Genomic DNA, 144,179 nt, shown 5'->3' with positions numbered 1-144,179 from the left:
TTAAGTGGAGAGAAGTTTTTTGCGCAAATAATTATTTACAAAGGATGCCATTATGGTGCGTTTATTTAAGAAAAACTGTAAAATGAACTTGTTCACACTGATTATAAGCTGACTATTTACAGTAAGAGGCCATGTCCAGATTGAAAGGCATGCTATCGACGACTTTCGGCTATGGAGTCTCTACCTTGCTTCATATAGGATCGTACATCTTCGGTTATGCCGAAGTTATTCATTTATGTGTTAAGATCAACACTTGCAGCATTGTAAACTTACTGAAAGATACACGGAAGCGTCAAATAAACATCTCCGAGGTAGTGATGAAGTGGGGGTTTTCCTATAGGACAATTTCACGAGTGTACAGTGAATATCAAGAATCCTGTAAAAAATGAAATCTCTGACTTCGCTACAGCCGGAAAAAGATCCTGCAAGAACGGGACCAACGGAGACTGAAGAGAATCGCTCCACGTGACAGAAGAGCAACCTTTCCGAAAATTTCTGCAGATTTCAGTGCTGGGCCATCAACAAGTGTCAGCGTGTGAACCATTCAACGAAACATCATCGATATGGGCTTTCGGAGCCGATGGCCCACTCGTGTACTCTCGATGACTGCATGACACAAAGCTTTACACCTCTCCTGGGCCCGTCAACGCTGACACTGGACTGTTGATGACTGGAAACATGTTGCCTGGTGGGACGAGTCTCGTTTCAAATTGTATCGAGGGGATGGACGTATACGGATATGGAAACAACTCACGAATCCATGGACCTGCGTGCACGGGACTGTTCAAGCTGGTGGCGGCTCTGTAATGGCGTGGTAACACGTACATAACTATCCTGTGTGATCACCTGTATCCATTCGTGTGCGCTGTGCATTCAGACGGACTTGGGCAACTCCAGCAGGACACTGCGACACCCCACACGTCCAGAATTGCTACAGAGTGGCTCCAGGAACACTCTTTGGAGTTTAAACACATCCGCCTGGCCACCAAACTCCCCAGACATGAACATTGTCGACAATGTCTGGGATGCCTTGGAACGTGCTGTTCAGAAGAGATCTCCACCCCTCGTACTCTCATGGATTAATGAACATCCCTGCAGGATTCATTGTGTTAATTCCCTCCAGCAATACATTAGTAGAGTCCACGTCAGATCGTGTTGCGGCGCTTCTGCATGCTGGCGGGGACCCTACACGATGTTAGGCAGGTGCACCAGTTTCTTTGGCTCGTCAGTGTAGACGACTCCTAGAATCCTCTTAAGGGGCTCCGGAACGCCCTATACTTGCAATGTTAAAATAACGCTTATAAATTACATCTTTCCTCACAAAGTATTTGAGGTAGGAAGTTGAACTTTTTACAGATTATTTATTGGAATATGGGCTACAGCTTAACAGAGGGATTTTACAAAATTTTTGTTCAGTTATTAAAGATGATTTTTTTCAATTGTAATGAAAATTCACAACATTTTTTGCAATTTTTTATTTATATATTCAAAAATATACATTTTTTGGAAAAAGGCTGTGTTAAATTATGCAGAAGGTACTGTGTAACATTTACTGAAAGTTTGAAACAAATATGTTTGGAAGATCCTTAGAAACATGTAATTAGTATGAGAAAATAAAAGTTTTGGGAATCGAGCGACAAAGATTGGATTAACTTTTTAGAGCATTCCAGGTCCATAGGATGGATTATCTTCATGCTCTGCAAACTCCTCCTCCAGCTTCCTCTTGTTCCTCCTCCTGTTTACTCTTGCTTGTATTTCTAGACTCTTCACAGCCCTGTCTGCAGCCCGAAGGCGTTCCTTGTCTAAAGCAAGCATCGCTCGTACCATGTTAGAACCTATCTTCATTCCCATATTTCTAAATACCTTGCACCTTACAATGTTGCCATCATTGAAAGTCGCAACAGCATCATACACACCAAAGTGAAGTGTTTCTATTCCAACAAATACAGTCTTGGGGATTCTCGACCATATAACACTATTTACACTTTCATTGGGGTTTTGAGTTTTTCCGTGAATACACTTTTTCAACAGTTCAGGTGCTTGTAAGTCTCTGAAAATAGGTTTTATCACCTCCATTATGTACCTGATGAACACGGACGTTAATAATAACACCATTTGACAGCAGTTTAACAGCGCCACAGTGGGTCACGCCCATGTAGAACACTTTTCAAAAAAAATTTAAAAATAGTTGTAGTCTTCGGAATTGAATAAATTATATATCTATTAAAAGGTAATAGTCTGCAGATTCAGAAAACGCAAAAAAGTAAAATTGAACTTTTCATGATTCTGAGCCTTTCTGGAGCCCCTTAATGTCTGAGTGGGAAAAGGCAACTTTTGTTAGTTAATATTTATTATTAATAATTACTTGATTCTAAAGTAAATGGATTTTCCCTACGTATCCCTTTGCCGATGTCAAGAGTGTTTTCTGCCTCGGTACCTCATCTCACTGGGTCTGAAAGCGCCAGGTGGGTAACCGCCTCTGCTAGCCAGCGTCGGAAGCTACCGCTCGCTCCTTAGTCCTTACGTACTGCAGCGCTGATACACTCACTTCACGTATGTAAGATAACAAAACTGGAAATAATGTAAAATGCGTTCTGGCTGCAAATAAGAGGTGCCTTACAAGGCACAGATGTGAAGAGATCACGATGTGCTTGGCAGTCCTACACGGTGATGGTTAAATCAAGGGATCTATTTGGCCACGGGAGTGCTCAACATCACGCAGAGCCTTCATACTGACACGTGCCACGAATCTGATAACGAGTACGCCTGGCACCACATTTCACATGCGCTGCAATATCAGACCACTGTCACGTTAAAAAGGTTCACAAATATTGATACTGGACGAACACACAATGACGTCCCTTTCAAACTCTGCAAAGTGCCGATAACGCTGTTTCGCTCCAGTACGTGACATCTACGTGTCCTTCACAAGTAATCAAAACATTTGATGCTGCTCACTCTACTTACAGCCCCTAGCAGCACCGGTAACAACACTGAACAAGTCTCTAGAGGAACAGAAGGTTCCAAATGATTGGAAAAGAGCACAGGTAGTCCCAGTCTTCAAGAAGGGTCGTCGAGCAGATGCGCAAAACTATAGACCTATATCTCTGACGTCGATCTGTTGTAGAATTTTAGAACATGTGTTTTGCTCGAGTATCATGTCGTTTTTGGAAACTCAGAATCTACTATGTAGGAATCAACATGGATTCCGGAAACAGCGATCGTGTGAGACCCAACTCGCTTTATTTGTTCATGAGACCCAGAAAATATTAGATACAGGCTCCCAGGTAGATGCTATTTTTCTTGACTTCCGGAAGGCGTTCGATACAGTTGCGCACTGTCGCCTGATAAACAAAGTAAGAGCCTACGGAATATCAGACCAGCTGTGTGGCTGGATTGAAGAGTTTTTAGCAAACAGAACACAGCATGTTGTTATCAACGGAGAGACGTCTACAGACATTAAAGTAACCTCTGGCGTGCCACAGGGGAGTGTTATGGGACCATTGCTTTTCACAATATATATAAATGACCTAGTAGATAGTGTCGGAAGTTCCATGCGGCTTTTCGCGGATGATGCTGTAGTATACAGAGAAGTTGCAGCATTAGAAAATTGTAGCGAAATGCAGGAAGATCTGCAGCGGATAGGCACTTGGTGCAGGGAGTGGCAACTGACCCTTAACATAGACAAATGTAATGTATTGAGAGTACATAGAAAGAAGGATCCTTTATTGTATGATTATATGATAGCGGAACAAACACTGGTAGTAATTACTTCTGTAAAATATCTGGGAGTATGCGTGCGGAACGATTTGAAGTGGAATGATCATATAAAATTAATTGTTGGTAAGGCGGGTACCAGGTTGAGATTCATTGGGAGAGTCCTTAGAAAATGTAGTCCATCAACAAAGGAGGTGGCTTACAAAACACTCGTTCGACCTATACTTGAGTATTGCTCATCAGTGTGGGATCCGTACCAGATCGGGTTGACGGAGGAGATAGAGAAGATCCAAAGAAGAGCGGCGCGTTTCGTCACAGGGTTATTTGGTAACCGTGATAGCGTTACGGAGATGTTTAACAAACTCAAGTGGCAGACTCTGCAAGAGAGGCGCTCTGCATCGCGGTGTAGCTTGCTCGCCAGGTTTCGAGAGGGTGCGTTTCTGGATGAGGTATCGAATATATTGCTTCCCCCTACTTATACCTCCCGAGGAGATGACGAATGTAAAATTAGAGAGATTAGAGCGCGCACAGAGGCTTTCAGACAGTGGTTCTTCCCGCGAACCATACGCGACTGGAACAGGAAAGGGAGGTAATGACAGTGGCACGTAAAGTGCCCTCCGCCACACACCATTGGGTGGCTTGCGGAGTATAAATGTAGATGTAGATGTAGATGTAATACAATGTGATGGTGATTCTACATGTTGCAGGGAATCACAGCGCGAAGCATTTCCATACCAACTGATTGTATGTACATGTACGATACTACACTGACATCAGACTAAGTCATCTGTGTGTTTTACTTTTTGTGTCTTGGACGGGCTTCAAATTACATACAGTTCTTATGAGCAGAGAATGAAAGAGGGGAAAAAATATAGAAAGGAGAAAACGTTCGGTCAAGACCGCGTTTTTAGACTAACGAGAGACGTCCGTTTCTCGAGTTTCAAACGTGTGACGGAAGTCTGATGTATGGCCTAAACACATGTAGCTAATCGCAGCACCAAATTTTCAGGTGTCTGTGGAGTTAGCTGAAATTAAGATGTAATAAATAAATTTAAGTTGTGAGTCATGTTCCATCATGTGGTCGTATTATCAAACATACCCTTAGTACGGAAGCAACTTTAATTCCACTCTGCAACGTGCTACGCCAATTCCACTATACAACTTGGTACTGCTATCCGCTGCCTTCGCGGTAGTAGTAGTAGTAGTAGTAGTAGAAGGGTTTTGTGGGCGCACGACAGCAAGGTCTTCAGCGCCCGTTCAGTATCATAGTGAGACGGGTGTCAAGAAAAAAACTCAGAACATTTACATCAAACGGAACATAAAATACGGGGAACAATCATGGAAAAATATGTGCTCACCCACACCGAAGCGTAGGATGAAGCAGGGCGTCAGCAGTAAAACATGGACAACACAGGAAGAAAAAGGTAGAGGGAGCTAAAACAATGGAGCAGATGGAAGTGGCTGGCTGACCGCAAGAAAAAAGGTAGGAGTCAGCCACTCTGCAATACACTAAAACCGCCAGCCTAAAAGTTTAGGCCAGAGTCCAGACACATCACAAAACTTAAAAACCCTAGACACACACTTCTCATCGTTAGCTAAAACACAGGGCAGATCCCCATCAACTTGTGCTTCTGCCCTTGCATCACGATATAGAACGCAGTCTGTTAAAATGTGCCGGACAGAGATGTGCACACCACAAGCATCACAAAACGGAGGATCCTCCCGCCGTAATAAATAGCTATGTGTCAGAGGACAGTGCCCGATCCGAAGACGTGTGAGCGCCACCTCTTCCCGCCTGAGCAGCCGGCAGGAGGAACGCCACGGCCGAGTGGTCGACTTTACCGACCGCAGTTTATTGGCCGTCACCGCCAGCCATTCGTCCTCCCACAACTCCATGCACTTCCTGTGGAGTGCAGCGATGACTGACTGCAAGGGGATAGGACACTGGACCACATACTGCTCTCTGCAGGCCTCCTTGGCAGCCCGATCAGCCTGTTCATTGCCCCATATTCCTACATGACCAGGCACCCAGCAGAAGGATACCTCTTTACCCCGCCGTTGGAGCAAGTACATTTGATCATGTATCAGCTGGACCATCTCTTCAGTCGGGTACAGGCTCTGCAGTGACTGTAAGGCACTAAGAGAATCGGAGCAGAGAAGAAATCGATCGCCCCGAACACGATGCATCTGCTCCAGTGCCGTCAGGATCGCGTGGAGCTCCGCTGCGAAAACGGTATATTCAGCAGGGAGGCGAATCCGGGTAACATGATCAGGGAACACCACAGAACAGCCAAGGAAAGTCTCCTGTTTGGAGCCATCAGTATAAACGACAGTGAAATCGTGATGCACATCTAAAATGATAAAAAACAGAGATTGGAACGTAAAATCTGGTGTGCCAGCTTTCTTAAAATTAGTCAAATCTAAAATAAGTTTGGGTCTCCGGAGGAGCCAAGGTGGAGATCTGCTCCAACCGCGACGTAAAACACGAAGACCAGCCATAGACATCGCACCGAGGCAATCCTGTGCGCGAATCCCATAGGGCTGCGTCGCACGTTGCCGGTTATGAAACAATCGTGCCAGAGGAGGCTGAGCAACGGTATGGTATGCAGGGGTGTATGGTGTGGACAAAGTTTTATACGCCTGGCGCACTGTAAGTAGCCGTCGCCGCATATGAAGTGGCGGTTCACCAGCCTCTGCACAGAGGCTGGGTATGGGGCTAGTTCGGAATGCCCCAGTGGCCAACCGAAGCCCTGCATGGTGCACAACGTCCAACATTTTTAAGTAAGAAGGCCTCGCAGACCCATACACCGTGCACCCATAATCGAGCCGAGACCGCACAAACGCCCTGTAAAACTGGAGCAGACAAGTCCTGTCAGCTCCCCACGAACTGTGGCTAAGACATTTTAAAATACTTAAAGCCTTAAGTGACCGCCGTTTCAGGTCTTTAAAATGAGGTAACCACGTGAGCTTCGAGTCAAAAATGAGCCCCAGAAATCTCACCGTGTCTTTAAAAGTAAGAATAGCGTCCCTCATCCTCAACTCAGGAAAGGTTAAAATCGAACGAGAACGGTGTCCCTCAGGGTAGCGTTTTAAGTGTGACTCTCTTTGCCATCGCTATTAATAGCATTACGTCCATAGTGAAAAGTCCTGTCCAGTGTTCTTTGCTTGTGGATGATTTCTCCTTGTTTTGCTCTTCTTCAAGTCTTGCAACGACAACTCGTCAGTTGCAACTTACGATTAGGCGTTTGGATGACTGGGCGCAGAAGAGTGGTTTTAAGTTTTCCACCGAGAAGTCTGTATGTGTTCTTTTTAATCGTTCTCGTTCGATTTTAACCTTTCCTGAGTTGAGGATGAGGGACGCTATTCTTACTTTTAAAGACACGGTGAGATTTCTGGGGCTCATTTTTGACTCGAAGCTCACGTGGTTCGCGGTAGTGAGACAACGTTTGTCCATAGTTCACATCCGTGCACTCTAAAACATACACTTTCTACCTGGACATTTAAAATGGAAGAACACTGGCATGAAAGGCGTGGACTTTCCTTATAAGCTTCAATATCTCACCAAGTCTTAATTCAGAACACATTGCGCTGATAAGGGAAAGAGTCCATTATTTCCCAGTGGCGGCAGCCAAGTTTCTCAGGAAACTCGATAACATTATCTGGTAAGCTGAAAGTGCTGTGAGGACCTGCGAAGAACTCGTAACGCTAATGCACTAACTTCCAGGAATCGGGTAAGGCGTCTAAGCTCTACGTCAACAAGAAACAAGGCTTGCATACGTATGAGGTCTTTCTTAGCCACTGCACGTCAGCTGTCCCACGTCAACAGTTGATACCGGTTTCCCTGAATGGAGGAAATGCCACGTTCGCTTTGAACGCAGTTATATCAGTTTCTCTGTAGAACCTGTTACTTTCGACAGAAAGAATTTCCCTTACATGTACGAGGTGACCCAGAAATAGTGCGACGAACTTCTACGAGAGTAGGGACACATCAGAGGGATTGGGAATTACGTAACAACCTATGGCCACAAGCGTCGTCACGCGCCGCTATGTGACACTGTTCACGAGAGCCCTGGAGGGGAACGTGAGGATTTCCTCAGTCGAGCGCTGGCCAGAATACGAGAAGCGTGGAATGGTCTACTAACAGTGAGCTCACAGACATGCACTTAATGTGTGGAGCAGCTGAGTGCAATGGATCAGCCGCTGTTCAGTTGATCGAGAACGGTTCCCAGACAGGCATCAACCGGACCAAAGTTTCTTTGCACGTCTGCATCGAAATTTGTCGAGTACGGGTCATTAAGAAGTGGCAGGGATGAAGAGGACGAGCCACGATCGGTCCGTTAGGGAAGAAAGTTTGGATTCCGTAGAGACTACTCTAGGTAACAGTATACGTGCCACTGGCTCGGGCGCAAAAACGTCTCGTAGCAGTCTCCAGCGTGTTTTCAACGCCGAGTCCTTAAAAAAAATACACTCCTGGAAATTGAAATAAGAACACCGTGAATTCATTGTCCCAGGAAGGGGAAAATTTATTGACACATTCCTGGGGTCAGATACATCACATGATCACACTGACAGAACCACAGGCACATAGACACAGGCAACAGAGCATGGACAATGTCGGCACTAGTACAGTGTATATCCACCTTTCGCAGCAATGCAGGCTGCTATTCTCCCATGGAGACGATCGTAGAGATGCTGGATGTAGTCCTGTGGAACGGCTTGCCATGCCATTTCCACCTGGCGCCTCAGTTGGACCAGCGTTCGTGCTGGACGTGCAGACCGCGTGAGACGACGCTTCATCCAGTCCCAAACATGCTCAATGGGGGACAGATCCGGAGATCTTGCTGGCCAGGGTAGTTGACTTACACCTTCTAGAGCACGTTGGGTGGCACGGGATACATGCGGACGTGCATTGTCCTGTTGGAACAGCAAGTTCTCTTGCCGGTCTAGGAATGTTAGAACGATGGGTTCGATGACGGTTTGGACGTACCGTGCACTATTCAGTGTCCCCTCAACGATCACCAGTGGTGTACGGCCAGTGTAGGAGATCGCTCCCCACTCCATGATGCCGGGTGTTGGCCCTGTGTGCCTCGGTCGTATGCAGTCCTGATTGTGGCGCCCACCTGCACGGCGCCAAACACGCATACGACCATCATTGGCACCAAGGCAGAAGCGACTCTCATCGCTGAAGACGACACGTCTCCATTCGTCCCTCCATTCACGCCTGTCGCGACACCACTGGAGGCGGGCTGCACGATTTTGGGGCGTGAGCGGAAGACGGCCTAACGGTGTGCGGGACCGTAGCCCAGCTTCATGGAGACGGTTGCGAATGGTCCTCGCCGATACCCCAGGAGCAACAGTGTCCCTAATTTGCTGGGAAGTGGCGGTGCGGTCCCCTACGGCACTGAGTAGGATCCTACGGTCTTTGCGTGCATCCGTGCGTCGCTGCGGTCCGGTCCCAGGTCGACGGGCACGTGCACCTTCCGCCGACCACTGGCGACAACATCGATGTACTGTGGAGACCTTACGCCCCACGTGTTGAGCAATTCGGCGGTACGTCCACCCGGCCTCCTGCATGCCCGCTATACGCCCTCGCTCAAAGTCCGTCAACTGCACATACGGTTCACGTCCACGCTGTCGCGGCATGCTACCAGTGTTAAAGACTGCGATGGAGCTCCATATGCCACGGCAAACTGGCTGACACTGACGGCGGCGGTGCACAAATGCTGCGCAGCTAGCGCCATTCGACGGCCAACACCGCGGTTCCTGGTGTGTCCGCTGTGCCGTGCGTGTGATCATTGCTTGTACAGCCCTCTCGCAGTGTCCGGAGCAAGTATGGTGGGTCTGACACACCGGTGTCAATGTGTTCTTTTTTCTATTTCCAGGAGTGTAGTTCAAATCGCTCTGAGCACTATGGGACTCAAACTTCTAAGGTCATCAGTCCCCTAGAACTTAGAACTACTTAAACCTAACTAACTTAAGGACATCACACACATCCATGCCCGAGGCAGGATTCGAACCTGCGACCATAGCGGTTGCGCGGCTCCAGACTGTAGCGCCTAGAACCGCTCGGCCACCGCGGCTGGTCCCGAGCTCTTACACGCTTTTCATCTCTAAGGGGTGTAGTTATTGCACCCGATCATCCGATGGCCATCCTACACGTCTGCGTTTCGTGCAATGGTTTCTGCAACCAAGTGGCGATGATGTGAACTTCCCAGCTTATGTGCTGTCCAGTGATACTGCCACGTTCGCTAGGGACGGTGTATTCAGTCACGACAATGAGCAGTTGTGGACACGTGGAAGCCCCCTCTGTGTAAGACACCATGAGGCTCAACATCGTTTCACGGTTAATGTCTTGGCGGTTTTGGTTTGGCGGTTGCTTAATCGGGCCGTACCTTTGTACCAGCCCCGCTGACCGCCGCGTATAATCGGACCTTTCTGGAACTGGTTCGTTGCGCCTTGCTTGAACAAGTTTCAGCAAATGCGAAGCTCAACAAGTGGTTCCAACATGATGAGGCGCGTGTTCATTTTGGACTGGTTGTTGGTATTTGGTATTCATTTGACCAGGTCATTCTACTATTGATGGGCTAGGCGTGATATGGAGAAGTTCCCGGGCCCCCACGGCCACCAAATACATCGAGCCTTGATTTCTTTCCGTGGGGAGCCGTGAAATCTCTGAAGTATCGCGATCCTATTTGGTCTCAGATTGATCTTGTTGCAAGAGCAGTCTGCATTTTTAGCCCTGTAAGCGTACCGCACCCTGCTGGTTTTATACAGTAGTGAAACGAACTTGTCGGTGACACTCTTTACTGTAATCGGCAACCCAAGAAACGTTCACGCTGTTTTACAGTTTGTGTTCTCTGTTAAAATACGTGCTTATTATGCGACTATAGAGAGTGTAATGTTTTTTTCCTTTTCATTTACTGGGTGGTCACGGGAAGAAAATATGACGCCTCTAAGGGGATGAGGTCTAGCGAACTATTCCACCCGTCAGCTTTGACCAAGGACGTCATACCACACTCAGAGCTGAAAAGCACACAAAATTTACAAAATTACGATCAAGACTAGTAAACTCTTCCATGGCAACAAAATATAATCACAGGCTATAATATCACGAAAACTTCTGTTTATAATAATGTAGAAACTAACGGTACAACTGCGGGAAAATGAGTTTTAGGTGGAGAGAAATTAACGTCTAGCATATCAGCCTCGCAATCACAGTAATAGTAAAATATAGCAAACGCAGCAAAGACGCGAACAAAATGTAGTGAAAAAATCATGAAAAGAAACAAAGCGCGGTATCGACATGAGTTCATCTATATAGCTCATATACCGAAACCAGTATAAAAATTCTAAAGAAAAACCCACAACACATCTAACTAAAAATCGCGACAACTGACGAAACGTGATAGCTACAACTTCAGTTGAGCAGTGTAGCTCACGTTCAATGATCAGCACAAATATTGTAAAATGTAGCAAACGCAGCAAAGACGCGAACAAAATGTAGTGAAAAAATCATGAAAAGAAACAAAGCGCGGTATCGACAACATGAGTTCATCTATATAGCTCATATACCGAAACCAGTATAAATATTCTAAAGAAAAACCCACAACACATCTAACTAAAAATCGCGACAACTGACGAAACGTGATAGCAACAACTTCAGTTGAGCAGTGTAGCTCACGTTCAATGATCAGCACAAGTATTGTACAAAGAAGAGAACTACAACCGACCGAAGAATCACCAAAAGTAACCAAACTCAGTGTCAACAACCTAAATTAACTTGTATAGCACAACTAGCAAGCCAAACGCGGTATCGCCAACCGTGGCGCAACTACACACACACATACCAGACGATAAATTCCAGAAGAAATACTAGTACTCACCTAACCAAAATTCACGAAACCTAACAAGAAGCAGTAACGACCTAATGAGTTCAGCCACATAACACAAAATAAATTACCCACATCAAAACAGAAAACAACAACATTCACATATCAAAGGTAAGTGTGCAGTTACGGCATGGCGTGGTTTCCCTTGCATGCTGATGTTAGTAACATTTCACACTACCGCTGGAGAAAAGTCAACACGACGAATTATGAGACAGATACAGAAAGCTGATGAGATTGTCACTCGCAGTTTCCTTTGCTTCGTATCTGATCAGCTGATGTTTTGGGTCACTCACGACAGTTTAAGCTGTGTTCCTAGGTTCCTGCCTAACCACGCCTTTGGGAATCGCGACATATTCAGAATAAAGAGCTAATACCTGTCTTACGCAAGGCTATAAATATGATCGGTAGACGTTTCAGTCGCAGCATTTTAAACTGGCTGGTTGGTTCCTACCAAATAACAATGTCTGAAATCGTGACGTATTCGGAAAAAATCAGCCACATAGTTGTGATAAGTGAGACTATAAATGAAGGGCTTATTTCAATAGCGGTAAAAGTCCATTACCTCCACTTATCTGCCCATAATGCTTCTGAAATTAATGGTCCAAACAGAAAGAAAGATTCATCTGTAGCAAGAAGCTATATGCTTGAATATTTCTGGTATCTCAACAGCAGATTTTTCAGCGCTCATTTAACTTTAGGACTCTGTACCTCTCAATGAAAAAAATGGACTTGTACCACTATTGAAATAAGCCCTTCAAAGATAAATCTGAACTTTGCTATTAGGTTACTGCCAAACCACGTAGCAAAACATGACATTTTCGGAGAAAAACAGTTAAGTATTTGTAATATTGATAATCCATAAATTTCTGAAATCAAACTATTGTCACTGGCTACCGTAAACATTTACGTCATTGGCTACGACAAACGGCAACGAACTTTGAGTAGCAGCACGCAACGAAAATTCGACGACACCGTAAGCCTGTAAGTCTACTTTAGCCTAAAAAAAACCACATTCATACAAAAATCAAATCTGCATCACACTAAACAAGATACAAAAACAAATATACCAAATAAATGAAGGAAAGATACATAAAGTATATAAAGTACCTTAGAATCATAGCTTACGCCAATTACTTCGTAAGACAACCACAGATTACATATAGTAATTTGCCGCTAACATCCATCGCATCGTAAACTAGGGACATGACGTAAACTAGGGACATAACGCCGTGGTTCAAAATCGAGCATTGGAATCGCACGCTAGACTTGTCCCCTACATAGACTGGCCGCGCTGTTGGGTATCTGGTCACAACTGCTACTCACCGAAGACGTAAGATTTTTACAATAATTAATGAATTTATGTAAATGTAATTGAGTAAGAGTTGAGACTATTTTATCAGATAAACTTGCTCATCTTAATGTACGAGATTATACCATCAATAAATGTTTACTGAAAATGGAAGGGCAGAGAAAAATATTTGCTCTAGATTTTAATATGATACTCAGTTTTATGGAGGAGATGAGAATTAATTTTATCGGAAGAACATACAGGGTTTCTATAAAGTCCCTTTACAACTTCAAAATTTAATTACAACGGCAGTTGTTGAAATATTTTAAGAAAATGGCTTTCATTGAAATCAGTGTTTATAAAAGTTTTTTTGACAGGGTTTAATATACCTCTATATGGGCGCCTTTAGTTGCACGCAGCACATCAAGACGGTACTCGATTTCTTGCGATGTTCGCTGTAGCATAGCGTCATCACTGGTGGCAGTGACATTACGAATCCTTTGCTTCAAGTTAGCAGCGTCCCGTATCTTTCACATACCTCCATAAAACAGTCCAGTGGAATGATATCTCACGAACGCGGTTGCCAAGGAATTGGCCCATCCCAATCCATCTGCCTGGAAATGTTTCATTGAAGAGCCGACAAACATGCAGTCCCCAATATGGTGGTGCACCATCTTGCTGGAAAGTGATAGTTGGTTGTAAGTCAATCAGTTGTGGTGCTACATATTCGGTCAGAAGGTCGAGGTAAATATCTGCAGTAACTGTTGACTCGTTGAAGAAAAATCGACCGATTATTCGGTTGCACATGATTCCACACCACACATTCACTTTTGGACTATCCCGGTGAAGCTCCCTAGTCACATTGGGGTGTTCAGATCCCCAAATTCTCACATTGTATGTGTTTAATGTCCCAGAAACATGAAAAGTTGCCCTCGTCACTGAAACGAAATCGCTTGAGGAATGCTTCATCCTCCGAAAGGCGTTCCTGCATGGTGAGTGTAAACTCTGTTCGTTTTGGCTTGTCATTTGGCTCAAGTGTCTGTAACAGTTGTTCTTTGTAAGCGTACAGCCGCAAGTTTTTTGGGAGGGGCTTATGCACAGTTGACCGTGGTAGTCGCATCTGTCTGGCAGCAGTGCGGATGGACTTTTTAGGTGAAAGAGTGAAGACGTTTAAAGCGCGATGAATATTTTCCTCGGATGTTCTTGGTCGCCCGCTCCTCCCTTTATCCAATATTTTCCCAAAATTTTTTGTGCCATCCACGGATTGAAGGAGGCGATGATGGACCTCTTCCATACTTCGTTCTGAAGTTTCGTTGAGTCTGAACATCCGATTTTTGTCTCAATAAACCAGGACACACATTGTGCCTTCTCGTGAGGAGTTGACATGTTACAGAGGTTCAGTTCCTTCCGTCAATAGATCTGAAACACAAAATTTCAGTATATATAAAAACATTAGTAAACAGTGATTACAATAAAAGAAATTTTGTTAAAATATTTCAACAACTGCCATTGTAATAAAATTTGAAGTTGTAAAGGCACTTTATGGACACCCCGTATATCAATTTTTGTCGAACGCTGAAACTTGGAGCGGAATTTATGGGATGTATGACAAAACGTTGGTAAATTATTTATGCATACGAAGACAGTTCTTAAGACAAAAAAAGTTCATTTAACATTTTCAACCGTATATACAAGCTCTGAACCGTATATACTAGCTCAGTGCCGTTCAGCAGTAATTTAATTAACGTTATTGACAACGGATGTAGAAGAAGTTTGTCACAGTCATCATTCTTGTTGTACGAACCCAATTATCACTTCCGTCTCACGCTGTAGGAAGCCCAAGCTTCAACCTAAAAGTGGAAATTACTATTGTTTGTCAATGAAGAATCTGATATAAAGCAGAGAACATAAACCTTTGATTGAGACTGTCTAAAGTTTTATGTGGGTTGTACGAAACACGGTTGATCTATAGCCCGAATCCACATTCGCTAACCAAGTAAACGTAACACCACAGCACGTTGTGGATCTAGAACTTCTGTCTATGTTTCCTTGAATGTCTTACCACCACAAAATCCGTTCATTTTCTTATATAAAGTAGTAGACATGCCATCTTTATTTTATGAAGTAGTTGACAGTCGTCACTAATTAGATAACGTACCGACGTTACCAGTACTGACACTTAATCTTATATAAAAAAAAAAACGGTGTTAAGGGAAGCTGGGCATAAGAGCATTTGAAGGCTACCTGTGCACATTTCTCAAGGCAACGTCTCAAAGTTTGTTGAGTGCCTATCTCTACTAGATAAAAAAAAACGTTAAAGGGAAATCCGTTTATGCTTATGTTTTCCAATAATTTTAAGCACTGAAAACGAGTTCTCCTGGCTAGTAGAATAATCTGAGACGCGGATTTCAATAATATAGATAAAGAAGTCGGGCACTTGCTACGTAATTTCTGGATTCTTTTTACATATCATTGGGTTATTTTAATTCTTACATGGGAGCGGCATGTTGAAAGTAACAACGTACTTAGTTACTTTACTTCTAGTGGTAAAGCTGCCCAGCAGAAAGAGGGTCTCGCCGTAGGCAGTAGTGCAGCTAGCTACCTAGCAGACATTTTTGTCACACAGTTTAATTTTTTTAAGTGAAACAATAGTTTCAAAAGTAGAGCCAAATATATATTACTGAAGATATCTGGATGATGTACCGCTAAAATATGTTGTCATAAAAGAAGAGATTGACAAAGTCAAGTCTTTCAACAAGTATATAAAATGCACAGTAGATGATGAGAACAATAAACCATAAATTTTGTCTTAGAAGTTCCAGCCTCAATATAAATATTAATACAGTAGACACGGAAAACATGCATACACAGACACAACAATAGACAACTTGTCATGCTGTCTCGTGGGACACAGAAAGCGCCTACGTAGTCTAGTAGAAAACAGCTTGGGGCAGAATTGGATACAATGAAGAAATTGCCATGAACAATGTATTCAAAGCCAAGGCAACACCTTGGCATAGTGTTAAGTAAGATAAAGTAATCGTTCTTTCTAGTGTCAATTTTATTTAAAAAAACATTAATTTCTTTAAAATGGCCAGAATAATAAATTCCACAAGAAATAAGTTAGGACGGTTATTAGACCACAGCATAAAAAAAGACTTCCAAAAATTCACATACAGTGGGGTGTAAAAATATCATGTCCTAATTGTCCTGCCTACTATGTCAGGGAGAGAGGAAGTAGTCTGAAAACTCATTGCCATTTAAACATGAATGCCTTCAGACTATTCCACTTCGAACAGTCAGCTAATGCACAGAATATACTCGAAACTAAACACATCATGAAACAGATAGGAAAAAATCTGGTAATATTACATAATAGAGTTAATGATAAGGCTATAGATTTCTTAGATTAAATGTAAATACAGCTCCATAAAATTACAAAGATTAAATCCCTGTTAAGTGAACACGTAGATTTCGTTAGCCATAGTTATTTAGTAATTATAAATTTAGAACCCTACACGTGTAACTATGGCTCTGGTATCTCACATTACACATTAAGCTTCATCTTCGGCCGCCTCATATTATATGATATCTGTGGAGTGTTTTGCAATGTACAAACACATCTGTGTCTTGAGTGATTTGACGAGCAATTACGGAATGGATAACCCAACGTTTGCTGACATGAGAGCGTTAAACATGATCTTGAATCTTTTGGTATGATTTTTATTGTCCTTCTTCTTATTTTCTCTTCTTTGACTAGCTAATTTCGAAGTTCAACATCTCACCTCCTCATAACAATACGTATAATTCGCATGACCTTTCTCATGAAAAGACCTAAATAATTTTTTTTTAAAGATTTGCATTTTATGATGGATCCACAGGGTCAAAAATATATCGTATGATTTGTGTCTGGAGATGTTATTACTTCATCGGAAGATGAAGATATAGGAAATTATACGTAGCTCGGTTGCCACGTCGTCGCGGTGTAGTCGCGCGGTCTGAGGCATCTTGTCACGGCTCACGCGGCTCCCCACCTTAGAGGTTCGAGTCCTCCCTCGGGAATGGGTGTGTGTACTGTACTTAGCGTAAGTTAGATTAAGTAATGTGTAAGCTTAGGGACCGATGACCTCAGCAGTTTGGTCCCATAGAAATTCACACACATTTCAACATTTTTTGCGACGTCCCACTATGATTTCCAATACTCCGCAGGAACGTAAACAATCCCTTGGATCTTTGGTAATCTAAAGACTCCGAAACCTCTCTGACTCTAATACTATATCCTGTGTTTCTTCCCAAACGACATCTCTTTGTTCCTCTATCATGTTAGCGGACAGTTCCTGCTAAAACGGTGACATCATGGAATATCTAGTTTATGCCGTCTTATCCAACAAATTTAAATCCCTCTTCATTCTTGGTACTATGCCACTGGTTAACTGGACCTTTCCTATCATCTTAACTACGTTATTGTCTCCGTACTCAAATCGGCATAGAATTTCAATGTTTACTCTGCACAGTGGAATATCTGTCTTTCAGTATAGTTTATGCTTTGCTCCCATCTAGCAACTCGACCATCATATACGCCTACATAGTAAGTAAACTTCTGGATTTGAAACACCGCTCACAAAAGTCCACAGATCGCACAACTGCTAACACTCATCACACTTTCATGTACCCTGACAAGGCTAACAGGACGTTGTTTATTTGTTGTTTTCGTCTTCAGAAAGGAGACTGGTCTGATGCAGCTCTTCAAGCTACGCTATCGTGTGGCAGCCTCTTCATCTCCATATAACAACTACTTCAACCTACGTCCTCCAGAATCTGCTTACTGTATTCATCTCTTGGTCCCCCTCTACGATTTTTACCCCCCCACGCTTCCCTTCAGTACTAAACTGGTGATCCCTTGATGCCTCAGAATATGTCCTACCAACCGATGCCTTCGTCTAGTCAGGTTGTGCCACTAATTTCTTTTCTGCACAGTTCTATTTAGTACCTCAACATTGGTTACATGATCTACCTATCTACTCTTCAGCAATCTTCTGTAGCACTACATTTCAAAAGCTTGTATTCTCTTCTTGTCTAAACTATTCATCGTCCAAGTTTCACTTCCATACATGGCTATACACTATACAAATACTTCCTGACAAATCTATAGTCGATGTTAATATATTTCTTTCCTTCAGAAACGCCTTTTTTGCCATTACCAGTCGACATTTTGTATCCTCTCTACTTAGACCATCATCAGTTGTTTTGCTGCCGAAATAGCAAAAATAATTTACGACTTTAAGTGACTCAGTTCCTAACCTAATTTCCTCAGCATCACCTGATGTAATGTGACTACATTCCATTATCCTCATTTTGCTTTTGTTGATGTTCATGTGTTATTAAACTCTTTTCAAGACATTGTCCACTCCGTTCAATTGCTCTTCCAAGTCCTATGCTGTCTCTGATAGAATTGCAGTGTCATAGGTGAACGTCAAAGCTTTTATTTATTTTCTTTGAATTTTAATTCCTACTTCAGATTTTTCTATGATTTCCTTTACTGCTCGTTCAACGAAAAGGCTGAATAATTTCGGTGGGAGGCTACAGCCCAGTCTCACTCCCTTCTCAACCACTCTTATAACTGCCGTGTGGTTTCTGAACAAATTGTAGACAGCCTTTGTCTCCATGGCTCCATACATTTTCCCCCCACACGTTTAGAATTTGAATGAGTGTGTTCCAGGCAACACTGTCAAAATCTTTCTGTAAATCTACAGAAGCTACGAATGTAGGTTTGCCTTTCCTTAAGCTATGTTCCATGAGAGAAGTCGCAGGGTCAGTATTGCCTCGAGTGTTCGTACACTTCTCCGGAATACAAGCTGAGGTCAGCTTCTACTAGTTTTCCATTCTTCTGTAAAGGATTTGTGTTCGTACTTTGAAACCGTGAGTTATTAAACTGATAGTTTCGTAATTTTCACATCTGTCAGCACTAGAGATGGGGGATGCGCTCTTGAACTAATTCATATAGTTGAATCTTTCAAAGGAGTGAACAGTCAGTGATTCAGAAAAAAAGAACGGTAGCTCCAAACGTTTCCCACGGCAGAGAGAGAGAGAGAGAGAGAGAGAGAGAGAGAGAGAGAGATGGAGCATATCAGCAGCGCCTCTGCTGGTCACAGCACAGTCCACGCCACACAACACAGCCAGCGCCGGCCTCTGCCCTGCTTCTACCTTGGCTGCCTGCATTGTGCAGCGCCCCATTGGATTTTGTGTTTCACATATGCCGTGCTGTCTCTGTGCGTCGTCTGCCGCGGGCAGTGTCTGGCGCAGCTTAACTTCGCATCGCACTCTGTCGGCGATCGTTTCAGTCGCACGTCCTGCCCTCTGGGCAGTTGATGCGAGCAACTGGACAGAGAGCCACCTAGCGGATAACATAGGAACTACTTGCAACAACCTGCTCGCAAGGGAACGGACGATTTGTCTCGGAGTGGGTGAGTTCACCGCTCCCCCCACCCTCGGAACTCGCCCGCTCAACGCTCACCCCACCGTTGTCGACTCTAGCCAGAGCGCTGAGCAAAGCAACTCAGGTGTCACTCTGGTCTCTGCGGTCTTAGCTCACGCAGTAAAACAGCTCGCGGCTCGACCTGCTCGATTTTGTGCTTCTGCATCGGAGTTCGTCTCTACTGGATATTGTTCTTCATAGTAATACCACTATGTATATTACATTATTATGTTATGTATACATCATTTGTTTTTATTTTATTTTTATTTGTTTATACTGATCAGATTAGGTTCCTGATGACTCCTCTTACTATAGGATTTTTATTATGGACACTCGAATTTACGCTTTAATTACGAGCGAACTGATAAACATATCGCAAAATGTGATACACCAATATTTTCCTTGTTTTATTCTGCATAAGGCTATCTGCAGCACTTTCATTTTACAGTCAAATTTATAATTTTTTTCTTATTCTGGTACGGATTTTAGGCATCTTCGGAAGTAAATGTGCACTTTAAAAATATATGGCTTGCGATGTATTTGTATGAGGTTAATGAAATTTTAATACATTATAGCCAAATATATTGTTAATGTAAATGTCAAGTTACAACATTTTCCGATCACCCAAAAAACCACGATAGTGCAAAATAAATCAATAATCAAAAACTTTGTCATATCGTGGAAATTTCAATAAACAATACAAAATTCTTACTCATTATCTGTGTTACTTCAAAATAGGATCAAATAAGATCAAAATACAGGTATAGTACTGGAATAAACCAAGTTTAAAGGGCAATGTGCCTTCCATTTATTTTCTATTGTAAATGAGTGGTGAGTCATGAAAAAGAGCTAATTCATTTCAGGGAGTGAACAGTTCTGATCCGATCTCTGAAAAGAACAGTTTTTCCCATCTCTAGTCAGCACCCGCTTTCTTTGCAATTGGAATTATTATAGTTTTCTTGAACTCTGAGGGTTCTTAGTCTCTCTTATACGTCTTGCACGCCAAATGGGAGAGTTCTGTCATAGCTGGCTCACTCAACGCTATCAGTAGTTCTAAGGGAACGTTATCTACTCGTGTGGCCTCGTTTTGACTTAGGTCTTCCAGAACTTTAATAGTAATAATTTGTAATAATGATATCTCTCTAAGCAGTTAATGCAGTAAAAGGTGTTAAATCACTAATCAATGTGTCTACTTATGCTTAAGTGGAATCACGAATTACCAATGTCACGATTCGTCTTGTGTAATGTAAGGCTACACTGGAAAATATCGGATTTATGACTCTCCTGTTAGCAATACTCAAAAGCATTCAGGCTTTAACTAATTACACGTGTACGAAGGTTGTATGGCATTCGACAGCGAGAAGAATTAGTGCCCATGTGACCCAAGAAGTGGCCACTGTTAACGTGCGTCTATTTACAAAGTTTTACACTACAAGTTTAAGTTTGGTTGTGGTATTTGAATTCCGACTGCGTATGGATGTTCTACTGAATAATTAATTAAATCCCTGATTGGTGATCATCGCGTCGTTCTGAGTTGTAGCAAACATACTTTAATTATTGTTTTCTGGCAGGCGTCGCAGATGTGTATCTGAGATGAATCTCGTACCTCACACTATTAACTGTTGGTTATCTTTGGAAGCTGTGCGATGTATCTCTGGACCACAGTGTAATACATACAGTCACGACGCTCTCTGGTGCAGAAATTGTTACCGTTCGACAACTGGCGCGACTCTACAAGCAGTGAGGAAGCAGACAGTCAAATTCCTCGTGAGGACAATCTTTGTTTTAGTTGTTCTCTACTTTATTAACGAAACAGTTGTTATATTTTTGCGTTCCATGCCTTATTCAATAACCAAGCTCGTTCCGTTCACTCCGGTAATTGCTGTTAGTAACACTAATTTCTAGTTTAATCATTTTCGTTCAAGCTTACATTCAGTACAGCTTGGGTCTGTCTCGGGTTCTTTCTCCAAGCAGAATTTGATGTAAGTTAACAGTGATACACAGTATTGATAGGTTTACGGACAGATTTGCCCAGTACGCACTTCGTGCATGGTTTCACTGCCTTAGCTGACATGTTCCCACAGCGACGGCAACGACATCAGAAATTTTCGTCCGATAGTTGTCGCGTTACTTTGACTGCTATGTCGTACACTTTAGTGATTAATTCTACAGGATTTTTCTGTGTGATAATATTTTTACAGAAAAAAAAGTAACTGAATTACAAACTGATTCAGTCATGATTAGATTATTACCCTACAACGAACCGTCAGAGACCGTGGATCCCGCATACCAAACTACTCACAAAATTATCCCTGTAGAGCCTCAGTGAAGTCTGAATCCGGCCTGTATATGCGCAGACTCGACCATTTGTGTAGAACGGTTGCTTGAAAATAAAATAAAGATGAAAATTAAATGGAATTTATATTCTCAAAGTGATAGGTTGAAAAATGGATTAAAACTTAATTTACGGGGTGCCTCAAACGTGTTAAAAAGGAATGGCGACGATTACGTCAGTCGGATACCGCTGGTAGTTTCAGCCCTCGGCAGCAGAAATTTGCTTCGAAGGCGGAAAAAAAGAAAAATCTACTGGTTAACTGGATTACTTTTCTCGTCTGTGTCAGTCGTTTTAAGACCACGTTGGACGTTTAGCCTCCTCCTGCTGCAGCCCGGATAAAAATTAAGATCTAGCGAGGCTCACAGAAAATCGTCGCTCTCCAGTCATATCTCTGAGGTACAGCGGCTGGGGCGAACGAAAACAGAGTGGGTGGAGTGCAGATAGTTGTTCGCTGTAAAGAGAGAGAGAGAAAAAGTTCATTCAACTCTGAGTCGTATGTGTGTCTGCGTCCGTAATAAAGGCAAAAAAAGTTAACGCGGTGGCTGTTGGGCACCCTGACTGCACTCCACGCAGAAATTAAAGGGAACAAACTTCACGTACTAGGACCGCATGAAACGCTAATTGTGTAGAATACACGGCAAACGAGCAAACTAATTTCAACAGCTACAGTCAACAATTTTACAGAGTCGTTGCTCCAAAACACACCTAAATGTACAGGGTGATTCAAAAAGAATACTACAACTTTGGGAATTTAAAACTCTGCAACGACAAAAGGCAGAGCTAAGCACTATCTGTCAGCGAATTAAGGGAGCTATAAAGTTTCATTTAGTTGTACATTTGTTCGCTTGAGGCGCTGTTGACTAGGCGTCAGCGTCAGTTGATGCTAAGATGGCGGCCGCTCAACAGAAAGCTTTTTGTGTTATTGAGTACGGCAGAAGTGAATCGACGACAGTTGTTCAGCGTGCATTTCGAACGAAGTATGGTGTTAAACCTCCTGATAGGTGGTGTATTAAACGTTGGGTTAAACAGTTTACAGAGAATGGGTGTTTGTGCAAAGGGAAAAGTTCTGGACGGCCGAGAACGAGTGATGAAAATGTAGCACGCATCCAGCAAGCATTTGTTCGCAGCTCAGGAAAATCGACTTGCAGAGCTAGCAGAGAGCTGCAAATTCCACAATCAACTGTATGGAGAGTCCTACGAAAAAGGTTAGTTATGAAACCTGAACGTCAACTACCCGAGGCGATGGATCGGCCGCCAGGCAGCCCGTGACAGAGCACTTCATCACTGGCCTCCAAGAAGCCCTAATTTTACCCCCTGCGATTTTTTCTTATGGGGGTATGTTAAGGATATGGTGTTTCGGCCACCTCTCCCAGCCACCATTCATGATTTGAAACGAGAAATAACAGCAGCTATCCAAACTGTTACGCCTGATATGCTACAGAGAGTGTGGAACGAGTTGGAGTATCGGGTTGATATTGCTCGAGTGTCTGGAGAGCGCGATATTGAACATCTCTGAACTTGTTTTTGAGTGAAAAAAACCTTTTTAAATACTCTTTGTAATGATGTATAACAGAAGGTTATATTATGTTTCTTTCATTAAATACACATTTTTAAAGTTGTGGTATTCTTTTTGAATCACCCTGTACATCCTAAGAAAATAATGTCGATGAGTCATGAATGAACTGTCCGAGTGGGACGCAAATCGGCTGATGTTATGTACATGTAGAACAATTAAAAAATTAAAATTTCATAAAAATTGGGCAATTTATTCGAAAGAAAGAACTTCAAAAACGAGCAAGTCAATAGCACGTTGGGCCACCTATGTTTCTTATGTAACCAGTTATTCGTCTTGTCATTGATTGATAGAATTGTTGGATGTCCTCCTGAGGGACATCATGTCAAATTCTGTCAGTTGCTGCTTTAGATTGACAAAATACGGAATTGGTTGCAGGACTCTGTCCATAATGCTCCCAACGTTCTCAATTGGGGAGGGATCCGGTGGCCTCGTCGGGCAATAGGGTTTTGCAAGCATGAAACGAGCAGTAGATTCTCCCGCCGTGTTCGGGTGGGCATTATCTTGCTAAAACGTAACCCGGGAATGGCTTTCCAAGAAGGCAACAAAATGGGGCGTACAGTATCGTCTACGTACTACCGTGTATGTACAGGTGCCATTGATGACAACCAAAGGGGTTGCTGCTATGAAAAGAAATGGCAACCCAGACCATCACTGGCTCTGAGTACCATGGGACTTAACATCTGAGGTCATCAGTCCCCTAGAACTTAGAACTACTAAGACCTAACTAACCTAAGGACATCACACACATGCATGCCCGAGGCAGGATTCGAACCTGCGACCGTAGCGAAGCGCGGTTCCAGACTGAAGCGCCTAGAACCGTTCGGCCACTCCGGCCGGCAGACTATCACTCCCGATTGTCGGACAGTAAAGCGGGCGACAATCAAGTTCGTGCCCCACCGCAGTTCGATGTGTCTCCAGGCATTTCTTGAGCCTGGAACCTCACTGACAGGAGTAGAACTGTCTTGATGATGAGTCCCACTTCGACCAGCGGCGACGTGTTTGGAGACACTCCGGACAGCAGTGGGGTACCAGCCTCACGTCGCTCAACATACACCCCGACAGCCAGGGCTGATGGTCTTGTCACTAAAGGATCCCTTTGGTCGTCATCAGTGGCACCTTTACAACACACCGGCACGTCCACGATATTATATAACCCGTTTTATTGACCTTCATGGCAAGCCACCCCGGGCTTACATTTCAGGAATATTATGCCCGTCCGCACGCGGCGAGAGTTTCTACTGCTGGTCTTTATGTTTGCCAAACCATACCTCGGCCGGCAAGGTCGCCGGATCTCTCCCTACCTGACAACGTTTGGAGCAGTATGGGTAGGGCCATCCAACCAGATCGGCATTCTGACCATCTAAGGCGCCAACTGGACAGAATTTGGGACGATTATGCCTCAGGAGGACATCCAACAATTCTATGAATCAATGCCAAGTGAATAACTGCTTGCACAAGTGTCGGACCTGGACCAACGCATTACTGACTTGCTTATTTTGATAAGTTCTTTCTCTTGAATAAATCATCCAGATTTTTCTGAAATCGTAAAAATCTGTGTATCTGTACATCTCTATCATGTCTACTAATTTCCGACGCATTCGGATAATTCCTTCATCGCCTGTCGTTTTTCTCTTTCTGTCTTAGAGTGTATCATGACAGATTTGGTCAAAGTTAAAGTTACTTTCATTACTTCTAACATAAGCACACTTGAGAGTGACACTTGAAAAATTAAAAGGATTAGGTCAGTAGTGTACATTACATTGATTTATTTTTTGCAAAAGCTATCGTGTGGCCCACTGCTCTTGACGTCATCTACCCTTTGTGCAAAAACTATGAAAAGTGTGGTGTCACGGCCAGATACCACACTTGCTAGGTGGTAGCCTTTAAATCGGCCGCGGTCCGTTAGTATACGTCGGCCCGCGTGTCGCCACTATCAGTGATTGCAGACCGAGCGCCGCCACACGGCAGGTCTAGAGAGACTTCCTAGCACTCGCCCCAGTTGTACAACCGACTTTGCTAGCGATGGTTCACTGACAAAATACGCTCTCACTTGACTAAACGATAGTTAGCATAGCCTTCAGCTACGTCATTTGCTACGACCTAGCAAGGCGCCATTACCAGTTACTATTGAGATTATGAATAATGTACCGTCAAGAGCGATGTTCACCATTTATGGATTAAAGTTAAGTATTCCACCAGCTACGTCCGTTTTTTGCTGAAGTCTAATTTCCTTGACCTGTTCCAGACCTCACGCCAGCCTGCGTGAGCTAAAACGCGTGCCTTTCGGCTTCCTCTAGTATCACGGTGTTGGCTCTCCTGCCAACCCACAACAAAAAGCAATCGACATATTTCCATCTCCTAGATCGCGATCAGAAAACGATAATATGCCCATCGAATAAAATTTCTCATGGTCATTATTAGGAGTTTCACTGCTTGTTACTCTTTCAGTAGATACTTATGACCGTAGTTTCACCGATACTGGCAATATTTCACACGGTTGTAGCTATGAGTGGAACTATAGTACCATGCACTTATCATTTGTTTTCGAGAGATCGAGGTTTGTTGTTCTGCGAGCTTTTATAAGAGCATGCCATAACCTTGAATTGGACCGTCTCTGGGGGTACATTACGTGAAACTGATTCTGGCAGAAGTTTCCTTCGTTAAAAGTTATCTGTTTGTGGGGAAATTATCTATTCTTAGTTATAGGTATGTTTAGGGATATTTTACTTTTTTTTATGTCATATGTTCTCAGAAACCTCCTTCATCGGTATTACAGCCCTCTATGGGTGTGGATATTGAAGACGAATAATGCGCAACGGATTCTTTTGGAGGGATTAATGAAGGAGTTTTCCGTCATAGAACGCAGCATACCTATTGGCAGTCTGTGCCATTAATATTTATAATTGTTAAAGGGGTATCGGGTTTGTTCAAGCATAGCATCCTGAAGTTATTCTGAATAAATTTGCTTTACTTCATTCATAATTTAATATAATATTAGGTGGAGGTGAAGCCTCTTATTACTTTACACAACTGCATGCAACACGCACGCCATTTCTGGGAAAGGTGGAATTCTTAACAGACGTGATTACATCTCATCAGCCACTAGTAATTTTCCCGCTACTTTTATATTAAGGGGCTCCGGAAAGGCTCAAAATCATGAAAAGTTCAATTTTTACTTTTTTGCGTTTTCTGAATCTGCAGACTATTACATTTTAATAGACATATAATTTATTCAATTCCGAAGACTACAACTATTTTTAATTTTTTTTTGAAATGTGTTCTACATGGGCGTGACCCACTGTGGCGCTGTTAAACTGCTGTCAAATGGTGTTATTATTAACGTCCGTGTTCATAACGTACATTTTAGTGATGTGAGATAAAGTATGTGTTGTCGCTAACCTATTTTCTGAGACTTAGCAGCACCTGAACTGTTGAAGAAGTGTATTCAAGGAAAAACTCAAAACCCCAATGAAAGTGTAAATAGTGTTATATGGCCGAGAATCCCCAAGACTGTATTTGTTGGAATAGAAACACTTCACTTTGGTGTGTATGATGCTGTTGCGACTTTCAATGATGGCAACATTGTAAGGTGCAAGGTATTTATAAATATGGGAATGAAGATAGGTTCTAACATGGTACGAGCGATGCTTGCTTTAGACAAGGAACGCCTTCGGGCTGCAGACAGAGCTGTAAAGAGTCTAGAAATACAAGCAAGAGTAAACAGGAGGAGGAACAAGAGGAAGCTGGAGGAGGAGTTTGCAGAGGATGAAGATAATCCATCCTATGGACCTGGAATGCACTAAAAAGTTAATCCAATATTTGTCGCTCGATTCCCGAAACTTTTATTTTCTCATACTAATTACATGTTTTCTAAGGATCTTCCAAACATATTTGTTTCAAACTTTCAGTAAATGTTACACAGTACCTTCTGCATAATTTAACACAGCCTTTTCCCAAAAAACTGTATATTTTTGAATATATAAAAAAAATTTCAAAAAATCTTGTGAATTTTCATTACAATTGAAAAAAAATCATCTTTAATAACTGAACTAAAATTTTGTAAAATCCCTGTGTTAAGTTGTAGCCCATATTCCAATAAATAATCTGTAAAAAGTTCAACTTCCTACCTCAAATACTTTGTGAGGAAAGATGTAATTTATAAGCGTTATTTTAACATTGCAAGTATAGGGCGTTCCGGAGCCCCTTAAAACACACAGGACAGGATAGACAAGAGCTCAAATATGCACCTGGTGCACAGATTCAATACTAGCATGCAATGGGGTGAGGACAGAGATCGGCTTGGCATTAGACGGTAAGGCTTTCTTTTCAATACTCCTATTCTGTACTCTATAGCAACTTCAGTTATAATTTAGCCAGTATCAAAGGATACTGCGTGTGCACGTGGTGGCTATGACCACGTGGGTTCAAAGAGGCTTTCCACATGCTTACAAGATTTTAATCAAACGGTTGAAACTGTGTAAATGCCTGTACCGTGAGGCGGTAGCAGTTTATTTAAATAATCTATTGCTTCTACTCGAGTTTCTCTATAGGCGAGCGTAGCTGCCTTGTTACTAGCTCGTCACACGTGGAGCACGTGGCCCCTATTTGTACACAGAAAACACACATTAAAAATCAATAAACCCTTCCAAAATTCCTAACACAAATAAACTGAAAGTCACACGGTTTGTTACCTAACTCTGTCCTATAGATGGACAATTTCACTATCCAAGCCTAACGTTGCCTACCCCGTGGCGTGAACACAAAGACATACATATACCACTCTCAATACACAACAGAAAATAATCAAAATAACCATGAGCGGAATCATTGGTTTCCCTATTCAACGGTGGGCTGAAAAAGAGTGGGTTAGTCACAAAATGGTTCAAATGGCTCTGAGCACTATGGGACTTAACTGCTGTGGTCATCAGTCCCCTAGAACTTAGAACTAAAACCTAACTAGCCTAAGGACATCACAGACATCCATGCCCGAGGCAGGATTCGAACCTGCGACCGTAGCGGTCACGCGGCTCCAGACTGTAGCGCCTAGAACCGCACGGGACACTCCGGCCGACGGTTAGTCACAATTATCTAGTATTCTAACACCTTCTTCCATTACCAATCGTGCCGGACATGCTGAAGGCACGTCCACTCGCTTACCCTTTCTTCGCAGAACAGCCACTTACCATGGCGGAGCTCCTGATAGCCTCTGGTTTTCGGTGGAGAGGGTAGCCTGACCAACCTCTCCCCGCTAAACCCTATTTTCTCACATTCTCTCTGACAAAGTTTTGCATGTGGTCGATCTCTGCCACTCAAGCCCAAGAAAACAAAGTTGACACTATTACAGTCTACCTGTTGTGGCGTATCAAGACACCCACGCCACTCGGAAGTAGCCGAAAGGCACGCGTTAAGCTCACGCAGATGGGCGTGAGGTCTGAAACAGGATACGTAATGAATGCTATAAAGAAAAGTACGTAGCTCCAGGAATACTTTAATCCATCATTTGTATACAGAATTCTTGATGATACAAGTGAGACTCTCTAGAAATGGTTAATGGCGCCTTGCTAGGTCGTAGCCATGGACTCAGCTGAAGGCTACTCCAACTATCTCTCGGCAAATGAGAGAAAGGCTTCGTCAGTGTAGTCGCTAGCAAAGTCGTCGTACAACTGGGGCGAGTGCTCGTACGTCTCTCAAGACCTGCCGTGTGGTGGCGCTCGGTCTGCGATCACTGACAGTGGCGACACGCGAGTCCGACATGTACTAATGGACCGCGGCCGATTTAAAGCTACCACCTAGCAAGTGTGGTGTCTGGCGGTGACACCACACTACCAAGAGTTGTCTGCTTCCAAGCTAATGGCTGACATTGCTTCAGGACGTGTGTGAACGTATTAACATTAAATAAATATTCTATAGCATAATAAATATTCTACAGCATAATAAATATTCTACAACATAATAAATCAACGTTCCACTCTACATCATGGGAGTTTCGTGGCGCCCACGGTGGCGCCGCGTTACGAGAGATAGAAAAACCGCAAGTGACCACACCCGTGAATATCTATCGATTATGCTGTCCTTTTACGGAGGTACGATCGCAAAACATCGTATTTAATCGTGGAACGGTACACACAGTACGGTTTCAACCTGAACTGTCGAACAGTGGCGTTAGTGCAACTGGCTAATACGGCAGACAACATGTATTCCCATTCTGCTTTTGAACTTTGTTTTACTTTTTCCCTAATTTACCACCAAAGCTTGATTCGCTACAATGAACAATGTCTCTTAGATAGGGAACAATAATATTGTTATGATAAAAATAGTAGTAGGCCTCAGAACGAATTAGCCTTCTGCAGCAGAATGTGTGCTGAAACTCTCTGGCAGAGTAAAACCGTGTGCTGAACTGGTACACGAGCCTGCGACCTTTGCCTTTCGCATAAAAGTGCTATCCAAACACGACACACGACACACGACACACGCTGGCAGCTTTACTTCCGCCAGTACCTCGTCGCCTGCCTACCAAACTACACAGAAGTTCTCTTACACATGGCGATCAGAAGCAGTTGTAAGTAGGCTGTTTATGTTTTCTTATTGGCAACGTTACGTAGCGCTCTGTATGAAAATCACTGGCTGTGCTGTGTGCAGTCTGTGGCTAGTTTGCATTGTTGTCTGCCATTGTAGTGTTGGGCAGTGGCAGCTGGATGTGAACAGCGCATAGCGTTGCGCAGTTAGAGGTGAGCCGCCAGCAGTGGTGGATGTGAGGAGAGAGATGGCGGAGTTTTGAAATTACATATATTATGACTTGTGATGATATTAAGGTGAATACATTGTTTGTTCTCCATTAAAATCTTTCATTTGCTAACTATCCCTATCAGTAGTTAGTGCCTTCCGTAGTTTGAATCTTTTATTTAGCTGGCAGTAGTGGCGCTCGCTGTATTGCAGTAGTTCGAGTAAGGAAGATATTTGGTGAGGTAAGTGATTTGTGAAACGTATAGGTTAATGTTAGTCAGGGCCATTCTTTTGTAGGGATTTTTGAAAGTCAGATTGCGTTGCGCTAAAAATATTGTGTGTCAGTTTAAGCACAGTCTTGTATAATTGTTGAAAGCGGACGTTTCACAGTCTGAAAAGCTAGTAAGGATGTATCGAGATAGACTGTGCTGTGGAATAATAGTTAAGAAAAAAAAGTTCGATACTTAGTGCCTTTTCAGAATTAATTAGCTTTCAAGTTAACCAATCAGGCTGTTTTGTTGGCAAATTCAAACGACCCGCCACATTCGGTGTCGCCAAACGTGTTCGTCATTTGGTTTCCTAAATCCGAACAAGAGAGCGTTATAAAAATTGGAAGTGGGACTGTAGTACAGATCGAAGCCGAGGCAAAGGCTGAACAGTCTCGCTGTGCTGTCATCTGCCGCACGCTATGACAACAGCTTGCACCAACTGTATTTGACTGGCCGCTTTAATTTCCACACACAGCGCCCTGATTGGCTAACTTCAGCGCTAATTATCTAGGAAATGGGGAAACGTATCAGTTTCTTGTTACGAATTATTTCTCTGCACAACCTACCCTGCAACATCCCTGCAAGCTATTCAAACTCACCTTGCACTTCTGGAAGAAAGGATAATGCTATCTGTGAAGTTTGAGAGGTTGGGAACGAGGTGCTAGCAGAAGTGAAGCTGTCAGGACTGGTCGTGAGTTGTACTTGGATAGCTCAGGTGGTAAAGTACTTACCTACGAAAGGGAAAGGTCCCTGGTTACAGTCCCGATACAGTACACCGTTTTAATCTCCCAGGATATTTCAAATCAGCCTACACTCTGCTGCACAGTGAAAAATTCTTTATGGAAGCAATCTGCCCTGCAGTGGCCAAGCCATGTTTCCGAAATGTTCTCTCCGCTAGGGGTACCTTTCCCTCAAGTCACAGAGGAGAGCCGGCCATAGTGGCCGAGCGGTTCTAGGCGCTACAGTCTGGAACCGCGCGACCCCTACGGTTGCACGTTCAAATCCTGCCTCGGGCATGGATGTGTGTGATGTCCTTAGGTTAGTCAGGTTTAAGTAGTTCTAAGTTCTAGGGGACTGATGACCTTAGAACTCTCATAGTGCTCAGAGCCATTTAAACCACACAGGAGAAGTTCTGTGTAGCTTGGAAGGTATGTAGAAATAGCTTGGAAGGTAGGTGGAAGTAAAGTTGTGACGACAGGTCGTGAGTCGTGCTTAAATTCAGGTTCCAATCTGGCACACAGTTTTAATCTTCTGGGAGGTTTCGTAGTTGCACATTCTCGATGACGTGTTATCACACCACTAGACAACTTCGTATTCGGATAGAGAAACCAACGTAAGGTGGACGTTTGCAGAACCACGAGGTGATTTTCATGTTGGAACACTTCCTGAGTAGCCTACATGCAGACGTTTACAGCCAGGTTCCCCGCTAAGCCATTCATAGAAGGGAAAAATACGCAGCATTGAAGAGTCAATACGTAGAAGAGGACTAACACCGTCAATATGTTTCATGTTTATATTTCAAGATGATAAAGGGGCGGGTGGTCACATTTTGTTTGAGTGGCTTGTATATATTCAGGGGCAAGCACACATTTTTGGACAAACTATCCCCCACTCCCTTCCCTTAACCTGTTGTTATGTTGATTGATTTATAAGCCTCTGGGGGTTGATTTAATCCATTCTTCTGAGAAATTCCTCATCCTTCCCCCTGCCCCTCCTCCCCCTCTCCCCCGTCCACCGCTCTGCGAAAAGGGGTGCCAATCCTGGGACATGTTTTTTGTCACCCCCTCCCTGATTCAGTTCAGAGCCACTTTTCCCTATCTGGGAAAGTACCCAACCTTCAGCCCACCGCATCCCTCTTCTACTCCCAACCCTTCAATCTCCTCCTCTCCCCTGCCCTGCCTCCCTTCCGCCATCTGTAAATTGGTGGAAAACACTAACTCTGTGCTGAGCTTTTGATGTGGAAGTACCTCACAACGCGAAATTCAAATCCATGTCAATTAAGTTGCAGAAGCTACACTATTTATGTATAAAATTCAGTTTTCATATTCTTTATTTAATCAGTTTGTAGTAGATAGGGCTCCTGCTCCTCTCTCCTCTCCCTACTTTGGACTTGCTGGGAAAAGACTCAATCTGTGCTGAACTGCTGGAGAGTAAGGATGTAAGGTACTGTCTTGCCTCCATTGTGTTCATTTATTTATACATGTGTCATTATCCTCTGTAAGAATTTCCTGAATTTTGGTGGTAAAACTGAACTGACAATTACCCTACAGCCTTGCTGCTTAAAATTCAAATAAACACAGCTGCTCCCCTCCCCTCCCCCACTTGTGAATTAATGGGAAAAGACTCAGTCTGTGCTGTGCAACATCAAGCATCATAGGTTTTATAGTGGTTCTGTCTTTTGCACAGTGACGGTATCACACTTGCCTATGTACACCAATCAATTGCAGTATTTCACCATGCATGTCCAGCTCTTTGAGTGAATAATTTACAGTTTTTGTGGGATTTATGGAAGTGAGGTTCATTAGACCAGTTGTTCTTCGAAGTTCCCTATCACCTATCTGTATTCTTTTTTCTTTTAAACTTATAGTTTTAAACTTACAGGCTGTCTGCCCAACATGTAGGGTTTTTCACCACTGACGCGAAATGTTTTGTCTAACCCAGCATCACTGTGATATTAATGAAATCAGCAACATCACCATCATGATGCAATTTCTCTGAGAGTTCATCGACAGATTCAGTAACACATTTAAAGGTTTCTCTCAGTCTCTGCTCTCAGTCCAAATGTCCTAACATTAATGATCATAACTTCTCTCAAACAGCCTTTCACGCTGTAATGACCTTAAGCTTAGCCACCATCTTGTTACATACTAAGTGGACTCCTTCGTAGGGTGCACCTTATACACATTCCATCCATTTATAATTAAGTCATTTACGTTCTTTCCAAGCTGCGTAAACCAAACATCTAATTTGTAGAACAGTCTCAGAAGGGTCTGGATATACATCTCTAGAGCCTTAACTTTATGTTCGATAGACTGAAATATTACATCTATGTGTAGAATAATTCTCTATGTATGCCCATCCTCTCAGGTGGAGTGCACTAAATGCATGCAAACTTGTCCGTGGTTCACTGCACACTAATATAGACACTTCTTTCACAGCTTCATATACATACAGAGATTTCTGGAAGTTGTGTTTATACCTGCCGTCATTCGGTTTTCTTGTTTTATCAATAACATGATATCCAAACTGTATGTGATTCCAGAAATGTCCACATATCTTCAAAAATTCGTTGCATGATATGTCAGTTCATACATTGTAAGTAGGCTGTTTATGTTTTCTTTATGTAAGTAGGCTGTTTATGTTTTCTTTATGTAAGTAGGCTGTTTATGTTTTCTTATTGGCAATGTTACGTAGCGCTCTATATGAAAATCACTGGCTGTGCTGTGTGCAGTATGTGGCTAGTTTGCATTGTTGTCTGCCATTGTAGTGTTGGGCAGCGGCAGCTGGATGTGTACAGCGCGTAGCGTTGCACAGTTGGAGGTGAGCCGCCAGCAGTGGTGGATGTGGGGAGAGAGATGGCGGAAGTTTTGAAATTGAACTGCTATATATATTATGATTATTAAGGTAAATACAGTGTTTGTTCTCTATTAAAATCTTTCATTTGCTAACTATCCCTATCAGTAGTTAGTGACTTCCGTAGTTTGAATCTTTTATTTAGCTGGCAGTAGTGGCGCTCGCTGTATTGCAGTAGTTCGAGTAAAGAAGATTTTTGTGAGGTAAGTTATTTGTGAAAGGTATAGTTTAATGTTACTCAGGGCCATTCTTTTGCAGGGATCTTTGATAGTCAGATTGCGTTGCGCTAAAAATATTGTGTGTCAGTTTAAGCAAAGTCGTGTATAATTTGTTCTAAGGGGACGTTTCAACATGAGCTTGTTAAAACTGATTTAATCAAATTCTCTTGTTTGAAGTCTACAATAAAGTTTGCATTATCCCTCACCAACTGTTTGGGACTTTTTGATATGTTTGACCCAAATAAAATATATCAGCACCCCTATGAGAACCAAAATAGAAATATTGTAGAATCTGGAACTGGTTTTCCACAGTGACATCGTCAAATATGAATACAAACATCGTGTTTGGCTTTACTTTCTCTGCTGTTATTTCACCGCTTTGACTAGGTCCCTTACCTGTGTTCGAGATGTTCATCTCTAGCTTTCAGAGCTACTTGGAGAAACGACCACCTTTCTACATTCCGAGTACAGCGGCACTTCCTGCTACAAAGGGTGATCCTCCTCGCCCTATTTCCAGGTTGCTAATGTTTCTGCCAGAAGTTCGCGCCACGGGGAATGGTACCTGTGTTTCTAAACAAAGCCCTATGTCCTGCAGCGATGCTCCAAGACAACAGTCATTGGCCGGCGCACCTTCACTGCCCTTACCTCTCCGTATGCTATTCAAAGTATGGTAGCTTTCAGTTAAGAGCAAAAGAATAGTAAGGCTGCATTGGTTATTTACTGACAGTCAGTTAAGTATTCAGATCAAATGCAATTCCTCTTGTAAATCTGCATACGTTACAAGACCATTTTCACAAAAACAGTCCAACAAAATGGTCTGCAGTCGGAAAAGACTTGTCTGACGTAGCTCTCGATACTACTTTATCCTAAATTTTAATTCTGTCCACATGCAAATAAGATTGTATTCACTACACTGGAAGTATGAATTAAAAAAACTCCTTCAGTCACAAATTCTCGTGTTTTATTAACTAAACTACCCATTTCTCACCCTGTGGAGCTATCAGGTATAAATTGTCCTTACATCTGGTGATGGACCCACAGGGTCAGCAATGCATCGTATATTTAATAAAATACGAACATTTGTGACTGAAGGCGTTTTTTACTTCATACTTCCACAAGCGTTTCTATTTCAGTACAACTGCTGCAACCTACATCAATGTCAACCTGCTTCCCGTATTCATTGCTCGGTCTCTCTCTACGCTTTGTATCCAACAAATTTCCTTCTGTTACCAAACTGACAAATCCTTTATGCTCTACGATGTGTCCTATCAAACGATCCCTTCTTTCAGTCCAGTTGCGACGTAAATCTCTTTTTTCTCCGATTCGATTTAGTACCTCTTCATTAATTACTCGATCTGTCGATCTGATATTCAGCTCGAGCCAATCGAAGCAGGAGAATGTATGATGTCCTGGAGGAGCACATTGGGGACTGCATTCTGGCTCTGGGTACCAAGAGGCCACTGGCATAGGCCTCGATTGGTCACCATATTCTCCGGATGGGACTCCTTTACGTGGGGCTGTATTAAATACAAGGTGTAGAGCAATAACCTCAGAACGGTCGCTGAGATGAAAACAGGCATTCAGGAGGTAATCGACAGCGTCGATGTTCCTACACTTCAGCGGGTCATCCAGAATTTCGCAACAACACGTCTGCGCCACATCATCGCCAATGATGGGAGACATATCGAACATTTCATAACTTAAATCCGAATAACTACAATGTGAATAAAGTGTGTGCATGCCGTATTTTGTAACTAGTTTACGGTTGTTTTTTTCTTTCATATAGATCAATAATTGTTACGCTACACTTCATTTCATAATAATACTATCCCCAAAAAGGTACTGTCCGAACTCGGCTCGCATTGCATTTGCAATTGTAGATGAGTAAAACGTACCTGTCAGATAAATGTTTGTGAAAAGGGTGCGAACTAGAGGCTTTCCAGACAGCAGTCAACAGGGAGATGTCAAGGTTTGCTCTGACGTCACTCGCGCATACAAACTGCTACTGAAATGGCTCTCTGTCAGGCTGTTTGTTGTGGAGACGAAGATTACGCAACGAGGAAAACGACACGTGTCGGAGAGCAACCAGTGATTCAAGAAAACTTTAAATTTCACCCATTGGAGCATCGTGTTGTTAATAGGACAACTGTTTATTTCCGATTCGGTTCAAATGGTTCAAATGGCTCTGAGCACTATGGGACTTAACATCTGTCGTCATCAGTCCCCTAGAACTTAGAACTACTTAAACCTAACTAACCTAAGGACAGCACACACATCCATGCCCGAGGCAGGGTTCGAACCTGCGACCGTAGCGGTCACGCGGTTCCAGACTGTAGCGCCTAGAACCGAACGGCCACACCGGCGGCTCCGATTCGGTAACACGAGAATGTAACACGCAGGATTCGCATTCCGAACATCCGGAATCAGGCTCTCCGTTATTCCCTAGTCAGCTAGTTTGGTTCCGTTAAAAGAGACGCGACTGATTTCCTTGCCGGCCGCTGTAGTCGAGCGGTTCTAGGCGCTTCGGTCTGAAACCGCGCTGTTGCTACGGTCGCAGGTTCGAATCCTGCCTCGGGCATGTACGTGTGTGATGTCCATAGGTCAGATTTTAAGTCCCATAGTGTTTAGAGCCATTTGAACCATTTTTTAGTATTATTTCCTTTTTCCTTGCGTCATCAGTACAAGCATCATTTCGTCAGACATTGTACAAATAACGCAAAATGATAATGAGATTTTATTTAACTTTCATTGTACTAGAAATTCTGCATGAACGTAATTTTTAAGTGTACGGTGCAATAGCAGGTACGTACTTAGCTCTGTCGAAGACAGTAACTTTGACATTTCGTGTTACAGTTTATCGTGGCTGTTACTGAAACAAGTTTAGTCATCAATTGGATTTATGTAAATTAATACGACACGTACGTGTTGTGTTTTTGACTTTGGGTAACATGTAACACTCCCTAGTAGCTGCAGAAAAAAGCAAAACATATTTTTGTTTATCAGTTTTGAGAAGCAAGGGGCGACCTGTGATAATACAGTGTGTATAAAAAAGAATAATACGAATTAAAAATTTTTTAACTATTATGTTATTTGAGATATGTGCGTGAACAATGTAGGCCTACTGTTGGAAAGAAAACCACTCTCGAGTTTTACATTGTTCCCGCTAGGTAGCAGCAGTGTGCGCCCACTTGAGTTCTGGTAAAAATGGCGTCAGGACAACAGAAAGTGTTTTATGTTGTACGTTTTGCACAGTGCGGGTCGGTAATTACTGTTCAGCGTGGCTTCCGTACTAGATATGGTGTGGATCCTCTTACAGCACAGAGCATTAGACGATGGCATGAACAATTCCGAGAAACAGGTTGTCTGTGTAAAGCCAAATAGCCGGGTCGTCCCTGAGTGTATGACGCAGACGTCGAAGGCATCCGCTGTAGTTTCACAAGGCGTCCGCAGAAATTCGTTCGCCATGCTGCTCAAGGCTCAACATGCTCCCAATGTCCGTCTGGTGTGTGTTGCGTCGACGTTTACACATGAAACCATACAAAATTCAGCTACTGCAAGCTCTTCCTGAAGGTTACAAATAATAACGTGTGCAGTTCTGTAATTTCATTGTTGGCGAGATGGAGGACAACAGTTTTCTTCCACATGTATTGTTTAGTGACATGAACCGTGAACAGTCATAAAGTGAGAACATGGGATATGGAACGACCACATGAAGTTGTACAACATCAGAGGGACCCTCCAAAATTTAGTGTGTTTTGTGCAGTTTCATAGGAAAAGGTGTATGGCCCATATTTCTTTTCCAAGAACACTTTTAGAGGAAGCACATATCTCGATATACTTGAGAACTTTCTTTTCCCAAGTTGGAGACTGATTCGAATGACTTCATTTACCAACAGGTTGCGCACCGCCACACTGGCATCTGGATGTGTGGGAATTTTTAAATCAAAGGATTACTGAACGATGGATCAGTCGTACTGGACCAAATGATTCAGCCCTACGTTACTGGCCTCCAACATGACCGGTCCTGACTGTATATGATTATTTCTTGTGGGGGTTTATAAAAGACTCTTTTTATGTGCCTCCGTTACCAACAACAATGAATGCACTGAGATATCGCATAACAGCAGCTGTGAAAGCCATAACTCAACACATGCTCGCTGCAGTGCGGGAACAATCTGAATACCGCACTGACATATGCTGTGCATCTCAAGGGGCATATTGAACACCTCATAAAAGGTATGAAAGAAACTTTTTGACTTTCCTGTCCACCAAAAAAGAAAACTCATTGTCCTTGTTTTTTAATTTCAGATATAGAGACGTGCCAAATCGTATGATTCTTTTTGATCCACACTGTACATTTGAGTAGATAAACTTATTTGCCAACATTGCTAATAATAATCTTTATTTTCGACAACCGGTTTAGGTAATCAGTGTTACCATGTTCAGGCCATTATTAACGAGCCTGGCAAAGAAATTTATGTTCTGTAATGTAGCAAAGATGAACAAAAGTATAAATCTAAAATTAAAAATATCGCAAGTGGCTACAGCCTCCTTTTCTGCTATGTTACATCATGTACAACAGCACTTGTACTTTGTGAACAGTTAAGTCAAAAACGATGTGTTCTAGAGCCTCTAAGTGCTAAGGACATATAAAAAAGTAATACCATCAATGCTGAAAAACCAAAACACTATTTTGGCAGACATGTTGGCTCTGAGCACTATGGGACTTAACTTCTGAGGTCATCAGTCCCCTAGAAATTAGAACTACTTAAACGTAACTAACCTAAGGACATCACACACATCCATGCCCGAGGCAGGATTCGAACCTGCGACCGTAGCGATCCCGCGGTTCCAGACTATAGCGCCTAGAACCGCTCGGCCACTCCGGCCGGCGGTAGACATATCTTAGCATTGTAGATAGCTTTGATTGCCAAGATGAACAGAAACATAAAATCTCTATTGGTAACAGATTATATATATATATATATATATACAATGAATACATTTAGGTAAGAAAGAATGGAGTATCAAGTGTAAACAACAAACAAATTCATTATATTGCCCATACACAACAGTTTTACGTTCTATCATTGTTATTTTACACTGGTAATGTATGTATGTGCTGTCTGTGTGTGTGTGTGTGTGTGTGTGTGTGTGTGTGTGTGTGTGGGTGTGTGTAACAATAGATACTACTCTATCGATTACAAATGCTAACCTAAAAAACGCAAGGAATCCCTTCTGCACATATTGCTAACTGATAGACCTACTACAACCCACACTGTCACAAAACTGTTTCAAATTCAACAACAACACAACAACAAGCACACAAGGTTTTTTGAAATGTTTATAAATAACTTAGAAGGAAAGATTCTCAATTCCAACCATTGTACAGCCAAAAATGTTATTTACTGCCATAGATATTCTATTCCTTTAACCAGATGCACCAAAGATGATGTCAGTGAATTAAACCAACCGTTGAACAGCTTCCATTAACGCATGAAGTTCACCACAGAACAGAAATTAGATGACTGCAAAACTTCCAAGACCTGACCATTTGAACAATTAATAATAAATACCAATTTGAAATTTATCAAGGGCGTTTCACGATACACATTTCCATGCATAACACTTCTAGTCATCCCTCAGCCCACAAAATGGCAGAGTTCCTGTATGAGGTTAACAGAGCTGTCCAGTTACCGCTCTCTCAAATTAAATTCAAGCAATAAATGGAAATAATAAAACAAACAGCCACTGCAAACGGCTATAGCAGCTCCACAACAGATAAACTGAAACATTCAATAGCGCCAGAACAATCACAGTGGAAAAAAAGGACATAGAGAATACGATCTTCCACATAATCTCCTTGGTGGGTAGTATTTCAAATCAAATTCGCCTTTTCTTTAAACACAGTACCATAAACGCAGCTTTTACCACCGACAGCAGAACTGCACCAAAATTACCTCTTAGTAGCAACACAAGAAGCCCTCTGCACCGTAATGGGTATCAAGAGTTGCATGTTTAGACTGGGATTGGTTCTACAGAGACTATTTGACATCATATTCAAGAAATAACTGACAACACTAAGAAACAATACCACACATCAGTAGCAGCCACAAACTCTACACCCCATTAATAACGCACATATCAGCACTCGATACTTAAAACCTAAAGGCAAAAAACTGAACATCCTTCAAACACTTCCAAAACGCAAACACCAAAGAAAACAACCTGAATCGATCCTAAACGAGAAAAATGAGAACATATACAACAGTTTCATTGTTTTTAATGGCAACCCACACTATTAAATAGGCATGCACACACACAAACTCTCCCCCCCCCCCCCCACACACACACAGAGTGAGAGAGATATATACATGTACGAGAGACATTCAATAAGCAACGCTACACATTTTTTCCCCCCTGTCAATTTCGGTTGAAAAAATGCGGAATTTGTTGTGGAACGTCGTGGAATATTCCGCTTGAGCCTCTATAATTTCACAAAGCTCCATTCGGTGGCGCCGCTGTAGATACCCTTCAAAATGACGTCTGTAACAGAGATACGAGGGCAGTTCAATAAGTAATGCAACACTTTTTTTTCTCGGCCAATTTTGGTTGAAAAAACCGGAAATTTCTTGTGGAATATTTTCAAACATTCCCGCTTCGTCTCGTATAGTTTCATTGACTTCCGACAGGTGGCAGCGCTGCACGGAGCTGTTAAAATGGCGTCTGTAACGGATGTGCGTTGCAAACAACGGGCAGTGATCGAGTTTCTTTTGGCGGAAAACCAGGGCATCTCAGATATTCATAGCCGCTTGCAGAATGTCTACGGTGATCTGGCAGTGAACAAAAGCACGGTGAGTCGTTGGGCAAAGCGTGTGTCATCATCGCCGCAAGGTCAAGCAAGACTGACTGATCTCCCGCGTGCGGGCCGGCCGTGCACAGCTGTGACTCCTGCAATGGCGGAGCGCGCGAACACACTCGTTCGAGATGATCGACGGATCACCATCAAACAACTCAGTGCTCAACTTGACAGCTCTGTTGGTAGTGCTGTCACAATTGTTGACCAGTTGGGATATTCAATGGTTTGTTCCCTCTGGGTCCCTCGTTGTCTTAACCGAACACCATAAAGAGCAAAGGAGAACCATCTGTGCGGAATTGCTTGCTCGTCATGTGGCTGAGGGTGACAATTTCTTGTCAAAGATTGTTACAGGCGATGAAACATGGGTTCATCACTTCGAACCTGAAACAAAACGGCAATCAATGGAGTGGCGCCACACCCACTCCCCTACCAAGAAAAAGTTTAAAGCCATACCCTCAGCCGGTAAAGTCACGGTTACAGTCTTCTGGGACGCTGAAGGGGTTATTCTGTTCGATGTCCTTCCCCATGGTCAAACGATCAACTCTGAAGTGTATTGTGCTACTCTTCAGAAATTGAAGAAACGACATCAGCGTGTTCGTAGGCACAAAAATCTGAACGAACTTCTCCTTCTTCATGACAACGCAAGACGTCACACAAGTCTTCGCACCCGAGAGGAGCTCACAAAACTTCAGTGGACTGTTCTTCCTCATGCACCCTACAGCCGCGATTTCGCACCGTCGGATTTCCATATGTTTGGCCCAATGAAGGACGCAATCCGTGGGACGCACTACGCGGATGATGAAGAAGTTATTGATGCAGTACGACGTTGGCTCCGACATCGACCAGTGGAATGGTACCGTGCAGGCATACAGGCCCTCATTTCAAGGTGGCGTAAGGCCGTAGCATTGAATGGAGATTACGTTGTAAAATAGTGTTGTGTAGCTAAAAGATTGGGGAATAACCTGGTGTATTTCAATGCTGAATAAAACAACCCCTGTTTCACAGAAAAAATGTGTTGCATTACTTATTGAACTGCCCTCGTACATGTACGAGAGACATTCAATAAGCAACGCAACACATTTTTACCCCTGTCAATTTCGGTTGAAAAAATGCGGAATTTATTGTGGAACGTCGTGGAATGTTCCGCTTCAGCCCCTATAATTTCACGAAGCTCCATTCTGTGGCGCCGCTGTTGGTACCCTTCAAAATGACGTCTGTAACAGAGATACATTCCAAGTAGAGAGCTGTCATTGATTTTTCTTTTGGCGGAAAAGCAGAGCACCGCAGGTGTACATAGGCGCGTGCAGAATGTCTACAGAGACCTGACAGTGAACAAAAGCACGGTGAGGCGCTAGACGAGGCGTCTGCCATCATCGAAACAAGGTCGTGCAGGCATGTCCAGCCTCTGGCGTGCGGGATGGGCGCACACAGCTGTGACTCCTGCAAGGTTGGAACGTGCGCACACTCTCATTTGAGGTGGTCGACGGATCACAACCAAAAGGCTTGCTGCACAGTTGGGTGTCTCTTTGGTACTGCAGACACACTCGTCCACAGTTTCAGTGCTCGAAGGTCTGTGCCTGCTGGGTTCCTACCTGCTTAAGGGGCTCCGGAAAGGCTCAAAATCATGAAAAGTTCAATTTTTACTTTTTCTCGTTTTCTGAATCTGCGGACTATTACCTTTTAATAGATATATAATTTATTCTAGACTCGCAATGGCAAGGAAAGCGTTTCTCAAGAAGAGGAATTTGTTAACATCGAGTATAGATTTAAGTGTCAGGAAGTCGTTTCAGAAAGTATTTATATGGAGTGTAGCCATGTATGGAAGTGAAACATGGACGATAACTAGTTTGGACAAGAAGAGAATAGAAGCTTTCGAAATGTGGTGCTACAGAAGAATGATGAAGATAAGGTGGGTAGATCACGTAACTAATGAGGAGGTATTGAATAGGATTGGGGAGAAGAGAAGTTTGTGGCACAACTTGACTAGAGCCGGCCGCCGTGGTCTAGCGGTTCTGGCGCTGCAGTCCGGAACCGCGGGACTGCTACGGTCGCAGGTTCGAATCCTGCCTCGGGCATGGGTGTGTGTGATGTCCTTAGGTTAGATAGGTTTAAGTAGTTCTAAGTTCTAGGGGACTTATGACCTAAGATGTTGAGTCCCATAGTGCGCAGAGCCATTTGAACCAACTTGACTAGAAGAAGGGATCGGTTGGTAGGACATGTTTTGAGGCATCAAGGGATCACAAATTTAGCATTGGAGGGCAGTGTGGAGGGTAAAAATCGTAGAGGGAGACCAAGAGATAAATACACTAAGCAGATTCAGAAAGATGTAGGTTGCAGTAGGTACTGGGAGATGAAGAAGCTTGCACAGGACAGAGTAGCATGGAGAGCTGCATCAAACCAGTCTCAGGACTGAAGACCACAACAACAATAACATATGCAATAGAATTACTAAAGACTTCACAACATGAGGAAACGTATTACACTATGACTATAATATCAGTGACACACAATTGGTCTGGGCCAACTCCTACAAATACTTTGTAGGGATATGAAATGGAGTGACGATGTAAGCCTAGTGGTGGTTAAAGCAGGTGGTAAGACAAACATGGTGTGAATATCTTAATTAGTTTGGATACTATAACACATTAATGTTGCATCTTACCTTTTTAAACACCCTGTATATTAAGGGGCTCCGGAAAGGCTCAAAATCATGAAAAGTTCAATTTTTACTTTTTTGCGTTTTCTGAATCTGCAGACTATTACCTTTTAATAGATACATAATTTATTCAGTTCCGAAGACTACAACTATTTTTAATTTTTTTTTGAAATGTGTTCTACATGTGCGTGACCCAATGTGGCGCTGTTAAACTGCTGTCAAATGGTGTTATTATTAACGTCCGTGTTCATCAGGTACATTTTAGTGATGTGAGATAAAGTATGTGTTGTGGCTAAACCTATTTTCAGAGATGATGATGATGATGATGTTTGGTTTGTGGGGCGCTCAACTGCGTGGTTATCAGCGCCCGTACATTTTCCCAACCTTTGCTCAGTCCAATTTCGCCACTTTCCTGGATGATGATGAAATGATGAGGACAACACAAACACCCAGTCATCTCGAGGCAGGTGTTATTTTCAGAGACTTAGCAGCACCTGAACTGTTGAAAAAGTGTATTCACGGAAAAACTCAAAACCTCAATGAAAGTGTAAATAGTGTTATATGATCCAGAATCCCCAAGACTGTATTTGTTGGAATAGAAACACTTCACTTTGGTGTGTATGATGCTGTTGCGACTTCCAATGATGGCAACATTGTAAGGTGCAAGGTATTTAGAAATATGGGAATGAAGATAGGTTCTAACATGGTACGAGCGATGCTTGCTTTAGACAAGGAACGCCTTCGGGCTGCAGACGGGGCTGTAAAGGGTCTAGAAATACAAGCAAGAGTAAACAGGAGGAGGAACAAGAGGAAGCTGGAGGAGGAGTTTGCAGAGGATGAAGATAATCCATCCTATAGACCTGGAATGCACTAAAAAGTTAATCCAATCTTTGTCGCTCGATTCCCAAAACTTTTATTTTCTCATACTAATTACATGTTTTCTAAGGATCTTCCAAACATATTTGTTTCAAACTTTCAGTAAATGTTACACAGTACCTTCTGCATAATTTAACACAGCCTTTTTCCAAAAAACTGTATATTTTTGAATATGTAAATAAAAAATTGCAAAAAAATCTTGTGAATTTTCATTACAATTGAAAAAAAAATCATCTTTAATAACTGAACTAAAATTTTGTAAAATCCCTGTGTTAAGTTGTAGCCCATATTCCAATAAATAATCTGTAAAAAGTTCAACTTCCTACCTCAAATACTTTGTGAGGAAAGATGTAATTTATAAGCGTTATTTTAACATTGCAAGTATAGGGCGTTCCGGAGCCCCTTAACAGAAGACCATAAAGAGCAACAAAGGACACCTGTGCGGAGGTGTCTGCGCGTTGCGAGGCTGATCGCGACAATTTTTGTCGAACATCGTAACAGACGATGAAACATGGGTTAATCACTTTGAACCGGATACAAAACAGGCACTCCAGGGAGTGGCGCCCCATCACCTCTACTCCGATCCGAAGAAAAAGTTCAAAGCCGCGAGCTAAGCCGGTACCGTCATGGCGACTGTCTTCTGGGACTCTGAATGTTTTATTGTGTTTCATGTGCTCCCTCATGGTGCAGCGATCATCTGTGAAGTGTATTCTGCCACACTCAGGAAACTGAAGAAACGACTTCAGTGTGTTCGTCGCTAGAAAAATGCAAATGAACTTCTCCTTCTCCACGACAACGCAAGGCCTCACACAAGTCTGTACACCTGAGAGGAACTCACAAAACTTCACTGGACTGTCATTCCCCATCCACCATACAGCCTGGATCTAGCATCTCCAAACTTACATCTCTTTCGCCAAATGTAGGATGTGCTCCACAGGGAGGAGTATGTAGTTGCTGGGGCGGTTATTCATGCAGCAAGACCTAGGCTCCCACGTTGACCAGTAGAGTGGTTCCATGTGGGCATACAGACCAGTAAGGTGGTCTGAGGCCGTTGCATTGAATGGAGGTTATGTTGAAAAACAGGGATTTGTATGAAAAAGAAGGGGGGAATAATACGATGTATTGGAATCCTGAATAAAAACCAACCTGTTTTCGGAAAACGGCGTGTTGCCTTACTCACTGAACACTCCTCGTATATTCGTACATGTATACATGCATACACACACACAGACATACACACGTACACTCTCTCTCTCTCTCTCTCTCTCTCTCTCTCTCACACACACACACACACACACATACACACACACATACACATACACACACACACACACACTTCTGAGCTCTTCTGTAGAGTAAATGTTAACTTGTCTGCTGCTGTTAAACAAAATATTGCCTTTTACTTCATGTACTAAATAATGTTCATCATAATATTCGTCTCTTTTTATTTGAATATTAAGTAGCCATTCTGTATATGCGGCTACTAGATGGCACTCTTTGTGTAATGTTCAACTGCCCGCAGTTGTTAACGTGGGCACCTCAGTCTGATGCTTCATGTAACTCGACATTTGCGAGCAGCCCGTAGTGCCTTGCTTTTCACGTATTCTAATTTAAAAATTTTGTGACTAAAGCTTTATCGCTTGATATTTATTTTTATGCGTGACATGTAAGTACTGCTTCTCTTGCTGTTAGTCAGTACTTACACTTTTATAAAAAAAATGTTTCCCGTAATCTCTGTTCTTATGTTATAGGCCAATTTGAATGTTTAATTTTTTGATGAAGGCACTCATGGAAGTGCCGAAACCAGGACAAAAGACTTAATTTTTGCTACCGAGGGCTGTAATTGCTTTAACTTTAATATACAGATTGCCTTCCCCCTCCATATTTACCAAAAATTTTTTACTCATGTGTTTACTTGTTTGCATGATAGTTTTTAAATCAACAGTTGGCTGGCCTGGCCAACAAAACACGATTGAACGCTCCGCGAGTTTAAGAGCATGCATTATTAGGAGTATACCAATCTTGGATATTGTTTAAAGCGAATTTCGTCTCTAACCACAACCATTTTTAGATGTAGCTAGTAATAGGTGTAATCTTGATAACCCACAGCTCAGCCATTATCAAATGCCACGTAAAGACGACAGAAAAAGAATCTGTGGCCACTGGAGTTATTTACATTTATTCTGGTGACCTGTCCACTTGCGGAGCCCCAAGTAGCTGCAGCTGGAAAAAAATTATAAACACAAACATTCCTCTCGATTCTGTCCACTAGTGAAAACCGTATCAAAATCCTTACATCAGTTTCTGAGATTAGTTTTCACACCATTATGATTATTTGTAAAGAAGCCCATTACGTCTAAGCAGAAATCTTAGAGGTGGGAATTTGCCTCTCTTTATGCCCATATTCCTTTCGTTTCTCTGTTCCGTCCAAATTGCTTCAGTCTTCCTTCATTTTCCCTCTTTGTCAGTGTACATGATGAAAGACCCCAGGATGCCGCTAACTTAATATTTATTTAAGAACAAAGCAAAAATGAAACACCGATCAAACAGATGCATTAGGAAAGACATTAATTACGAATGCGCGGTAAGGCGCAGACAAAAGAAAATATTTTATCATTCAATTTTTTACAGTTTTTTTTTTTTTTTGTTTTAAGAGAGACAGAGTCAGACTTTCGAGTATGTGGCAGGAAGACGCACTGTGATAGCTATGTATTCTATTGTATGAGTGAATAATATTAGGTTAAAGAACGTATCAAGCACTTTTATTTATTGGGATAAAAGGAAGAGAAAAACGAAGGAAGTGGATTATTTTTGTGATTAGGACAAGCATCGGTATCCCGGGAGTCCTCTGCTGCCTGCGAAGTCCTATATTCAAGAAGAAATTAAGATAAGCACAGACAAACTTTTCAACAACACAATTATATATATTTATTCATTTATAAATTTTTTTATTATATTACATCAGCTTGCCATTTGTTACTTTTGGACCCAAATATTTCACTGTTTTTTGACATTTTCTGGAGCAGTTCTTGGGAATTCCAGATCAGTTATTTCCTTGATCTGTTTTTCAAGTCCTGTCTCTTACTGTGTTTAAAATTGCTTCCAGTTATTGCTCCATGAGTTTATTTTTTTTTCTCGAAATCGTTTTAATTTTGATGCTTTGTTGACTTTGTTTAGAACTGTACCTTGCAGTTTGTAATGTGAGTTTCTCTTGGCACCATACATGCCCCCTTGGTGAAACTGAAGCATTTTCTTAATTTTTGCATGGTATTCTGATCCCACTTGTAATCCAGAGTTCCGCTACGATTAATCTGCTTCAACCCATTAATTTTTGATAATCAGTTTCTGTAGTAGCCTATGTCTGTGTCATAGAATAAATTATATTTTCATTTAAACGAGGGCTGTCGTGCAAATGTTTCCTGGCTGTACTTCGCAAATACTTACTGAGTTCGTAAATTTGTTTTTCGTTTATTCCTCTTGTAGGTAACAGATTCTTGCATCGCTACCTGGTAGAACAACTTCATTATTATAAATGAAAAGTACAATATTGTGTATGTTCTGCAGTAGCAACTTGTTCCGTTAATCAGATTTCGGTTTACAAGGCCATCATCAAACTTTAACTAACTATCGCTGTCTAAGACGGTACAATATTCCTGAACAACACTGGAAATTATGCTACACATCGAGAGTGAGGTACGAGTGCAGAGCAAAAGCTGCCTTTGATAGTGAACTGGTAATGCAATTAAAGGCATAGAACAATAAATAAATATAAAGGAAAGGAATCAGGAAGGTATTAATATTCATCTTATTATACGTTGAAGGTTATACAGTAATAGAGTAAAAGTATTGACCACTGCAACAACATTTATGTGGAGCACGTAGACAGTCACAATGAAATAAATAAGTACAGAAATTATGGAGGATTAGAATGGAACAAACAGTGCGACAAAAGATAGAAAGCAGTGAGAATTAAATCAAGTTTAGAAGAGTGGAAGGACTGAGATATGTTTGGGCGTTCAATATTAAATCCAGACGGTGGGCCAGATGTTTGTGGATTTCCATAGCTTCCAACAGAGTAAGTTTTAATCTTTGTCTGGTAAGTGAGAACATCGAACACGGGAAATTACAGAACCATACCCTTAACATCGGTTTGGTGCAGAGTGCTTGAGTATACTCGTGATATTAATGTTAGTGTTTTATTTTCGCTGTGCGAAACCCAGTTATGCTTGAAGCATAGATCACCATCGTAATTTATGTACAAAAATACCTTTTACTTTGCTAGGAAACGTTCTTCCTTTTCATTTATGAGCTAATATTTGCGTTTGGGAGAAGTCATAGGGTAGTAAAGACTTAGTAGTTTCAAGAGCTTGCGTCTCCATAGTTATTAGGGGCGGATGTCTTCGTCAGGCCCATTCACATTACTTGAAACTTTCTGATTCGCTCGCAGTCTCAGTTTTTGGCACTGCGATTCGGTTAGATTGATGTGTATGTTCTGGACTTGACCAGTTTATTTATTTCTCTCCCGCAGATGTTCCGACGGCCTCCCGCCAAGTTTTGTCTCCTCTGTCGAGCTGAAACAGAATGCTATGACGTCAGCGAGTTGGCTGCTGGTACACCTAACTTCATTCCACTAGTGAGCACCACCAAGATTGATGGAAAACTCAGCAGGAAGACTTAGGAGCAGTGAGGGTTCACTTACTATGGACATTAACTATTATAACACACTATCTACTATTGTAACATAGTCGGGACTGATCAAAGCTTCTCATTTGTTACACCCTTGATCCATGTGCCTGTCCAGACATCCAAGTTTAGTTTTCTGTGATTTCCCTAAAATTTCCGTCCCCGTTTTCACACAATATGAGCCTTCAGATTGTTCTCCATCTCTGGTAACATTGTAATTGATAGGATTTGTTATCCTAACCCCCCTCCGGTAGTTATACTTTGTGCTTTTCTTATTCACCCAATTTCAAACTGTTGCCGTATATGGGGACATGCTCTTCGTATAAACGTTTCGGAGAGCTTGAGAGGTGGCATGAGCCCCCTCTCATATTTCTATCTTACGATTTTCCTCTCTAATTGCATGCAGTGAAAAGTCACTATTCCTTCACATGCGGACTTCCCACGCAGCGTCTCTCGCCACCCGGGTGGTCCGGTGACAGGCGGGCACTGCTGATCTGGAAAGGGTTAAGCCGACGGGTATGAGGAAGTCGAGTGAATGCTTTGCAGACGCCGACATTGTCAAAAGACACGCCCGGAGGGGTCTGAAGTAGCGGCTGGGCTAGAGGTTCCGTTACTTCGCAGAAATTTAGCGAAAACACTTTCTGGCGGGCTACCAGCGAGGCGTGGGAATGACTTGTGTACCCAGGCAGTTGTGGCGGGAAAATTCCCGCACTTTCTGCAAAATAGTAACTGTGATTGGCTTGCTCAGGGCATAGCTCCGTGACGTAGCAAAATCAGCGCAGAAATTGGCGCCACGAATCTCCATTGGTGGAATGGTAGTGCTCCGGCAATAGAGTGGAATTTTCCGCCGGTTTTCGAGTTGCTGATTGGAACGTTTAACCACGGCCACTGTCGTGGGGGCGGGAATGTTGTGTGTTCGGCCTGTACGGGTGCTCGAGGTAGTTGGCTCTCGCCTTTCGGTCGAGGACGTCGAAGCAACCAGCCATCGCCTCCGGTACGCCAGATCGTGTTCTGGCAGTTAAGAAGACAGTTTGGTAATGTATGTCTGCAGCACCGGGAGATAGGGATTTTCCTAGGTGATAATCAGAGCTCAGCAGAGCGCGCCTGTTCGTCATTTTCTAACTTTGTTCTGTCTTGAGTCGCAGCAATTAATGTTGGGTTAGCTGTGTGTCTCTCTTAAGATTTGAGTGGCAAGGAATTGGCTCCACATACCACTTCGTCTTAAACCTCACAATCTAGTTTAGGGACAAGTTCACCTTCATAGCGTTTGTTTGAGTATCCAATTTGAGCCAATTTGATGTATTATAAATGTTTCATGTGTTTTTGTTTATTATTTTGTGTTTAGTCTTAATAAATCATATTGTTATTTTGGACAGAACTTTCATTCTGTTAATCGGTAGAGCAACCCATCATTTCTCACTACGTTAATGAAACATTCCTTTATTTAACTTATTTATCAAATTAAATTATTGCAGGTGCCAAACTCTTTTCTACTCTACTTGCAGGGTTGATTACAGTCAGTTTGCGTATCTTTTTAATCCATGTGCAACAGCAAAAGTCGGAGTTAGAATAGCTTAGAGCATCATTTACATATGGAGATTCTAGATAGTGTTAAATACACTGCTTGCCCCGGCACCTTGCAAGCTCATGGATCCCTTTTAGCCTATGACCAAGCCCATGTCAATAAAATAAACGCTAAAGCACAACACCTCCATCTGCGAATGCCACACCACACTGAGGCAGAGTGCATCCATCATGCAGCTTCCATGTCCTCTCACCGCCACCCCCGTGCCACATCGAGTAGGAGATTTTGTCACCACGTTTGTTCCTCCCACAGTGCTCCACATACAATAGGCGGCACCCAGTGTCCAGTCTCAACAGACATCGCCTGGGCTTTCAATCTCATTTGAGGCTCTCGAAACCAGGACGACCCCTCATATCGCTATGACCATGATCCTAACATTTCAGCATATAGTGGAACATATTTTTGTACATAAGAAGCGTGCCTGGTGGGTGATGATTATTTCTACAGTAAAAATCATTTCATCAATGCATACGCCCGACAGCACTTGTGATGGGATGGTTCCACATTCAGCAACTTCAGTGAGCGGAGCCCCTAGACCACTACACTGCATAATGTTGGCTAAATCGTGTTTTAAGGCACCACCTAATTTACTCAAGACTCTGTCTGAATCATTTTACTCAGTACAACAACCAAAGTCATATTTTAAGTCCAGGCACACAGTAATGCACCATCGGTAAGCCTAGTTATTAACCCTCTTGTTCACCTTCTACTGCAGTGCAGTAAAAACTCAGGACATTTTGCCACATCCATTGATAAATAAACTGGTGAAAATTTCGTAATGATACTGAGGTCTTCTTGTCGGGCACGTAGCCCTCCACAGATATAAACAACAGTATCGTTTGCCCCAGCCTGTTATAGCTATTTAGTACTTTAAATAATTAATTACGAGTGAATTAATTAGTTATGAGTAAGTACACATGTCCAAGTGCACAGTAAATGTGGATACATCATCCTCTTAAGCAACAAAATAAACTGTTTCCAATAGTATGGTTCTCAGTCTATTATGTGGGTACCTACTGTGATTTAGCGATCATTGACGATGTAACTGTGCATCGTATGTGTTTTATTCTTTATAACTCTGCTGTGACTGACATACCTACTATTACTGTGCACTTTAGAATGAGCAGACAATAATATATGGCTAGGATGGGTAGAGCTAAATAGTGTAACTCACTAGCTCAGAATTTCAGCCTGGTGGAATGGAGGTATATTTTCAGCTATAACTTTCATTTAAATATAAATGCGATCGCAGAAGTTGTTAGATGTCTGATGGATACTGAGAAAGAATGCTTTTCAATAAATGAAAATGTGATGCTGAAAACATAACGTTCACAGAACTTCCACGTCTTGAAAGCAAGGCTAAGTGCCAAACATCACGAGCAGCTCGTGTCACGGTTGGAAGACTGTTTTCGGAAGATGGAGAAACCATTTGCGGCTGCTGCCTTCAGGGAGGTCGTGCGAGCCATTCACCAGGACTCGCAGCTCCAGGTAACTTCTCTTGAGGACTGGTAGATGGATGGACGCCCCATTGCAAAGATAAAGCAGCGTGGTGGTTACAGTGAATTGTATTAGGGAGGAATCCACTAATGGAGTAATGGTGACATAATTACAACTCCATCTCTCTCCAGAAACCGCAGCATTCTCTCCAGGAATTACAGCAGATTGGCGCTTCTCTCGAAGAATAGCAGATGGCTCGAGCTTATTCTCCAGGGTTATAGTTAGAGGGACGCGTAGTAGAGACGTAAGACAGCGTCATGTCACCACGAACAGCAGAAAGGTAGAATCAACACTAACAAAGTTTTCAAAACGTTCAAATGTGTATGAAATCTTGTGGAACTTAACTGCTAAGGTCATCAGTCCCTAAGCTTACACATTACTTAATCTAAATTATCCTAAGAACAAACACAAACAGACCCATGCCCGAGGGAGGACTCGAACCTCCGCCGGGACCAGCCGCACAGTCCATGACTGCAGCGCCTTAGACCGCTCGGAACAAAGTTTTAACTCGGTCTGAGAACACGCAGACTGCGAAATCTCCCCCTGTCCCAGCTCACATGTAACGGAAATCACTCTCACGGTGGACAAGACCACGTGGCAGGAAACAGCACCGGATATTTAGGTTAACAAAATTAAAACCTGATATTAAATTTATGTTGACGGGAAAATTTTTCCCATGATGTATTACTTCAATGTTTATCAGACTTTGTGGCAATGTCATAACACGACTGATAGTAAATGTTTACACGTCGCTTCCATTCTGAATTGATTTCCAGAATCAACATTAGCACGGGGTGTGATCCCAGCGGACATGAAAAGCCTTATTCGTTGCGGCATGGATGCCAACAGCGTCGGAATTTCATCTTGAGCAATGTTCTTCCGTTGCCATTTTAGTTCATGAAGATTGCTGGCTGGAAGTTGGCTTCTTTATGTGTCATCGGCGCCGTGACTGCTTTGGCGCGGTCTGCATCCACTTCATCTGCTGTGCTAGTCTGACCTTCACGTCTTCCTTGCTTCGTCAGTCGTCCGTTATTTTGATTCCAAACTATATGAATTCCTTCACTTCATATGTAGCATAATACATTACAGAAAGTACATTACGTCTCGTGACGGTGGCAGACAACGATAAAGAATGCAAAAAACAACTTTAAGACAACGGATTGACGAAAATCAAGAATGTAACACAGGCAATCGAAATAATATTCTCTGATTACTTTCTGTTCGATAATCATACGTGTGATTGGGTACTGAATCAATATTTAAGCTTGCGTCATCCTGTCATGAACTGTTTGTCGCAATCTGGGCTTCTTATAGAGCAGAAAATTAGGAAAATGAAAAGTAATTCAGTTTTCAATGAGGACATAGGTTTTATAGAGGTGCAACATGGAAATCAATCAAATGCTTGCATAGTCTTAAGAGCAGGGATATGCGTGTCGTAATTAAAATGTAATAGTTTTCTCTTTGATGTTATAGCTCACTTGCCTTCGATGCCAAACGTTCCTTTCATCATTTGCGATATTACACGTGGCTCACTATTTATATTTAGTAACGATGCTAAGAGAGCATGCGTAAAAAGATAAGTTTATTAGCTGTAGTCGTTCATGAGTATTGTTGAGACCCACTTCTTTCTTCCTTTCTTTATTAATTTTTTGTCACGCGTGAAATAAATACGTATGTCTACGTCGTATTGCACAATAACGATAGAAAGTCTTTGCCGTTTCTAACACTCTGCTGGCCATTAAAACAGCAACAAAGGAAGGAAAATTAGTGAAGTAATTTTCTTTATTGTTGGTGTGCTTGGTACACCTACGTTTCGAGGGAATGCCTATGTCCTAGTCTGATATCTGTCTGAAATTATCTGGGATATGGGATGCCAGAGGTCACCAGTAGTGGTGGATGGCGAGTGTTGGTGTCCCTGTGTCTCAGCACTCCATGACCAGATGTTGTCAGTGCGTGAGAAATATGGAGAAGGCGCTTGTCAGCATGACAGTCGAACTGTCTTCTCTGTACTGAGGTAGGTCAAGACAGCACGGGAAATATGCTTTCTTCTCTTGCTGAACGTTGGAAACCTCGAGAATAGTAAGTAGCCACGACAGAAATCTAACTCCTGCTATCCAAAATAACGACTTCACGAACCAAACTTGATCATGTTTTATGGCACCCCCAAAGCGTCATGCTAGGTGCTGGGACCGTAATAATGATATCGAATGCAATCTGGCAACGTCGTTTCTCTTTAGAGCCTCCAACGATGGATATGTTTATCTTGATGTTTCACCCCAATGCGTGACTCGTCTGAAAAGACGCACCTATCTCTGCTACACGGACGAGCTAAACAGCAAACTAGGTTAGTGTGCTGGTTATATACCGTAGAATGAAGCACTATGTAATCTCTCCTTGCACAGTGCATGTAGGTGGCACTACGACTATCTTGTTAAGTGGCCTTGCTGAAGTGATAACCGTTTACATATCAAGCACGTGTTATACATCATGCCAATTCCATGTTTATTTATCGCTGCCTTCATAAAGCTGCAATTTTAACGCCCATCACTGTGGATGATGTGAAGTTTAGGCATTTTCTGAGGAAGAGAAGCTGCCTCCAACCCGTCGCATGTGGTGCTACAGGCAGTGTTGGGCAGAGAGGCTGGGAGGCAAAGTAATATTATGAAACGTCCCCTTTGAACAATTGTATATGACTGTGCTTAAACTAACACACCATATTTCTAGCGCAACGCAATCTGACTTTCAATAATCCCTACAAAACAATGGCCCTGACTAACATTAACCTATACCTTTCACAAATCACTTACCTCACAAAAATCTTCGTTACTCGAACTACTGCAATACAGCGAGCGCCACTACTGCCAGCTAAATAACAGATTCAAACTACGGAAGGCACTAACTACTGATAGGCATAGTTAGCAAATGAAAGATTTTAATAGAGAACAAACAATGTATTTACCTTAATATTCATAATTGACATCCAGTCTTACAAATTTCAAAACTCCGCCATGTCTCTCCCCACATCCACCACTGCTGGCGGCTCACCTCCAACTGCGCAACGCTGCGCGCTGTTCACATCCAGCTGCCGCTGCCCAACACTACAATGGCAGGCAACAATGCAAACTAGCCACAGACTGCACACAGCACAGCCAGTGATTTTCATACAGAGCGCTACGTAACGTTGCCAACAAGAAAACATAAACAGCCTACTTACATAGCCCCCATGCACCCCACAAAAAATTTTACAAATTGTTTTGGGCAGTGGCCAATAATGATTTGATAAAATTTTTCATAATTACAATAACAAAGATATCAAATGCACACACTTATTGATACAATGTTGGTCAAAAGCTAAAATTTTCTCACAGTCAATAAAGAAAGTCCTGATCATTCATCATAATAGGAATTACAGTTTTTTTTTTCAGAAAGTCTCATTAGTAAAAGAAATTGCACACAGAAGTAGTGGATTTCCATGCAGTCTTAAAGAAGTAGTGCTCACCTCCAACTGCGCAACACTACGCGCTGTTCACATCCAGCTGCCGCTGCCCAACACTACAATGGCAGACAACAATGCAAACTAGCCACAGACTGCACACAGCATAGCCAGTGATTTTCATACAGAGCGCTACGTAACGTTGCCAATAAGAAAACATAAACAGCCTACTTACAGTATTACCGCCCTTCGACTCGCCAGGGGGACAGCCTGTCCTTTCTTCAGATTTAATTGTTGTACTGTGATTTATCAACTACACAACTGCAAAAATACTAGTCTTCGATACGCAGGGAGCTATTTCTTCTGAAATGTTTTGAGCTTCTTAATAGTACCACTGGTCAATTCCATGGCGTTACTCACAATTAGTAACGGGAGCCATAGTGCCCATAGGGCAAATATGAGGATCATAATGAGCTCGTTACATCAGCTCTAGCCTGTTAGCACGTGATCTCTGTCTAGGACACGAAGACGAGCTGTTACCTCTTCAACAAGCTCTGTCATGATGCTGTTTGGAGCAGTGTAACAGTCTACGATGAAGGAGAACATTGTGCTTTTGTATCTGGGTAAGGTTCGGCGACGGATGTGTGGTACCGTTAACCTGTGTTACTAACATCGACGTTTACAGTATTTAAAAAGTTCCCGCTTGGAAAACAATAACGGTTCCAGAAAGTACGTGACAGTATGGGCGGTTCTAGGCGCTTCAGTCAGGAACCGCGCTACTGCTACGGTCGCAGGTTCGAATCCTGCCTCGGGCATGGATGTGTGTGATTTCCTTAGGTTAGTTAAGTTTAAGTAGTTGTAAGTTCTAGGGGACTGATGACCTCAGATGTTGAGTCCCATAGTGCTCAGAGCCATTTGAACCATTTTGACAGTATGGTTCAGGAATGTGTTGTCTATCCTGGTTTTCGAGAAGTCATAAAAAGCACTCCGTCTTCAGGCCACAAGTGGCCCATCGGGACCATCCGACCGCCGTGTCATCCTCAGTTGAGGATGCGGATAGGACGGGCGTGTGGTCAGCATACCGCTCTCCCGGTCGTTATGATGGTTTTCTTTGACTGGAGCCGCTACTATTCGGTCGAGTAGCCCCGGAAGTGGCATCACGAGGCTGAGTGCATCCCGAAAAATGGCAAAAGGACATGACGGCTGGATGGTCACCCATCCAAGTGCCGGCCACGCCCGACAGCGCTTATCTTCGGTGATCTCACGGGAACCGTTTCATCCACTGCAGCAAGGCCGTTGCCCGAGAAGTCATCGGTGGTGTTTAATTCGAAAGGTACGTAGTTGTGGAGTGCATGATGAGTGTAGCGCTGGACAGCGCATTTTTAATTGGCGGGACCACTGGATGTAGTAAGAAACGTGAGACGGTGATAGAACATAATGTCATATTTCATGGATATACTCAATTTTGGGAAGAGTCCCTTATTACAAAAATTCGGTATTGGCATCTTTAGAATCTGCTGCTGGTTCCTGGACATAAGGAACAAAACACTAAAAAACTATAGAATGAAAGAAAATACGTATGATCCTTAGCAATACTGGCCGTGAAAATTCAGTAAAGGTAAATGAAAACAAAAATACAAAGTTACCACAGAAATTGGATATATCATTATAAACTGCCAGAGTCGTTGCGGAAACATATTGAACTGGCTGTTTGACAAGACACACGCTGGGGACCCACAGTGTAGTTGGGATTCTAGCGATACGAAGAAGACGATAATTTTACACAAAATGGTTGTCCTCAAGATAAGATTTTAGGGAGAACATCACTCCAAAAATCAAGAACGTAATCCAGGTCCTCGGTGTAACTACCTGCAAACACAGATACCGACACACACTTACACACACACAAACACACACACATACACACACACACAAACACACACATGCGCGCACACACACACACACACACACACACACACACACACACACACACGCGCGCGCATGCACGCACACACACACTTCTGCACCAGTCATTATTATCGGTAGTCATTTCTGTAACACTTTCTCGCAGTACACATCAACATATTGTTACAAGATTTCTACCATGCGGTCACAGACTCATTGTCACTATCGGTAAGTGGTGATCGCCTCAACGTACATTCTAAAATTAGAAAATTAGGGAAGTTGTTCCTGGGACCAAGAGCAGTGGTGAACTGTCTGGTATGATAAAAGGAAAAACAAATAAGTTAAATATATTTCAATTCTATCAATTTTAATCTGATAATAATATATATATATATATATATATATATATATATATATATATATATATATATTGTGTTTCATACTAGAATGTCGTGTTCCCAGTTTAGCTCAGCTTTGCCACAGGAAACACGAAAGCGGTCGAAGACGTGCGTCTTCTGGTCGGCTCCTGATCGTTGTCAGTAGGAGGCTAGTTTTCGATTACGCAAAGACTTCTATTATTTGGGAAAGAACAAGCGGGATTTCTTTACGTAATCAGTATGAAATTTATAATCACCTAAGGGACCTTTAAGAATGAACAATAAAAAAACTGCATTTGCAAATGAAATAATTAATAAATGGGGCAGCTATGAGTTGTATAGAAGACAAGGAGCGGCCTTCTGTCTACGACCAGGATGCCGCAGTATTCTCTGCTCTAGTAAAGGCTGTTTGATATTTACAAAAATAATATGACATGGAGATAAAAAAATGAAGGAAAAGAATAGAATAAGAAATCTGGTAAACACTAAATATATTCAAACAATTCTCACAAGCAATTAGGGCTTATTTATAAACAGTAAAACTTACGTAAGTAATTTTCTAACTGTATGGTGCGGTCAGATTTCAGCCTGTCCTGTGCTGCACACTGGACTCGCATTCGGGAGGACGACGGTTCAATCCCGTCTCCGGCCATCCTGATTTAGGTTTTCCGTGATTTCCCTAAATCGCTTCAGGCAAATGCCGGGATGGTTCCTTTGAAAGGGCACGGCCGATTTCCTTCCCCATCCTTCCCTCACCCGAGCTTGCGCTCCGTCTCTAATGACCTCGTTGTCGACGGGACGTTAAACACTAATCTCCTCCTCCTCCTCCTCCTCCTCCTCCTCCTCTGTCCTGTGCTAGCTCCTTGGTTCACGTTTTTGTCAAAATTACAGTCATTACTTTTCTCCTTCCTTCAAGACAATTCTTGCACCGTTTGACACCTTCATAACAAGAACTCGCCGGTTTACAGTATCGAACATAAATTACTCGAATTTTATTAATTAATAATGTTGTCTGCACGGTGGCAAGACCGCTTACTTTTATGGCTGAAAGTCGACCTTCTTTACGCTTTTACATTACAAGCATAAGTACTACAAAATCTGAAAATCTACAAAAGTTTTTACTGTTATCTTTTATTTAGATCGAAGCGGAACGTTCAGTTCAGCTTCTGTCAAAATGTTTCTTGGACTGCGCAATCGATGTATTAGCGTCCGCGCTAGATGCGCATCTTTACGGTTACGTAAATTACACAAAATAAATGTCTTTCAAAGGTCTCATCTCATAAGCTGATCATTTAATATACAGATAGGTGAATGCCTTTCCAAGGGTACTCATAGCTTTCATACGACGGAAATCCCAGTAATATTACAACTGTACATAACAATGAGGCACTACACACTATGCCACTGTCTGTTGCCTTTAGAGAAAAGCGTTTTGAGTACGTATGACACGAATATTACTTTAATTATGTAAACCTTTTATACAGAGATACAATAAGGTCGTTGCGTGAGGACTCACGCTGATAAGGATATGACATCACAGCGTACAGAACGACCAATACTGTTGCGCCATCACCAAACGGAACGAACCACGAAAAAAAGCTCAATGACGTCATGACTTTCCTAATTAGCAGACGATTTTCGTGTTTGCTACCGAGGCAAGGGTCAACCAAATTCTGAGTATATATACACACATCAAAAAAAGTTCTGCCTCACGCCGATTCCCAGAACTCCTGAAGATAGACGTTGACTCTGTATATTGTATCACAGACACAGTCCATTTGAATGTCCAGAGATGTCACTAAAGCCACCCCAAGATGTAAACAACCATGCAGGAGCTGCGCCTGTTTGACGGAGGAGGTCCGACAGCCGATCAGTTCCAGGCATTCCAGCAGGAACGAGGTACACGTCTCATGTTGTCTGTAGTTCAATCATGCCTAGACTGTCAGTACCGCGGTTCGATCGCGTCCGCATTGTTACTTTGTGCCAGTTAGGGCTCTCAACAAGGGAAGTGTCCAGGCGTCTCGGGAGTGAACCAAAGCGGTGTTGTTCAGACATGGAGGAGATACAGAGAGATGACATGCCTCGCTCAGAACGCCCAAGGGCTACTACTGCAGTGGATGACCGCTACCTACGGACTATGGCTCGAAGGAACACTGACAGCAACGCCACCATGTTGAATAATGCTTTTCGTGCAGCCACAGGACGTCGTGTTAGGACTCAAACAGTGCGGAATAGGCTGTATGATACGAAGCTTCACCCCTGACGTCCATGACGAGGTGCATCTTTGCAACCACGACACCATGCAGCGCGGTACAGATGGGCTCAACAACATGCCAAATGGACCGCTCAGGATTGGCATCACGTTCTCTTCTCCGATGAGCGTCGTATATGCCTCTAACCACACAATCGTCGGAGGCGATCGTTGGAGGCAATCCGGTCAGGCTGAACGCCTTAGACACACTGTCCAGCGAGTGCAGCAAGGTGGAGGTTTCCTGCAGTTTTGGGGTGGCATTATGTGGGGCCGACGTACGCTGCCGGTGGTCATGGCAGGCGCCGTGACGGCTGTACGATGCGTGAATGCCATCCTCCGACCGATAGTGCAACCATGTCGGCAGTATATTTCCAAGGCATTCGTCTTCATGGACGACAATTTGCGCCCCCACATCCTGCGCATCTTGTGAATGACTTCCTTCAGGATAACGACATCGCTCGAGTAGAGTGACCAGCATGTTCTCGAGACACGTATCCTCTCGAAAGGGCTGTTTATGGACGACGTGACCCCCCAACCACTTTGAGGGATTTACGTCGAATCGCCGTTGAGGACTGGGACAATCTGGACCAACAGTGCCTTGATGAATTTGTGTATAGTATGCCACGACGAATACAGGCGTGCATCAATGCAAGAAGACGTGCTACTGGGTATTAGAGGTACTGGTGTGTACAGCAATCTGGACCACCACCACTGAAAGTCTCGCTACGTGGTGGTACAACATGCAATGTATGGTTTTCATGAGCAATAAGAAGGGCAGAAATGGTGTTTATGATGATCTCTATTCCAATTTTCTGTACAGGTTCAGGAACTCTCGGAACCGAGGTGATGCAAAATTTTTTTGATGTGTGAATATACTTGTATATATGATTAAATATGTAAAAAATATATCAGAGGTTTATAGTAGGCTCATCAATGAACTACAAAACGATGCACGACACTGCAACCAAACATAACCCCATATATAAGAACTTGCACGGGCACCGTTGGACACTATAGACCGGCAGCACACCCGTGGATATTTTGACCATGTCTCCTTGTTTACTCGGCAGGTGTGCTAGCCACTACACCTCCACAGCATTATAGCTATCAAAACTGCACAGACTACCCTAGTCCAATTGCCTCCATAACACAAATTTCAATTCACATCCACAGCTGACGTTTCCCTATTTAGATCATCACTATTGCTGGACATGTGAATTGGAGTTTGTGTTAAAGGGGTCATTAGACTATGGTAGTCCATACATATACGTCAGCTGTAATGCTGTAACGGTGTACTAGTTTAATGGCTACCACATTTCTTAGAAAGCATGGAAACCTAGGTGTGAGTCCTGAGCCTGGCGCGAATTTCAATGGATTCTTTTAGCTTTTATCACTATCGTAGATAAAAATGATACTCAAATTCTCAAGGGAAATTTAATTATGTAGGGTCTATAGAATCTATTCTCATCACTGAAGACGACAGAGAGCTCTTCCTCCCTATAGTGAAGCTTTTCACGAGACTAGTGTTGCCCTGGTGTCTTTGGGTACCTGGCAACAAACTCGTGCGGTCTTAGTCCTTGGCGACGCAACCTTTAAAAAAATATGCCTGGATTTCGTCTGTGCATGACTTTCGGTCGACCGCCACTGCCCATACAATGCGTCGATGTAGATGTGTGTCTGTACTACATGGACGTCCAGAACTTGGTCTATGGATACGAGAATATTCCGCAGACCAGCGCTGTAAACACCAACACACCGTGTAACGCATACGTGCATTCCCTTAGAGCTTTTAAACCAAGTATGACGCACAATTATGCGATCGGGAATGCTCAGTAGCGGCCAGTCTGCATGTGCATTTGGCAACTAAGCGTCAGCAAGGAGCATTAGTGATGAATTCATAGGAGGCAATCTTGTGCATCCTTAGTAGGGACAAGATGCGACTATTCGGGAGTAGGATCTTACAGTCTGAGACAGTGTTACGAGACAAACTTCCCTCACAATGTCCGCAAACGTGACGTCAGATCCGCCTAGCAACAGCGATCTGAGCACCCATTGGCTGAAAATTTATATATGTATGTATATTTATACAGGGCTATTACAAATGGTTGAAGCGATTTCATAAATTCACTGTAGCTCCATTCATTGACATATGGTCACGACATACTACAGATACGTAGAAAAACTCACAAAGTTTTGTTCGGCTAAAGCCGCACTTCAAGTTTCTGCCGCCAGAGCGCTCGAGAGCGCAGTGAGACAAAATGGCGACAGGAGCCGCGAAAGCGTATGTCGTGCTTGAAATGCACTCACATCAGTCAGTCATAACAGTGCAACGACACTTCAGGACGAAGTTCAACAAAGATCCACCAACTGCTAACTCCATTCGGCGATGGTATGCGCAGTTTAAAGCTTCTGGATGCCTCTGTAAGGGGAACGGGTCGGCCTGCAATGAGCGAAGAAACGGTTGAACGCGTGCGGGCAAGTTTCACGCGTAGCCCGCGGAACTCGACGAATAAAGCAAGCAGGGAGCTAAACGTACCACAGCCGACGGTTTGGAAAATCTTACGGAAAAAGCTAAAGCAGAAGCCTTACCGTTTACAATTGCTACAAGCCCTCACACCCGATGACAAAGTCAAACGCTTTGAATTTTCGGCGCGGTTGCAACATCTCATGGAAGAGGATGCGTTCAGTGCGAAACTTGTTTTCAGTGATGAAGCAACATTTTTTTCTTAATGGTGAAGTGAACAGACAGAATATGCGAATCTGGGCGGTAGAGAATCCTCGCGCATTCGTGCAGCAAATTCGCAATTCACCAAAAGCTAATGTGTTTTGTGCAATCTCACGGTTTAAAGTTTACGGCCCCTATTTCTTCTGCGAAAAAAAAACGTTACAGGACACGTGTATCTGGACATGCTGGAAAATTGGCTCATGCCACAACTGGAGACCGACAGCGCCGACTTCATCTTTCAACAGGATGGTGCTCCACCGCACTTCCATCATGATGTTCGACATTTCTTAAACAGGAGAGTGGAAAACCGATGGATCGGTCGTGGTGGAGATCATGATCAGCAATTCACGTCATCGGGGAGAGGCTACAACCCTGTCTCACTCCCTTCCCAACCACTGCTTCCCTTTCATGTCCCTCGACTCTTATAACTGCCATCTGGTTTCTGTACAAATTGTAAATAGCCTTTCTCTCCCTGTATTTTACCCCAGCCACCTTCAGAATTTGAAAGAGAGTATTCCAGTCAACATTGTCAAAAGCTTTCTCTAAGTCTACAAATGCTAGAGACGTAGGTTTGCTTTTCCTTAATCTTTCTTCTAAGATAAGTTGTAGGGTCAGTATTGCCTCACGTGTTCCAACATTTCTACGGAATCCAAACTGATCTTCCCCCTGGTCGGCTTCTACCAGTGTTTCCTTTTGTCTGTACAGAATTCGCTTTAATATTTTGCAGCTGTGACTTATTAAAATGATAGTTCGGTAAATTACACATCTGTCAACACCTTCTTTCTTTTGGATTGGAATTATTATATTCTTCTTGATGTCTGAGGGAATTTCGCCTGTCACATACGTCTTGCTCACCAGATGGTAGAGGTTTGTCAGGACTGGCTCCCCCAAGGCTGTCAGTAGTTCTAATCGAATTTTGTCTACTCCCGGGGCCTTGTTTCGACTTATGTCTTTCAGTGCTCTGTCAAACTCTTCACGCAGTATCTTATCTCCCATTTCATCTTCGTCTACCTCCTCTTCCATTTCCATAATATTGTCCTCAAGAACTTCGGCCCTGTATAGACCCTCGATATACTCCTTCCATCTTTCTGCTTTCCCTTCTTTGCTTAGAACTGGGTTTCCATCAAAGCTCTTGATATTCATGCAAGTGATTCTCTTTTCTCCAAAGGTCTGTTTAATTTTCCTGTAGGCAGTATCTATCTTACCCTTCGTGAGATAAGCCTCTACATCCTTACATTTGTCCTCTAGCCATCCCTGCTTAGACGTTTTGCACTGCCTGTTGATCTCATTTTTGAGACGTTTGTATTCCTTTTTGCATGCTTCATTCACTGCATTTTTGTATTCTCTCCTTTCATCAATTAAATTCAGTATCTCTTCTGTTACCCAAGGTTTTCTACTAGTCCTCGTCTTTTTAACTACTTGATCTTCTGCTGTCTTCACTATTTCGTTCCTCAATGCTACCCATTCTTCTTCTACTGTATTTCGTTCCCCCATTCCTGTCAGTTATTCCCTTATGCTCTCCCTGAAACTCTGTACAACCTCTGGTTCTTTCAGTTTATCCAGGTCCGTTCTCCTTAAATTCCCGCCTTTTTGCAGTTTCTTCAGTATTAATCTACAGTCCATAACCAATAGATTGTGGTCAGAGTCCACATCTGCCCCTGGAAATGTCTTACATTTTAAAATCTGGTTCCTAAATCTCTGTTTTAGCATTATATAATCTATCTGAAATCTTCTAGTATCTCCAGGCTTCTTCCATGTATACAACCTTCTTTTATGATCCTTGAACCAAGCGTTAGCTATGATTAAGTTATGATCTGTGCAAAATTCTACCAGGCGGCTTCCTCTTTCATTTCTTAGCCCCAGTACATATTCACCTACTATGCCTCCTTCTCTTCCTTTTCCTACTGTCGAATTCCAGTCACCCATGACTATTACATTTTCGTCTCCCTTCACTACCTGAATAATTTCTTTTATGTCATCATACATTTCATCAGTTTCTTCATCATCTGCAGAGCTAGTTGGCATATAAACTGTTACTACTGTAGTAGCCTTAGGCTTCGTGTCTATCTTGGTCACAATAATGCGTTCACTATGCTGCTTGTAGTAGCTTACCCGCACTCCTATTTTTTATTCATTAGTAAACTTAGTCCTGCATTACACCTATTTGATTTTGTATTTATAACCAGTATTCACCTGAACTGAACTTCACTAATTCCCACTATATCTAACATTAACCTATCCATTTCCCTTTTTAAAATTTCTAACCTACCTGCCCGATTAAGGGATCTGACATTCCACTCTCCGATCCGTAGAACGCCAGTTTTCTTTCTACTGATAATGACGTCCTCTTGAGTAGTCCCCGCCCGGAGATCCTAATGGGGGACTATTTTACCTTCGGAATATTTTACGCAAGTGGACGCCATCATCATTTAATCATACAGTAAAGCTGCATGCCCTCGGGAAAAATTAGAGCTGTAGTTTCCCCTTGCTTTCAGCTGTTTGCAGTACCACAACAGCAAGGCCGTTTTGGTTAGTGTTATAGGGCCAGATCAGTCAATCATCCAGACTGTTGCCCCTGCAACTACTGAAAATGCTGCTGCCCCTCTTCAGGAACCACACGTTTGTCTGGCCTCTCAACAGATACCCCTCCATTGTGGTTGCACCTACAGTACGGCTATATGTATCGCTGAGGCACGCAAGCCTCCCCACCAGCGGCAAAGTCCATGGTTCATGGGGGTCTATTGCATAGACTGACGAAAAAAAGGAGCACCCTGAAGAACTGTCTCCTGTGGCACCGGGGTATAACATGTACATCCTGAAAAGTTTTAGTGTTAGTGATACTTCAGTCACCATCATCAGCTGTCAGCTGGCACTCCAGAGACCTATGTTTTCACTATGTAGACAGTGAGTGTGCTGAGTTTAGAGGAGAGCAGTGTGTGGAACATTCGTCCTAGGGTACAAACAAGCCACGCTGAGAAGTACGTACTCCTGCCGATTAACTTCACCCACTTGAATGAGGTCCCATTATGGGCAAGCGGGAAGTTGGATGGACGGACTGGTGCACATGTCGGTCACAGTGAATCGGCGGTTAAAATGCCCTCAGTTGCATTATAGCGAGAAGGAAGCAACTCTGCCTCACTTCTCTGGTTTCCGTATCACTAACCTGGTGTCTTGGCTGCTTCGGTAGTCCCTCGTCGCACAGTAGCAGCGCTCAGGCGCCAGCTTCAATGTAGGTTTGTGATCCTGCTGGAGTGGAGTGTTTCGGGATGCCAGTTGTTAAATGTCAACAACGTTTTGCTCTATACTCTTTTTAACAAAGCTTCTTTTAAGTTTGGAAGGTAGGAGACGGGATACTGGCAGAAGTAAAGCTGTGAGGACCGGGTGTGAGTCGTGCTTCGGTAGCTCAGTTGGTAGCGTACTTGCTCGCGAAAGGCAAAGGTCCCGAGTTCGAGTCTCGGTCGGGCACACAGTTTTAATCTGCCAGGAAGTTTCATATCAGCGCACACTCCGCTGCAGAGTGAAAATCTCATTCTGAAAATACTTTGACACACACATAACAGAATTTATAATATGGCGGCTCTGGGCCACGCCATTACATTCAACCCTTTACAACACGTTAACACAGTCTCTGTTTCCATGCTCTTGATAGACACTGTCCACAACACGTGGCGTTCTGCTAAGTAATACATTCACGTTGTATATTGTTTAGTAGCTGGAATGTTTACTCCCGACCATTCTTTCAGAGCCGCCCCCGGTTACTCGACAGTGCGTTTTGAGTGCCGCCTCACTACTAACCCGCCCTGTCTTCCCGAAGGACAAGAGAAACCACCCCACCTTTCTCCCCCAGCCAATAAGGACGCATCGTTCGTTTCCTACATATATACAGGGTTATTACAAATGATTGAAGCGCTTCCACAGCTCTACAGTAACTTTATTATTTGAGATATTTTCACAATGCTTTGCACACACATACAAAAACTCGAAAAGTTTTTTTAGGCATTCACAAATGTTCGATATGTGCCCCTTTAGTGATTCGGCAGACATCAAGACAATAATCAAGTTCCTCCCACACTCGGCGCAGCATGTCCCCATCAATGAGTTCAAAAGCATCGTTGATGCGAGCTCGCAGTTCTGGCACGTTTCTTGGTAGAGGAGGTTTAAACACTGAATCTTTCACATGACCCCACAGAAAGAAATCGCATGGGGTTAAGTCGGGAGAGCAGTTTTTGCAGGATCTAGGCTGCAGTAGGTACTGGGAGATGAAGAAGCTTGCACAGTATAGAGTAGCATGGAGAGCTGCATCAAACCAGTCTCAGGACTGAAGACCACAACAAAAACAAGATATGCAATAGAATTACTAAAGACTTCACAACATGAGGAAACGTATTATACTATGACTATAATATCAGTGAGACACAACTGGTCTGGGCCAACTCCTACAAATACTCCGGAGTAACACTTTGTAGGGATATGAAATGGAGTGACGATGTAAGCCTAGTGGTGGGTAAAGCAGGTGGTATACTTAGATTTATTGGTAGTATACTGGAGATACGCAATCAGTCTACAAATGGCTCATGCGTCCCATTCTAGAATAATGCTCAAGTGTGTGAGACCCGTTCCAAATAGGATTCACAGGCGAAATTGAATAGGCACCACACCGTGCCTATCTAACCAATGTTAATTTAGGCCAGTATTGGACCCATTTCTGAAAAAAACAATTTGACGCAGGTCCTTAATATTTTTACTGTATGTTACACGATGCTATTAGAGCCATCTGAACTAAATTCTACTTTATCCATTATATAGTCTTTAGGAAATACTTTATTAAATTTATTAACAAAAATATTAAGTTTTTTCTGCAGAAAATATTATTTGTGAACTTCCTAATGGGGAAATATTAATGATTGTAGTACCATACGTGGCTTTTTATGTTATGCAGAGTCTCTGAAAATTTCATTCATTTATCTATGATATTTTCTGATATAATGTGGCATATGTACTGAAAACTTTAGTTTGCGCAAAATTGACTTTAAAGAAAAAACTTTGGAAATTTGTTACTTACAGTTAATTAAAATTCTCCAGCTGCATATTATGCCCCTTCTTTGGCCTCTAGCAGGTCTTCCAGCTTCTTTTTCACCTTCCTGAATGTTTGTCTTGCTTTCTTCGCCATATTAGATGTAGACCTGTCTGCATCGACTATCTTTATTTTATCGCAATGTTGCAGCCCAGTGACCATATTTTCATCAGGATTAATTCCCAGCTTTTTCAGTACCCAAAACTTTCCAATATCACCACAACTGAATGTAATAACAGCATCATGAACTCCTAGTTTCATTGTATGAATGCCTACAAATACCGTTTTAGGGAGACGGTTCAAAATTATGCTGTTGAAACATTCATTTGGGTTCTGTGTCTGCCCATGCAGACGTTTCCTTAGAAGGTCAGAATGGGCAAAGTCTCTGAAAATAGGTTTTATTGCTGTAATAACAGCAGCAGGAAGAGAATGCTGGTGAGAATAAGATTCTCCAGTTGGCTGAGACCTATTGTATTTGCACCACGAATTTACTCCTGATGGACACAATTCATGATATGGCTTATCATCAGTAGAGGACGTCAGGTATAGGCGTAACTTGCAGGAGCTTCTTTATAAATAGTTGTGAAAGAGGCGAGTACATTTGTAAACAAGCCCTGCAAACGTAAGTGTAACAACTACTCGCAATCACACTTGAACAAAACTAACCGCGTGTTTAAAAGCGTGTTGTTTACAAACAGCAGAAACAAAAGAATGCCGACCGTGGCATTCCAAGGATAGCGAACACACTCGGGAGTAAAAAAATCCCTAACGTGCCATGTAGGGAATATATGGAGAAAACTGGGTGACAGAAAAGTGGGTGTGGCGCATAAACACGCGTGGTAGGAAAATGCTCTTTAAATGCCCAAAAAAATTTTTTCCTCAGCAAAATCCTTTTGAGAGTACTTAAATAAAACCTTAATCTATCGAAATATGATGAAAACCAAAAATCGATTTTTTGGACATGAACCACGGTGTGGTCCCCTTAAACGGAGAAAGGCAGCACAAACGATCGTACGTTAGTTTGACCAGTTGGAAAGTGAACTATCAGTCTCTTAAAGACAGACATAAAGTATCCCGAGAAAGTCTACTTACAAAGTTGCAAGAATCTATTTTAAATGATTATAAAAGTACACTACAACCCCTAACATATCACTCGCACAGTGATCATGAGGACAAGATTAAATTAATTACAAAAAAATGGTTCAAATGGCTGTAAGAACTATGGGAATTAACATCTGAGGTCATCAGTCCCCTAGACTTGTAACTACTTAAACCTAACTCACCTAAGGACATCACACACATCCATGCCCGAGGCAGGATCCGAATCTGCGACCGTAGCAGCAGCGCGGTTCTGGACTGAAGCGCCTAGAACCGTTCGGCCACAATGGCTGGCTGTCTATTGATACAACGCGGGGAAACTTTGCAGCCATTTCCATGACCTTGTCTTCGGGATCCATCTGTCAGATACATTTGAGAGGTGGCATGAGTCCCCTCTCATATTTCTATCTTACGATTTTCCTCTCTAACTGCATGCAGTGAAAAGTCGCTATTCCTTCACACGCGGACTTCCCACACAGCGTCTCTCGTCACCCAGGTGGTCCGGTGACAGGCGGGCTCTGCTGATGTGGAAGGCGTTAAGCCGACGGGTGTGAGGATATCGAGTGAATGCTTTGCAGACGCCGACATTGTCAAAAGACATGCCTGGAGGGGTCTGAAGTAGCGCCTGGGCTAGAGGTTCCGTTACTTCGCAGAAACTTAGCGAAAACACTTTCTGGCGGGCTACCAGTGAGGCGTGGGAATGACTTGTGTACCCAGGCAGTTGTGGCGGGAAAATTCCCGCGCTTTCTGCAAAATAGTAACTGAGATTGGCTTGCTCAGGGCATAGCTCCGTGACGTAGCAAAATCAGCGCAGAAATTGGCGCCAAGAATCTCCATTGGTGGAATGGTAGTGCTCTGGCAATAGAGTGGAATTTTCCGCCGGTTTTCGAGTTGCTGATTGGAACGTTTAACCACGGTCACTGTCGTGGGGGCGGGAATGTTGTGTGTTCGGCCTGTATGGGTGCTCTAGGTAGTCGGCTCTCGCCTTTCGGTCGAGGACGTCGAAGCAACCAGCCATCGCCTCCGGTACGCCAGATCGTGTTCTGGCAGTTAAGAAGACAGTTTGGTAAGGTATGTCCGCAGCACCGGCAGATAGGGATTTTCCTAGGTGATAATCAGAGCTCAGCAGAGCGCGCCTGTTCGTCTTTTTCTAACTTTGTTCAGTCTTGAGTAGCAGCAATTAATGTTGGGTTAGCTGTGTGTCTCTCTTAAGATTTGAGTGGCAAGGAATTGGCTCCACATACCACTTCGTCTTAAACCTCTCAATCTAGTTTAGGGACAACTTCACCTTCATAGCGTTTGTTTGAGTATCCAATTTGAGCCAATTTGATGTATTATAAATGTTTCATGTGTTTTTGTTTATTACTTTGTGTTTAGTCTTAATAAATCATATTGTTATTTTGGACAGAACTTTCATTCTGTTAATCGGTAGAGCAACCCTATCATTCCTCACTATGTTAATGAAACCTTCGTTTATTTAACTTATTTATCAAATTAAATTATTGCAGGTGCCAAACTCTCTTCTACTCCACTGGCAGGGTTGATTAGAGTCAGTTCGCGTATATTTTTTAATCCTTGTGCAACAGCAAAAGTCGGAGTTAGAATATGGGGGATGGGGGTGAATCATTTACGTATGTAGATTCTAGAAGAATTTAGTGTTAAATACACTGCTAGCCCCGGCACCTCGCACATTTAACTTTGCTGTGATCAGCTGTACGTGATTCTGCAACACTTATGGTACTTCTACAGCAGTCACTGCCGTGCATTCTGAGGGGTTTTATGGTTAGTTATTCGTCACCCTCAACAGGGATCAAATGGCGCTCTGGAGGTGTGTCTCTCTGCCCTCTGTTTTGGCACGGCAGGCGGTAAATGTGCTGAGTTTAGAGTTGACCAGTGTGCGCAGTATTTATTCTAGGGTACCGCCATATCCCGTCGACGAGTATGTACCCCAATTAAACAGCTTCAGCTGCACTGTTGCATTGTGGGCCTGCAGGAGTCTCGATTGATTCGCCGACGCATTGCTGCACATGTTGGGCACAATGCATCGGTGGTGTGTCTTTGTTTTCAACAGTGGTCTGAGGAAAATGAGCACGTCAACACCGCACATTCTTCGAGCGGCAATATCCGACCGCAGATAATCCAAGCGCAAAATTCGGTAACATTTTTATTTTATTTATTTATTTTATTTATTTATGTATTGTTCCGTGGGACCAAATTAAGGAGAAGTCTCCACGGTCATGGAACGAGTCAATCCATGAAATTATAACACGATATTAGAAACAGATAAAATGAAATATAAAAAAAACATATTCAGGTGACAAGTCGTAAGTTTAAATTAAGACAATCAACAATGCAACACTGGAATTTGCTTAATTTTTTAGCTCTTCCAGGAGCTCCTCGACAGAATAGAAGGAGTGAGCCATGAGGAAACTCTTCAGTTTAGACTTACAAGAGTTTGGGCTACTGCTAAGATTTTTGAATTCTTGTGGTAGCTTATTGAAAATGGATGCAGCAGAATACTGCACTCCTTCCTGCACAAGAGTCAAGGAAGTGCATTCTACATGCAGATTTGATTTCTGCCTAGTATTAACTGAGTGAAAGCTGCTAACTCTTGGGAATAGGGTAATATTGCTAACAACAAACGACATTAAAGAAAATATATACTGTGAGGGCAATGACAGAATTCCCAGATTTTTCAATAGAGGTCGACAAGAGGTTCTCGAACTTACACCACATATAGCTTGAACAGCCCGTTTTTGAGCCAAAAATACCCTTTTTGAATCATAAGAATTACCCCAAAAAATAATACCATACGACATAAGCGTATGAAAATATGCGAAGTAGACTACTTTTCGTGTTGAAGTGTCACTTATTTCAGATACTGTTCTAATGGTAAATAAAGCAGCATTTAGCTTCTGAACAAGATCCTGGACATGGGCTTTCCACAACAGCTTACTATCTATCCGAACGCCTAGGAACTTGAACTGTTCCGTCTCGCTTACAATATACCCATTCTGTCTGATCAAAATATCGGTTCTTGTTGAATTGTGAGTTAGAAATTACCACTCTCAATATTGCGGAGAATTACCCTCTGCTTTCTGTTCTTAAAGTAAGAGGCGAACCAATTGTAAGCTACTCCCCTTACTCCATAATGGTCCAACTTCTGCAGTAATATTTTGTGGTCAACACAGTCAAAAGCCTTCGTTAAATCAAAGAAAACACCTAGCGTTCGCAACCTTTTATTTAATCCGTCCAAAACCTCACAGAGAAAAGAGAATATAGCATTTTCAATTGTTAAACCCTTTCTAAAACCAAACTGAACATTTGACAGCAAATTATGTGAATTTAAATGCTCCAGTAACCTTGTATATACAACTTTCTCGATAACTTTAGCAAACACCGATGGCATAGAAATACACTCCTGGAAATGGAAAAAAGAACACATTGACACCGGTGTGTCAGACCCACCATACTTGCTCCGGACACTGCGAGAGGGCTGTACAAGCAATGATCACACGCACGGCACAGCGGACACACCAGGAACCGCGGTGTTGGCCGTCGAATGGCGCTAGCTGCGCAGCATTTGTGCACCGCCGCCGTCAGTGTCAGCCAGTTTGCCGTGGCATACGGAGCTCCATCGCAATCTTTAACACTGGTAGCATGCCGCGACAGCGTGGACGTGAACCATATGTGCAGTTGACGGACTTTGAGCGAGGGCGTATAGTGGGCATGCGGGAGGCCGGGTGGACGTACCGCCGAATTGCTCAACACGTGGGGCGTGAGGTCTTCAGCGATGAGAGTCGCTTCTGCCTTGGTGCCAATGATGGTCGTATGCGTGTTTGGCGCCGTGCAGGTGAGCGCCACAATCAGGACTGCATACGACCGAGGCACACAGGGCCAACACCCGGCATCATGGTGTGGGGAGCGATCTCCTACACTGGCCGTACGCCACTGGTGATCGTCGAGGGGACACTGAATAGTGCACGGTACATCCAAACCGTCATCGAACCCATCGTTCTACCATTCCTAGACCGGCAAGGGAACTTGCTGTTCCAACAGGACAATGCACGTCCGCATGTATCCCGTGCCACCCAACGTGCTCTAGAAGGTGTAAGTCAACTACCCTGGCCAGCAAGATCTCCGGATCTGTCCCCCATTGAGCATGTTTGGGACTGGATGAAGCGTCGTCTCACGCGGTCTGCACGTCCAGCACGAACGCTGGTCCAACTGAGGCGCCAGGTGGAAATGGCACGGCAAGCCGTTCCACAGGACTACATCCAGCATCTCTACGATCGTCTCCATGGGAGAATAGCAGCCTGCATTGCTGCGAAAGGTGGATATACACTGTACTAGTGCCGACATTGTGCATGCTCTGTTGCCTGTGTCTATGTGCCTGTGGTTCTGTCAGTGTGATCATGTGATGTATCTGACCCCAGGAATGTGTCAATAAAGTTTCCCCTTCCTGGGACAATGAATTCACGGTGTTCTTATTTCAATTTCCAGGAGTGTAGGTCTAAAATTGTCAACATTATCAATGTCTCCCTTTTTATAAAGTGGCTTCACTACCGAGTACTTTAATCGGTCAGGAAACCGACCACTCCTAAAGGAAAAGTTACAGATATGGCTGAGAACTGGGCTAACATACATAGAACAATACTTTAGTATTCTGCCTGATACCCCATCATATCCATGAGAGTTCTTGGTCTTTAGTGATTTAATTATTAACTCAATCTCCCTCTTGTCAGTATCACGGAGGAGCATTTCAGGTAATAGTCTCGGAATACTTTTTTCTTTGCTCCTGCAGTGTCACCCAGCACCAGTGGGAACCGACTGCTTGCAGCAGCATTGATATCACGCGCTCCTCTGCCCTGAGAGTCACCGAAACCGCTGCACCACCGAGCACAGCTGCTCTGGCGCCGTGAAACAGTTGACGGGAGTGTGGTATGCTTCTCTGTCATCTTCATTGATTAGAGCAGTTTCTGTCTGTATACGAGTGGTGGACATAGAACATCTATGGCGCACACGTGGTGGGCAGCCTGCTGCAAAGTGCATCCACTCACAACACAACAGGTCTCACCTAAGGCGTGGTGATGTGGGGAGTATAGCGTCCCCAGTGCCATATTACGAAACGACTTAAAAACAATATCTATAAATAAGAGACATTCATAAATTGAATAATATATTTTTTTTCATGTAGCCGTAAAACAATAATTTCTCTGTCGAGAAATTCAAAGAAATGCAATGCAAAGAAATATAACAAAGTGATCTAGAGAAACGACAAGATACGCTCCTTTGTTAATTTTTTAGTCGTCTTCACTTCCTCTTTTGTCTTGAGTGTGTATAGACGGACATGTTTCGAGTGCTGACAAATGTAAGCATATTTGTATGAGTTAAGCAGATAATATATTAATTGAATGTTATTGTGCACTTTTAATTTGTAAGAGGTGATCCCGATTTCATGTCCGCCTTCCTTGAATTAACCTGCATTCAAGTAATTTACAGTTCAACAATCGCAGCGGCCGATGCAGCCAACGACGCCATTACGTGGCGATATTAACTTATAAAAATTTAGCGAAAGCGAAAATCTCGCCCGCTATTAACATAATATTAATTTTTCTCCACAGCCGCCCGACGTTGCAGAAAATACTTAGCTTTAAGATTCTTATTTTCAGTGCCATAGCCGAGACCCAGAGCCAGGACTCCGACTACAATACAATGGTTGACGGAGGTAAGAAAAAATACTCTCGCGCGTGTGTGGGCCGCAATTGTAATTAATAACTAAAGATCTTTCGCTTTAAAGTGAGCCGACTAGCCGAGGAAATTAATATGAAAAGTTTATTACATTGTTCAGCTTGTATGCTCATGTTTTAAGATGCAGCAAGTCTAACATTCATTAACGTAACAAATAATTTGAGATTAATATTGTTAAAAAAGGAGAACGTCAGGAAAGCATTTAACCGTAAAATCAAAATAAAATGAAATATCATTTTTATTAAGGCCCACCACGTAAGTCGGCAACAATAAAAAAAATAATAATAATAATAACAATAATAATATATTAAATTACGACGGCCGACGGACGCGAGAGGAGCCAGCAGTTACAAGTCTCAGACACATTTGGTTTTCAGTAAGGGAGAGTAGTCAGTGCCCGCTACATGGTACACATAGTTAATCCCGCGCTACTACCGTTTCGTCGTCAGGTTGTGATGTGAGGCCATGTGCTCTTCATGGTAAACACAATTTTCGTGGCCAGCAAGGCCCCTGCACACGTATATGAGACACAATGACGTGGGAACTTATTCGTTCTCGAGGGCGGGCAAAAAGTATTGCCGAATTTCACTAAAGGTGTAAACTGCTTGGGACGAACTAGCACAGGATGCTATTCGGCACCTTTACTGTTGTTTGCGGATGAGGAAGATGCTTACGTTCTTCTAAGAGAATGGATACAGGGGATTTTTGTGGAAAGAGGATTCTGACATAGCAGACAAGAATGCATGCTGGAGCGACACAGTTGTACAACGGACCAGTACCTTACGGACTGTGAACTCACTGCCCAGTCAGGAGACGATGCATTAGCTGGAGGAGAAGCCAACTAACTACCCGACCGTTGTGTTCGTCCTTCCGAGTATTCTGTTTACGTGAAGGGAAGCTCACTCGCTTTTTCGGACGAGGCAGCCCTCTTTCACATGGCTCTTCATTCCGGCGGGAGGACAGATCCATTCATAGACACCGTGTCGTTCGTCTTCTGATACTTCAAATTCAGCACAATGTATTTTAAAATTCGACAAAAGGACAGTGATTTAGGTAGCTATGGAGGTCCCCTCTATTTTAGATGTGTCAGGTGTGGAGTTCTAGTTTGTTGCAGAGTCATTCATCGTATTGTAGTCAAGTGTTGAGGCTGCTATAAACTGCCGATGTACTGTTTTACTTCTTTATATACATATGCACGGTGATCCATTGACAGTGACCGGCCAAATATCTCACGAAATAAGCATCAAACGAAAAAACTACAAAGAACGAAACTCGTCTAGCTTGAAGGGGGAAACCAGACGGCGCTATGGTTGTCTCGCTAGATGGCGCTGCCATAGGTCAAACCGATATCAACTGCGTTTTTTTTTAAAAATAGGAACCCCCATTTTTATTATATATTCGTGTAGTAAGTAAAGAAATATGAATGTTTTAGTTGGACCACTTCTTTCGCTTTGTGATAGATGGCACTGTAATAGCCGCAAACGTATAAATACATGGTATCAGGCAACATTCCGCCAGTTCGGACGGTATTTTCTTCGTGATACATTACACGTGTTAAAATGGACCATTTACCAATCGTGTTGATGCATGGCTACAGTGATCAAAATTCCCAACGGGCGTGTGCTATGTATGCTGCTCGGTATCCTGGACGACATCATCCAAGTGTCCGGACCGTTCGCTGGATTGTTACGTTATTTAAGGAAACACAAAGTGTTCAGCCACGTGTGAAACGTCAACCACGACCTGCAACAAATGATGATGCCCAAGTAGGTGTTTTAGCTGCTGTCGCGGCTAATCCGCACATCAGTAGCAGACAAATTGCGCGAGAATCGAGAATCTCATAAACGTCGGTGTTGAGAATGCTACATCAATATCGACTGCACCCGTACCGTATTTCTATGCACCAGGAATTGATGGCGATGACTTTGAACGTCGTGTACAGTTCTGCCACTGGGCACAAGAGAAATTACGGGATGATTTTTTGCACGCGTTCTATTCAGCGACGAAGCGTCATTCACCAACAGCGTTAACGTCAACCGGCATAATATACACTGTTGGGCAACGGAAAATCCACAATGGCTGCGACAAGTGGAACATCAATGACCTTGGCGGGTTAATGTATGGTGCGGCATTATGGGAGGAAGGATACTTGGCCCCCATTTTATCGATGGCAATCTAAATGGTGCAATGTATGCTGATTTCCTACGTAATGTACTACCGATGTTACTACAACATGCTTCACTGCATCACAGAATGGCGATGTACGTCCAACATGACGGATGTCCGTCACATAGCTCGCGTGCGGTTGAAGTGGTATTGAATAATCGCATGTTCACCGTATCTGACGTCCCCGGATTTCTTTCTGTGGGGAAAGTTGAAGAATATTTGCCATCGTGATCCACCGACAACGCCTGACAACATGCGTCAGCGCATTGTCAATAAATGTGCGAACATTACGGAAGGCGATCTACTCCCTGTTGAGAGGAATGTAGTTACACGTACTGGCAAATGCATTGAGGTTGATGGACATCATTTTGAACATTTATTGCATTAATGTGGTATTTACAGGTAATCACGCTGTAACAGTATGCGTACTCAGAAATTATAAGTTCACAAAGGTACGTGTATCAGTTTGGAATAACCGAAATAAGATGTTCAAACGTACCTCCGTTCTGTATTTTAATTTAAAAAAACCTACCTGTTACCAACTATTCGTCTAAAATTGTGAGCCATATGTTTGTGACTATTACAGCGCCATCTATCACGAAGCGAAAAAAGTGGTCCAACTAAAACATTCATATTTCTTTATGTACTACACGAATATGTAATAAAAAATGGGGGTTCCTAATTAAGAAAACGCAGTTGATATCCGTTTGACCTATGGCAGCGCCATCTAGCGGGCCAACCATAGCGCCATCGGGTTTCTCCCTTCCAGCTAGACGAGTTTCGTGGTTTGTAGCTTTTTCGTATGACGCTTATTTCGTGAGATATTTGGCCCGGCCACGATCAATGGACCATCCTGTATAATGTTGAAAATGTTGAAAAAAAGTATCGAATACTTTGAGATGTGGTAGTACTCAACAAAACGAGAAAGATAAGTCCTATAAACATGAGTCCGGAAACATATACATTCCGCGATAAACACGTGGTTATACGAAGGGCTGCGTGCTGTGGTTGCAGATATTAGGACAGTAGTTGTATTGGAGCTCCGTGAAACGTAGCGGCTGGGTATTATGATATCTTCTTCACAGCATTCTACCTATGATTAAGTCGTCTGCAGTCAGTTGTGTGATTCGAGTCGCGTTGTAGGCTACGATAATTTCCGTCGTGTTTGCACACCTTATTATGCAGTACTGTCAACCCTGGGTATGCATCATGGTGTCTTACCTTCTTCCAGACGAGGATTCACTTATGAGTTTACTGTTATTGCGCTGCTTTACGTATTAACGGTGTAGTAGATGTACATTTTCTCTCTTCCAAAACTTGTTAGCAGTGAAAGCCCGCTACTCGACGAGTGAAATGGAGGATATGATATTCTGCTGTGGTTTAGCAAATGGACGTAGCCTGTGAGTTCGTGCCCTCTACGCGGAAAAATATCCACAGCGCAGAGTGCCCTCTGATAAGCTGTTCGGAGACTTTCCCAGCGTCTGAGGGACACAGGGACCCTCGCACCTCGGAAGACTGACAGTGGAAGACCCCGCACAGTCCGAACGCCTGACATGGAGGGGCGTGTGCTGCGTCCGGTGGAGGAAACCCCTGGGACCAGTGTGCGACGATTAGCAGCAGCATAAGGAGTCTCAATCTCTCATCTGGAGTGGTAATTCATGAACAATTCCTGTACTCATATCGCCTACAGCCTGTTCAGACCCTAAGGCCACAGGATGATCATGGTAGAAGGCGATTCTGTTAATGGATGTGGCAGAAGTCAGCCGCAGAGCCACTGCTCACATCCAAGATTTTACACTACTGGCCATTAAAATTGCTACACCACGAAAATGATGTGCTACAGACGCGAAATTTAACCGACAGGAAGAAGATGCTGTGATGTGCAAATGATTAGTTTTTCAGAGCATTCACACAAGGTTGTCGCCGGTGGCGACACCTACAACGTACTGACATGCGGAAAGTTTCCAACCGATTTCTCATACACAAACAGCAGCTGACCGGCGTTGCCTGGTGAAACGTTGTTGTGATGCCTCGTGTAAGGAGGAGAAATGCGTTCCATCACGTTTCCGACTTTGATAAAGGTCGGACTGTAGCCTATCGCGATTGCGGTTTATCGTATCGCGACGTTTCTGCTCGCATTGGTCGAGATCCGATGACTGTTAGCAGAATATGGAATCAGTGGGTTCAGGAGGGTAATACGGAACGCCGTGCTGGATCCCAACGGCCTCGTATCACTAGCAGTCGAGATGACAGGCATCCGCATGGCTGTAACGGATCGTGCAGCCACGTCTCGATCCCTGAGTCAACAGATGGGGTCGTTTGCAAGGCAACAACCATCTGCACGAACAGTTCGACGACGTTTGCAGCAGCATGGACTATCAGCTCGGAGACCATGGCTGCGGTTACCCTTGACGCTGCATCAGAGACACGAGCGCCTGTGATGGTGTACTCAACGACGAACCTGGGTGCTAGAATCGCTAAACGTAATTTTTTCGGATGAATCCACGTTCTGTTTACAGCATCATGATGGTCTCATCCGTGTTTGGCGACATCGCGGTGAACGCACATTAGAAGCGTGTATTCGTCATCGCCATACTGGCGTATCACGCAGCGTGATGGTATCGGGTGCCATTGGTTACACGTATCGGTCACCTCTTAATCGCATTGACGGCACTTTGAACAGTGGACGTTACATTTCAGATGTGTTACGACCTGTGGCTCTACCCTTCATTGGATCCCAGCGAAACCCTACATTTCAGCAGGATAATGCACGACCGCTTGTTGCAGGTCCTGTACGGGCCTTTCTGGATACAGAAAATGTTCGACTGCTGTCTTGGCCAGCACATTCTCCACATCTCTCACCAATTGCAAACGTCTGGTCAATGGTGGCCTAGCAACTGGATCGTCACAATACGCCAGTCACTACTCTTGATGAACTGTGGTATCGGGTTGAAGCTGCATGGGCAGCTGTACCTGTACACGCCATCCAAGCTCTGTCTGACACAATGCCCAGGCGTATCAAGGCCGTTATTACGGCCAGAGGTGGTAGTTCTGTGTACTTATTTCTCAGGATCTATGTACCCAAACTGCGTGAAAATATAATCACATGTCAGTTCTAGTATAATATATTTGTCCAATGAATACCCGTTTATCATCCGCATTTCATCTTGGTGTAGCAATTTTAATGGCCAGTAGTGTATTTACTGATGAGGCAGGGTCCACAAGAGTTGGTGTTGTGAATATCTGTAACCAATATGTATGGGCAGATGTAAAGCCCCAAGCAATTCAGGAAAGAGGACATCGACACCGATTCTCAATTGACGAATGGGCAGTCTCACTTGATGATAGATTAACAGATCCATGCATGCTACCGCAAAGGCCAACCGTGACGAAATTTCTGGAGTGCCACATTAATGTATTGCCTGCTTGCTGGAGGCTATGCCACTGCAGAAACGAATACAAATGTGTTCACGCACCATGGCGCACCAGCACACTTTTGTCGCAATATTAGTGAGCATCTAACGCGGTAATTTGAGCACCGCTGGATTAGTCTGGGGGGGGCAACACACCTTGGACTGCTCATTCCCCAGACCTCAGTCCGATAGACTTTTAGTTATGGGGACGCTTGAAGGAACTGGTTGGTCTATGCCACTCCAATCGACGATATACGGACACTGCAAGGTCGTGTCCTCAGTGCGTGCCAGAAGGTGCAAGACCTCAAGGAGTACGCCATTCCTTATGCCGGAAACAGAAGAGCTGTAGACCCAGACTGTTAAGTGGAATTAAATTCTGCTCTCGGTCGCAGGAACAACTTCTCTAAGTTTGGAGAATACGTTTTGGTCTTCACCATTTACTGATTGTGTGAGTGTGTGTTTATACCGCATCGTATTTCAAAATATGTAACATTAGGTTGAATTTTACTGCGAGGAAGTGTTACAGCAGTGTGTCTGTATTATATATATATATATATATATATATATATATATATATATATATATATACCTAAAAACAAAGATGATGTGACTTACCAAATGAAAGCGCTGGCACGTCGACAGACACACAAACGAACACAAACATACACACAAAATTCAAGCTTTCGCAACAAACTTTTGCCTCATCAGGAAAGAGGGAAGGAGAGGGAAAGGCGAAAGGATGTGGATTTTAAGGGAGAGGGTAAGGAGTCATTCCAGTCCCGGGAGCGGAAAGACTTACCTTAGGGGGAAAAAAGGACGGGTATACACTCGCGCACACACACACATATCCATCCGCATATTTAAATATGTCTGCTTGTGTCTGTATATGTGTGGATGGATATGTGTGTGTGTGCGAGTGTATACCCGTCCTTTTTTCCCCCTAAGGTAAGTCTTTCCGCTCCCGGGACTGGAATGACTCCTTACCCTCTCCCTTAAAACCCACATCCTTTCGTCTTTCCCTCTCCTTCCCTCTTTCCTGATGAGGCAACAGTTTGTTGCGAAAGCTTGAATTTTGTGTGTATGTTTGTGTTCGTTTGTGTGTCTGTCGACCTGCCAGCACTTTCATTTGGTAAGTCACATCATCTTTGTTTTTAGGTATATATATATATATATATATATATATATATATATATATATATATATATATATATATATATATATATATACAGGACTTTCAGGAAACATTCCTCAAACACAAATAAAGAAAAGATGTTATGGGGACATGTGTCCGGAAATGCTTAATTTCCATGTTAGAGCTCATTTTAGTTTCGTCATTCCAACGTGATCAAATTGTAAATTTTCACAATAAACATGTGTGGGCTGACGAGAATCCGCACGCATTTGTGCAGTCACATCATCAACACAGATTTTCTGTGAACGTTTGGGCAGGCATTGTCGGTGATGTCTTGATTGGGCCCCATGTTCTTCCACCTAAGCTCAATGGAGCACGTTATCATGATTTCATACGGGATACTCTACCTGTGCTGCTAGAACATGTGCCTTTACAAGTACGACACAACATGTGGTTTATGCACGATGGAGCTCCTGCACATTTCAGTCGAAGTGTTCGTACGCTTCTCAACAACAGATTCGGTGACCGATGGATTGGTAGAGGTGGACCAATTACATGGCCTCCACGCTCTCCTGACCTCAACCCTATTGACTTTCATTTATGGGGGTATTTGAAAGCTCTTTTCTGCGCAACCCCGGTACCAAATGTAGAGACTCTTCGTGCTCGTATTGTGGACGGCTGTGATACAATACGCCATTCTCCAGGGCTGCATCAGCGCATCAGGGATTCCATGCGACGGAGGGTGGATGCATGTATCCTCGCTAACGGAGGACTTTTTGAACATTTCCTGTAACAAAGTGTTTGAAGTCACGCTGGTACGTTCTGTAGCCATGTGTTTCCATTCCATGATTAATGTGATTTGAAGAGAGGTTATAAAATGAGCTCTAACATGGAAAGTAAGCGTTTCCGGACACATGCCCACATAACATATTTTCTTTCTTTGTGTGTGAGGAATGTTTCCTGAAAGTTTGGCCATACCTTTTTGTAACACCCTGTATATGGTTTAAATGGCTCTGAGCACTGCACTCAACTGCTGAGGTCATTAGTCCCTTAGAACTTAGAACTAGTTAAACCTAACTAACCTAAGGACATCACAAACATCCATGCCCGAGGCAGGATTCGAACCTGCGACCGTAGCGGTCTTGCAGTTCCAGACTGCAACGCCTTTGACCGCACGGCCACTTCGGCCGGCACACCCTATATATATATATATATATATATATATATATATATATATATATATATATATATATATATATATATACACTCCGGGAAATTGAAATAAGAACACCGTGAATTCATTGTCCCAGGAAGGGGAAACTTTATTGACACATTCCTGGGGTCAGATACATCACATGATCACACTGACAGAACCACAGGCACATAGAGACACAGGCAACAGAGCATGCACAATGTCGGCACTAGTAGAGTGTATATCCACCTTTCGCAGCAATGCAGGCTGCTATTCTCCCATGGAGACGATCGTAGAGATGCTGGATGTAGTCCTGTGGAACGGCTTGCCATGCCATTTCCACCTGGCGCCTCAGTTGGACCAGCGTTCGTGCTGGACGTGCAGACCGCGTGAGACGACGCTTCATCCAGTCCCAAACATGCTCAATGGGGGACAGATCCGGAGATCTTGCTGGCCAGTGTAGTTGACTTAGACCTTCTAGAGCACGTTGAGTGGCACGGGATACATGCGGACGTGCATTGTCCTGTTGGAACAGCAAGTTCCCTTGCCGGTCTAGGAATGGTAGAACGATGGGTTCGATGACGGTTTGGATGTACCGTGCACTATTCAGTGTCCCCTCGACGATCACCAGTGGTGTACGACCAGTGTAGAAGATCGCTCCCCACACCATGATGCCGGGTGTTGGCCCTGTGTGCCTCGGTCGTATGCAGTCCTGATTGTGGCGCTCACCTGCACGGCGCCAAACACGCATACGACCATCATTGGCACCAAGGCAGAAGCGACTCTCATCGCTGAAGACGACACGTCTCCATTCGTCCCTCCATTCACGCCTGTCGCGACACCACTGGAGGCGGGCTGCACGATGTTGGGGCGTGAGCGGAAGACGGTCTAACGGTGTGCGGGACCGTATCCCAGCTTCATGGAGACGGTTGCGAATGGTCCTCGCCGATACCGCAGGAGCAACAGTGTCCCTAATTTGCTGGGAAGTGGCGGTGCGGTCCCCTACGGCACTGCGTAGGATCCTACGGTCTTGGCGTGCATCCGTGCGTCGCTGCGGTCCGGTCCCAGGCCGACGGGCACGTGCACCTTCCGCCGACCACTGGCGACAACATCGATGTACTGTGGAGACCTCACGCCCCACGTGTTGAGCAATTCGGCGGTACGTCCACCCGGCCTCCCGCATGCCCACTATACGCCCTCCCTCAAAGTCCGTCAACTGCACATACGGTTCACGTCCACGCTGTCGCGGCATGCTACCAGTGTTAAAGACTGCGATGGAGCTCCGTATGCCACGGCAAACTGGCTGACACTGACGGCGGCGGTGCACAAATGCTGCGCAGCTAGCGCCATTCGACGGCCAACACCGCGGTTCCTGGTGTGTCCGCTGTGCCGTGCGTGTGATCATTGCTTGTACAACCCTCTCGCAGTGTCCGGAGCAAGTATGGTGGGTCTGACACACCGGTGTCAATGTGTTGTTTTTTCCATTTCCGGGAGTATATATATATAGTGTGTATGTGTGCGTGTTTGTTTATAATCACACAGCGGTACTGGATTGTGTTCTTGAGCCGGCCGCGGGGGCCGAGCGGTTCTAGGCGCTTCAGTCCGGAACCGCGCGACTGCTACGGTAGCAGGTTCGAATCCTGCCTCGGGCATGGATGTGTGCGATGTCCTTAGGTTAGTAAGGTTTAAGTAGTTCTAAGTTCTAGGGGACTGATGACCTTAGATGTTAAGTCCCATAGTGCTCACAGCCATTTGAACCATTTGTGTTGTTGATTTTTGGATTAATGTACACTCTGAAATCAAATCAAGAGGGATTAAGCAGCTTCGAGTGCACACATCTGCACTGTTGCTGTATTATTCTGTTTAGCATGACCCTAAGCTTCGTATCCGTGCAACCCCATATATACTGTAAACGTACACATTGTGATACGTCGTACAGTAAGATCCATACGCTTTTTTAAAGACTTTGGCAATTTATGAGGTATCCGACTTCTGTACTGACTTTGTACAGTTGTTTTCATTTACTTTTATTGAATTTACACGTTCAATATTGCCAAGAATAATGTACATACACCTCCATTCTTCTGTTAAGTTATGATACGTTCTTATGTCCAGCAACCGAACGCAAACTTTACGGATATCAATAGTGAATTTTCAGGATAGAGAATTCATCCTGTCATTATTTCCTTCAAATATGGTACTATTTTGTAAGGCTGCCTTTTATCAGTCAGTAACAATATACGTTCCTTTCTTCTATTAGCAATTATGTATCCATCGATATATTTGTCAGACACTTCTCAGCTGCACACTTTCCGAATGAGGTACTAAGTAAAATTCCCTTGAAATCAGGATGGACAGCAGTTCTCCGACTTCTGCTTTGATATATTTTCGGAAAGGGTTATTGTTTTCCAAGTGGAAAGTTTTTAAGCACAGTAAACGCTGGCATTAGTAACACAAGTTAACGGTGCAACTCGTCCATCGTCGAAACTTACCCAGAAACAAAAACTGTGCTACTTCTCCATACGTTGCACCACTGCTCCTAGCAACATAGCACACTGCTCCTTGAAGGGGCAACAGTTTTTCTTCGTGTCCCAAACAGAGCTTACGTGGTAACCAAACAGAGCTGGTGCTCCGAGCTCTTTAAGATCCTCAGATTTGCTTTAAGGGTTTGTGACGGTACATCACATAAATGGACAGTTGGAGAAAGGGAAAGGAAGTGTTTGTTGTGCGACTTGTGAATTATAAATTATTTCAAGACTGTATATGTGTATGCGATGTATAAGAAAGATTACAAATGTTAAATAATACCACCAAAAGTAACAAACAGCGATGTGATATAAAAGTAAAAGAATATTCTTTTTATCTGTGTAATGAAAATGAACGTGACCAAAGACTATTGCTTTACTGAAAGCCCTCATTTTTGTTTCGTCTAGAGGTAGGGCGCGATAGTAGCGCTGGATAATATTTAATGTAAGTTTGGTTGTAATTTAGTAAAATATACTTATAATTGTTATTAGAAAGTGTGTATTATTGACTTAATTGTCACCTATCATGATCGCAACCATTAATTATAATTAACAAAGTTTTTACAGAACTTCGTACTGCGGGGAGCTCATCTCCCTTAGCAGGATATAGTCGGCCATTACGCTGAAGATTCATGATATTAAATGTAAATGTGAGAGGTTTCTCTACCTTGATCTTACAATAGTCTCAAAGTTAACAGAGTAAAAATAGTTTTCGTTTATTAATATTTAGAATACTGAATGGGTTCAGTATGTTTCGAGTTTGGCCGCCTAACGGCAGATGAGATTCCCTCCAGTTTTGCCTTGCAAATAATGAACAACAAAGATGGAAAATATTTTTATCCAGTAGGCCCCACAATATCTCAGTTAATCTCTGTGTAGTTTGGTACATAAATCACCAGTAGCCCCTGAGACCCATATTAATAATTCCAGTTTGCGTAAGAATACGCATATTTTCTTTTCTAAATAGCAGCGCTCACGGGAGCTATTTATTAGAAGGCGGCGAGTCGCGCGTTGTGTTTAAAAAAAAATATTATATCGTACGTACTTCGGGGCAGCTGATGTCCGTACGAGTCTTATCGCGGTGTTTATTATTATTATTTTATTATTTATTTTATGGCCTTCATTGGACCACTGTAGTCAAAAATACAAAGTTCTAAACAAGTTGTTACAAATGGATACAATTTGGTTCGACAATAACTTAATATATTTAGGTAATATAATTATTAGAGGCTATTCTTATATGAAAGGTGTTTTGCTCTTCTGTCTGCCCAATATTTCTTCATTCTTTCAGATATTTTCTTTCTTTCTTCATCTGAGACAACTCTTCCTGTACTCCTTTTATTGATTTTCATTTGTAGTCTGGTTTGCGGGTCTTGCAGTATTCTGGTTTTCTGTGTCTTGTTTTTTAGGTCATCTACAGTAATTTGAAGTTCTTTTATATCGTCCTTAATTTCTGTGATCCATTTAATGTCGCTCTTGCTATTCCACAATTTTTGTATTATTTTTTTACTAATTCTGTTTTCTGGAGTTCTCATCAGATGTCCAAAGAATGAGATGCGTTTCTTCCTGATTGTGCTCATGACTGGTTCTATTTTCTTATATACTGTTTCATTTGATGCTATTCTCCAATGTCCATCTATTTTATACTGTTTATTTATACATGTCCTAATTATTCTTCTTTCTATTTTTAGTATTTTGTCAATTTCTGCTGTATTAGTTGTTTTGAAGATAGTTTCAGCTGCATACGTTATTTCTGGTTGTGTAACTGTTTTACAGTGTTTTAATTTTGCATCTATAGATAGGCTTTTTTTGTTGTATGTAGTTTTGGTAATGTAATTTGCATAGTTCAGTTTTTTATTCTATTTTGCCATGATGGCTTCTCATTTAGATTGTATGTTATTATTTCGCCTAAATACTTAAATTTATCAACAATTTTGATTTCCTGTTCTCCTATTGTAATTTTGTTTGCAAGTGGTGGATCAGTTAGCATAATCTCCGTTTTTTCAAATGATATTCTAAGGCCTACTTTCTCTGCTATTTCTTGTAGTGATTTCACTTGTTGCCTGGCTTCTTGAACGGTGTTGGCTAGGAGAGCAAGATCATCAGCGAATCCCAAGCATCTTTTGCACTTCCAATTCTTATCCTCTTTGGATTGTCCTTGTACCATTCTCACATTATGTATTCCAGTGCACAGTTGAAAAGTAATGGTGACAGGCAATCACCTTGTCTTAAGGCTGTTTTTATGAGGAATGGTTCCGAAATTTCTCCTCTAAACTTCACTTTTCATTTGGTGTTGGTTAGAGTGAGTTGTATTATTTTTATTAATTTTGGATGGAGTCCTAGATTTCTTAAAATTTTTAATACTGAAGGTCTGTGGAGACAGTCATATGCCTTCTTAAAATCTACAAATGTTATTGCCAGAGGTTTGTTCCGTTTCTTGTAGGATGCCATAATCAATTTTAAACTAATTATCTGCTCTGCACAGCTTCTCCATGGTCTGAAACCTCCCTGATATTCCCCTAACTCCTGTTCTAATTGCTCCTTGATTATTTCATATAGGATCTTGGATAGAATTTTATATGTGCAATCTAGGAGAGAGATTCCTGTGTAGTTATCTGGGTTGCTCTTATCTCCCTTTTTGTGTAGTGGGTGGATGATAGCTGTGGTCCAATGTTCGGGAAATTGTTCTGTTACCCAAATTTTTGTTAGACCCATGTGTAAGGAGGTTTTGACTGTGTCACTTGCATATTTCCATATTTCAACAAAAACCTCATCTTCTCCACATGCCTTATAATTTTTTTGTTCTTTAAGAATTTCTTCTACTTCTTGGATAGTTGGAGGGTCTAGTTTGTTAGGTTTGTTTGGTTTGTAAGGGTTCTTTGGGTTCCTCGCAATTCAGAAGTTTATCGCGGTGTAAGTTAATTAAAAGTCTCATGCTAGCCCACAAAATTTAAAGTCACGCCAACCAAAATCATAAAATATAATTATAAAAATGAAAATATATAATTATCCCGTGATAAGTGGCCACACACACAGCCATACAGATACTCTATACCGTGATAGGTTCTTTGGCTACCGTTACTGACTGCGACTGGGGCCATTGAGGGCAAACGGTAATGGGATCAACATGTTCAAAACATATCAGAATAAATTATTTAATTACGTGGATATCGGCGATTACTATCTCTGTAGCTTTATGGTAAATAAATGAGAGTAGAACAGTAGAATTTGAAGGAAGGAACAACTTTATTTTTTGAACAGGCGGTACCCCTGGCGGCGGTGGGACCGCACTACAGCTTTGTCTCCCAGCCTCTCAGCCCAGCATCGCCTGCAGCCTCGAATGCGGCGGGGTGTGGGCAGCGTCTCTTCCTCACTGGACGCCACGGGCGAGGAGTGCACCACGGCGACTGTCTGTGTAAGCGTAGCGTCACCGACCTGCACAAACAAAAAATAAAAACTTCTTCAGTGCAACATGCTTAAAGTTGACATGAAAAATTCAGCACTCTGAACATCGCAATGAATAAACGTCAAACTTGTATGATGTGTAATACATGGTTGCATATGTAAGCGATTATCATTTCAGCACGACGCCAGAAATGAGATAGTAATAGTGCCATCTACATCCTGTATGTAACAGAAGATTATGCAGCGCTTGACCGTTCTGTACAACCGACCGTCAGTACAGTGACCTACAGGGTGTTTCAAAAATGACCGGTATATTTGAAACGGCAATAAAAACTAAACGAGCAGCGATAGAAATACACCGTTTGTTGCAATATGCTTGGGACAACAGTACATTTTCAGGCGGACAAACGTTCGAAATTACAGTAGTTACAATTTTCAACAACAGATGGCGCTGCAAGTGATGTGAAAGATATAGAAGACAACGCAGTCTGTGGGTGCGCCATTCTGTACGTCGTCTTTCTGCTGTAAGCGTGTGCTGTTCACAACGTGCAAGTGTGCTGTAGACAACATGGTTTATTCCTTAGAACAGGGGATTTTTCTGGTGTAGGAATTCCACCGCTTAGAACACAGTGTTGTTGCAACAAGACAAAGTTTTCAACGGAGGTTTAATGTAACCAAAGGACCGAAAAGCGATACAATAAAGGATCTGTTTGAAAAATTTCAACAGACTGGGAACGTGACGGATGAATGTGCTGGAAAGGTAGGGCGACCACGTACGGCAACCACAGAGGGCAACGCGCAGCTAGTGCAGCAGGTGATCCGACAGCGGCCTCGGGTTTCCGTTCGCCGTGTTGCAGCTGCGGTCCAAATGACGCCAACGTCCACGTATCGTCTCATGCGCCAGAGTTTACACCTCTATCCATACAAAATTCAAATGCGGCAACCCCTCAGCGCCGCTACCATTGCTGCACGAGAGACATTCGCTAACGATATAGTGCACAGGATTGATGACGGCGATATGCATGTGGGGACCATTTGGTTTACTGACGAAGCTTATTTTTACCTGGACGGCTTCGTCAATAAACAGAACTGGCGCATATGGGGAACCTAAAAGCCCCATGTTGCAGTCCCATCGTCCCTGCATCCTCAAAAAGTACTGGTCTGGACCGCCATTTCTTCCAAAGGAATCATTGCCCCATTTTTCAGATCCGAAACGATTACTGCATCACGCTATCTGGACATTCTTCGTGAATTTGTGGCGGTACAAACTGCCTTAGACGACACTGCGAACACCTCGTGGTTTATGCAAGATGGTGCCCGGCCACATCGCACGGCCGACGTCTTTAATTTCCTGAATGAATATTTCGATGATCGTGTGATTGCTTTGGGCTATCCGAAACATACAGGAGGCGGCGTGGATTGGCCTCCCTATTCGCCAGACATGAACCCTGTGACTTCTTTCTGTGGGGACACTTGAAAGACCAGGTGTACCGCCAGAGGCCAGAAACAATTGAACAGCTGAAGCAGTACATCTCATCTGCATGTGAAGCCATTCCGCCAGACACGTTGTCAAAGGTTTCGGGTAATTTCATTCAGAGACTACGCCATATTATTACTACGCATGGTGGATATGTGGAAAATATCGTACTATAGAGTTTCCCAGACCGCAGCGCCATCTGTTGTTGAAAATTGTAACTACTGTAATTTCGAAAGTTTGTCTGCCTGAAAATGTACTGTTGTCCCAAGCATATTGCAACAAACGGTGTATTTCTATCGCTGCTCGTTTAGTTTTTATTGCCGTTTCAAATATACCAGTCATTTTTGAAACACCGTGTATTTTGCTGTTTGGTTTGCCCAGCTGGCAAAGAAAGGTGCGGCGACAGTGAGATGCGTCAGTGACAACCCAGACCACTGGAGCAGCAGCAGGTCATTGTTTCAGCTGACCTTCCACTTCTGCGTAACGCATCACCGTGGACTGGAATATATCCAACAAATAAATGAGCACATTGTCTGTATTTTGAGATGAAGACGACGGCGCAGGAGAGGAAGTCGTGGCAGGCCACAGGAAAGCAGCCAGAGAGCTGATGACACGAAAACAAACCAATCTGTAGCCAGCTTTCTTCATGAACGGAGACACCATGTGTTCCACAGAAGGCACCCCTGTCGGGTAGACCGTGCGCCGGGTGCAGGTCTTTCGATATGACGCCACTTCGGCGACTTGCGCGGCGGTGGGAATGGGACGATGATGATGACAACACAAGACCCAGTGCCTGGGCGGAGAAAATCTCCGACGCAGCCGGGAATCGAACCCGGGCCCTTAGGATTGACATTCTGTCGCGCTGACTTTTTTTTTATCGTTGGGTTTGGTCGTTGCGGACGTCACATGACCTCCGTTAAAGGTCGTTTGTCGTTTGTTAATCCTTCTACTCAGCTTTTTTTTTTATTACAGAGGCCAACCAGCTCTCTGACCAAACACGCTGAGCTACTGTGCCAGCTGTTTTTTATCTTTTTTATTTTGTATTTATATTTTTTATACTTTTTATGTTTTGGCTTTTTACGGATCCCCCAAGCTGGGGATGAGTCTTAACAGATCGCAGCGTGGCAACTGCTCTACCGAGTGCCCGAGTACAACACCCCGCCCGTTACCTAAGTTGTCTACAGACGATTCCGAGTCCCAACCACTCAACTACCGGGGGCGGACATTCCCCAAGGTGAAATTCAGAGTTTTTTCCGCTTCCACGACACAGCAGATACGGCTGTTATTTTCCTTTGGGTTCATACCTCATTCTGATGATGATGGAAATCTGTTCAGAATTATCGGAAAGTTTAGTCAAATGGCTCTGAGCACTATGGGACTCAACTGCTGTGGTCATAAGTCCCCTAGAACTTAGAACTACTTAAACCTAACTAACCTAAGGACATCACACACATCCATGCCCGAGGCTGGATTCGAACCTGCGACCGTAGCGGTTCCAGACTGTAGCGCCTTTAACCACTCGGCCACTCCGGCCGGCGGAAAGTTTAGTCATTTACTACTACTTCACACAGAATTTGATAAATGTCGAAGTAATACTGCAAGGTGCAACCCTCTCCGTGTCCGGCAGTGTATGATTACCTTAACACTTCGCGACAAATTTTCGTATCGACCAAATGTTTCCTGTCAGTGTAATTGACCTGTACTTCTGAGTATCGCTAACTTAAGCAGACAGCGCCGTTTTCCTGTCAAGTGGCCTTGTACACTGTGCGAGCGAGGAGCAAGTTCCGCAGTGTGTATATTCTAAGATAGAGCTATAACTTCCTCAATAATAGTAAATCTAGTTGTTTCTATCTCTCTGCAATTCGTGGTAACCACGACACTGCCTTACCTTTTCATCAAAGCGCCCCTCCAACTGCGATTCCTGGAGAGAAGCTCCATTCTGCTGTGATTCTGGTACATAATCTCCCATCTGATGCGGTTCCCTTAGAGAATCTGCCTTCTGTTGCGGTGGCTGGAGAGAATGTCTCTCCTGCTGCCTTTCCTGGAGAGAGACGGAGTTGGAATTAGGTCACCGCTAACCCTCCACCTGGAGGGTTCTGCCCTTATACCGTTCTCTGTAACCACGACGCTGCCTCACCTCTCCAGTGACGCGGCCCTCCATCTGTGAGTCTTCAGATGCAAGTTATGGACTTTTAAACAGTGGATACATTTTTTTGGGCCCCTTTGTATTCAGGAACATCGATGTAGTCCACAGAGAAATAGAAGTGAAAAACTTCTACAAACAAAAAGGATGATGTAAGCTAAACCGATAACAGCAAAGGTAACACACTGTCTGAGGATAGATATGATATCGAGTGCAGAGTCAAAAATCATATTAATTCGTTTCCAGAGGATGGAAGCCATTACCCAATTTCTAAATCAGCAGAGGGACAGTGGGAGCACGAGCACGCTTGCAAACTAATTGACGGAGTTGTCTCATTTTTGGTGAAAGTGTAGCTTAAAGTTCAACTTAAAGATATCACTGTACGTGTTCGAAATGCTCACCATTAACATCCACACACAAACGATGCCGCCGAACTACAGCACGAACTACTGACTGCAACGTGTTCAGTTGGATATTTGGGCATGAATGTACGATGGATTCTCGAAGTTCATCCAATGTGCGTGGCTTTTGCCGATAAACGACGTCCTTTAGTGTTCTCCACAGGTAAAACTCCAGAGGAGTTAGGTCTGGGGAACGTGGTGGATACTCCACAGCACCTCTACGGCCCATCCATCTTCCTGGTAGATTTTCGTCGAGATACGCCCTAATACGATTTTGGTAGTGGGCTGGGGCACCATCTTGTTGAAAGTAAACTCTTCCGTCTCCATACAAGTCTCAGATGGCAGGTAAAATGAATGTCTGAAGCTTCTGAAGGTACACCTTACCGGTAACTGCTGTCAAAGACGAATGGCACAATCAAGCCCCGGTAAGACAGCCCAAGCCACACATTTACTCCTGGCAAATTCACGGCTTTGTCAACATGGACCTTCGGATTTTCGGGGACCCAGTAGATGCAATTGTGGCGATTTACTGTACCATTGACTTTGAACTGTGCCTCATCAGATCACACAATAATCTCTGCAAAGTCTTCATCGTTGCGCACCATGTTACTAAACCACTCGCAGTACTCCATTCTACGATCTGGGTCGTCCTCGTTCATTGCGTGTAGCAATCGTGGGATGTAGCACTTCCACTCTGCTGTCTTCAAAATTCGCCGAACACTTGAGCGACTCACTCCAGTTTCACGGGCACACTGTCTCACAGACTTCTGTGGCGAGCGAGTGAATTGTTGTAACACACGACGGGAGTTAACTGGAGCTTTTACTGTTACAGGTCGTCCAGATCGTTGTTTGTGTACATCTTTAACACAGCATTCGGCTTCAAATTTGTCTCGAATGCGACGAATCGTTGAACGTGTCGTGGCTCTGTTTGATACTGATTTCGCCATTGCCGTTGCGCCTTATTAATGTTTTCGTACTTAAAATAACACTTCGAAACTGACTTCCTTTCATCGAATGTAAGCCTTGCGCCAGCCATGTTTACTCGAGAAACTACTGTCATCTGACAAAACAAAACAATGCAATACAAAGCTAGTGTGGCGCTTGCCGGAACTACAAACTATTACACTACCAAAGATGAGACAACTCCGTCAATTAGTTTGCCAGTTATGGACTTTTAAACAGTGGATTCATTTTTTTGGACCCCTCTGTATATGCAAACCCAAGCCAAACCACCGCTCCCCTTTGGGACACTGTAGATTGCAGTAGCCTGTCACCTACTTGCACATTCCCTCTCGTTGTAACGTTTTCGATGATGCTGAACCGCTCCAAGGGAGACATGTTACGTCAGAAAGTTCTACTGGTTTATCCAGTCTGGTTTACAGAACTCAGTTTACACATGCATTCTTGAACCTTTGCCAATTTCAGAGCACTGTAATTTGCATTTATAAATTTTCTGCAAGAACGAACTATAAGGATGTGAGTTACCAAATTAATAAGCAATACCTATCCCAGATAATGATTTCACTTTTACATCTCAACTTAACACAATAAATTTTAACATGCAATTCATGTACCTCAAGGCTGGAGGTTTTTCTCTTTAGATTTTGTTTTAGCAGGTATGATCAAAACGATAAAATATATGCTTTTTACTTTAAAGAAAGGTGAATTACATAGTTTTGCCTTATAAAGCATCAACCGACTGAAGTCAGAAAAGGCAACATTAACAACGCTTATTAACATCTCACCAGTGATAATGTCAATGTGGCACTTAACGCTTTTCAAGACGCCGTGACTGGTGAAGCTGACACGAATGCCATCTATCGCCATAACTTTTCAACTCGAATATCACATACAGGAACATACGCTTTTAAGAGGAAAATGGTTTTTGCTTAAGGCATCAAAGAGCTAAATTATGAACATTTTGGCACTTAACACATTTGAGATTCAGCTCTACAATTCAATGTGGCCCCACAAGAGGAATTCATATCACTAGCATATGGCACACAACAGTTATGAAAACAACCAAGTAATTGTACCAGAAAATATTTCCTTATTTATAACAAAAAAAACTGAATCGAATCAGTCGTGGCTACTTCTTGCCCGGCTTCTGCTAGCTGCTTCCCAGTCAATAAAACTATGAATGTACTATTCAGATACCACACTTTCTTCTTTACTTTTTTCCGAGCTCCTTTCATATTTAATTTTCACCAATATAAAGTATCAAAGTCGAATTAAGTCGGGTGATGGTGAGGGTATTAGATTAGGAAATGAGACACTTAAAGTAGTAAAGGAGTTTTGCTATTTGGGGAGCAAAATAACTGATGATGGACGAAGTAGAGAGGATATAAAATGTAGACTGGCAATGGCAAGGAAAGCGTTTCTGAAGAAGAGAAATTTGTTAACACCGAGTATAGATTTAAGTGTCAGGAAGTCATTTCTGAAAGTATTTGTATGGAGTGTAGCCATGTATGGAAGTGAAACATGGACGGTAAATAGTTTGGACAAGAAGAGAATAGAAGCTTTCGAAATGTGGTGCTACAGAAGAATGCTGAAGATTAGATGGGTAGATCACATAACTAACGAGGAAGTATTGAATAGGATTGGGGAGAAGAGAAGTTTTTGGCACAACTTGACCAGAAGAAGGGATCGGTTGGTAGGACATGTTCTGAGGCATCAAGGGATCACCAATTTAGCATTGGAGGGCAGCGTGGAGGGTAAAAATCATAGTGGGAGACCAAGAGATGAATACACTAAGCAGATTCAGAAGGATGTAGGTTGCAGTAGGTACTGGGAGATGAAGAAGCTTGCACAGGATAGAGTAGCATGGAGAGCTGCATCAAACCAGTCTGAGGACTGAAGACCACAACAACAACAACAAAGTATCAAACCTTTTCACACAAACTGTTTAGCTAGAAATATGCACTACAGCAAACTAACAGTGAACTGATGCATCTTAACTTCAACAGGGAAATGCAGTTATTGTTGACCGATTACATTATTTACATTTTCAAACCCTACACTCGTACTGCTCCAGTAACTCAAGAGAGCTGACCCTGACACATCTTACCATTACTATTTCTCTACAATGCTTCGGCACCCTAGAATCTCAAGCATATCAATCATTGTTAATGATTGATTTCTTGGGGTGAAAACTGAAGGGGCTACTGTTGATTATTTTGACTATATTATATAGAAATAGATGACATTTTATTTCCAGCTGGAAATGTTATGTGTCGTTACACTATAGTATAAGAATCTGTTTAGCTTCTCGCAATCGAGTGTTGGGTGGATTATCGTCACCCAGGTTCATATTATAAGGAGAGATATTTAAACAACGTCCATGTGAGGAATAAACTTAGAGTAATTTGACTCAGGACTTGGAACTGATAAGGGAAAAGACTCGGGGGTGAGGAATTCACTGGAAGGATGTCCAAAACTCAATTAATATTTCAAGAAATAAATAGTTAATCAACAGGTGTACCGACATTCGACAAAATGACAATTACTTTGAAGGAACAGACAAAAATGTGATAAAAAGCAGCAGATTTGCCCATTCATTTGCTTCTTCGTAGTAGAACAGGAGATTTTTAAAAAGCAGGAAATCTGCAAAACACTAGATCTGACAAAATTCTCCGAACGTCGTCAGCCGAACGACTACTAACTGACCTACTGTTCCCCTCTTTCCCAAGGCAACAATGTCAAGTTAAGGTTAATTTTAACAGTTTGCGCTCTGTTACGATCACTAGTGTCAATTTTGTCCCGTATAGTAAATGTGTCACCGTTTCTATGAGAGATAAATGCGAGGTTGATAGAAGGTTTCTGGAAGGTGAATCTGCAATCATTTTACAATCTTGGTAAGTCGACAATCACGGATATAAAACGACAAAACATGAGCATCACAAAGTTTGCTTCTTAAGATCCATTCTATTGATGGGGTAAGTCGTAAAACTATGAAGCTCGCCATCAACGCGGATCAAGATGATGCTGTTTACAAGCTGTTTATTAAAAAAAAATCATGAGGAGATCTTAACTCTGTTCTCATTCTGTGTGAAAAGGTAACTTAGCTTCATGAAAATTTTGGAGGACCGTCGAATTTTCAAGCAAGCATGGGCTGATTACAGGGTTATTACAAATGATTGAAGCGATTTCACAGCTCTACAATAACTTTAGTATTTGAGATATTTTCGCAATGCTTTGCACACACATACAAAAACTCAAAAAGTTTTTTTAGGCATTCACAAATGTTCGATATGTGCCCCTTTAGTGATTCGGCAGACATCAAGCCGATAATCAAGTTCCTCCCACACTCGGCGCAGCATGTCCCCATCAATGAGTTCGAAAGCATCGTTGATGCGAGCTCGCAGTTCTGGCACGTTTCTTGGTAGAGGAGGTTTGAACACTGAATCTTTCACATAACCCCACAGAAACAAATCGCATGGGGTTAAGTCGGGAGAGCGTGGAGGCCATGACATGAATCGCTGATCATGATCTCCACCACGACCGATCCATCGGTTTTCCAATCTCCTGTTTAAGAAATGCCGAACATCATGATGGAAGTGCGATGGAGCACCATCCTGTTGAAAGATGAAGTCGGCGCTGTCGGTCTCCAAAAGTGGCATGAGCCAATTTTCCGCGGGCTACGCGTGAAACTTGCCCGAACGTGTTCAACCGTTTCTTCGCTCACTGCAGGCCGACCCGTTGATTTCCCCTTACACAGGCATCCAGAAGCTTTAAACTGCGCATACCATCGCCGAATGGAGTTAGCAGTTGGTGGATCTTTGTTGAACTTCGTCCTGAAGTGTCGTTGCACTGTTATGACTGACTGATATGAGTGCATTTCAAGCACGACATACGCTTTCTCGGCTCCTGTCGCCATTTCGTCTCACTGCGCTCTCGAGCGCTCTGACGGCAGAAACCTGAAGTGCGGCTTCAGCCGAACAAAACGTATCTGTAGTGTGTCGTGACCATATGTCAATGAATGGAGCTACGGTGAATTTATGAAATCGCTTCAATCATTTGTAATAGCCCTGTATAATGCTTTAAGTGAAGGCACAACAGCTTCAGATACAAGGGAAAAACCTCCAGCTCATTCTTCAGCAGCTTATTCATTAACAGTCAAACTAAGGGACGAACTGAGGGAAGAAGATAATGTTCTCGAAAACGCTGACGATTCTAACAAAACTGCGCTCAGTTGGAATGATTTACGAAGAAAACTCTTATTCGCGTCGTAAATTAGCAGTATCTGAATCTAAAATACCAGTATGTAAGGATCGTACTACTGCTTTAGCTTGTGCTAATGCTATTGGTAGGCACCAGTTGCCCGTATTTATCATTGTTGAAAATAAGAAACTGCCTTGTTTCAAAGACGTTAACATGTCTCTCGCGAAAGTGCGCCTGGGTGGACAGTACGATTTTCACGGTACGGTAATGGAAGTTTTTGAACCCTCTGCAGAAGCTAATCAGAATGAAAGAATGGAGAAAACATTACTGCTTCTTGAAAACACACTAATTAACCATCATGTGATAACAAACGAAAAGAACGAGTTCGAAGACGTGATGTTTCTTCTACATAACGTAACTTTCTTATTATAAGCCGTGGATCAACGTTATTGAGACTTCCAAACGGTGCTGTAGAAAAGAATTTTTACGAAAGTTGCTGTTAGAAAGAGAAGAAGTGGGAGAAAAAAGTCTGTTAGGAAAACACAAAAATATTGGTTTGAAAGAAGCGTCCTGCATGACCAGAGGAGAATAGGTTAGTGTAAAGAAACAGAATTCGAAAAAGTCAGGAATATCGTTTTGGAAAGATATGGCTGAGATCTTCAATATGCTATAAGAACTCAGTTGCCTTGAATGTGATGAAGAAGACATAGACATAGGGCCATAGACACGGGTTCACAGGTAGATGCCGTGTTTCTTGACTTCCGCAAGGCGTTCGATACAGTTCCCCACAGTCGTTTAATGAACAAAGTAAGAGCATATGGACTATCAGACCAATTGTGTGATTGGATTGAGGAGTTCCTAGATAACAGGACGCAGCATGTCATTCTCAATGGAGGGAAGTCTTCCGAAGTAAGAGTGATTTCAGGTGTGCCGCAGGGAAGTGTCATAGGACCGTTGCTATTCACAATATACATAAATGACCTGGTAGATGACATCGGAAGTTCACTGAGGCTTTTTGCAGATGATGCTGTGGTGTATCGAGAGGTTGTAACAATGGAAAATTGTACTGAAATGCAGGAGGATCTGCAGCGAATTGACGCATGGTGCAGGGAATGGCAATTGAATCTCAATGTAGACAAGTGTAGCGTGCTGAGTGTGGTGTCACCGCCAGACACCAAACTTGCTAGGTGGTAGCCTTTTAAATCGGCCGCGGTCCGCTAGTATACGACGGACCCGCGCGTCGCCACTGTCCGTGATTGCAGACCGAGCGCCGCCACACGGCAGGTCTAGAGAGACGTACTAGCACTCGCCCCAATTGTACAGCCGACATTGCAAGGAACGGTTCACTGACAATTACGCTCTCATTTGCCGAGACGATGGTTAGCATAGCCTTCAGCTACATTTGCTACGACCTAGCAAGGCGCCGTATTGAATTGAGATTGAGATTCTATTAATGTATCATCAAGAGCGATGTTCTACAAAAGTGGATTAAAGTTAAGTATTCCAGAAGCTACGTACTTTTCTTTATAGCATTCATTACGTATCCTGTTTCAGACCTCACGCCAGCCTGCGTGAGTTTAAGCGCGTGCCTTTCGGCTTCCTCTAATTGTGTCTAGGCTGTCTTGTCTAGACACAACACTGAGAATACACAGAAAGATAGATCCTTTATCATTTAGCTACAATATAGCAGGTCAGCAACTGGAAGCAGTTAATACCATAAATTATCTGGGAGTACGCATTAAGAGTGATTGAAAATGGAATGATCATATAATGTTGATCGTCGGTAAAGCAGATGCCAGACTGTGATTCATTGGAAGAATTCTAAGGAAATGCAGTCCGAAAACAAAGGAAGTAGGTTACAGTACACTTGTTTGCCCACTGCTAGAATATTGCTCACTAGTGTGGGATCCATACCAGATAAGGTTGATAGAAGAGATAGAGAAGATCCAACAGAGAGCAGCGTGCTTTTTTACAGGATCATTTAGTAATTGTTAAAGTGTTACGGAGATGATAGATAAACTCCAGTGGAAGACTCTGCAGGAGAGACGCTCAGTAGCTCGGTACGGGCTTTTGTCAAAGTTTCGAGAACATACCTTCACCGAAGAGTCAAACAGTATATTGCTCCCTCCTACGTATATCTCGCGAAGAGACCATGAGGATAAAATCAGAGAGATTAGAGCCCACACAGAGGCATACCGACAATCCTTCTTTCCACGAACAATACGAGACTGGAATAGAAGGGAGAACCGATAGAGGTACTCAAGGTACCCTCCGCCACACACCGTCAGGTGGCTTGCAGAGTATAGATGTAGATGTAGATGTAGAAGACGTTGAAGAATGGGTGAGTGTCAAAGATGCTCACCCAGTGTACCAAATCGTTCAGGACAGCGAAATCGTAAACCTCATCACTCATGAAGCTGACGTCGCTTGCATCTCAGCAACTAGTGGTCTAGGAAATGAAGATTCAGATGTAAAGGAAGATAAAAGTGACCAGTGTCAGATATCTGTCCTGAAAAATGTGCACGGCTTAGATGTTCAAAAGGAGTTAGGATTTGTTAGATAGACCAAAATTAAGGATCTCTGAGCGTTAATTTTATACGTTTGTAAAGTACATGCAAAATCCGTATCTATTGCACACTTTTCTGTTTATTAGGCTGCACTCCTACTATATCTTTCTCTGTAATGATAAAAGAGATCCATGTTACTATAAATATATGTAGTTTTTATTGGTGGATTTGTTCAAAATAATATACAGTTCGATTATCCGAATAAACCAGTTTTCCAAACACCCATTCCCCCAATTAATTCGGATAGTAAGCGCTCTACTGTATTCATTTAGCACGGGCCAGAGTACAACAGCCATAACAAGTCGCAGCTAGAACTGACGTCACTTAATGACCTTTGCATGTACCACTGTTACTCAGTTAGAGCATAAGAACACCAAGATACCAACATTAACTCAAAAGCACTCTGATCATGCTCCGTGCACTTTGCTGGAAGCGTCCAGGCCTTCCTGCAATGCCGTATGCGCAGTCGGAAAATACAGCACCCACTCCAACAGGTTGTTGCCATAACGCCTGCGCTGCTCGTGCTGACGCCGTCCGTCCAATGTTTTGGACATGGCTTCCTGCTATCCTCGGCGTCTCTCCAGCAGCTCCTCGACGCCGACTCGGCTACGGATACGGTGAGCATCTTGCCTTGATCGTGCCACCACCCCACTCCACCGCCTCGGCTCGTCCTTCCATTAGGTGTGTCCATTCTACTCAAGTCCAACTGACTGCCCACAGCTCCAGGTCTAGTGGGCTACCTTTGCACACTCTGGATTCTGGGATCCCGGGTTCGATTCCTGGCCTGATCAGGGATTTTCTCCGCCTGGAGACTGGGCGTTTGTGTTCTTCTCCTCATTTTATCATCATTTGGGAACGTGGAGAGACTGGACAATGAAAAGATTGTGACTTTGTATGGACGCTGATGAACACTCAGTTGAGTGTCTCACCAACTAAATAACGTCATCATCATCATAATCATCTAGTCCAGCAGATTGCCCGCAGCTGTCTACTCCTTCCTCCAGCAGGTCCTCGACACCGCCCATACCTATCACACATCTAGCATCGGCCGAACCCTGGCATCACCAGTACCACTTAGCTGGAAACAAGACCACTGAGATGGGAGAACAGAACTGTGGTTCATATGGTTCAAATGGCTCTGAGCACTATGGGACTTAACTGCTGTGGTCATCAGTCCCCTTGAACTTAGAACTACTTAAACCTAACTAACTTAAGGACATCACACACATCCATGCCCGAGGTAGGATTCGAACCTGCAGCCGTAGCGGTCGCGCGGTTCCAGACTGAAACGCCTAGAACCGCTCGGCCACAAGGGCCGGCAGATCAGAACTGTGCTATCTCCCCCCCCCCCCCCCCCCCGCCTCCCCCCCCCAGCTCTTGTGCCCAGAATGGAGATACCAGCATACTGTAATACCATAAAATAACGACAGATAAGAACAAGAACAACGACGCTCATGTACAGAAACAGTTATTGCTCATGAGTTGGTTTAGGGAAGACAAGTACACCCGGCGTTTCTTAGCAGTAGACAGAATGAAATCAACTCAGAAATTTGTGTAACAGCTCACACACTAATTGAAAGTCCCCAGAAGCGTGGCAGGAGCTTACCCCCTCTGCGTTGCGTCCGGACTACCCTGTGTAACACAGTTCCTAAAACAAACCCGATCGTCTACCTAATGCGATTTCAGATATCTCCTTCGTCACGGGCAGTCTCTCCTGACATGTCCCTTCAGCTCACATAAACAACGCCCATAAGACTTAATAGTTGTAGCTTGTGACCCTTTGTGACCAATTGTATTCGCTGCAGGTTCACTTCCCCCACCTGGACCGAAATTCCTCAGTGAGGTATCACAAATCTTCCGTGCTGCTAAGGGTGCTAGGTGGTCGAGTGAACATCGATCGAGTTCTGTCATTGGGTTTGATGCCTTGCATAATTTGGGCAAACATCTCAGCCTCCGTGACGATGACAGAAAATGCGCGCGCACCTGCACGAACACTGTTAACACATTCACCAAACTGTCCTTTTACTGCTTTCTCGCATCGGTAACGTGGCTGTTAAATTCCTCGCAGCATCCACAGGTATCACTCTCTCACATAAGTGCTGCTGAACTCCCACCAACATCTACTCTTATGCTACGACTTTAGCTATCCTGCATGACATGCATCTTTAGAGGGCGGATACATAACTGCAAAACTTTTTCTATGACACCACTTTAAAACATGCGATTGTTCAGTCAACCACACCATTTTAAAACGACATTTCTCCCTATCAGATACAGCACCAACAGAGAAATCCTTATCATGAAACAATGCCTCTATGGAGTGAGGAATCATAACAAGCTTTGTCTACAACTGTATAGTTGCCACTGCTGAAAACTCGCTTGTGGTATCTTGCGTACATGTGGTGCCATGTGACTTGTGACAAACAGTAGCTCTGCTTCATCAACCATCCATAGCTCCAAGAAAGGAATTGCCTTCCAAAAATTAGTGGAATTCTGGAAACTCTTAATTCAAGTTATGCTCTAATATCAATAATCTGGGTATGTCCCGATTTCTGAGGGGGACTGAAGCTGTGAGGAAATGAAACTACTAAATGTTCCGAATTTCTTTGCGTCTTTGTTCATATTTCTCCAAAACTACGTGTTGAATCGAAACAGCCAACGTTACCAAAAACATAGTGCATTAAATTCTCCTTCGATTTTTTCTCAAAATCTTGCATTTTGTTTAAATGTTCCTATAGAAAAGTTACGTCAAGACATAGTAATTTTCCTCACTTTCGACCGTATAAAACGAGGATCATCTCAGAATTGGCCACTTTGACGCAAAATCTTACAGAAGAAAATTATGGAGCATCCAATGACATTTTCAAAAAGGCAAACAAACTGAAAAATAGCGTAGCTGGTGAGAAAATATCGCCATTACTGAATTACTATAGCGTGCTGATAAGCAATGCGCCCGATTTTGTTATGTGAAATCCCTCACAAATTTTAAATAAAACAAACGTTATTAATAACCTACATTCTTACTCTCGTTGTACATATTTATTTCTCAACAGATTCACCCTGGGGACGAACATATTTCTCCGGATGAGAGACCAGTTTGTTGATACCGTCACTGTAGAATGTTTGACGTTGTTGACGGAGTCACAACTTCACCTCCTCTTCCACTGCTTCATCACTGTCAATGTGAGGTCCTCGAAGGTGTTCTCTATATTTTAGAAACAGATGAAAATCGAAGGGGGTCAAGCCTGAAATATACAGACGATGCTCGGTAACAGTGAACCCGAAGTGTCGGATTGTGGCGGCTGTCGCAGCGCTCGTGTGTGATTTGGCATTGTCGTGCTAAAGCAGAGTGAGTGGAGATGATATGCGAGACAGATACCTCAAACGATCTTGAGGAGAGAATGAAAATTCGGAGGCATTACTTTTCAGCCGCCCTCGGGTATTTAAATCAGGTAGTTAAACAACATCATACGTTTTTTAGTTTCAGCTAAATGGGTGACCCAACGTTCACTGTTGTATGTTTGCTTATCAGAACGCTCACTCTGCATTTTGTTGTTCCACCGTTGTGGTAAAAAGGTAAAAATACGCTTTTACCAAGGCTCTTATACACTCCTGGAAATTGAAATAAGAACACCGTGAATTCATTGTCCCAGGAAGGGGAAACTTCATTCACACATTCCTGGGGTCAGATACATCACATGATCACACTGACAGAACCACAGGCTCATAGACACAGGCAACAGAGCATGCACAATGTCGGCACTAGTACAGTGTATATCCACCTTTCGCAGCAATGCAGGCTGCTATTCTCCCGTGGAGACGATCGTAGAGATGCTGGATGTAGTCCTGTGGAACGGCTTGCCATGCCATTTCCACCTGGCGCCTCAGTTGGACCAGCGTTCGTGCTGGACGTGCAGATCGCGTGAGATGACGCTTCATCCAGTCCCAAACATGCTCAATGGGGGACAGATCCGGAGATCTTGCTGGCCAGGGTAGTTGACTTACACCTTCTAGAGCACGTTGGGTGGCACGGGATACATGCGGACGTGCATTGTCCTGTTGGAACAGCAAGTTCCCTTGCCGGTCTATGAATGGTAGAACGATGGGTTCGATGACGGTTTGGATGTACCGTGCACTATTCAGTGTCCCCTCGACGATCACCAGTGGTGTACGGCCAGTGTAGGAGATCGCTCCCCACACCATGATGCCGGGTGTTGGCCCTGTGTGCCTCGGTCGTATGCAGTCCTGATTGTGGCGCTCACCTGCACGGCGCCAAACACGCATACGACCATCATTGGCACCAAGGCAGAAGCGACTCTCATCGCTGAAGACGACACGTCTCCATTCGTCCCTCCATTCACGCCTGTCGCGACAGCACTGGAGGCGGGCTGCACGATGTTGGGGCGTGAGCGGAAGACGGCCTAACGTTGTGCGGGACCGTAGCCCAGCTTCATGGAGACGGTTGCGAATGGTCCTCGCCGATACCCCAGGAGCAACAGTGTCCCTGATTTGCTGGGAAGTGGCGGTGCGGTCCCCTACGGCACTGCGTAGGATCCTACGGTCTTGGCGTGCATCCGTGCGTCGCTGCGGTCCGGTCCCAGGTCGACGGGCACGTGCACCTTCCGCCGACCACTGGCGACAACATCGATGTACTGTGGAGACCTCACGCCCCACGTGTTGAGCAATTCGGCGGAACGTCCACCCGGCCTCCCGCATGCCCACTATACGCTCTCGCTCAAAGTCCGTCAACTGCACATGCGTTTCACGTCCACGCTGTCGCGGCATGCTACCAGTGTTAAAGACTGCGATGGAGCTCCGTATGCCACGGCAAACTGGCTGACACTGACGGCGGCGGTGCACAAATGCTGCGCAGCTAGCGCCATTCGACGGCCAACACCGCGGTTCCTGGTGTGTCCGCTGTGCCGTGCGCAGCCCTCTCGCAGTGTCCGGAGCAAGTATGGTGGGTCTGACACACCGGTGTCAATGTGTTCTTTTTTCCATTTCCAGGAGTGTAGTTGATGTTCCCAGCAGGCATCAGCCGCCAGCTGACCACTGTTTATTTACATTCGCCAGAGGAAGTCAGTCCACTGATTGTTTCATTTTTTTTTTTATAGTGATGGTGTTGTAGACAGTGCATGTCATGACAGCGAAGGAGAAAGGAATACGAGAGTACAAGCTTGGAAAACAAAACCGCTAGATCCGCTGCTCCGTCTCTAATGACCTCGTTGTCGACGGGACGTGAAACCATAATCTCCTCCTCCTCCGCTGCAGTGGGGTTGAAAGGCTTCGAAATTCGCCCTCTTGCCACTTCCCACGACCAAAGAAGAGGCACCTGCGGACCTGTTGTAAATCATTTATATGTGGCGTTGGGTGTCATGGAGGTTGTTCCTGTAGGAAAAACGGCATTAAGAGTACTGTTGTTTGCAAACTACGCCTAGACAAATCCTAGAACATCGTTCCAATTAACTTCTCTATTAGTGACATTGAAGACTATGACATAGAAAAAAAACATTATTAGAGAAAGAAGAAGAAATTGAATAATGAGAGTAAATGTAACATTGTAAAATTACCGTAAGCAGATTTTTACATTACTGAGCATTCCACTCTTAATCTAAGTCAAGGTTTGCTATTTAATTTTACTAATTTAACGCAATTTTATAAAATCAGTTTATTGTTAATTGATTTAAGCTTCTTTATTCCCAATAAAACAGTAATGAAACTAATGTATTTCTTTTGGCAAATACCCTCATAAACAAATTTTTGTCCTTGATATAATTTTATTCTACTAATCTCATAGTTTCCATAGCCGTTATATCTACAACGTGTAGGTTCGCGATTATGCACAACTCAAAAAGATGAAAAAAGTGAATACTGGAAAAGTTCATTGAATACCATGTACGCTGTTCATGTTTGTCGCTAATCGTGAACACACAGTACTTATAGCTGAGTAACTGCGATATTCACGAGTTGGGTTTTTCTCACTTTCTTTCGCTTTTGAAAAACAAAATTTAATCTCTGACACTTTCTCCCAATAAATACTGCAAGAAATTTGGCTGTTCTCAGATAGCTCACATTTTGTAGTGACAAAATAAGCGACTTTCAAAAAGTATGAAAAATTGCCATTTTCTGAGATATTTCTATCGGAAAATTCAATTAAATAACAAAGTTTGGGTAATAGTGTAACGTACCTCCACTTCTTCTACTGACTACCAATGACGGAACTTGCAATAAGTAGAAGTGATAATTTGCGTAATGGATATTTTAAACGCTACTGAAGTCACCCTGACACTTGTACGTCGAGCAGTAGGAGTACATTATTCTCATTAAATATGTAAATTGTCATGTGATAACCTAACCATTTCCTGACCTTATCCTGTGGACACAATAGAATGTCACGATAAGCCGACAAACTCCAGTCCCCTCTTCAACGAGTAAGTTATGAAATATACACAAGAGGCAAGATTAATTGGTACAGGAAAATACTATTTACTAAAGGATAAATGCCATGAATTTAACACATTTATTCATCATACAAGAAAAATTTAAAGAAACCAAATAATGATTACAAATCTCAAGTTCTCCCTGGATTAATACTGGCCCTTAAACTGTCTGGCTCTGCCCTATAATGTACTCACGGTCTGTGATTAGGCGCAGAGTACCTGACATCCCCTGTTGTACTAAACAGCAAGAAGGAACTACTGTCTCAATGAGCAGTGTGGAACCTCAGTGCAGAACGGAGTAGAACACGTGATTCACCGATGTAAATTCGCTTTCCTACACGCCAGTGCATAAGCAAGATCACTGTAATGATCAGAAGCTATAACCGTAGAACTGTTATCCTCAGCGAGATAATAGCAAAATTGTACTTCATCAAAGTTACAGTCGAAGACGTCCGTCGACGGCCGTGGACCTCCAAGACGACTCTCCCGCTCCACGACTCCACAACGACTGCCCTTTCCTTCTCCTCTCTTTGCGCTGCTCAAAGTATTTTCTCTCCCTTAAAGTTGGGTGGCGAATCATCTTTCCGGAAGGTACTCGTTTCTAAATGCCGAGCAATCGCAGTTTAGAATCTAGATCGAAGTTTCTGGATGTTCTTTCTATGTTCGCAGGAAAGTACGCGAATACCTGCTGACATGTGTTTTTGGCTGACCAGGCCGTTTTGTCACGCCTGCCTCGCTGACACGCGTTCTCGTTTCTCAGGTGGTCCATCTCACTGGTGGGTCCTGGGATTAGCGCCGGAGGCGGCTGTGGCGTCTTACTGACCGATGGAATGTGTGAGCTTCATGTGTCCTTCCGTTCAACCACGAGTTTAACAGCTCTGCTTGTTCCCCAGTCACCCAACATGCGGACATCGTACAATAAATTAGGTGTACTAGACGATGTCAGTCACATAGGTGTTTTTAATGAACGAGCACAAACCTGTCTTTTCTATCATTGAAGGGGCTTACTTATGTCGTACTGGGTGTAAACGCGGTTTGTAAGTTGTAAGATAACGCCACCTTACTATACCTTCCCGTTCCCAGCAATTTTGTATAGTATAAGATGACTCTTATGGTGTCGTCTCATGCAGTACAAAATTTTTATATTATGCCATTATCAATTTATCAGATCTATCGAGAGCAGAAGGACAGATAAACACCAACATGCCTTTAACCATTCTCCAAACGTTCACTACTGGGATGCTACCAAATTACATTTATTTTTATTGACGTGGTATTTATTTACTTCTTTGTTCGTCGGTGCCTTATAGTCTGAATTAATTCTGGTTTGTAGCATGACTACTACAATGCTGAGCTGAAAAATAATGTATGTCAGCCAAATTAAAAATGTAAAGACACAATATAATTTATCTAGTTAATTATGACAAATGGTAGCCCTTCTATTTAGTTTTAAATTCATTTCATGCAATGTCTCATCCTTCCCCGACTGAATCTGTAGTAATACAACATGTTAAATAACATATTTGATACATATGGTCGTCCAACATTAAAATTTCTTATATTAGAAGAGGGCAGTCTCGCCTTTATCATTCCAACAAACAGAACTTCGTTATCTTATCATTTCAACAAATTAATATTCGTTACATATAACAATGTTATGGTATAATTGTATGTAGAAGTGTTTCTGTCCCTGGTGAATGAGACAGTTAGCTGTACATAATTTATAAACGGTCTGCGTAAGTCCAGTGCTTTCTTTTAGTATGCAATAGAGGGTAACGCACTGATATTCTTTGTGTTCGCTTACAAGAAACATGTAGAAACAAGATTAGTATGATACATTTTAAATTGATACAATTTACAAAAAATGTTTCAGGAAAGCATCGAATAAGAGTCTATCAGATGTGGCACTACTGTTTGTATGATCCTAACACTTTTCACTGATTGACACTTCACTGACACTACTGATGATAGTTTATTTACGGTACAGGAGGACACTGTCATCTGTGCGTGGTGGTATGTAGGTGTGAACTGACGCCCGTCTCTGCCGTTAATTAACTCTAATGCGTTTGCAATAAGATCCATGGGCGCTCAGATTTCTCATCGATTGGCACTGATCGCCGAGGTACAGTGACGTCAGCGTATGGCATCTCTGTTCACAAGGTGCGCAGCGAGGTACAGTGTTGCGTTGATGGGCAGTCTCATCTGCACGCACCTTATCCCACGCACTTAAACCGCGTGAGTCTGAGGCAGACACCTACATGCGCATGCGGGGAACAAGGTTCCCCAGAACACACTGTCTTTTTCTGCGGGCAATACGCGAACAATAGTCGTACACTACACTTAGATTACACAGATACAGACATAGGTATATACACAGCAATAAGAGACGAAGAACAATGGGCACAATGAAACGCACTGACAAACATTATTTCAAAAACAACACATGAAGAGTATATGCGGACACGACATCACAGACATGCCTATGTGCAGCGTAACAGAAATCTCCAGAGGATGGACAGCGATACCCACAGTGACAGCGAAAATAGTGACAATGAGGAGGAACAGGAGGAGGAAGCTGAGATGTGACAGTAAATAAGCAAATTGCTGGCAATCTAGCCAAGAAAACACCAAATGCTGTACATGGATGCGCACCTAATGTAGTTAATACATAGGATTAGTAACAAATAGGATAAGAAACATTACTTCTCTACTAATAACCATTTGTGTGTGTCTGTGTGACTGGCGGTCAACGGCTCGAAAAAACCATTCCGAGGTATTCACCGTCAGTCACACTCGATGATGGTACTAACAAATCTCTCATCTATCCTATCTTCTTTTTATATTCTTCTTAACAACAACAAAATTTTATTTATATTTCAACCTCAAATTACTGTTATTTTGAATCATTCTTTGCAAATGTTGTAGATAAAACAAAAGGAAAGAAAACTGTAAAAAAATGAAAAACGAAAATTGTAAGATGTACGACCTGTTTTAAACATCAGATAATAGGTCTATAATTTGGCAATAAATAAATAGTCTCATCTGGTGTTCTTCGCCGAGACATAATTGTTTGATAGGAAGGTACACAGGTTTTGTGTGGTGCAGGCAGTGGATATTAGGAAACCTATACGCACGCCTTCTGCGTTGTCTAAGAGTATGTGTAGCTGTTCCTATTTCACTCTTCGTGTATTTCGGCTTCAACCATTAATTTTAGTGTTCCTAATCTTATTGCTTTGTGATCTTCTGTCTCTTGTAAACTATTGTAATTAGGTAGGGAACATAGGTCTTTGTAAGTTAATTTGACTTTTAGGACTGGTTCAGGGTTTGCATCGAAACGCGAGCTTTTGTAGTTGCCTTGGTTCCCGCTGGATGGTGTCAGGAAGACACGAAACTATTGGGTTCGTGACGTAAAAGTCACTCTTTAAACTTTGATGGAGCTACATGGTAGCGATAATGGTTTCTTTTGCAGTACACAAATCTGATCTGTGTTAGGCCTGCTTGCGGCGACTGTGATCCTATCAGTATATCTGCCATGTCATCTGCTGTCGAAGCCGTGTTGAACGTGCCACCACTCTGTAGACCATTAAGCCGTCGGCACACGGACCGTGCTGTCGAACGTTAACGTTGAGCATGCCAAGTTCAACGTGCTGCTGAACGCTCAGGAACGATGCGACTTGTGCATACGGTACGTGGGCCTCAACGTGGTATACGCGATCTCAACGCACTACAGCGACAGTTGAGGGATGTTTCTGGTTCGTAAATCACACTGTATATCCAACGGGCGAGCATAAAATTCCCACATTAGCTCTATTAAAACGCACATTTCTTCCATCGTCCACGAAAAGGAAAGTACCATGTCCAATCAATAAGGACACATGCTTATAAAAGTTCCATTACAAACAGTACGTTACAAATTTGGAATACTTCTCTGCATAAGATAAATATAATTTCATTATTCCCACATTTTAGTAAAACCCCAAGGTCGGTCTTACTGGATCACTGTTCCTAACCACTAGCAGAATCTTTGCAACATGTGAATTACGAAGCGTAAATGAAGAAGGAGCAAAATATCTTTATACAAGTAGCGCAAGCTGTCCTTTAGATTAAGCCAATCGAACAAAGTCACCCCTTTAAAAAAAAAAAAAAAAAAAAAAAAAAAAAAATTAACTTATATTTACATAACATCAAATATTATAGTCTATACTTATATTAAACTAATAATAAAGTATCAGAACCTAATAAAAACGCGAATGTTAGGAAAAAAAATTGGTTGTTCCAGGACGCGAACCTCCGCCCCAACAAAAACCATATCTTGGTCAGCGACGCTAATCATTACGCTAGACCAACACCACAGCAGTGGTTTCTGATTCTTAGCACTTCCTAAAAACATTAATCGTAGATATGTTACTAACTAAAATTTAATTATAACAAATTGTACCAAGAATAATGCGTTTTGGGTGGATCTTCAGTGTGTCGCTGCCTTCAAATAGCCTACTCTCGTTATACGCAAATTACAATTATTCTTTTGCCACGAATATGATGTTTCTCATTATTTTATCGGAACGAATCACACAGTTAACAATGGATTTTGCAGTGATTCTCAATTTTCTGGTGCTCGGAACGGCAAAAATCCATATAGGCTTGAAATGAATGCCAATATGGCGCCTCACACCTCTGTACTGAAGGGAGACGGCGTGCTTGTGACGTAGGTGGTGTTGTGCCATCTCATTGGTCAACGCTCAGACGCACGCTCAGAACATCTGACATGCCAGATATTGCTCTGCACGTTCAGAAAGACTCCCGAGCGTGCTATTCCACGCTGTAACGTCAGAAACTCGGCACGCTCAACGCTCAACGTTCGGATGCACGGGCCGTGTGCCGACGGCTTTAGCAAGCTGCGCGGGCCCCGTTGATACCTGAGAGTGCGACCGCGTGTGTCTGTCCCGTCATCTTTTGTCCGTGGTGCTCTCGCCAGGCGTGGTTTTACCGTCTGCGTCCACAACAACAGTTCGGCCACCCCAGCAGCTGGCTCCTTTTGTCCAGTGTCACCTCGAACAGCTCGTCATACCAGCGCCGATCGTCTGAATACCTGCACCCATTCATGCACACAGCCCATCGATACCTGTATATGGATATTAACATGCATTGCACATTGTCTGTTGACGATGGATGACATTGACTTTTAAGGCAGATGTTCTTATTCACATTATTATTTTAGTTTTAAATTTATAAGTACATGTACTTTATGCAGCTCTCCTTTGCACCGGACCTGTTTTATGTAGGAGGAATATTTTCATTAGGACATACAGTGTACTCCAGCACTAAGGCCCATGGCATATGGTAAATATCTGTGTACACTACTTGTTAAGCCGAGCGGTTCTAGGCGCTTCAGTCTGGAACCGCGCGACCGCTACAGTCGCAGGTTCGAATCCTGCCATCAGGCGTGGATATGTGTGATGTCCTTAGGTTTTTTTTTGTTTTGGTTTTAGGGCGCAAAACTGCTATGGTCATTAGCGCCCGGTCCGTGACTTAGGAAAGAGTAAAAAACCAAAAATGGAAATCAGCAGCAATGGGAACGAAAGTCATAAAATTGGAGAAACTAAAAGCAGAACGAAGGCTTAAAAATCCTCTACAGAAAGGGGTTGGTTGCCCCCAAAAAAAACTTCAAATGACTGACGTCATTTCACTGGCACTAATAAATTCGAGAACGTGATCGGCTGAGCGCGTGTCATCTGCTAAAATCGACGATATATCAGGCGACAGTTGTAGACGGGAGCGTAACGGATTAAAATAGGGGCACTCAATTAAAAGGTCTCTTACCGTCCACAGCTGAGAGCAGTGGGGACACAGTGGGGGAGGATCGTCGCTTAAAAGATGTCGATGGCTAAAAAGACAGTGCCCTATCCGGAGTCTAGTTAAAATTACCTCCTCCCGACGACGCGGTCGGGAGGAAGAGGTCCAAGCACAAGGAAGAGCTTTCACGTCCCGCAATTTATTATTGGGAAGTGTCGACCAATGTGCGCGCCATAAAAGAGTAACACGACGACATAAAACGCTCCGTAGATCGGCAACGGGAATCGATTGAATAGCTGGCCGGAGAAGAGAGACTGCAGCCTTGGCCGCAATATCGGCCGCCTCATTTCCACAGATACCAACGTGTCCCGGGAGCCAGAGGAACGCCACCGAGACCCCCCAAGTGGAGCAAGCGCAGACAGTCCTGAATCCGGTGGACCAGAGGGTGCACAGGGTAAAGAGCTTGGAGACTGAGGAGAGAGCTGAGAGAATCGGAGCAGATAACGTACTGTATCCGCTGATGGCGGCGGATGTAGTGGACTGCCTGGAGAACAGCGTAAAGCTCCGCAGTGTAGACCGAACACTGGTCGGGAAGCCGAAAGTGATTTGGGGTGTCGCCAACAACATAGGCACTCCCTACACCTAACGATGTTTTCGAGCCATCGGTGTAAATAAATGTGGCTTCCTTCATTTGTGCACATAGAGCAGCAAATGCCTGACGATAAACAAGTGAAGGGGTACCATCCTTGGGAAATCGACAAAGGTCACGGAGCAGGCAGATCCGGGGATGTGTCCTTAGGTTAGTTAGGTTTAGGTAGTTGTAGGTTCTAGGGGACTGATGACCTTAGATGTTAAGTACAATAGTGCTCAGAGCCATTTGAACCATTTTGAACTACTTGTTAACAAACAACAAACACAAAGAAAACAAAACGCGCTGGCCAGTATGTCTATTCTACTCTTATTCTACTATACTCCATTTTTTGCTTGTATGACCTCAGAAGCATTCTTCCGCGCCGTGGTTCTCTATTTGTAAAAGTTGTGTGGGTTTCCCTGTGAACATAAGAAAAGAATGCGCCACGGTTAGTCATATTTTCTCAGTTGGTAATCCAGCCCTTTCTTGTTGCGGTCGCCCATAACTGTGTCTTTGTTTGGTACCTGCAGACAGATGAATATTTTGCTTGATATTGTGATCGCTGCCCAGTATCACGGCTACCGCAATGAGATCTTATTATTAGTACATTCTCTCAAGCGACGATATTCGGAACTTCTTGTGCCTATGGTTATCGTGCTAGCTATCTGTATTTAATCTTACGTAATCAACTAACTATACTTAACATTCTGATGTCAAGTTGCCACAAACGTTTCGAATTTTAGTGTGTGCATACGCCATTGTGCAGATCAGGCCACCAATATTAATCTCTCGTCTCAATAAACAAAATTAAAAGTTTCACTCTACATTTTCACGGTGCGCTCTTATGTACTTTATACTGAGCAGGTCACCAAATTATATTGACATCAACACTTCTAAATAACACAGAAGGCATACACATTTGTCTCCATAAATAAAGCCTATCAAATCACTCACTGGTGACACCCTGTACTCTCGCAAATTAAATATTTCTGTAGTTTGTCGTTCCGAAACAGTCATCCATTTGTACAGGTACTCCTTTTATCATGCACCCATATCACTATGAACATATTTACAGAGAGATAGCTTTTCTTAAATAATCTCAATGGGATTGTTCTGTCTTTTCCAGGCGCAGACAATATGGAATCACTGAATGGTTTTGTAGTTACCGGTTACCAATTTAACTATTGTTCTTTCTACCACAGCTTAATTCTGATCATTTTATACCAGATTACTACTTACACTTAATCTCTAAGCTTATAAATAATTTATACAATGGACACCCCATTCTCCATTTACTGGTTTACCATCCCTTGTTTTTACTCCAGGAAGTTTTCGATATGGTCTATGTGATGTAAGCCAAGTGATTTCTCCGTTGTAATGGACTCCATTTCCACTGTGTTTGTGTGTGCTCATCGCCTAATCCGTATAGGTCCGTCAAAGGCAGCGAAGAATTTTTGGAATAGCCTCTTTTGTTTATTGGACAAACGGTGGGATTTTACCAACTCTCGTTGGCCAATAATAAATTCTCGCTCATTTGCTTTGGTATCTGCATGCATCTATGTCTCCTGCCACACGAATTTTACTTAGCGCCTCTGCTATGAGGGCTCTATGCTCTTGTCGTGCCCGCATCTCGTGGTCGTGCGGTAGCGTTCTCGCTTCCCACGCCCGGGTTCCCGGGTTCGATTCTCGGCGGGGTCAGGGATTTTCTCTGCCTCGTGATGGCTGGGTGTTGTGTGCTGTCCTTAGGTTAGTTAGGTTTAAGTAGTTCTAAGTTCTAGGGGACTGATGACCATAGAAGTTAAGTCCCATAGTGCTCAGAGCCATTTGAACCATTTTTTGCTGTTGTCGTTTCCTTGGCACGAAATCGACTACTTCCCTTATTCTGTCTGATGCCGGTCTATTCTTCAGTGTGGAGATTGGCGGTATCAAAGTGGTGTTATGAGGGAGTTCATTGATGACATCCTGAAACTCTTTGAGGAAGACATCCCACATCGCATGCCTTTTCCCAGAGTACAGACGGCAAAGGGTCCCTAAGTCCTTCGTCGGTCTCTCCCAAGGATTCGAACTCGGCGTAAATCTAGAGATGAAAACAGGTTTGATCTTATGTCTCCTTAATGTTCTCTTCCAAAGCTCTGATTTATATTGTGGTACATTATCTGAGAGAACCACATCGCCCGGTCCGACCTGAGTTAGGAAGTCTTTGCAGAATGCTTTGGTTACTTGAGACCTGTGGCTCACCGAAGTAGTGTCAACGTCCAAACTTAGATGTGAGTTCTAACACCACTACAATGTACTTATATCCCCTTGGCACTGTCTGCAACTGACCCACTAAATCTGTGGCCGTAATATAACGCAATTTCTTGGGTACTATAGGATACATCGGGGCTTCACTGCTATAGTTGTCATCTTTGCCCTTTCCGCACCTTTCGCAGATGGCTAATACTTTATCCTCCTTTCCATGTTTTTGAAATAACATATCCCTCTCAGTTTCAAAAGACGTTTACGAGCACAAAAGTGTGCATAGCTGAAGTGTATGTACCAAATGAGTTTATTAATAACTTCTTCTAGCACCCACACCACCCACAGTGACTCGTCCACGTTTGTTCTGTAAAAGAGAACTCGCTTTCTAAGGAGGTAATGTTGACGTATACTTTCCTGCGCACGGTCCCTTCATTCTCTCTTTATTTCGGCTAAGTTGGGATCTTTGCCCTGCTCTGTCCTTACAAGTTTTCGAGCGCCACCTTTCGGAGGTAGAACAACGAAAAATGTTCGTGTTCTACACTCCTGGAAATGGAAAAAAGAACACATTGACACCGGTGTGTCAGACCCACCATACTTGCTCCGGACACTGCGAGAGGGCTGTACAAGCAATGATCACACGCACGGCACAGCGGACACACCAGGAACCGCGGTGTTGGCCGTCGAATGGCGCTAGCTGCGCAGCATTTGTGCACCGCCGCCGTCAGTGTCAGCCAGTTTGCCAGTTTGACGGAGCTCCATCGCAGTCTTTAACACTGGTAGCATGCCGCGACAGCGTGGACGTGAACCGTATGTGCAGTTGACGGACTTTGAGCGAGGGCGTATAGTGGGCATGCGGGAGGCCGGGTGGACGTACCGCCGAATTGCTCAACACGTGGGGCGTGAGGTCTCCACAGTACATCGATGTTGTCGCCAGTGGTCGGCGGAAGGTGCACGTGCCCGTCGACCTGGGACCGGACCGCAGCGACGCACGGATGCACGCCAAGACCGTAGGATCCTACGCAGTGCCGTAGGGGACCGCACCGCCACTTCCCAGCAAATTAGGGACACTGTTGCTCCTGGGGTATCGGCGAGGACCATTCGCAACCGTCTCCATGAAGCTGGGCTACGGTCCCGCACACCGTTAGGCCGTCTTCCGCTCACGCCCCAACATCGTGCAGCCCGCCTCCAGTGGTGTCGCGACAGGCGTGAATGGAGGGACGAATGGAGACGTGTCGTCTTCAGCGATGAGAGTCGCTTCTGCCTTGGTGCCAATGATGGTCGTATGCGTGTTTGGCGCCGTGCAGGTGAGCGCCACAATCAGGACTGCATACGACCGAGGCACACAGGGCCAACACCCGGCTTCATGGTGTGGGGAGCGATCTCCTACACTGGCCGTACACCACTGGTGATCGTGGGGACACTGAATAGTGCACGGTACATCAAAACCGTCATCGAACCCATCGTTCTACCATTCCTAGACCGGCAAGGGAACTTGCTGTTCCAACAGGACAATGCACGTCCGCATGTATCCCGTGCCACCCAACGTGCTCTAGAAGGTGTAAGTCAACTACCCTGGCCAGCAAGATCTCCGGATCTGTCCCCCATTGAGCATGTTTGGGACTGGATGAAGCGTCGTCTCACGCGGTCTGCACGTCCAGCACGAACGCTGGTCCAACTGAGGCGCCTGGTGGAAATGGCATGGCAAGCCGTTCCACAGGACTACATCCAGCATCTCTACGATCGTCTCCATGGGAGAATAGCAGCCTGCATTGCTGCGAAAGGTGGATATACACTGTACTACTGCCGACATTGTGCATGCTCTGTTGCCTGTGTTTATGTGCCTGTGGTTCTGTCAGTGTGATCATGTGATGTATCTGACCCCAGGAATGTGTCAATAAAGTTTCCCCTTCCTGGGACAATGAATTCACGGTGTTCTTATTTCAATTTCCAGGAGTGTATTTTGCATCGTGGCAGTGATGAAGTTTTCGAGCGCCACCTTTCGGAGGTAGAACAACGAAAAATGTTCGTGTTCTAGTTCTTCTGCATCCCGCTCTGATATGCCTATGGGTGAACGCATCAGCAATAATGTTAGTGGACCTTGCTACATGCACGGTTGTGAATTCATACTCTTGTAGTGCAGTAATCCAGAGCGACAGTATTCAATAGGTGAGTTTGGCGGTCAGCAGGAATTCAAGGGCTTTATGATCGGTGTAAACTTTTGTTTTCCTATCGAAAAGGAATTTTTGCTTGTCAACTGACAGAGGCCAGGTGTAGCCAAAGAAGTGACATAAATGATTTTTTTGTAAAAATTAGTTGCTGCTAAGAATCCCCTTAGTTGTTTTCTAATTCTTGGAGTTGCAAATTCCGCAATAGCTGCCATGCTTTCTGGATCAGGAGAGATACCTTCATTAGTTATGACATGACCAAGAAAATGCACTTGACTGCTCCCAAAACACGATTTACTAATATTTGCAGGCACACCATGTTGTTTTAGTCTGCCAAGCATTTCTCCCAGTAGTGCACTATTTCTTTCCCATGTGCTCTCCAGCTATGAGTACGTCGTCGACATAACATGTGATTCTTTGTTTATGTTAGAACTTAATATGCTACTAAAACCTCTGATGAATGCTGCAGACGAAATACTTAATCCAAATGGCAACCTTCAGAATTGGAAGCACAGTCCAAATGCAATAAATGCAGTATATTCGTGGAACGCAGGATCGAGTTCTCATATCCAATGAGTTTAAAACCGTAACCCCCAAGGAATTCCTGGAGCAGTTCCTCTAACCGCTCAGCGCGATCTGTTTCCGGCACAATAATTGTATTTATTTGACGTGAGTCTAAACCAAGTCAGATTCCACCATCCTTCTCAAACACCCTTAAGGGGCTCCGGAAAGGCTCAAAATCATGAAAAGTTCAATTTTTACTTTTTTGCGTTTTCTTAATCTGCAGACTATTACCTTTTAATAGATATATAATTTATTCAATTCCGAAGACTACAACTATTTTTAATTTTTTTTTGAAATGTGTTCTACATGGCCGTGACCCACTGTGGCGCTGTTAAACTGCTGTCAAATGGTGTTATTATTAACGTCCGTGTTCATCAGGTACATTTTAGTGATGTGAGATAAAGTATGTGTTGGACATGTACAGAAGTGAATGGGAACAAGACTTCGGCGACTGAAAGCTTCGTACAAAAAACAAAAACTCAGTGATGGTAAAGTGTTGGATGGGAAGGGAAGGTTAACTGACAGTGTAATTGACAACATACAGAACTATTATGGAATGGCTATTAGGCAAAATACACAAAGTGTCGACGAAATGAAGGCTGTTTGGGCTCTTTTTTTTTCATACTTCTTCAACCGATGAAAATCCCCAACATAGCTTGTGTCCCAAAGAAGAAGACAGTTGGTGTAAATATAACAAAGGATTGCTAACTGATGAAGTGTACACTCATAAGCATAGTCTGCCTCACGCAATAATGGAGGTGATAAAACCTATTTTCAGAGACTTAGCAGCACCTGAACTGTTGAAAAAGTGTATTCACGGAAAAACTCAAAACCCCAATGAAAGTGTAAATAGTGTTATATGGTCGAGAATCCCCAAGACTGTATATGTTGGAATAGAAACACTTCACTTTGGTGTGTATGATGCTGTTGCGACTTTCAATGATGGCAACATTGTAAGGTGCAAGGTATTTAGAAATATGGGAATGAAGATAGGTTCTAACATGGTACGAGCGATGCTTGCTTTAGACAAGGAACGCCTTCGGGCTGCAGACAGGGCTGTAAAGAGTCTAGAAATACAAGCAAGAGTAAACAGGAGGAGGAACAAGAGGAAGCTGGAGGAGGAGTTTGCAGAGGATGAAGATAATCCATCCTATGGACCTGGAATGCACTAAAAAGTTAATCCAATCTTTGTCGCTCGATTCCCAAAACTTTTATTTTCTCATACTAATTACATGTTTTCTAAGGATCTTCCAAACATATTTGTTTCAAACTTTCAGTAAATGTTACACAGTACCTTCTGCATAATTTAACACAGCCTTTTTCCAAAAAACTGTATATTTTTGAATATATAAATAAAAAATTGCAAAAAAATGTTGTGAATTTTCATTACAATTGAAAAAAAATCATCTTTAATAACTGAACTAAAATTTTGTAAAATCCCTGTGTTAAGTTGTAGCCCATATTCCAATAAATAATCTGTAAAAAGTTCAACTTCCTACCTCAAATACTTTGTGAGAAAAGATGTAATTTATAAGAGTTATTTTAACACTGCAAGTATAGGGCGTTCCGGAGCCCCTTAAAGGGGTGTTGCATTCAGATGTTGCTGGACAATGATGCCGTCGTCAGTAATTTTCTGTAATTCTAATAGAACCCTGCCCCGGTGTGACCATGGAATGAAATTGGGTGGAACATGAAAAGGTCTATGTTTCCTCACATTAAATCGGTATTGGTATCCATTTATTGCCTCCGCTTTAGGTAAAGAGACTTCTGCATTATTGTGCTGTGTCAATTCGAACCCCTGCTTATCGGTCTCATGTATGTTCTTCAGTGCTCTTACTTTCGTGTCGATTTTCTCATGAATTTCACGTAATTGCTCCCTCTTTGTAATACAAGGTTCCTTACAAGCTTTCTTTTCATGGTGGATATTGTATTTTCCTGTCTGCTGGTTCGTAAACTGTAATCTTAAGCAGACTGCCGGGATTTGTGCCTTTATGGCTTCTTCGTCAAACCCGGTTGTGATTATGTCATTCTCTCTCATTGTTAATTCACCCCTTCACAGATCTACACTCCTGGAAATTGAAATAAGAACACCGTGAATTCATTGTCCCAGGAAGGGGAAACTTTATTGACACATTCCTGGGGTCAGATACATCACATGATCACACTGACAGAACCACAGGCACATAGACACAGGCAACAGAGCATGCACAATGTCGGCACTAGTACAGTGTATATCCACCTTTCGCAGCAATGCAGGCTGCTATTCTCCCATGGAGACGATCGTAGAGATGCTGGATGTAGTCCTGTGGAACGGCTTGCCATGCCATTTCCACCTGGCGCCTCAGTTGGACCAGCGTTCGTGCTGGACGTGCAGACCGCGTGAGACGACGCTTCATCCAGTCCCAAACATGCTCAATGGGGGACAGATCCGGAGATCTTGCTGGCCAGGGTAGTTGACTTACACCTTCTAGAGCACGTTGGGTGGCACGGGATACATGCGGACGTGCATTGTCCTGTTGGAACAGCAAGTTCCCTTGCCGGTCTAGGAATGGTAGAACGATGGGTTCGATGACGGTTTTGATGTACCGTGCACTATTCAGTGTCCCCACGATCACCAGTGGTGTACGGCCAGTGTAGGAGATCGCTCCCCACACCATGAAGCCGGGTGTTGGCCCTGTGTGCCTCGGTCGTATGTAGTCCTGATTGTGGCGCTCACCTGCACGGCGCCAAACACGCATACGACCATCATTGGCACCAAGGCAGAAGCGACTCTCATCGCTGAAGACGACACGTCTCCATTCGTCCCTCCATTCACGCCTGTCGCGACACCACTGGAGGCGGGCTGCACGATGTTGGGGCGTGAGCGGAAGACGGCCTAACGGTGTGCGGGACCGTAGCCCAGCTTCATGGAGACGGTTGCGAATGGTCCTCGCCGATACCCCAGGAGCAACAGTGTCCCTAACTTGCTGGGAAGTGGCGGTGCGGTCCCCTACGGCACTTCGTAGGATCCTACGGTCTTGGCGTGCATCCGTGCGTCGCTGCGGTCCGGTCCCAGGTCGACGGGCACGTGCACCTTCCGCCGACCACTGGCGACAACATCGATGTACTGTGGAGACCTCACGCCCCACGTGTTGAGCAATTCGGCGGTACGTCCACCCGGCCTCCCGCATGCCCACTATACGCCCTCGCTCAAAGTCCGTCAACTGCACATACGGTTCACGTCCACGCTGTCGCGGCATGCTACCAGTGTTAAAGGCTGCGATGGAGCTCCGTATGCCACGGCAAACTGGCTGACACTGACGGCGGCGGTGCACAAATGCTGCGCAGCTAGCGCCATTCGACGGCCAACACCGCGGTTCCTGGTGTGTCCGCTGTGCCGTGCGTGTGATCATTGCTTGTACAGCCCTCTCGCAGTGTCCGGAGCAAGTATGGTGGGTCTGACACACCGGTGTCAATGTGTTCTTTTTTCCATTTCCAGGAGTGTATTATCGACCTTTGAGCAGAGAGAAAGTCTACCCCGACAATTATGTCTGCTATTAATTTTGTTATAAGGAACAGATTTGCCTTAAGTTTCTGTCCCTGGCTTTCAAATTCGATTTGTGTCTGCAGTGAAATCTCTGTGCTCTTCCCGATTAGTGCTCGCCTCACCTTCGACTTCTGTACCGCTAGTGTTGGTGGACTCACACGGTCTCTACATTTCTTATAGAGTGAGTCTGATGTCGCCGACAGTGCACTCTCACTATCTATTATTGAAGTGGAATTAATGTCGCCCATTTTTATTCCGACCATACGGTAAATTTCCGCTCTACCTTTTACATCTACATCTACTTCCACATCCATACTCCGCAAGCCACCTGACGGTGTGTGGCAGAGGGTACCTTGAGTACCTCTATCGGTTCTCTCTTCTATTCCAGTCTCGTATTGCTCGTGAAAAGAAGGATTGTCGGTATGCCTCTGTGTGGGCTCTAATCTCTCTGATATTATCCTCTTGGTCTCTTCGCGAGATATACGTAGGAGGGAGCAGTATACTGCTTGACTCTTCGATGAAGGTATGTTCTCGAAACTTTGACAAAAGCCCGTACCGAGCTACTGAGCGTCTCTCCTGCAAAGTCTTCCACTGGAGTTTATCTATCATCTCCGTAACGCTTTCGCAATTACTAAATGATCCTGTAACGAAGCGCGCTGCTCTCCGTTGGATCTTCTCTATATCTTCTATGAACCCTATCTGGTACGGATCCCACACTGCTGAGCAGTATTCGAGCAGTGGGCGAACAAGCGTACTGTAACCTACTTCCTTTGTTTTCGGATTGCATTTCCTTCGGATTCTTCCAATGAATCTCAGTCTGGCATCTGCTTTACCGACGATCAACATTATATGATCATTCCATTTTAAATCACTCCTAATGCGTACTCCCAGATAATTTATGGTATTAACTGCTTCCACTTGCTGACCTGCTATTTTGTAGCTAAATGATAAAGGATCTATCTTTCTGTGTATTCGCAGCACATTACACTTGTCTACATTGAGATTCAATTGCCATTCCCTGCACCATGCGTCAATTCGCTGCAGATCCTCCTGCATTTCAGTACAATTTTCCATTGTTACAGCCTCTCGATACACCACAGCATCATCTGCAAAAAGCCTCAGTGAACTTCCGATGTCATCCACCAGGTCATTTATGTATATTGTGAATAGCAACGGTCCTATGACACTCCCCTGCGGCACACCTGAAATCACTCTTACTTCGGAGGACTTCTCTCCATTGAGAATGACATGCTGCGTCCTGTTATCTAGGAACTCCTTTTGCCTCCTCTTCTAACAGCAGGTTTCCTACATCCTCATATTCTAAAATATTTACCTGATCGTATCCAGTGCTGTTTTCGGGCTGTTTCAGTGTATTGCTCGATCTTTGGCCTAGTCAGTCATCGTTTCCTACTTCTGCCACCTGTACATGTCCAGGATTTGGTGGGCGAATGTCGACTCCTTGCCCATTCTCGGCGCGCCAATTCCTTGTCATATCTGATTGGTTCTGTTCGCGTGGCTGTCTACTGTCTCTATTATTTTTCCAAGTGAGATTGCTCCTGGCTTGATGGTTTCGTTGGAAATTTTGTTGGTGTTGTCTGCACCCATCATTGTTCCAATCCTGGCCTCTACTGATTCTGTTTTGATTATCCCGAATCGGATTCTGGGGTTCTCTTTGATTCCTTTTGTCCCTGTTCTGCTGTTTGTTAAAGGCAAATTCTAATTCTCTGAGCGTGCCTTCAAACAACTTCATATTGTCACCGCACCTACCGGCTAGCATTTGCATCCATGTAACATAGCCGAATACTTTCTTCCGGGCTGCATGGTTTATCTAAGTATTTTTTCTTTTCGTCATGTTTTCAAAAAATTTGACCGGACTGCGGAACCTTGTATTTTCGAAATTCCTGCTCATCATCATCATCTCTTGCTTAATTTGGTCTTGTGTTCCTCTAGACCAGTACTTGTTGAGAAACGCTGTGCGGAACTCTTCATATGTTTTACAAGATCTTGCTATGTTTCTCATCCATTCGGTATTTGCACCTTCCATGTGCCAACAGACAAAACCTAATTGGTATCTGAGAGGCCAATAGGGCGGTAAACTATGATCAAATTGTCCTATAAACATCTTGGGGTGTAAAATATTTCCATCATCTTTATAGTGTTGGAAACTTCAGACTGAAATGAAGAGCTTGAAGTCAAAATTTTCTTCAGAGTTCTTAACTACTCTTATTGTTGGGAGTTCGCGTCTATCGCGCGCATCCTCAGGTCCGCTGTTCCGACGGTGTTCACTCCTCACTTCTACAGCGCACTCTGTATTATTCGACAGGTGTGCGATAGTATAAATTAACGGGCTACAGTTGTCCATGTCAAAAACGGGGTTATTATTCGCGTGGTTTGCGACATGGGAGGCTGTTGGATTTTGTGTGGTTATATGTTCCAAAGTTGGCCACACTATATTCCGTTACTGTGTTCATGCTGTGTATCAGTCTACCGTCCGACACGCTACTTTCTGTTTCTACAAGACTGTGCTGTATGGAATTTGTTCTGATTCCTGTCGTTCTCACTGTTCTTACACAACTATCACTCAGGGTTTCCGCATTTTCTGAACTTTTGTATTGAGACGTTATTTCTTTGTCTAGTTGTTTCAGGTACGTCAGCTAAACCCGCAGGGTAGAACAGGTGATGAAGATTGTGGAAATGGCCAAATAACCTGGCGGTCAGTATCACTTCAAAATTGTAATTTACTGTAATTTATTAACACATTTAAACCAAAACGCCACATAGCCGAACCTTTACAACTACAAGTTTCAAAATCCAATTCTTTCACGGCTGAACGCCTCCAAACAAGAAATCTTAAACAATTAACAAGATAAATTTCAAGTGACTGAAGACACACAGTTAAAGTTGGTAATAAAATAATTAAAATATGTATGTATATATCAGAGCTAGGCTGAAATCGTCAAGGCCAAAGTGGATAGAACAATCATAAACAAGGTGCAATACCAATGGCTGAGGGCCACAATTAAATTTCAAAATTTTAAAATATATTACCATAATCTTTTAAGTCCGCGATGTTTTCGCTTAAGGGGAAATTTTAAGAATAATGCTTTAAGCGGCTGAGGGCCCACAGTTGCTTTTCCAATAATTCAAAAAAATAGCTTGAACCTTTAAGTTTTAAGTGGCCGAAAGCACACTAAATGAAAAGGCAACGCAACGACAATAACTAAATGTAAGAATAGGGTTTTAAGCGGCTGAAGGCCCAGAACTAATTTTCCAAAACTTCAAAATACCTTAAACTTTCAAGTTTTAAGTGGCTGACAGCGCACTAAATGAAAAGATAGCCCAGGAACAATAACTTTTAGCAAAATATCCACTTGCTAGAATTCAAACGTACTTATACAGGCTGAAGGCCCTTGATTTACATAAAACACAATACTCGTAAAATATTTTTCCCTTGAAAGCATTGGCTATAATAGATTACCAAGAGACCATTAAACACCCATGAAAAGGACAGTATAGACAACGGCACTCAGACGCTGTGATATTCACTATTTTTGACTTCATTAAAACAGCAAATACGAGTAGTTAATACTTTCAGCCAGAAGGCAAATACTTGTTTATAAATAATTATTAATGTATAATAAGGCGTCACATAGCGACGGTGGAATTTTCTAAGTAATGTAATTCGTCGCCTTTGGGCGGCAATATAAACAGAAAAATACGGATAGATATGCGATCCTTCACTATTTTGTTCGCTGGAGAACAAATGAAGCCTTGAGCGCTAAAGACTTGTACTGTTTTTCTTAAGTAAGACGGACGCAGATTTGTGGCGGTCTGATCCATTTTTTTTACTAAATAAATAAAATCGTGTTCCGTCTAAGTTTGAGTGAAGTGTAAGAAGAACTGTTATAACTTAATCGTGACTCAAAAAGACAATGGCTATATAAAAGAGCGCTCAATGGACATGATACGGACATAAGAATTTACCGTCATTGTAGTACTAAGCTTATGGCACGATATATGTTTTAGTTATAATAAATATTTCTTCTGGGAATACTGAATCATGTAGCAGTGCTCATTCCTATCATCTCCTCAGTACTATTTTCATCTTGATTATGCATTTTGCTAAGATTACAGACACCAAGATCAGCAGTCCAAGGTGCATGTTACACTGATAAAAAGAAAACTGTTTTATCGTTTTCTTGCTTCAGCTTTAATATTGAATTTCCCTTTTGTGTGATGTTACAGTTGTTATTGCGCCCTTAAGAACTTTCTGGTCCCTTAGGAAATTGTTTTGTCATAACAATAACTTCACAACCGGGTATGATCGTATCTACGATCATGAAGTAATTAGAAAGACGATAACGCAACTTCTTAGTCAATAGCACGCTAGTTGTGACTGCCCCAAGCCACGCGAAACTGCAAGTAAAAACTATTCACATCTCATAATGCAATATTTTATGACAATGGTCAATCCATGATTCTTACGCCAATTGTGATTGATAAAACAGTAAGCGAAATCTCAATTTCCAACTTTCCATTGAATAACAACATCACTTTTATTTTGTAACATCACACTTGGCGCCCGAACAGGGACCTGACCAAAAATTAGTTCAAATATTTGGAAAATTTTCTATGTGCTTATGTTAATAAATGTTCTGTCGTTTCATGTACACATCATTCCTCAGAGAAAGACGGAAAATACGCTGGTCGATAACGCAGTTTAATTACCGAAAGAAAAGAAAAGAAAAGAGACGCGAATTTGCTGAGACAACATAGCGGTAACCAAGCCATCAAAAAGTAAGTCAGAATTTTGCATACGCAGTGTAGTGCTTCAGTAGCAACGTTGCTTTTCCAAGTCGATCCACATCCTTTCTATCTCTTTCCCGCTATAGAAAATCTGCTTTATTTTATTTTTCAAAGTAAAATTCTTCGTAGTCTGATAATAGATATTATTTCTCTCCATTGTTAGTATAGCTATACTACATTTTCAACATGGTGGATATTTTGTGCAATTTGCAGTGAAGAGCATCTTCATTCATTTGTTTGAAACGTTTAGGTTCCGTCTTGTCTTCTCGCCAGACAGAATTTCATTTGTTGCTCACGCTAGAGCGGTGTTCTTAGCGGACTGACCACGTCACTGACAAACGACGAAAGCCTTGCGTAGCACGTGATTTACTGACGAAAATGGCAGATAGTAAACAGAGACAGGTGACAACAGGAGACGGGAGTAAAGACGTTAACAGTATTCCATACCCTTTACGATCGCGAACGGTAGGTTCCCGTGTGGAAACTGAACTATGTCTGTAACAGGGGAAAGTGACCTTAAAGTCCAAACTCTTCCCGCTGCAGCTACAAATGACCTCGGTGCGTTAATGGAAACGCTGATACGACAGTTTGACGCGGTACATGAAACTATAAAAACACAAAATGAAACTGTTAACGCCCGATTAGATGCTGTAAGCGAATTAGGAAAAACACAGCTAGGCACAATCAAAACAGATCTGCATAAAAAACTTACGGCTGAATTAAATACCCAGTTGGGTGAGGTGCAAACTAAGATCAGTGAGCAAATTCAGAAAATGCAGAAACAGGTGAAAAGTGAAATAGCTGAAGTATCTGGAACATTAAACACAAAAATTCAGGCAGCTACCAAAGAAATAACCTCAGTTAAAAATACAGTATCTGACATTGAAGGTGTAGTAGAGGATCTGTCGAGGCAGTAGACTCAATTAATATCGAAGAACAGGTTCAGAGCACCGTGAAAGCACACGCGGAGGCATTGTCGGAACACTACGGTGAATGGATAAAGGGTAAAGACATTTTTATCGAAAAGAAGGTCAGGGAGGAGCTTAGGGAGACTGTCAAGGATGTAACATATGAAATCTTAGCTGCTCCCGGTAAGTCGGGTGACACAGTGGTTTCTGAATTGGGACAGAGTTGGAGGACACTTACACGGGATCTTCCTTAGTGGAAGCAGCAAGTAGTGGACGAGGTCAGAATGCTGAGAAACTGGGTAAAAAATCCGCACACGCATACGCAAACTATAGGGAACAACTCTACAGACGGTGACGAAAGTCAGTCAACTCCTTATGGTTCACCGCCTGATTACATGCAAAACAACAGTTCTTTTGAGCCCCGAGTGGGAAAAATAAATGATCCGCCCACAATTGTGAGTTTAATGCAAGAGGAAAGTGTGATTAAGCATCGCACTTTTCCTGTTTTCATCCGCAGAAGCGAGAAATACACCCCATCGTGTTCCTAAAGAATTTTTCCGGCATATTTCCCAGGAGCTGGACAGACAGACAGCATATTCAGTGCGTCACTGGATTTAATTCCGGTGATGCAGCATTATGGGGAACGGACACGTGTAGGAATTATGAAGAGTTTGAGAAAATGTTCTTGGCAAAATTTTGGAGTAATGGGGTACAGCAAAGATTAAGGAAGGAGGTGTATGGTGCGGAAATTTTCAATGAGAAGCATGGAAGTCTCCGGCGATACTTTGAGAAGTATCTAGCAAAAATTAAATCCTGGGATTCTCCGATTTCCTCCAAGAATGTAATTATGATTCTCAAAAGCAAACTCCCTGTGTCTATTAGAGAGAAACTAGGAAATGTGTCCGAAGAAGACACGGATGTATTCCTTTCTGTGCTAGATTCCTTAGATTTAATTAGCGAGGATGTGCGCTCCAAGGTTGGCAGCGGCAAATTCTTCCCTGGCAGCCAGCAGAATGTATCGCACGCGGACAACAATGCGCTGAAGGAGAGAGCGAGCTACTTGCGACCGCTGTTGCCAACCTGCCAGCCGTTATGAAAACGCAAACGGCAATAATTTTAGACGGAAGCAGAAAACCAATTACAGTAATCAGCAGAGATACCACCCAATTTACAACCACCAGGTACAACATCAGTACGGAAACCCACCCTTTAATTCTGCGCCTGAGCAGCTTGGAAATTCTCCACAAACTAGTGGTAATTTTTCAAATGAGCCAGTGTACAATCAAAGTTATAGGTCGAAAAATAGTAAGTGGCATGGGCAAGGCGGAGCCCAGCAAGCACATCAGAACAACTTTTCACGGGACATAGGACCGCGGAACAATTTTCAAACGGTACCAAATGCGAACTTTCCTTCACAAGGAAATGGTTCTGCCGACAACCAAAAGATAGGGCGACAGCAGCCGTCTCAAGTATTCTATTCACAAGTGAATGCACCCAGTGGATTTTACCCCTTTACACCGGCATTTGTACCACATAACCAGCACTAATATGAAACGGAACAAACACTTAAGGCCATGAATGACAAACAGACTAAGCATCCTGCGGAAAATTAGAGGCAGCGCCTTTCAGCCTCCTAGAGATGGCTGCCGGTTCCAGTGGGAGTACTAACGAATACTCTGAGTATGTTAACGCGATTTGATACGACCATGAGACCGACTTACGAGATGACCTTGCACCTGACCTAGAAGCTCAAGACATTAATGACATTTATGATGAACAGGTCCAGGCTTCGATTAAGATTTCTATTGCCAACATTCCTGTCACAGCCATTGTTGATACAGGAGCAAACATCAATGTGATGTCATCATGTCTCTTCAGACAGGTGTCTTCTGTTTCAAAAGTTTTATCATTGCCGATTCAGAATTTATGTATCACCTCAGACGCTTCGTTTGTTGGAATTGGATCTTGTTTGTTTCAGATTGAATTAGTAGACGAAACAGAGCAAATTAGAGTGATTAGTTTTGCGAGTAGGGTCTTAACAGAATGTGAAAACTCCTATTCAGTTACTGAGCTGGAGGCACTTGCAGTTATTTGGGCCTTCAAGAGGTTTAATTATTACATTTTTGGCAGAAAGATAAAAGTATTTACGGACCATCAAGCACTTTCGTATCTTCTGACCTGTAAATTACAACATCCACGCCTGACCAGGTGGTATTTATTTTTGCAAGAATACGACTTTGATATTGTGTATATAAAGGGCAAGGATAACATTATTGCAGACGCACTTTATCGTTCACCAGAAGGTCTGCCTGCGACAAGTGAGTTGGTAGAGCAGATGTCGAATTACAAAGTTCTTCTTACGCAGGATCCCTTTCATAGGAAATATTTCTTGGAACTGTGCAAGCAAATCCAGACACTACAGAGCACAGATCCTAAGTGGGCAAAAGTAATCAGACTTCTTCAAGAAAATCCAAACCATAAGTTGTCCAAATTCTTCAAGATTCATAATCAGGTATTATTTCATCGTACCTCTGTGTCATCAGATAACTGGCTTGTTTGTATACCTAGCAGTTTTGTCGAACATCTTTTGTGGTATACCCACATTTCGTGGGGCCACTATGGTCCAGAGAAGTGTAAAAAGAAGATTGCTACTTACTGTGATGTGCCCAACCTACATCGTCGGATACACAAGTTGCTAAAATTCTGTGTCATCTGCCAAAAGGCGAAAGCTCTGAATATTCCTACTTTAATTCCATTGAATCCGATCCTCGCAGAAAGACCTAATCAGCTCATTAGCATTGACCTGGCTGGCCCTCTACCGATGGGTAGGGGAGGTGTCAAATACCTCGTTGCTGTTCTCGACAACTTCACAAAATATGTTCGAATGTATGTTATGAAGACATCTTGTACTCCGCCTGTTATACGCTGTCTTGAAAATGACTATTTCCCTAGATTCGGAGTCCCCGAATCTATACTTTCAGATAATGCAACCAACTTTACTTGCCGCAAATGGCGTGAGTTTTTGGCCCATCACAATGTCAAGCAGATCTTAATATCACGTTTTAGGCCTCAGTCGAATTTGACTGAGCGGATCTTCAAGGATAACAGTTTTGTTCGGACGTACATTCCAGACAAGCAAACTCATTGTGTTGATTTTGTGACACCTTTTGAGGATATAGTCAATAATTTGCCACACACTTCTACAGGTTTTACTCCACACGAGTTGATATCTCGAAAGAAGGAACAGAATGAGTGGGTTGATCCTCTTCCCAAGATACCTAGCCCTGAGGTAGATCTAGATGTCAAAATTCGAGAACCTTTAAGTTCCATTACCACCAATGCTCGATTAAGGAAGAAAGGCTATGATTAAAAAGTAAACAAAGTTGTAAATTACCATGTAGGTGAAAAGGTATTACTTAAGACTCATTTCAAGCCATTCTTAATATGTAAGAAAAATCGCAAGTGGCAACATATGTATCAAGGTCCTTTCCTTATTTTAAGGAAACCGGACATAGGGAGTTATTTATTAGCTGACCCGGCTACGGGGAGAGTAAAAGGCTTATTTCAGCACCAAGACTTAAAGAAATTTTATAATGGTAGTGGTTAAGTACTGTCGTGGAAATGAATTCTTGCGTACTGGAAATTTCCTTGTGTGATAAGTATTGTGTTGAACAGCGCACTGACTACATGGTAACGGCTACTACATGTAAACTTTAAGTATTAAATGTTAAGTATGGAAAAATTGTTTATAGTGATGGACATTGAACTGATATTTCTTCAACAAGCTGAAGCAGGAAATTGGGGTTGCACCAAGAATTTCAATTTAATTTTAAGTTAGTATTAAGAAAAAAAGTGCTTGCGAGGTGATTGCCCAGAGCTAAATAAAATATGTAAAGGTGAGAAATGGAGGAGGATGTGTAAATAAGCACTTTTCTCAAGGTACAAGAAGATTTGTAGATTTATATTTAGTAATGTAAGTATTTGAAGTTCTTTTGTAAACGCCCAAAATACCTGCTTAAAAAAAAAGTACATTTTCAAAACGTCCAGACAGTGAACAGGAGTGGAGGAAATATTTAGCTTAAAGTTCAGTTAAAGCGTACTGTTAAATGAGAAAACAAGTGGTAAGCGTTCACGCAAGGAGACAATAAGCTGTAGTAAACTAAGTTAGTTGAAATACAGTACAAAGAGAGGCAAACCATGAAGCATCAATAATGTAGCGTAAGTACTCCACGAGGCCATTAATTGCTATGAAAGTAAACTGTTTCCCTGTGATCTGAGCCCAATGTAAAGAGTATATGAGGAATGTTAGCGGACGAATTGACTTCACTAGAATCAAGGTACTAAATAACCACACAGCAGGCCCCCTGTATCATAAATAAGTCCAAGTAAAGATCTTCAGAAGATTTGTAGTGTAATCTAGCGACCATTCAATACCCTAATTGAAGGCTAATTTAAAGAACAAGCAATGCAGTGATATTTAAACTTAATACTGACTATAACCAGAGTAAGACGTAGAAGTAGCAATGCATGTTGTAATGAAAGAGGTTGAAATTTATATATGTGCCTATGTTTATTATGATAATTTTATTTACATGCAGATTTTATTGCAAAAATGTCTCCTAAGACACTCCTCTTATGAAATCCATTTTCATTGTGCCCGTTCCTTTTGATCCTGTTTCATTAACCCAGACCAAGGGTCGACTTGTAAAAGGCAAGTGTGCTTGGAGGCTAAGCAGTGCTTATGAGAAATGAGACACGTAGCGCGATGAACTTCGCTAGCTTTGGTAATGTTTGTTATGGACAGGTTGCGTAAACCCAGTGAAATGTGGGTAATTCCATTCATGCGAAAAATAGTAGACACGCGTTACCCTATTTTTTTAACAGAGAATGATTGCTGACCACATGAAGCGAAGAGGGAGACCTATTGTTATCCAGTCTGCCCTCAAATATAAAAAAAAAAAAAATGGCAAGCACAAAGGAAAGCACAAAAGAAAGGGTTCAGCGTTAAATGCGTACTCGTTAAGTAGTAGATATGCTGCGTGGCAGTAGAAAATGATCTTGGGTGCACTAAAGAATAAATGCAACGAGTGTTGCGAAATCTGTAGTTTTCATAATGAGGAGATGAGCCCTTAAAAGAAAATTTGAAAGAATATTTTTAGATTCACTAGTGAAAGTAAACCTTGAGATATAAAGAGTCCATTCACAAAGCAGTTGTTCACTGGACTTAACGAAAGGAGTGCCCATTAATTGTAAATATTAGCTCGTAAGTTATCTTTTGTAAATAGTAGAATATAAGTCTCTCTGTACCAATGGAGGAAACCTGCAAAATTGATTGTTTTGTAAATGAACGCTATCGGCGAAGGAACTAAGCACGAATGCTGTGTGAAGATGCACAGTAAAGTGCGACGTGCATAATAAAAATAACTGTTCAGTGTGTATTAGTGGTAGTGCTGTACTGCAAGTGTAAAAAGAAGTCAAGGCTACGACAACAGGTGCAACGCAAAGTTCAGTGTTGTTCTAAGTGCAGCGACAGCTAAAACATTCGTCGTCACTTACCTGTGAGCCTCATGGGAGGCAGTTGACAGGGAAGTATGGAGGCAGCTTCAGTGTCCGGCTCCTCTGATGGAAAACGCGCGCGAGGTGTTTGTATCGATGCACTCGCGTGATACGAAGTTCACAAAAAAAAAGAGTGATCGACGACCGGCAGCTCTGTTACAGCCTGAGCGCGAACGGATACTGAGTACTGGAGCTCACGCAACACTGTGCAGCCGCTGGGTGACGTGTGGGTGACGAAAAAATCCAAACTTTAAACTGCTAACCGCCATGACTTCAATCGCACATACTGGAGGAAAGACATTTGCACACTTGTGTGACTACATTTTCATACGTAAATTAAGCAATTTTCATGAGTTGAAGTTAAGATGAGTTAGAAGTAGGTTGTTAGATTACTCAGACCTTAAAGCCTGAACACTGCTAAAATGAATTATAATCCTGTCTCTTGATGGACAAAGAAAATGACTGAGCACTATAGGAAGACCCTGAACTCCAGACCAGTCCCAGTCCTTAACAAATGTATCTAATGGGTTGTAAGTTATACTAATAATTTTCCACTTCTTCTGTTTCATATTGTAAATAAAAACCGGGGTAGTCACTTGATTTCCTGGCACCACAGTGGAAAGGACAGATATACTGCATGATGAACGCCGTAGATTCACAGAAAGTGAAATCATCACGAAGTGTAGTGCTACGTTATTAAACTGTAATTGAGCCACAATGAGTCAACAGAAGCTCGAACATTGTCCACTCTAGTTTAGTGAAAATAAGCACTCACTGTACTCATGTATTAGTTGTTAAGCTCAAGAGAATGTAATTTCTGAATTCTATCCCCTGAAGTGTGAAATGAACGTTCACTTATTGTTGTAAGCAAATATAGATCAAACATAAATATGCACATAAATGTTAATCTTGGTATTAGGGAATGAAGTGACTGATGAACAAAGAGTGAAAAACTTTATTTTGAAAAATGATAAATATCTGATATATGTTTATAAATGTAATTTCAATTTATGTAGTTTGTACGCCAGTAACATTATGTAAATGTCACACCAAAAATCACGAATATCTCATGAGGATCGAGGTAATCCTTCGGTATTCCCTCTCTCCTCATGGGAGGCAATGTGATATTCGCTATTTTTGACTTCATTAAAACAGCAAATACGAGTAGTTAATACTTTCAGCCAGAAGGCAAATACTTGTTTATAAATAATTATTAATGTATAATAAGGTGTCACATAGCGACAGTGGAATTTTCTAAATAACGTAATTCGTCGCCTTTGGGCGGCAATATAAACAGAAAAATACGGATAGATATGCGATCCTTCACTATTTTGTTCGCTGGAGAAGAAATGAAGCCTTGAGCGCTGAAGACTTGTACTGTTTTTCTCAAGTAAGACGGACGCAGATTTGTGGCAGTCTGATCTAATTTTTACTAAATGTATAAAAACGTGTTCCGTCTAAGTTTGAGTGAAGTGTAAAAAGAACTGTTATAACTTATCGTGACGACGCACGGGTGACTCAAAAGGACAATGGCTATATAAAAGAGCTCTCATTGGACATGATACGGACATAAAAATTTACTGTCATTGTAGTACTAAGTTTATGGTACGATATATATTTTAGTTATAATAAATATTTGTTCTGGGAATACTGAATCATGTAGCAGTGCTCATTCCTATCATCTCCTCAGTACTATTTTCATTTTGATTATGCATTTTGCTAAGATTACAGACACCAAGATCAGCAGTCCAAGGTGAATGTTACATTGATAAAAAGAAAACTGTTTTATCGTGTTCTTGCTTCAGTTTTAATATTGAATTTCCCTTTTGTGTGATGTTACAGTTGTTTTTGCGTCCTTAAGAACTTTCTGGTCCCTTAGGAAATTGTTTTGTCATAACAATAACTTCACAACCGGGTATGATCGTATCTACGATCATGAAGTAATTAGAAAAACGATAATGCAATTTCTTAATCAATAGCACGCTAGTTGTGACTGCCCCAAGCCACGCGAAACTGCAAGTAAAAACTATTCACATCTCATAATGCAATATTTTATGACAATGGTCAATCCATGATTCTTACGCCAATTGTGATTGATAAAACTATAAGCGAAATCTCAATTTCCAACTTTCCATTGAATAACAACATCACTTTTATTTTGTAACATCACAACGCCTCCAGGCAGGGGGTGGGGGGCCTACCCTCGAAACATTAAAGTTCACTTACGTGAGACAGATGGTGGGCCCTACTACAGATAATCCGTCGGTAACCCAATCAAGAGACAGTCACGGACCGACCGACCAAACGACTTGCTATCCCTCAATCGGTATATGAAAACTCAAAAGACCAAACTGTTACAGACGTGATTATCCACAATGAAATACATATGAAGCTGTCAAAACTACACAACGTGTTGGAAAGTTACAACAGGTGAGAAAAGGACATTGCCTGAAATTTTGTTAGGGGCCAGGGCAGGTAAGCAGAACAGTAACGGCCAGAAGGCAGAAAATTCCGCTGGTGCACTTGAATTGTAGTGAACTAATATAGTTAATTCCACTTCACAGCGGCTTGATTTCAATACTAGAAACACTCAGTGTTGCTCACAGGGAAAGCCCCCCAACAGCGAACCATCGTACGAACGACACAAAATGAACGGACGTGGCTTGGGTACCTAAGACACCACTCAACTTTGACGTCCTGGGTCGGTGAGCCACGAAGCTCGTAGCGATCGGAGAGCTCCACACACGCTCCGACACTGCGCAGGAACCACCAGTGGATCCAGCCGACTGCGCTGCACGGATGTGTCCTCCGTGGTCCACACCAGCCAACCAGCTGTCCGCACACCCCCTAGCCGGAAAGTATATGCACAAGACCAAAGATGGTGCACGGTGCAAATTTCGATACAAATCACGGCTACCACATGTAGGAGGAGGAAGAACCGCGGCATAACCGCAACAACGGTGGGAAACCAAACGCAGATAGACAGCCAAGTTCAAGGAAATGCATAGTTCGGAGTGGGCACAGCTCAACCTACCCCCCTCAAACTTAACCCACGAAGGGGTTAATTCAAACACCGATCTACTTGAACTTAACTTGGCTAAGGTGAACCCGATATTGCTTGCCTGAGCTCTTCTCCTAAATCAAGAGATTTACCAGGCCTAATATATGCATAATAGTGCAAGGCCCCAGAAAACGAGGAGTAAATTTACTAAGGTTACCGCCGCGCACCTGCCTCCCTTGGAAATTACGGACATAAACTTGGTTGCAAGGAGCGAAGTAAACCTAGAAAATGCATCAATCATAACGAGTTAAGTAGGCTGTTTAGGTTCTTATATTGGTAACGCCGCCGCCACGTAGCGCTCTCTGTATGAAAATCACTGGCTGTGCTGTGTGCAGTCTGTGTCCAGTTTGCATTGTTGTCAGACATTGTAGTGTTGGGCAGCTGGATGTTAACAGCGCGTAGCGTTGCGCAGTTGGAGGTGAGCCGCCAGCAGTGGTGGATGTGGGGAGAGAGATGGCGGAGTTTTGAAATTTGTCATGAACTGCTATATATATTATGACTATTAAGGTAAATACATCGTTCGTTCTCTATTAAAATCTTTCATTTGCTAACTATGCCTATCAGTAGTTAGTGCCTTCCGTAGTTTGAATCTTTTATTTAGCTGGCAGTAGTGGCGCTCGCTGTATTGCAGTAGTTCGAGTAACCAAGATTTTTGTGAGGTAAGCGATTTGTGAAACGCATAGGTTAATGTTAGTCAGGGCCGTTCTTTTGTAGGGATTTCTGAAAGTCAGATTGCGTTGCGCTAAAAATATTGTGTGTCACTTTAGTGAATGTTTGAGTACGTTCAGTGTTGCTCAGCTGTTTAAAAAGCAAATAATGTAACAGGTATATCAGCACAGTTATTCATAAATTGTTCTAAGGGGACGTTTCATACGAGTACATATCGATGACCCCTTTTAGTCTGAGGTAAAGGCCGCAAATAATCAATATAGAGGTTGTACATGGGAGAGGACTCTCGTTCAGAACTCAACCAGACTTGTTGAAGGGCATTGTTGGGTTTGCTACGTTACACAAGCGTCACTGGGCTATCATTTGCCTAACATCCTGGTCCATAGATGGCCAAGTTAAATGCCCCTTGATCTTTTGGAGCGTGTTAGAAGTCCCTAAATGGCCACCCATCAATGAATCATGAAAATGATGGAAGACCGGACGCACCAAGGTAGCAGGCAAACAGATCTTAGACTGCTTAGCATTGCCCACTTTCCTGCAAAGAATACCCCTCAATCTCATATTCTTCCGAGAGCTCTCCTGCCAACACACGTTGCTTAACACCAGCCCACACAGGGTCCCAATCCTGATGGTGCGCAATGTCTTCAAACAAAAGGGGAATTTCATCTAACACCATACAATTGAGAATGTTGCCGTCTACCTGCGGCCCTCCCTTTCCTGACGAGACAGCCGGCCGGGGTGGCCGAGCGGTTCTAGACGCTACAGTCTGGACCCGCACGACCGCTACGGTCGCAGGTTCGAATCCTGCCTCGGGCATGGGTGTGTGACGTCCTTAGGTTAGTTAGGTTTAAGTAGTCCTAAGTTCTAGGGGACTGATGACCTCAGCAATTAAGTGCCATAGTCCTCAGAGCCATTTGAACCTGACTAGACACGTCTTCGGTAAACATCCGGCTGAGAACATCCACCAAGACATTTTCATAACATTTAACATGTCTAACTTCGAACTGAAATGCAGAAATACGTAGTGCCCACCTGGAAGTACAGCCAGTCTTATGCGTACTCACTAGTACCGAGCTCAACGATTGACTGTCGGTTTCCATTTGGAAAACCGGATGCTCAAGGTAGAACCGATACTTCTCTAATGCAGACAAAACAGCCAAGGCCTCGCACGCATAGGTAAAGTACTTAAGCTCGGCATCGGCACCGAGATGCGTAAGCTAATGGTTGTCTCTGCCCCTCAAATTCCTGGAGGAGAACAGCTGAAATACCGGAATTAGAAGCATCAGTCTGCACGATAAACCTTTTGCTGAAATCGGGTACCCCAAGAACTGGCAGGTTTGCTATCGCTGTCTTAATATGCTCAAAGGCAGGCTCCTGAGCAAGTCACCATTCAAAACGCACGCCTTTACTGCGAAACTGATTTAAGGGTTGAAAGGTCTCTGTTGGATTCCTTTCATGCTAATTTCTTAAATCTGTTGTCATTTACGGCATAAAATCCTCTCCTAAAATTTACTGTGGCGTTTCTGACTAACTGGGAGGAGACTGAGTAGTGGAACATGTTACTTTTACACACAAACAAGAACGATCTGTCACACTACTACACTTTAAAACACAGTTTATATGTAATCCACGTCACACAGTCTCATACGGAACCTACATCCGCTTTCTATTATATACTGTATATGATAAGATACTGTCATCCCCCTTCCCTTCTGTGTGAGAGGATGAATGAGCAAATGTATTTCTAGTTGCATGCTTGAGGGTAGCAGACAAGCCTGTCTGCTAGAGAACAGTAGGACCAACGTCGGAACAGATAGCTACGCTTTCTAAAAGCAAAGAGGTTTCTATCCTTAGTATGGTCCTGTCCGTCTCTTGTCTTGTTGGTATAGGAAGCTGCCCCTCTGGCCACTTCCGTTTGTATTTGTGAGCCACCCTCAGAAAGGGACCAGGTCAGTCTGTGTGTGGCGAGCGTTTGAAGTGGTAAGATCTCTGGCTAAGAGCGTGTCTGCTAAGTCCGTAGGACAATGAATTTCTTAAGTTCAGCCTAACTGAAAATTTAATCACCTTTATTTCAGGATTAGCTCTAAAATATCTAATGTTATCTTAAATTGCAACGCAGTGTATTTCGAGTGTGAAGTTCAGAATATCTTCCGGTAGTTGCTTTGTCACTACTTTGTGAGTAAAATGGAACCACGTGTTGATCAGTAACTCTAAGATCATCAATCTTAAATGCGAATGTGCGTGAGATTATAACGTCTCGTCTTGACAATATTTTTCAATATAGCAAATTTTCTTTATGTTCAACCCACGTGGGGTGTACTTTGTGAGACCAGTACCACTGGCTTATACAGTTGATTGACCCATCAGGTTAATAGTAAGACGATAGTAAATAGTTCGAGGTTTTTCTTTAGTAAATCGCGTTTCGATGTAATTTATTTTAACTATCAAAATTATTGTGGAGTTACACTCTTTGTGTAAACCAACTTGACCACGTGAAGCATGTGGTGTAAGCATCAAATAGCCCTCAGCTATTCTTTTCGGGAAGATTTCACAGAGAGTTAGTATGAATTTAGTATACCAGTGTGTGGTAATTACACGACGGACAGGATTGTGCTACGAATGTAACTTCTTTGGGTGAAAATTAAATCGGTTGGTTGTGGTTAATTTTCTCTTGCATATGTTTCAACGTTCTTCGTGTGTTATTTTATGAATGCAGTGTTGTACGCAGTCTCCCAATCTTGGCTCCCTATTTGATGTGTTCCGTAAGATTACAAACTCACATTTTCACAATCCTAAATAAGGCACCAGCTTAGTTATGACTCACGTTTAATATGCTGAAATTTCAATGATCAATGTTAAAATAAATTTCGAAATATAAACTGATTTATTTCTTTTTATTTAAATTCTCTTATATATATATATATATATATATATATATATATATATATATATATATATATATCACTGGATGTCGTATGACTATTAAAAGATTATAATTAATGTTGTTAGTCTGGTTGGGAATTTGGTAAGCTAGACTGGATACCTGGTGAAACAGTTGCGCAGTAATGCAAAGTTAACTTCCCCAGACAGCTCACAGCTTTTAAACCGCTTTTATTGTCTATCAGTACCGCTTTCAAAGAAAAATAAAGCAACAACGTTACAGGGTGCCGTCAACTGAGCAAAATTTGACACAAAACGCCTAAAGTAGTTTGCCTTGCCTATAAATCTAGCGATTCCCTGCTTATCAACAGGAGGAGGCAATGCCCACAGGGCTTTCGTCCGCTCTTGGTCAATGCGAATACTCTGATCCGAGACTATATGGCCTAAGAAAGGTACCTGCCGCCTAGCAAGCGTAATTCTACTAGGTTTAACAGTTTGACCAGCTCGCTGTAACGTCAAAAGATCTTGCTGGATATGCTCCAAATGATGCTAAAACGAACGACTATAGATAACCAATTCGTCCTAATAATCATAGACACAGACTAACTTGAAGTCCCCAAGAATATTATCCAATAAACGAGTAAGCACCGAAGCTCCAGTCGCTAACCCAAAGGGGACTATGCTAAAATCGAACAAGTTCCAATCAGCACTAGAGGCAGTGACATGTTTACATTCTTCAGCCAAAGGAATTTGGTAATAGGCCTGATTTAAATCAAGAACAGTAAACCAATTAGCGCCGGCAAACCAAGTAAAAGAACTATGCAAATCCGGCAAGGGTACTGACTCGGGTACAACCTTGGCGTCAAACGCCGGTAGTCGACGATAAGTCTGAAATCCCGCCCCTGATCCTTAGGTACAAGAAAAATTGGAGAAGCATAAGCAGGTGTAGAGAGTCTGATGACTCCTTGTTGCAGCATCTGAGATATCTTAGCCCTGAGTAACTTAACCTTCGAGAGTGAGAGGCGGTATGGAGATTGCCTTACGGGGGTGTCATCAGACAAATCGATATGGTATTCAAGAACGCTTGTGACACACAGGTTATCGCTAAGTAGTTGAGAAAAACTGTGCAACAAATCGCTTAGCTGGGACGCCTGATTGGGCAAGAAATGGGCCGGATCAATTTCATTAGCTGCAACCTCTACACCAAAGGTCCTGGCAGTTCGCCATACAGCAGGTTTGGGGCACTCGCAAAGGCCAAACTTCTCGCCAGGAGAGAACTTAAAGGTAAAGGTGTGCCTGGAATAATCCAAGATAAGCCCAGTTTTATAAATGAAATCACACCCCAATATTAGATTAATAGGCAGTCCCTTAACCAAGGCTAAAGTTACAGGCAAGGAAAAATCGGCAACCGATACACTCCCCTGGACCCAACCCTGCAAAGGTAACTCCTGGGCATTGGCCACCGGACATCTCTGCACCGGGGACGGGACCGAACGAAGTCTAGTAAGACGCCCAAACTCCAAAACCACTCAAAACTCAATAATGAGAGGGAACTACCGGAATCCAAGAGAGCGCCAACGGGCTCGCCACCTACCTGAGAACAAACATAAGGCAAAGGGGATGATGCGGGGGTGACCACACGAGTACACCAAGGCCTAAAGGTTCCAACCCGGGTTCGCTTACCATCCCGGTTGAAAGGTGGCTACACTGAGCCACAGCGCCAAAAATCGCGCCAGAGAGTATTGTTCCGCCGCCTCCACTGGCAGTGATTATTGAGACGTAGCGGCAAGCAGTTCTTACCGAGAAGTTGTGGTGGACACTGCTTGTCGTGAAGACAGAGTGAGATGTGGTAGTGGAGAGTGTTGTTCCATGTTTTATGCAGTGGTTTGATGGGAGAGATAGCAGATGTTGTTCTAATGGAGATATTGTAATGGTCAGAGTGCATTTCGTCAATATATATGGAAGTATTTTCTTTTATTCTTTTATTCTTTCAGTGACCTGAATAATGTGTCATCACAGGTTCAGTCAACAAAGCATCTGGCGTGTGTTCTTGTATTAGAGTGTAATTCTGATTTTCTTGCGCAATTATAGTATTTCTAATTTTCTTTTATTACGTCAGTATAATTGGTAATTAAAAATTCTTGTCTTGTTGAAGAAGAACCGTGCCAGATGTGCGTTGAGTCATACTACCACATACAGAACAGCTACACTTGTGTTTGTTGTTTCGTAGGTTTTATAGTTGCTGGGGGCTTAATTAATTAATTGTGCTAACAGAAATTTCCTTACATTCTTTGTTGTCATTCTAAGCAGTCAGATTGCGTACAAAAACTAGACAGGGCCAGCCGTTTACGAAACAGCGTAATCGGACATACAGCGACAGAAAATTAAAAAGTATTTGCATTGCATTCTTATATCATTATTTTAATTAAGCATCCATGCACGTGGCGACCGCTGCTTCGGATCGTCCCTTGGAATTCTTCTGATTGCAAAAATAGTAGACAGTAGCATTGTTGTAGTAATTTGTAATTTAGTAATTGTAGTCTATTTTGCATGTGTAGATTTGGTAATTGGCATTCTTCTAATGGTATTTTTCAAAATTTAATTTTTATTGTCTTGTCTATGGGTTTGACAATTTAGGGCAATTATTTCAATTGTTCGATTAATCGTGTTTGAGGGAAACATTTCATGTAAGTGGTATTGTTGGAGATAAAGAGTCATTGTGTGTAATTTTCGTACAGTGACGAATTTTTTATGTTTTGTAAATGATTATGCGGTCAATGAAACAGGCGAAAATGATGAATAGTCAGAATAACGAAATTGTTGACATGGCGAACTCGCCAACACAGGACAACAGTATGATGAATAATGGTGTTGAAAACAATTTAATAAGCAGAGAAAATAGTCCGGAAACAGTTCAAAATTTTTCACAATCGAAAAATTCTCAGATTGCGTGGTTAACGACAGAAGAAATGGAGCAGTTGATGGATGCTATACTAAATTTGGGATCTGAATTAAAAACATATAGGGGAACAATGGAGCAGTTACGATCTGAAATTAAAACAGAAATGAAAGCAATGACAACACAGTTATGCTCACAAATAGGATCAATTAAAACCGAGATGAAAGCAGTGGGGTCACAGTTACGATCTGAATTAGAAACTGATATGGGAACAATGCAAATACAGTTAGGCTCACGAACAGGGACATGTTTCAGATACATGAAAGACGAATCAAATAAAGAAATTAGAGAAGATGTACAACCAATTTTGAATGCTCACAATAATAGTTTAATTTCAACAGAAATTAGACAAGAGGAACAGGACAGAGAACAGGAAGAAAAAGATCGCGTGATAGTACAGAAATTTTCAGAGTTAAATTTACATCGTGCACACGATAAGGAAGAAATAATTGAAAGAACCGAGGAATCCGTACCAAATAAATAACTTAACGCAACAGTGTGAACAGTTAACTACTAAATGTGACAATACCGAAACCCGAGTCGTGACCTTTACGGAAGACGTAAACTTATCGGAAAGAGTGGAAGAGATTTCAGTTAAATTGTCAAATCTTAGTTTAAATGGGGACACAGATTCAGATGATACAACTCCATTGCCATTTTCAGAAACCGAAGAGTATCAGAACATAAATAAGCATGTTGAAAATTACGGAAAATTTAATGAACGCGTTAAAAAGGAATCTGAGGCATTAGAAAAGCAAGTCAAACATATTGAAAGCAAAATCGTAGGAAAGGACGGTAGAAGAAAATTGGAATCACAGATAGCAGAAGGGTTTGAAGAAAATAATTTGTTTCATTTACGGGATGCAACAAGAGATCGCCATGCGCGCGAACTTGACAATAATCGACATTGGGACAGGGACAGACGCGGTAGGTCTCTTGTCGCCACGAGGCGAAAACTTTGACTATAAACACTTTTTGACTGTTCGGAAATTTAAGATCTTCCGCAATTCTAAGAATGACATGCATCCATGTTCATGGTTAGATCAATTTATGTACGCACTTCCACCAAATTGGCCACTAAGTCACAAACTGAAATTAATGTGCAGCTATTAATGTCCTCAGGGGATTCACTACTCTTAAGTGAATATGTGCCGTAGCGAGCATAGGGCCCCGGGCTGTAGTAGTGCTATTTCTCTTTTAGTTTTCTGCACTGCTGCCTACTCTTTCACTATTCTTTGCATCTATCAAAACAACTCTTCGACTATCAATCTATCTAGAGAGACGCTAAAAAATAACCGGATATGACTATTTTACCCAAAAGTGACTTTGGAAATTACCGTTTGGACTTACTGTATCTTCAGCAGCATTCATTCGTAGTTTAAATGAAATTTTACCTGTTTATCTTCGTGACAATATTACTTCTTATGTCGACGACATTCTTATTGCTAAAAAATTCTTGGAGTGAGCACAACAAAATTTTGGATTCATTGTTACGTATCTTTGCAAGAGTTGGCATTACTGTAAACTTGGAGAAATCTGAATTTGGTCGTTCACAGGTGAAATTAC

Source organism: Schistocerca cancellata, chromosome 7 (genome assembly GCF_023864275.1).
Source record: "Schistocerca cancellata isolate TAMUIC-IGC-003103 chromosome 7, iqSchCanc2.1, whole genome shotgun sequence".
Taxonomy (NCBI): domain Eukaryota; kingdom Metazoa; phylum Arthropoda; class Insecta; order Orthoptera; family Acrididae; genus Schistocerca; species Schistocerca cancellata.
Note: the sequence above shows the minus strand (reverse complement) of the source record.